This window comes from Pithys albifrons, chromosome 4, assembly GCF_047495875.1.
Source record: "Pithys albifrons albifrons isolate INPA30051 chromosome 4, PitAlb_v1, whole genome shotgun sequence".
NCBI classification, from domain to species: Eukaryota; Metazoa; Chordata; class Aves; order Passeriformes; family Thamnophilidae; genus Pithys; species Pithys albifrons.
Genome location: NC_092461.1, coordinates 88,210,054 through 88,354,232, shown reverse-complemented (window position 1 = coordinate 88,354,232; position 144,179 = coordinate 88,210,054). Strand labels below are relative to the sequence as shown.

Sequence of the window (144,179 nt, the reverse complement as noted above, 5' to 3'; positions counted from 1 at the left end):
TATGGCTGAGTTACTCCTGAGCAATCTTCTGATATAAATGGGTACAGCTCCAATTAATTCATGCAGAAGCCACATTCTTATTGCTTTTATTTTACAACATTGTAACTCACTAACTTGATTGGAGTTATGGTGATTTATATCAATGCTAAGAGTTGATTGTTGTTTTGCTAGTTATTTAAAATAGCCTGTTCTGATTATTAAGAGGTGTTTAGAGCAATGGAAATGTTTAAACAAACCTCCAAGTTTGAATGTAGTTTGTCCTATTAGTCTGGGATACCTGTTTAACTCATTAAACACTTTGTATTTTTTATTGTTCTTTAGTTAGGACTTGAACTATCATCAGAATTCAGAGCTGTGCATTCATGTTTTCTTGTTAAATGTTTGACTGGGTTCCAAAATTGATTAACTTGTACAGTTTTGGATGGATTTTTCTCCTTTGACTTTGTTAGAAAAAGTCTACTTCTAGGTCAGAAAGTCCATCTAATATCCAGGGACTGGGAAAATACAATTATATGTTTGACTTGTTTATATTATTTTCCTAGTTATTGTTTTTATATTCCTTTGATATCTTCTGCCTGAGAAATGAGAAGTCCAGACATGCTCAAGGTGGTGGTTGGATGGGGTGTGTGTATGTATGCATCTAATATGTTGATGACAGTGAAGAAAACAGAGGAAAAGTTTGTTGTGTTTGGTTTGGTTTTGTTTTGTTTTTTTAAGAAGAATATCTGTTGGCTATGACCTTTACATAAAAAATACAAAATCATACCTTGTAAATATCAGGCAAAGAAAGAAAGCAGAACCTCTCCCCATAGAATATTTTCTCAGTGTTTTGAAATTCAAGGTTGTAGAAGTTTTATGGAGTCAAATTCTCTGACTTTTTCAGTGCTAGATAAATTAATGAACTGCAGTGAAACTTGCATTTATACCAACTTAGGTAAAAATGACATAGTTGAAACTGGGAGAGGAAGGCCTGCTGTGCATGGAAAAGATATTCTACCTCAAATAGTGTGGTCCTGTTTCTATGCTGTTGTCTGACTGAACATTGAGGGGACAGTAGATGTGAGATAGGTTCATAATTATTGATTTCTTACAGAGGGAGATCTCTCTTAAGGCCTGACATGCTGTTGGAAATGCTGAGTAGCACCAAGAAGAACAGGAAACATAATCCTGGATAGAGTGACTGGTACAGAAAATATTTCATTGTGGGAAGTTTTACCAAAGTTTTTCTTACTGGAAAAGTTACTGGAAAAGGTTTTCTTACTGGAAAAGTTACTGGAAAAATTATAGTTTCTGACTGTAATTTTAATCACATCATAGTGACTATAAAAATATGTTTAACAGCTACAAGGCCTGGGACTATGGTTTATGTGTGAAATGGACCACAGAAAGGCACAACTGCTAAGGAATCATATGCAGTTGTTGCCAAATATGTAACTTCCAAGGCGAGTGGCCATTAATTACTGTCATGTTCTTGGTATGAAGAACAAGTTGAAGCTAGCCATACATGATATGCTTTCTCAAGGACAGTTCCTGGATGTAGGATGGGACGTGAACTGCAACTCCCAGTGAAGGCTGCAAAGAGATATGTGCATTTTACTTTGGGAAACCCCACACACCACGTGTAGGAAGAGATGAAACTGAATTTTTGTCTTTTTGACAACATATCTTGAGAGACTATGCCTTCATGAAAGCCACAGAAATGTGTGCAATATAGATGTGTGGTCGTAATATAATTCATGTTTTCTTTTTCATATTATCTTCTGAAAACCTTTACGTTTTGGAGACTAATTAGTTCTCAAACTGCTATAGTTAGTACTGTAACTAAAATCAAAACATATTTATTTAAGGGATAAAATAAGTGGAGCCAACCTTAAATTTTAGGCTGTTCAAGGTCTCATCTCCCCGCTGCATTTCGCAGTGCAACTAGAAGGTAACAGGTAAAGTGTGTCTCTCTTCAGACGTTTCTATAGTCTGTCTGATGTTCTGTTTCACTGAAAAAATCCACATCTGTCTGGTTGTTCCTTTGGGTTTAAAAGTTGTTAATCATACCTTTCCATCTTTCTTCGGCATGTGGAAACTCCTGATAATTAATTTAATAGATCAAGGCTCATCTTCATATGATGCAGAAGTTTAATAGGCCCTCAAATTGTTTTCTGTAAGCAAAACTCATTAACCCTCCAAACCCTAGAATGTTTTCAATTCTCAGCTTCAGAATTGCCCATAGAGAGAGTCTACATTTTAATTTGAACGTTGAATATTTAACCACTTCTGACTATTTGTTACTGAACCCATCCAGCACTGGTGCCTTTGTATTAGGATGAGGAGAGAAACTCAGTGAGACTTTTTTTGAGTCATGGAACAAGACTACTGTAGAAAAGAAAGAGAAAGTCATAATTGTTGCAGGCAAATACAATTCCATTAAATCTGATGAGTCTAAGGCTAATAAAACAATGTAGGCTATTTATGCTATTTATGGCTGTTATTGTGGTTGCTTTGGTGGATATTAAAAATAGCGTGAAGAGCAGCTCGTGCCTTGGTAAACGGCCCTTGTTAGCATTGGGGATGTTGAGGTCAACAGCCACCTACCAAAACTGAGAGCTGAGCATGGTCTGTGACAGGCAAGAGTAATTTGATCCCTCCGATTTACTCTGGATATCCTGAAAATATATCTGGCTCCTGTTCTTTTTAAAACAGATTAGCTGTACAGAACATCAGTGGAAATGGAAACCAGCATGAGACAGGCTTGGATTAAATAGCTTTATAGGAGGCAGACATATTAAATAGCTTTATAGAGGAATGCACTACATGCTACTGAAAACAGCTAATGCTGTCTTTTTTTACATCTGCTTCAAAACGATCAGTATCAGGGTGATTATTTTTTCCCAGATTGTAAAGAATGAAGATGTACCGTTTCTTTTATAGCTCAAGGATACATATTTTTAGGTATAAGAATTAATGTTTCACATAAAATATTACTTAAAACTGTGCTTCAAAATAAGACAGGGTTATAATAAAACTCTGCAATTGACACTGAATTATTATTGTATTTTAGCTAGCATTGTACATGTTGCCACTTTCTGTAGAATGAATACTAAATCCATAGAATGCTTAGTTTACTGATTACTTGCTTTCTACTTTGCACTGAAAAATATTTTAAGTATTGATAGTAGATTAGAAAACCATAAGAGCAATCTTCTACTACTTCCAAATTCAACTTTTCAAGTGTTATTTGTCTTGAGGGATTCAGTTTCAAACATCATTTCATTTTCAATGTAATTTAATTGCTAGGTACTAGACACTGAATCTGTCCAACTGTGTGTCAGCAGCAGCAAATTAGGCACTTGGACACCTAAGTACGAATATTTTCCCCTGCAGTTCATTGCATGCATTAGGATCACAATTTCTTTTGTCAGAAAAGGATTAATTCTAGAGGCCTGACTGATACACTGCTAAAAGTTTTTCTTTCAAGTGTTAGCTCTTAAAGACAGCAGTAGGCAATTTCACTAACCTCCACAGGAAAAAAAAAAGAATTACGAAAAATGGGACATGGAAACTGAAGAAAATCAAGCTGTATTTATTTTCTGTGTTACCTAGAAGTTAACATAGAATTGTATTTTTAATAATAATTTCCCAGATAACTTTGGAGATGAAACATTTTTCACTGGCACTGTTCCACTGATAGATCTGGGTACAGGGCTCAGCTCCAGAAATCTGTCCACTTGTCCAGAGGAACTTGGTGACATTTATGATGTTGTGGTTCCAGGCCCTGGGCAAAACAATCATGGATTCAGTGACCCCAGAACTCCCTTGCCCTTTGGCTTCTGTGTGTCTCCTCACAGGATGTCTTCACAGGCATAGTGCAACATCTTGACCCTCAACATTAACATACCTCTACTACTGATTCCTATGATGCTGGGAATGACCCTTCCCCCCAAAAACAGGACTTTGAGCCACATTAGTGTAGGGTAAGATAAAAAGTAAAGGTCCTTTAATAACACAGGGCCTACAGCCCACAGGAATACAGGATGACATGCATGTGTCTCAGTTCTTGTTTCCATGGCTTTTATAAGATCCCTCCAATCATTGCTTTACACATTTCTCAGTCCAGCCCCAGTCCCACCCCTGGTCCAACCCCCAGAATTGGGTCTGGGGTTGTCAAGACCCTCTGTCTTCATCAACTCTTCTTCCTCAGGCACACAAAGGTCTCTTGGAGTTCATTCAGTCCTGGCTTTTGGGTCACTCTGACCTGTGTTTATGTTTCATTCTGTAGGCCTTCTGATATCCTTCAGCTCTTTACCTTGGAAAGGAGTCTAAACAAGATTAATTAACTAAAGGAACTTGAGCTCCCTGTTCTGGGACAGGGGTAGTGATAGAAAGGCATTAAACTTAAACTGTTAGAAATATTAACCCTCTAAAAATCTACAACTACTGTGTTCCTAAAATCTACAAAATGTGAAAATCAGAACAAAAACCCCTTTGACATCACCTACATAAGGCTGTCAGGCAGATGGATGTCTATGATTTCACCACGGTGCAGCAAGGTATAACTTGGGTGTCGCTTTTTCTCTGTATGTGAAGATTTTCACTACTCTTTTTTTTTAGGAAGTACTACTTGCAGGAGAACACATGTAGCACATACAGCTGACAAAACTTTTGCTTTCCCTGCAGGAAAAAAAAAAGGGATTCTGAAGATGTTACGTGCTGTTCGAGCAGAATGTGCTGGTCCAAACTTCCCTAAAAGACCTCTCTTGTTAAGTGTATCAGCCACAGTGTGATATACTAATTTAACAAGCCCGAGAGAGCAAGAAGAATGAGTTTGAAAAAAATACAGAGCAGAGATTACCACACGCAAATCATTGCTGGCTTCTCTAAAAGGTCAGTCTGTCCTCACTTCACATCCCATTTGCCACACCTATCACTGCCCTGTCAGTTGTTTTTTGTAAAGAAAACTCCAAAATGCACACAGTTTCAAATAAATAACTCTTGTTAATTATATATATATTTATATATTATGTTTTATATATTTATTAACCTAAAGCTTTTTTGCACACATACACATGCACGTGTGCATGCATGCATATATAAAAGTAGATATATGTATATATATATGTGCATATATTAAAACCTTCTATAAAGGGAAATTAACTACATACAGAAATAGCTTATATAAAAGTGAATATATAGATTTGTATGTACATATAGAGCTATTAGCATGTTAAATATTTATATAATTATTACTATTATTAAACATGTAATTCTCAAAATGCCTCCTTGAGTTTCACACTGTTTTCATCTCATTATCTGGTGAGCTACTGCTTTTGATGTTGACACATTTCATATTTTTCAATTTGGTGTTTGGATTTTAAAGGTAATGTTGCTGTAATATTGAAACCATTTGTATTGCCCTTTTAAAACAATAATATTTTTTTCTAAAATCTTTATTCACGAACATATTTCTGCCAGGAGAGGCAGATCTTTGCTGACCCTACGCTGAGCATGGCCAGGGTTATCTCTTGTTAAGCCATGAACTCCTAAATTGAATATGTAATGTTTTATGCAAAGACACTTTAAAAGAGAAATGATCTTTTCCTGCATGCTGTACAGTAACTCTAATGAAGTGAAATTGCACAGGGAAACATATTGGGCTGTAGGAAATAAGCAATTATATTGGGGTTTGCAAAACCAAAGCAGAACAAACCCCTGGAGAGGTGTAAGCTGTATTGGCAGCATGCTAAACACAGTGCAATGATGGATGATGGATGATGGATGATTGCCCATGGGAGAAAGCAGAGAATGAAAGACGTGTAGGTACACCAGAAAAAACCTGCACCATATGGCAGCACCTGGGAAGGGAGAGTGGAGAATATGTCTTGTCCTCTTCCTTCCTCCTCTCACTCCCACTTCAAAATAACTGTCTAGTGTGAAAAACCGATGAAGCAGTGGCATGAAATGCACTCTGTAGGTTCTGGCTGTCTTTGGGAAAAGAGGCCAAAGCTTAGATGGATTTGTTTTCATTTCTTAGAACTTGCAAGTTGATTTAGACAATTAAATTTTGGGTTAGGTTCTGGATGGAAGCTCAAAGCCTAAATTTTTGGAGATGAAATAAGTGCATGATGGGGGAAAAAAAAAAGGAAGGCATATCTGTGTGTTTGCATGTGGAATGAAACCCTGGATGATGGATTTTATTTTTTTTTAAGTTCACTCTTTCTATATTTCTCATGAGATTAATACTGGGAACCATGAGAAGAAAGGGGAAAAATCCAATAAGTTGGTTCTGTAAGTGTGATTATATTCTCTGGTTATTTTGACTTAATGAGGCTGACTAGATAGATTAGGATTTTCTGTAACTTTAGTGGAAAATCTTTCAGTATATTGAAAAATGGATAAATTCTTCCACAGAGCAGATATGAGAACTGAAAAGTAAATATTTTCATTCTTTCCATTATTCATCTCAGGTTCTCAAAAAATCCACTTTAGAAGCGTCAGCCTAATTACTTTTGTACATTCTAAAATTGAAGGCAGAGATCCCCTTTTGTAGATTTATGATGGTTAAATATCTCAATAAGGTATCTTTTATTAAAAAAGCTGAATAAGGACTTTTTATTTTGAATAATGTTATTGCATTGGATGAGGCAGAATAAAATGTCACCATTTATTTTAAATGACTGCCAAATATTGTTTGTTAGATAGTTTTATTCCACTCCATTAAAAGAAATTTTTAGAGTACAGTGAAGGTCTGTGATTGATCAAGTACTAATCCACCAATTCATTATGTACGTGAGGGCTATGTAAAACTGCAGTCCTGGCAACTGGAAAAGCTTCCTTAATTTTCTTGGAGTGGGCTAAGCTGAAGATTTGCACCTCAAATGATGATGCAGCATCACATCACAGGGCTCAATGTGCTGGTCTGCTGAGCTGTCTAGGTGAACCCAGAAAGAAGCATAATGATTTGTACATTCCCTTATCCACAAGTCAGCACTGAAAGAAACAATTCTTACCCATTTGAATCATTCCTAACTGTGTAAGGCACAATGTATGTCTATTAATATATGCAAAATTCATTACTCTTTAAAAAATCTGCCTCCCTGGGAAAAGACTGAAAATTCACCTCACAGCCAGCCAAGCTGACACTGACACTGACCATAAATATAACTGCACCAGGAGGAACTTACAGGTTTTTGGGGCGGGTTTTTTGGTTGGGTTTGTTCTTTTTTTTTTTTTTTTTTGTGCTGGAGTAGTAGTTTGCTCAGGTCTGTTTATAGTTATATCTATATAAATATATATATATATATATAGTAGTTAAGAACTGTTATGTTTCTTATATCCATTTTCTAATTAAAGTTCCTTTTTTCTTAAAATTTAGTAAGGAGTGATGTGGTTATTGAGGAAAAATCCTCTCCTCTGGTTTTGGTAAACATTTTGGTTTCCCTCAAACTAAGACAAATGCACATTTCTATAAACAGAAATATGTTCTTTTGTTTCTGAAAGCATGTTTGCATAAGAAAATCATAGCATCATCAATGTTGAAGAGACCTTCAAGACCATCTAGTCCAACCATCAACCCAGCACTACCACTGTAATCCCTAAATAACTAAACCATAACCTAGCACCAGATCCAGGCACATTTGAACACCTCCAGGGACAGTGACTCCACTACCTTCCTGGGCAACCCATTCTGATTCCCAACCAGTCTAATAGTGTTTCTTTTTTTGTTTCTAACATCTAAAAAAGAGTCTTCCCAGTCTCAGTTTAAGGCCTTTTCCTTTAGACCCCTCACTACAGGCATAGTAGAAGAGACTGTCCCCCACCTTACTGCAACTTCCTTTCAGGTGGTTGTAGAGAGCAATGAGGTCCCCCCCACCCTGCTTTGTAGAGACTAAACAAACCCAGATCCTGCAGCTGTTCCTCATAAGACATATTTTCTATACCCTTCATGAGCTTTCTGCCCTTCGCTGGACACACTCCAGCACCTCAGTGTCCTGTTTAAAGGGAGAGACCCAAAACTGAACACAGTACTTGAGGTGTGACCTCACTAATGCTGAGTACAGGGTGACAATCACTTCCCTCATCCTGCTGGCCACACTGTTCTTAACACAGACACTATTCTTGATACAGACATTATCCTTTGATTCCAAAATATGGAGGAGTTATTTGAAAGAAATCCATAGTGGTTTTTTTCTCCCATTGTAGATGAATAATGTACACTTTCATGAGTCTGTAGAATTTCTAATTAGATGAAATCTTTCTGAGCTTTTTGAAGGATAAGACATAAACTAGTGATCCTTGTAGTGTCTCTGCCTCCTCTTTAGCTTATCAGAAGAAAAATATAGTTTTAGGTTGTTGCCCTTACCCTTTCCACTTAGTTCATGCTTCTGTGTGAGAGAAGAATGCTACAAATTCTTTTCCATCAAACTCTACCTCTTATCACTGAAGTTTTGATAACATCTGGCTTGCCTGCTTTTTCCTAAAGCAATGCAGAGAAATTAGAATGGTGCAGTAGCGGACATCCTGCAGACTAATGCTGTGTCATTCTTCAAGAACTTCTGTCTTTTGCTTTTGGGACTCCAGGGAAAATGAATCCTGAATGATAAACTAATCTCACTAAGTGTATATGCAGATATTCACTGGACACTTGCATCTTGGCAATACAAAAATATGTGTATCCGGGTAGACAGGAAAAAATGTTGCACGGTACTGAGAACTGACTGCAGCTTTGTGGCATGTCTCCATGTAATCACATTAGATGTGTTTCCAAGTGTTACTGTTGTCTGAATTTCAAGTATATATAAAAACAAAGACTCAGTTGCCACCATACACAGATACAGCTGTCCTTTTAAAGACAGCTCCAACAATGAAAATTATAGCTCAGCTGCTCAATCAACACAGTAGCAGGCAAATGCTGATATGAAATATACTCAAAGTAATTTAAATCAACAATAATTAAATTGTACTTTGTTTTAAAATAGAAAGCCAGATGTCAATAAAGAGGAGAAGTAAGATGCACAACAGCTCTACAGGTGATAAATACAGATCTGGCCTGTGGCTTACCTGAGTTTTTCAGATTTCTGATAGGCAATGATAATATCAGTGGAAACATAGAAATGAGCAGAACAGCAGTTAGTGGGAGGATATAATGTGAAGAGGGAAGGAAGAAGTAAAATGTTCAACCTGATGGAAACACAATGAACCCAACCTTTTCTCAGCATCTCTTTTCCTCATGGGCTGGGAGGAGGAGAAGTGAAGAGAAACAATTGTCAGCCAGGATGAAGATACCACACAAGGGAACAGCACGACTACTGCTATTCTCAATTTATGGCAGAAAGTGTATTCATCAGCATAGAGATATCAGAGCTTCAAACACAATTCAGACAGCTGAATGCTACTCAAATGCATAGCTTGGCAGAAGCCTTGTAACTTGATGTTTTCTTCAGCAAGATGTTTGTGCTTATCCTGAAAAATTAGTTGAGCAAATAATTCAGTACAGAAGCACCTAATTTTCAGAGATATTCTCAGTAGCAACTATCTGTATGCTTTCAGGCCAAGAGTCCTGACAGATAGCTAGGCAATTTATGTCCTTATCAAAACTAAAAATACAAAACAAACACCACACTTTACTTTCAATAGAGTTTCTCAAATGCATAGAAGAGTGGGAGGATTCCTTAAAAAAATAAAAGAGAAGTAATATTAATAAAAGTACAATGTACATGCCTAATAATGCCAGATATTTCTTACTGTTAAATTATATTAATATTACATAGCATGATCAACATACTGTTAAGATTCCTATTTTATCTTCATAGTTTTATTTCAAAATTGTTATTTTACTTAGCTGCTACATTATAAGGTACAGTCAAACTTGTTTAGCACTTTGAAGTATTATTCTCAACCTGGTTTTTTTCTCAATCTGATTTGTTTTCAACTTGTTCTCAACCTGATTTCTGCCAAGTAGGGATGTATGACAAGAAAAAGCTTTACTTATTAGCAGAACATCCACTCATTTCCTATACTGCTGACTATCTCATTACCATTAAATCACATAGACTCAATTTAACCAGATGAGTCAGGGGAAAGGGAGCCAATAGGAACTGTGATGAGCTTATCTGATTGCATGTTCTTTGCTCATTGACAGCTGCAGAGAATGGCATTTTGTAGGGAATATGATCTGTTCCTAAGTTTAAAACAATGTGCATAGAAATTAAAAATACAGATAGTACGGAATTATGATATTGCTGATAGTTGATAGTGAACTGTAAAACATGCTGCATTTCTGCTATGAATGCATGCATTTAGGCTGCTTATTTCCTGTGATAGTTTTGTTCCTCCAAAAGTTGTGGCAAATGTCAAACCTAAACCCAATCTTAAAATGTTTTTGTATGAGAAAAGGAAATTGTGAAGTTATAAATATTTTTATATTTCATGTTTGAATGATATTTTTATATAAGATTAAATATGAGATTAACAAACTTGCTCCTGAAATATCTGAGATAGCAGTAATATGTGGCATAAACCATGGTGGAAGAAACAGTATGATTTTTCAAGACTACTGTTAATCAGCTTTTTCAGTAACTCAGAAAATGAATAGGTTTAAAATTATGTGTTGTGTATTTTCCATAAATAAGCTTGGCATTTTATAGAAAGATTCCTTTCTTTTTTGTTATTTGGGACAGCTTGCTCAAGTCATATAACAGTGTTTTAATCTTCATTTTAGACATACCCACAAAATAACTTTCAAGGATTTTTGCAGTTGACCACTGTGAACAAAAAGCTTATGAACAAACTTCATAGTTAGAGCATAAAGCCAATTTTTGGAGGGGCCTGTCAGTATGCATTGGTGACACTGATTTGCAGATAGGGAATGATGAACTATTCTGAAAATCTGGCCACCGTATCAGTCTGGAACTAGTGAATCTGCACCAAGGAAATTTAACCCTTCCTTATTATTCAATATTTCAACTCTTTATTTTTCAAATAAAATTATGACAAATCTCATCATCCTCTCACTTTTCTCTGGAGCAGTATTTCCTTGTTGATCCTCAAGAAAACATTTTTTTTCCTATAGAATACATAGATCAAGCTGAATGTTAGATAGATAAATAATAAATCAAGTTACTTGGGGTTATATGTGTTGTTTACCCAGTTGACCAAATTGTTCCTGCTGCACTGTCCTTCCCCAATTCAATTGCTATTAATACCCTCAGCATGACTTCAGAATTAATTGCTCATTTAGTGCTGTTGTTCTGAGGTACAGTTGAAAACTTTTGCTAATAAATTACTTGATTAGTGTCATTTGACACAATGTGAATAATTTGTCAGTGGCAAGTGTTGTTCCTCTTGGGAGAGTGAAGGTTAAGCAGAGACAAAATAAAAAAGCAAATATGTGAACATCAGCATCATTATTCCTGGAAGAGAACAAGAATATCTTTCTTTCTTATGTCATAGAGGTTCTTTTTTTACTTTTTGATAACATTTTCTGATGACCAAACATTTGTCATTGTCTTGCATGCTAAAGGACTAAAAAAGCCACTAAGTGTCTGAGGAAGTAAATGTTAGAGTATTTCTGTACCTTGGGTTATAGTAACTGTTGTCCTTAAAATATATATGCATTATAGTAAAAATATATAGAATGAAAGGGTGGATTGTTTAAAAAAGAAAGTTTCAAAGTAAAATCCCTTTTAAAAAAGTTTTTTATTTTTTCTTACCTTTTTTTCTTTTTTATCCCCCCCCCTTCATTCTATACGTAAATTTGCAGCATCCAGTAGTTGGCCTGGTATATAATCAATAGGATAAGAATTATTCCATCCTAATAGAATCCATTGAAAGGGGAGATTTTACAGACTATCTGTTCTTTTGAAGTCATGGGAGGTAGAAGAGTGTGCTCTGAAGGGATATGACAAAGCCCTTAGGGAAGAATGTATCTTATTTTTCTACACCAACACATTTTATCTAGTTAACTTCAATATGTGAATTTAAACTTTCCTATACAGTAAATGGAGCCTTCTGAAGGTGATTTAGTTGTTCACAAGGAATAAAATTAGATATTATGTTTTCATTTGTGAGTTCATTTTAAACAAATACTTTTCATTTGCCTTTTACTATGCAGTGGATGTAGTTTCATGATTTAAGGCTGAATATGTAACACAGTAGTGTTTGCATTCTGTAACTCTTCCAGAGAATAATAACAGTTCTGTTTTAATTTGTTCCAACAAGACTCTTTTCTGTTAATACACAATATGCAAACCAAGCTGAAATATTTCCTTTCAAAATAACTGGAGTCTCAATTAACTATTGTTCATCTTTCTGTAATATTTAAGTATGTTAATCTTGGATGATGGTCCCACTCTTTTAGCTACTATACAAATGAAGGACAAAAACGTGCCTAGTAATCTTTGCTTGAAGTTTATTGCATAAGATAGACATGGAAGGGATGATTTGTGATCATAAAGAAAAAGTAAAGCAAATTACAGAGTAGTGGATATGACAGGCAGTCATTGCTGCACATTTTCAGCTTTATTACTGTTCCTTAAGAGGGTTTTGTGGACCAGGAGGTTTGCAGAAAGATGTTGTGGTGCTGATTTTTCAAATGTTGAGTGTCAGCATAAGGGAGAGAAGAGTGACCAAAACTAAACACACACAAAAAAGGGCAATGACAGCTGTCACAATGAAGCAGTTAGAATTGAAACTGGCATTTCTTATATACTGTAGGAAATGTTTAGAAAGGAAGTGTAATTGAAGACCAGTTGTAGAACCTTAATATTACAGTAAAAGGAAAAAAGTGATAAAAGCATTCAGATATATAAATCAAATGGTCAAAGAGACAAATGAGGGATCGTATGTATCAGACAAAAATCAGAATGGTTAGCAGGAGAACCCCAGTCTTGTTCAGAGAAAAGTTTTTCTGCAAATGCAACATAAAATGGCAGCCAAGTGAGAAATTCAGTTGTATGAATGGAAAGGAATTATGTCTCAGACATCTTTTGCTGACTAATTCTAAAAATATGATAACTTTGTGTTGCTAAATTTCTTGACTTTTTTTACAGGTGTTTTAGATGATTTTACTAATAGTCACATTCAAGAATAGGCAATTGTCATAAATCACTGCAAAGCATTCTCAGATCTCTGTAACACAGAAAGCAGGATATGACTAAACACAAGCTTCAACTGGGTTTCAGGATTACAGAAGCCAAATGTTGCTTTATTAGCCTAAGTTTATTTTACAAAATAAATTGCATTATTCACCAACAGACTGAGCAGCAATTAGGAGTGATCTTGTATGACACTGTCTTTGGAATAAAAAGAAACTCTTGGATTCTATCATATTGATGGTTTTTTATGTGTTATAGACTTCCATATGCCTTAGAGAAACAATGAAAAGAAAAATTAATACATCTTATTACAAAGTTCGGGAGAAGACCTGTCATCAGTCTTTACACCAACAGTTTGGAAATTAGGGAAGAAAATTACCTGAGAGATCATCAGTCTAGGACTTGATGGAGCAGTAAACAAGGGAATTGCTGAACTTGGAGCAGCAAACAAGCAGGGCTGTGGGCCATGTGAGAATGGAATTTAGTGAAGATCCAATGAGTAGAGACATGCAGTGCAAACAGAAATTGTAAAATGATTTCTTAGCCTGACAAGAAAACTCCAGTCATCCTGAAGCTGAAAGTCTACATATTTTTTACTCTGTATTCCAGTTCAGAGATACAAAATAAGGACTCAAGATGTACATACTACAGAGAAGATCAGAGAGATAAAGTCTACATTTTCTTTCATTTAGACTTTATTGTTCCAGGCAGGTGTATTCTTGACATGCTTGGTGGACCAAAACAGCCAGCAACCCAAACACTAAGAAACCTGGAGGTGTCCAGATGGAACAATAAATTCTGCACACATTCACTGAAAACATGTTTGTATCACAAAGACTAGAAGAGTTTAAACAATTGATTGCTTAAGGAAAAAGAATGACTAAGATGGTGAGATCTGCCTCCAATAGAAAGGTATTTTCTTTGCAAATGTCCTTAGAGATTAAGAGCATTGGCAAGAACTATAAAAGAATAAGACATTTAGAAAATGATGAAGAGAAGTTACACTTAAAATTTAATTCCAAAAATCAGATAAATCTGGACACAGAATTTTTTTCCCCAGACTTATCCTTGCTAGTCATTCACTGTTGTCAGCTGGTGAAACATCAAGCAGTAAGCAGTACCATTTCACACTATTCCAACATTAGTGTTGTGGTCATTTGCACCATCTGTCACACAAATGTTATTGAACAGAGAAAGCACTTTCTGAGAGCAATATTGAAATGGCACTGAAGATCCATGAACAGTTCCCTTGCCAAAAATCAAAGAACTCAAAGATACTGCTACAGACAAAACAGGAAGAAAACAGGAGAACAAAATACTTCTGTTCTTACACTTCTGGAATCTTTAGCTCATAACTTCTTAGCTTTGAAATAATCTTGAAGACTCAAAGAGTCTCTCCTTCAGCCCTGTATCTGCCATTCCTACTAAGTTAAAAAGATGAAATCTAGACTAAGGCTACAAAAGACTAATGTATTTTTAAGACAGGAATAATGCAGAACACATGCATTTTTACATGCTATCACGATGCAGAGGAACAGTATGGATTGCATGTTTTTACATCACCTCCCTAGTGATGGATGACCCGTAACTGCTAGTAAACATGCCTCCCAGTGAGACCATTCACCATATTCACAGCTTTCAAGCTTCAATGATTTCTTTTACACTGTATTTCCCTGCACTGTGAAGTTACTCATCCTAACTGGGAAAAAGCAGGCAGGCTAACCATGCAGATGCAGAGCTCAGCTGGAGGGAATTATCAAGCCTTCTCTGCAAGGTAATTTAATACACCTTCGTGCAGCTGCAAGAGCCCTGTGCAGCTGCTGTTAGGCTGCTTCTGGTACCTGAACTAGATCATATAAACTGTCTAAGATACCAGTATGCTGCAGTGCCATCTGAAGTATGGATATAGCCTACCTCTGTGGCAATAAAGATATCTTTAATTCACTGCAATAACCATGAAACCTCTGAAGCTCTCTGACTGGAATAATTGTTCTCCCTTAGAAATTTCTTCTTCAATTTCAAACCTATAGCAAGGTAGTAGTCACTAAATTCAACATTAGTGGATAGTTTCCCAAAGTCACTGCTTTATTTAAAAGGCAGAATATATCAGTTGCTGTGATATCACCACATATAAAGCATTTGTGTCAAGTTTGTTCTAAGTGTCAACCAACATAAAGGAAAATGTTTCTAGAGATTTTTTCCCCAGCTGCTCTAATCTGTTCTAATTAAGCATGTTTGATTTTTAGATTTGGGATATTATCTCTCTTATTAGGACCCTACTTACAAGGATTGGCAAATGAAGAAACTAAGGAGCTCTTTTTCCTTTTCCTTTTTCTTTTCCTTTTCTTTTTCCTTTTCCTTTTCCTTCTTTTCTTTCTCTCATTTTTCAGTATATACAGTGCTACTCAAATCCCATAAAAGCCTCTACTGAACCCAAGTAATTTCCATGAGGCCTAAAAGGCTTTCTTTTTAGGCAACATGAACGTAGATGGAGTTAGAGTAACATATTTTGTGCAGGTTAGACTGTTCTTGCAATACAAAGAAACTCCAAAGAAATAAACATTGCTAAATGTCATCACATGTAACTGTCACATGGAATTCAATTTGAGAAGACTGCTTATTTGCCAGTGTAATTAGATTGCATTTCCTGCAGTAGAAAGATGCTTAGCCTTAAGGAGAGAGGGATGCAATTTCTCTGAATGACTGCCTTATGGTTAGAAATTGCCTCAGGAGAAAAAGAAACTACTGTGTTTTTGTGCTCAGTGGAGCATCCCATGCTTATTTAACATATTTTTGGAGGAAAGCTTGTACTTGAAAAATTTTCTATAATCATTATAAGTATTTGGCAATGTGGAAGTTGGCAGATAAACATGGATTATATTATCAATGTTAGTGAGGATAATGTTTATCAATAATTTCCAGTTAACATAACTCTATGTGAGTTTATAACCACTTCATTTTGTGTGCAATTAGTAAGTTAGTACATGCCTGTATGTGTGAAAATGTGCTTTTATGCGTTACTTAAATTCTCCCAAAGTTTATTATATTGATGTATTCTGCAAAGAATACACAATGAGCAAACCATCCTGGCTAGCTAGTCTGACTGGTTAAATGATGTATAACAGAAGGGACCCTGAATTTTTCAGCAAAGAAAGGGTCTCAATTTTGACAGTGTAATTTCTAGTAGCACAAAGTATTTTAGGGCATCTTGGAATACTTCAATAGTCAAATAAATTGAATACTCAACATTTAAAACTATTTGGATCGGTTAGTATAAAAGGATTCACTACTAAATTTAGCGTAGCCTAATTTCTGTCAAAAAGAAAGTGAGTGAAAACACCTTTGCTGAGAGGACAATGATTTTGCTGGTGGAGTGCCTTGAGGGTTAGGCTTAGGGGTATTCTCTTTCTACTAATGACACTGGTGCAAACAGCAGGATCACATTAATGAGACTTGCAGATGACGTAAAGTTGAAAAGTAAAATCAACACAGAAGAGGATTGGAATATTTTACAAGATGGGAGCAGAGAGCTGCAAGCAGAAGGCAGATGGTAGAGATAGAGGTCCACTAGGACAGCCCTTATGAATATGAAAAGTGTCTAAGCCCTGTGAAGTAGAGAGATAGATATCCTTGTAAAGGGGGAACAGCATCAAAATCCATACAAAAACCTCCTACCATTCATCAGCATTTTAGTGGAGCTTGCTCCCTTTATGAAAAACACTGTATAATATTGATACTTATGGTGGCAGGACACCATTCCTATGTTCCTTTGTTTAGTAAGTATTGCTTTCAATAACAAAGCTAGAAGGTGCACACAGAAAAGAACAAATAGAAAACTTATAGTATTAAAACTCCTAATAACTGAACTCAGATAAGGTAATGATATAACAGTAAGTCAAAAATCTGGTCATATTTTTGTCTGTGAAGGTATTTTTAATTTCTAATTAAATATCACTGTTAATTTCTAGTTCAAAATGCCAATATTTGGATCCAAAATACAAATGCTTGTTACACTGTGAAATAGATTTGAATGGGGGAAATGACTTATTTTTCAACTCATCACAGTACTTCTTGAACATGAACTAAATTTCTCCAAGAGATCAGTAAAACCCCAAATACTTCTGATTCTGAGGCTTATAGTACAGCAGGAAATGCTTTTCCTTAGACAGAGATCATGATTCAAAGCTATGTTAGAGACATCTCTTTTGGGGTGGGGAGAGAGGAGAGATATATGGATTTAGGCTAAAAGTAAAAACAAAAAGGTAAAAAAATAAAGCTAAGAAAATATTGTCTTTTAGATGAAATGGTAAATTAAATGATAAATTGAATCACTGCCATAAAGAAAATATTCACACACACACAAGCCCTAATTAATCTGAGTTCTATGGATAGCTATTTGTGTCTTATTCAAGACAAAAGGTGTGAATGCTGCTTCTTGAAATACCTGCTTTATTTCTCTACTATGGTTTGCGTCACTTGGTGTGAGTAGATGAATATTTCTCATGATGTCTGCATTTTTAATCAATGGGCAGTGACAGGAAAAAGAATAAAAGGGTCAGCAAATGACAGAGGATCTTACCAGTAACAGTTTGAGAAACTCAAGGAAATTCCAGTGATTGCACTAACTTTGGGGATTATGAAGTACTTTCTTGCACATCCTTTGCTGTATTCATTTCTTCAGTTACACCACTGATGAAATATTTAAAGCATAACATTAAAGTACAGATAAATATCTCCAAGATTATTTCAAAACTAACAAGTTATGAGCTAAAGATTCCAGAAGTGTAAGAACTTCTTGAATATTAATTTGAAAATTGAAAACAAAGTGAGAACAACAGCTCTCTCAACATGAAAGTTGCTGTACAGTATTATTTCAATGTGATAATGAATAAACAATTTATAATAAACACTAGACAAAACTGTGATAAAAGTGACTATTACTCTAATTTGAATTTTTGCTGATTTTTTTTGTTCTTAAATATTTACACTATTTTGTGTGACTGGATAAAATAGATTGTTTCAAGTTTTAGTTTATTGAAGGTCAAAATGTTCCTTATTGGTAGCTGAAACCTAAAATTTTAAGCTTACAGGAAACCCTGAAACCACCATTACTTTACCTGCAGGTAATCTGAGCATTTTGCAACTTTGTAGGTTTTTTTTTCAAATATTACAAAAACATATTTAGTTGAACTGATAGTTCAGATCTCAACATAACATGCTTCTACAACTAATTCTAAACAAACCCCAAATATTCTGTTTCAGGATAGCGTGCAAAACTTTATTTTTGAACAATATTTTAATGTAGCTTAGTTACAGGAACCATATTTATCACTTGCACAGATACCTCCAGTACATATGTGCATAAATACTCAAAATTGCTGGCCTCACTTTTTAAAAGGTTTTTCTCCTTGCTATTGTATTTTACATTGCTAACCAGTGCTTCTTTGGTGTTTAAAAAAATAAAATCCAAACCTTTATAAATTTTCACTACATTGTTTTCTAAAGTCTGAATTGCCAATTGTAAAGTGAATGTATTAACTATGCAATATACATATTTCTCTGCTTAATCACATACATTTGCTTAACATACTAACACTAACAATAGTGAAAGAATCTTCAATAAAAAAATTGTCTGAGCAGATTGAAAGACCCTGCTCACTTATGTAGATATCTTCAAAATTATACATGCACTCAGTGGAGAGAGATTAAGATAATTGCTTTAAACAATGTCAGCTTCTATAAAAGGCTTTTCTTCCCCCTGCAACGTGAAGCTTTGAAGAGTGTTTCCACAGAGATATGAAGCTTTTTCTTACGAAAGGAGTTGCTCAGACTTCAAACATTTTTCACTTTAAGGGAATGGAAAATAATTGCAGAAATGATAATGTTGCTCCAAAGGCAAAATTCAAGACTGGAATATGTGCATCAGACAAAAATCAGGAGAAACAAAATGTTCATATCATCAGACTACATAAATGTATCTATTATGAGTCCATCTTCAGTAGAAATACAACATTTGTTGGCAGAGCTTTCTGCAGACTTTACAGTATCACAGATTTTCCTGCAGGTAACATGTAATTCCCAAGCTCTCTGGGGAAATCTGAAATGTTATTTGAGTCGTGAGTAGGGTAGGTTCTGCCTGTTGAAGCTTGGCTTTACTTGGCAACTAAACTAAGCTCCTCTGCTTGTGGGAAATCTTACACAATTTTCCAGACAAAGCTAAGCTGATGAATGTAAACTGTCTTCAGCCTATTAGAAGCAAGAGGTAGAAGGGACAAAGGCCAAAGCTCCCCTTGAGTTCCGTCTCAGGTGCTTCACTGCTTGAAGCATAAGAAGTAATTTCTGCCACAGGTCTTCTCCTGACCTGTTGCCCCTTGCATGCAGTAAAGGCCTGTGCTGAAGAACTGGGAACCATAACTGCTGAAGGTCAACTAAGAAAAGTACTTGCTAACATTCAAAAAACCCTATTAATTATTGAAGTATCTTACTTTTTTTTTTCCCCCTCCATTTCTATGAGGCACCAGTGAGGGCCAGCTGCTCCCTGAAAGAATGGGAAGCCAAGACCTGATAGTGAACCAGGACAGCCTGTACCTTCAATCAATCTTTGGGCAAACTTCCTGCAGAAACCTGTTCAAGCACACAACTGTGTATCCCTGGAGAGAAACAAATGAAGTGATGGTAAAATTACATAAAACACAGCATTTGTCCAAAAAGGAATTTTTCTTTAATCTGGAAATTCCAATATTTCAAAATCTTTGTTCCAAATGTTCCCAAAATTGTTAATAGATTTATGGTGAATTATTTTGGTTTTTTGCATTTTAACTATGCATTATGTCAAAAAAACCCAAAAAAACGAGTAAAAACCCACAAGCAAACATAAAGCTGAAAATGTTGATACCATTTTTAATTATTAAAGTAAAAAAATGCTTGAAGAAGTAGGAAGAGATACATTTTCTTTTTTCCTGTTGATCATTTTTTACTTTTTCTAACAGCCTGTTTCTTTTAGCATGTTTCAGTTTTGACAAACCTGCTTTTATGATTGACAACTGCTTTGCCGAAAAAAATTCAGTCTGCCTGACTGAAGGATTTTGAGTTTGTAAGGAAGAGTATTATAGAATGTAAGCAATAGGAAAAAAGGAAGCAAAGGGAAAAGACTGAACATGATGCAGGATGAGATGTGAGAAAGAAAATATTATCTGAGAACAAGATTTATTGGTATAGAAAGGAAGGGCTTGTTCAGTTTGAAACTCAAGGGACTGACAGATTCAGCTAGATATTTAGTTGCTGAAAACTGAAATAGTATAGCTCAAATACTCCTTTCAGATAAAAATGCAATAACTGTGAAATATGTATTTCTATCCTTATTTATGTATATAAATATAGATTCATGTGTGGCTTTCTCTCATATACACGTTAAACATAATTCAATCACTATAAGAGCTGTGAAGAGTGCTTGCGATGGATAAAGCTGACGACTTAGACAACTCACAGAACTGTGTCTACTTTGACTATATTTTCAAAAAATATCTGTGGTAGAATAGTGGACTCAGAAAAGCCAAAGTCATTGTTTTGTTCTGGAGAAAGAAAATGTAGATTCACATGCTGCAGTTTACTAATTGTCGAAATAGTTATATTCATAGTACAGTATAATGCAATTGTTTTACCTTTCTTTACATAATGTAACAACTTCTATATCTTGTTGCCCTGCCACTTATCCCTCTTTCCTTCTGTAACCTTACTGAAAGACTATCAGTTTGTTTGCCAAAGAAGACAAGCACAAGAGGTCTAAGAAGAAAACAGGTCTGAAATGACCAAACCCCTGTTTCTAGTAGCTTCAGACAGAAGACCAAAGTTATGGGAAGCTGGCTGAAAAATTGAGGGATGAAAAGACTGCAACTGCAGACATGGGCTGTGTTTCAAGGCATCAGCTGTTGAGTAATTTCTTCTCAAAAGAAGCTCTTTTATGTTAGGAAATTTTTTAAAAAATAATTATTTTAATATGTATTGTTCAATCATAATGAAAGACACCACTATTGCTCTAAGCAGTGGAGGTAGAGTATAGGTCTGGAGATCAATGAGTAGAGGAGCCAGGCTGGAGAGGGAATTGATATCATCAAAAAGTCAAACTATTCCACATGTTATGGTTGTGTTCATGAACTTTGTTATTAGAAAAAAAAATCACCAAACTATCTAAGTAAGATCTGCACTACAGGTTCATAATGGACAAAAATGATAAATGGGATCTTATTGACTTGTTCCTATGATATGTCAGTAATTCGACTTCTTCCATGTACAGCAAAAGGAAATTCATAGGAAGAGCAGCATGGCTGATCCTTTAAAGACAAAGAGTAGTATTAAAGTTTCCAGAACAATATATGACAGTGTCTTCATGTGATTCAATTAACTTGTGGTCTAGTTTTGATTAGATTATTTACTCCACCTGCATTTCAGCATCAAAAAAAAGTTTAGCTATTGATTTTGTTTATTCTTTCACCCTTTGCAGTAAGTTGTCTTATGTACAGTGAAAAGTACTGACAGTTCCAACAGAAAATCACCAATTGGCAGACATACAGGATTTCACAGATAGCTGGTTAGGTTGTTTCTATAATGGAATATTCACAAAGTTATGCCAGTAAATTAATGACAAATGCAGCTCAAGGCCCCTCCAGGATACACTTCCTTGCTTCACTGTAGCTCTTAGACTGTTTTATTAGTATTTTACCATTTCAATGCACTGACTTATTTGTCAGTACATTGTAGTAAAATTGTTTTGTTTATATCCAAAGCCTTTAAAAACACAAATTGAAGCACTAAACAAAAATGTCAGATTCTGTTTTTTATAGCAGTATCTCTGCATTCTCATTCCATGAAAAAATAATTTGGGGGACAAGAGTGTTCTTTAGATTAAAGACTCATAGAATACCAGCATTTACTGCTTTTGAACAACTTTGCAGCTAGTTCTAGACATTGACACAGGAACTCTCAGTATGTCCATTCTGTAGATAAATATTTCTGCTACACCAAACCAGAAGCAGTCTGATATTTAGTCCTGAGACAAAGAGAATTTTTCATGAATCAGAAAGAAAAAAATGTTTCTGAATGCCAAGATTTTAAAAATTACAATTAACAGTAATATGCATATTCCTTAACTTAAAAGATATAATATTAAAGTACATACATTGAGAAATTAACCTTTATATCTACCAAAAAGCAAATTAATGAAATTAACAAAAAAAGCCTAAACTGTGATCACACAGGTGAATTACTGGAAAACTGTGATACTTGATCTTGACCTTTGTGTGTCAGAACACTTCAATTAGCAACAAAATTTCATATATGTTAAACTAGCAGAACTGACAATATCTGTCTTTCCTTCTCATATAATAAAGACAATTACACCTTTTGCAGACTTATTGCCTATAATTACTGCTTAATCCCAAACAAGTACTTAATATGATTGCTTATAGAAGGAGTTGATGAAATATTTAAATTTTCAGGAAAGTTCTTGAATATACGTGGAGGGATACACTGGTTATCCCTTTTCTCTATGTATTCATTATAGTAGCACAGACAGCTACTTTAAACTTTGGCCATAAGGAAAGCCCAGGATAGGAGCCAACACAGCTTTCAGAAGAGCTTTGATAGCATTCAGGGGCAATTGTCTTCAGGGAATATGTTAAGACATTAAGTACGTTCCTTGGTGACTATATATGAAAAATCCCACCGAGAAGTATTGATACAGGTGTATTGAGAGCTGGCCATTATCCTTTATCTCCAAATGACACCCCCCCCCCCCCCCAAAAATTATAATCTTTACTACAGGCTATTTGGCAAGCTACAACTTCATCCAAAATTTCCTGCAATAAAGCAGATCTTATTTGGCTGTCTATAGCATACCTTCCCTACTAATTGATCTCCTTGCAGATCCATGGAAGACTTCAAGTAACTGAACACTATTTGCAGCTGCATTGACTGGCATGTGAATAATTCTCTGCCCTGGCATTTAGTTAACAGCAGCTCATAGAGATTGGCTGGCACAGAAGTCCACAGGGCTCACTCTTGTAATATCTCAGGGGGTGGTCACCCTTTGAAGAAGTAATAAAAACTGTATTATAGAGTTATGACCTCCAGTTGTAACCCTGGTTTCAAAGAATAAGATGTAGCCCACAGAAAGGAGAGGAGATGCACCTAGCTCTGAAACTGTGATCCAAAACCACCCACTTGCTGATTGCTGGAAGAAGTTTCCAAGTTCCCCATCTTCTCTCTGCTAATCTGAGCCAGAGGCACCCTGGAGTGATTTGTAGGGCCTCTCAAAATGGTCAGGTCCCCTCACCTGGGCATTTGCACATGTTTCAAGGGATGAGATGTCAATTTTTTTTTAATTAAAATTAGGGATAGATAGGAATTCAGTCTCCAGTCTACCATCATGCAGACCAGCGCTCGTATCATTTTTTTCGGCTTATTCTTCTGAAGCCCCTACTCAATGAACCATTTTAAAATTTGTATTCCAGTCCAAAGATCTGGCAAGCAAACTGCTGGCAGAGCAGCATTAACTTATGGGCCCCCATGTCTTTTATTGCAAATTGTCTCCACTCTGCTGGAATCTTTTAGAAGGAACCGTTAATTATAATGTATTAATATCAGACCTTCCTGGTCAGACTTTTATGTGTTTATTCACAGTAAGGTTATGGTGTATTGGTTTTATAATTTTAAAGACAGATTAAATTCTTTGCCCTTAGTTAATTACCTTGGATTCCCCAAATGATTGACAACTTGCTTTTAATGCAGGTATTTTCTTGAAAAGAAAAAATGTTTTTGTGTCGTTAGGGTTGTGTAACTGAACAAGAACAACAACTTCTAGCTATAGGTGACTCAAGTGCATGTTAAATGCCCATTTCTAATTCTTTAATTTTATAGTTTAGATATTAATAGAGGTAATTATCCTCATGTCTCTCTTAGCATCCTCTGCCCCCTAAAAAAGTTAGTCCTTCAAAAAAGGTTTTAGTAGTAAAATTGTTATTCAGTTTCTCTCCCTTCACCACCACTCTGTGGTGTAAAGGGAAGGCAGTTGTGATTGTCCTTCTGGGAAGAGAAGCTCTTTCAAATAGGAAGTCTTGCACATGATTGAACATTCACAAATACAACTGTTTCTTGAAACAGTATGCAGTCAAAGTACAGTTTAAAAAATAAAAAGGAGATATTTTCAAGGGAATTCCTTACTCCTAATATGTTATATACCTTAGCTATATTGTGCAACAACTCTCTGAAAACATTCCTCTTTTGTTACCCATATAGAACATAAGTAACTGCAGGATTAAGCATTTCTTACTGATAAAGTACAAGTTTTACACAAAAAAACCCACTCTTCTGCTCTGAAGTTCACAGAGAAAAGGCCAGAATGGAGATCTGAAATATGGGTTATTCTTCAGGATTTCAGCTGATACTTTATATTAAGCCAGTTGAAGAATAAAAACAAGAATCCTTAATAAAGAATATTATACAATTTCATGTCAGCACCCTTATTTGGGACCATTGACTTAGATGCATCTAATAAAAAATAAGGCATTTTCTTAAATAGGATGACCAAATTGTAAAGTGTTTTTTGACCTAACTGGGACTATTTGCTGGGTGAGTGGAGCATGAGGACAAGAAACAAGAAGCCCCCAACGCAACAAAAACAAAGCAACGGTGAGACAAACAGCTCTCAGACACCATGACCAGAGAACAAAGAGCAGGAGGATGTGCTCCAGACTCCAGAGCAGAGATTCTCATGCAGTCCCTGCAGAGGACCGTTGTGAAGCAGATTGTCCTGAAGCCCATGTCTGAGTAAATGTGTATTTCCTGAAAGAAATTGCAGACCATGGAGAAGCCACCCTGGAGCTGGTTCATCCTAAAGGACAGCAGACCATTGAAAAGACCCAGTACGGAGGAGGAAGAAGCGTCAGATGGACTGACCACAACTCTTACTCCCCATTCCCCTCTGCCACTCAGAAGGAGGAGGTAGAGGAGTTAGAAATGAAGGGGAGAAGCTGAGCCTGGGCTGGAGAGAGACATGAAGGTGCTTTAGTTTTTGTTTTGTTTTTCTTTTTTTTTTTAATTTTTACCTCTGATATTCTTTAAGCACATAACTACGTGCAAAGGTAACTTTCAAATATATTTGATGCCCCTCATCACTATAGGAAGCAGAGCAGCAGCAAAAGTGTTTTGCTGTCCTTCATTAGAAAATGCAATGTGCCGGCACCATTCTATTGTCATGCAGGAGGCTAAAGTGTTTTTCATTCTGCATTCACAAGATCAATGATCAGATTAGAAAGAGTGGGTTGCCGTGGCTCTGCACATCTTGCGAAGTTTGTCCAATAGACCAATCCTTATTCAGTTTGTTTCTTGTGCTAAGATCACAAAGTGGAGGATATAGTGTTGATTGGCATGTGGTAGACACAGCTCACTGAAAATCATGCTCAGCATCAGCAGTAACAGGTCAAACTTTTGCTAGAACCTTACATTAAATAATATTTTCTGTGTAGGCAGGTCCTTGTCAGCCCCTTCTGACTGTTGTACATTTATATGCATACGTCTCAAACACATCAACAGGACCAATTTTCAAAGGCATAAGTAAATTCTTTGGTAAGCGCACACATCACCTGCTTCCCTAACCTCAAGCTATGAAACCAAGCTCTAGGAAACAAAACCCAATGCAGCATTATAACTGGGAGATGAAGGATAACAGTCCAAATATGGGGGAATGGACTTTTCACTGAAAATTGTGTTTTCTGACTTCAGGAACTTCAGGAACTTCAAGAACTTCAGGAACTATGTGAGGCTGATGCAACTTCAGAACTTGCTCCATTTCTACTGCTTTTGTGTTTTCCCATGATATTGAGTAACGCTCTTCATCTTTTCAACCTGTCTTGCTTTTAAATAGTCAGGAAACTTAAAATTTCCTTGGCTTACAGGTTGTCATTCTGAGATCATGTGTGTAGTCTGTTAAACTCTTGGAAGGGATTTCCCTCTTGAATCATTTTATAAAAAAGCTTCTTTTAAAGGCATTTGGAACACTGTAGTTGATTTTAATGTATGTATTAGCAGGCCCCATTTGGCTCATGGTCAAGGTTATGTTTTATTGCAGCTTTTTTCTTGTACTGTCCTTTTTAAGGGCAGGGAACAGACAGTTGACTTGATTCCAGAGTAAATATACCCTTTTGATGATAGCTGTGTGTTCTTACTCAGCCCCCACATAATTATAACATTTTGAAAATGCTCGAAGTACAATTTATTGCCCCTCACCCCTTTTTTTGTTTTTGTCATTAAGCTTAGAATCACTCATTTTTCATCTTCTCTATAACTGAGAAACAGGCATTTTAAGGAATTTGTTTGACACTTCTCTCAGAGTTCTGTGATAATATGTGTCAGTTTCTGTAGTTTTCCTGCTTTGATTACACTCAGAAAACAATGAGATTAGTTGTCCTGAAGACCTACTGCAAATGATAGATAATATTTAAAACTGCTAAATGCTCTTGAAATAACAAAAGTTGGAGAAAATAAATACATCAGATATGCTTAATAACTTATTTCTTCGAGTTAGTCCTTTTAAGTTTTTTGCTGTTTGTTTGTTTTAAAGAAGATTTAAACTTTTAAATATTTGTGAATCTCCAGACAACATTTTAAGTGTTTTCTGAATGTTCACAAAATATATTCTGATGTTTTATCACCTATATTTTACTTTCAAAGACTATTTTAAATTGCTTATGTCTATGTTAAGCATAAACTCATTTTCCATTTTATATTCCAAATATAAACCAGTACATCAGCGCTTCTGGTCAAGTCTTATGCATTTGCTATATAAGTTTTTGTCTCCTTCAGCCTCTTTAAAACAAACAAACAAACAAACAAAAATAAGCAAACAAACCAAACTCAACACCCCCCCTCCCCCAAAACTGGTGTAGTAATATTTTGAACAAAATTCAATTACTTAATAATCATACAGATGCTGGGAAGATTAATTGACCCACTGCAGATTTATCTCAGTTATTATTTGTTTTCTTGTGGGTTTCTTGCTTAAATTATGGTTATAAAGACTGAGACTCATCTAAAGATAGAAAGCCATTCTTCTAACTCACCCTTATATTAAGACAGACAGTTTTGTCTTCGAATATGTTTATCTTTTATGACTGATTAATCAGGAATATAGGTACCTTTACATGCAGGATATTAGGAGGGACATTGCACCCACGGATTCTTTTGGTGTGTGTTTCCCTGTTACATCCTACATCATTCCTAAACTCTGTTTCTTCCAGCAGCTGAAGAACAAGTTCATTTTTGGAAAGCAATGTGGTCAGAGACCGCCTTATTGCACACAGCTGCAGAAACAGTAAACTTCTCCTCAAAAAGGCACAGTGCAACTCAAAAAAAAATGTATTAAGTGCATTTAAAGAGACTAAAGCAAATAATGGAAATAAAACAAAATCTGAAAAAATACGCTCATACTGAATTTTGCACTGTTAAACTCCAACATGTGCACTCAGATGACATAAGTGACAGCAGTTGAACAGTAATATGGAAAGTATTAGAAAGATGGGATTGATTTTTATAGGACATACTAAAATCCAAATTAAATAAGGGCAATCTGACATTTTAAATATCCCATCCAATGCTTTTCCTTTAGCTTCAATTTGCTTTTACAGAATATCTCAACCCTCCTCCCTAAACCTAAATAAACCTAAAGGGTAATTTTTCATTTGCTGTTGTTACGCTGTGAATTGTATGAGTTGCTCATTCAATATTGATGTTTAAGGAAGTCTCATGAAAGAGATTTATGTGTTTTGAATTTTGAAAATAAACTCCTGCTGCTTTTGTTAGGACACAATCTGCAACTCAGAAAATGTGAGGTGAAGTCTATAGAGCACACACACACAAATGCTTTTCTTTTGTCAGAAATGGGGAAGAAAATTTTTGTTTGCTTTTGTATTCAACCGCTGCAACTGATTTCAGCCATCAGTCTATTTGCTGTCTTAGAATTTGTGATCACTTAAAGTCAACATAATTATCATCTCCTAAAATCGGACATTTTGTCAAGATACTGTAGCTGTATTATAAATTTTTTTAATCTTTTAATTTAAAGAAAGACTTAGCATTCCTGGTCACAAATTATCCATCTAAAGTTCTGGCTATTCTCAATATTTCACAAAAACATAGCATAAAAGTATTAAAAATATAAACTTAATATGTTGAAAGATAATTAAATGAACAGATTTATGACTAGGAAAGCCTCCTTAGCTATTAATTCTTTCAAAGTCAATAAGATACATTAGAGAACACATATAAAGGAATCTTAAGGTACAACTACATTGAATAAGTCACAATTTATTACAGATACTACCATGTTTAAGTTTTAAAATACTTTTTATTATTTTAAAGTGTCATTCTTCAAGGAAGGTAGATGGGAAGGGACATAAGTCAAAGATGACAGAAGAGGCTTTATTTGCAGGATGAATTAAGATGTTTTAATTTTAATTTCACTGCTTATTTAAATATAATTTTTGTCAACAAAGACTTAATGAGATTTCATCCCAAGTACACATAAGATATGCTACTAGGCAGGATAGAGGACTCTTCCCTTTCCACCTGGATGTGCTCAGAAGAACCTAGCTTCTAATTTGGGTGTTTGTTTCCTAAATATAAGTGCTAAACTTCACTATTCCTTCATCCAGAGAAATCTTTTGTTCCTGAGGAGGTAAAAACAAAGTGAACAATTTAAAGGAGATTCAGCTAGGCAAAGAATATAGAAACTCTCTGTTGTGTTTGTAAAATGAGTGAGTGCTCATTCAAGTTGTTCATTAAAACAGAAAAAATGAGTGGGGGAAGTAGATCTTATTTTCATTCAGCTATTAAGCAGACATCTCTAGCAAACAATGAATATTGTATGGTCAAGCTTGACAAGCTTCCTTTCCACACTTCCACTGCAAAGGTAGCTAAATTTACCCTTCTATGTCTTACATTCAAGTTTTTTTCCAAGCAATTGTCAGTCAATGTCAGTGAATTAAAACTTTCAGCAGTGTTCTGAGATATTGAAAGTTTTTTATCTCTATTTTATGACTTAAGAGATAAAAGTTTAAAGCCTTAATCCATAAAAGACTTTCTGTGTTTGGTATAACGGTTACTTGGACTTTGGGAGCACAAATCCAAAATGTAGGTGCTCAACTCTTCCTTCAGCAACAGTCTAACCCTGGTATGCCAATACTGTGTGGACATAAAATGAATTTCTCAGGGAGTGTCTCGGTTTGAGGGGGAAAAAACCAAAATGTTTTACCCACAAGCAGGGGAGGGGCCTCCTCCACAATAATCACACCACTCTTTATCAAATTTAAGAAAAGGAATTTTAATACAAGAAGGATAACTGCTATATATATATATATATATGTAAACAGACTAGTACAACCCACTTCCCCAACACCACAAGAGAGGGAAAAAAAAACAAACCAAAAGAAACAAAACAACAACAACAAAACCCAGCAGGTTTTTTCTCCGGGAGAAAAGGTTATACTTAAGAGTCCTTGTCACAGCCCGGCTGGCTGCAGAGTGAGTTTCAGTCCCTCTCCAGTGAGACAGACGAGCAGTGGGCTTTCAGATGGACTCAGTCTCTTCCCCCTGTGTTCCCCGTCCAAGAAGCAGAAAGGTACGAGCAACCAGCGGCAAATCCAAGGCAGGCAGCAGCAGCAGCACGGCACGAAAAGTAGTCCGAGGTGGGCAGCAGCAAGACAGCCAGGAAAACCCCAGCAGTAACCAGCAGGGCAGCCTGCCTCCTTCGAGCCCCCACTCCCCCGTTCCGCCAAGCCAAGACTCCGGAGAATATCCAAAAAAAAAAACCCCAAAAGAGACAAACCTGCCCCCACCCCAGCGATCAACAGTTAACTACTTCTTTTGTTAACCGCTGGCCTGGGCAGTTAAGTGGCAGGGGAGAGAATTTACATAATAATCCCAAACTACAACAGGGAGAAAGAAAATATTAAAACTAAATTAATGAGTGCTAAGTTGGCTTAATATGTAACTGGAATAAAAATACTAAGGTATTGGAGGAACCATTAGAAATTAAATTTCCTTCTCAGATGAGTAGATAGTGAAGTATACATTGAGAAAAAGCTTTCTCTTTTTCTCAAATTTTTTGATCCAATGAACTTGTAGTTCTCTTTTGCAGAGTAAACATCTTCAAAAATAGAAATAAGAGATTCCATACTGCCATTGATCAAATAATTCTCCAGGAAAATAGGACAGAAAAGAACCAGATTCCAACACCCTGAGTGGATTATTCTGTTATGGACTCACCTCTCTTTTCAAAACAACATTTAAAGATGGAATATGAAGACAGAGGACACTAAAAATAAAAAGTGAAATAAGTAAGAAAAAAGAAATATCAGATGGTAAAGGGATTGGGCAGGGGAAGGAAAGACTGAGCAGAACAGTCCATGTACCACATGCTAATAAAGTAACAACTTTATTGTGTTTAAATGGGTATATTGCTCCCTATTTTTAAAATGGATTGGTTATATATGAAGTATGGCTTTGGTCTATACTGCGAAATGCACCACATTACCTGTGAAAATATTATTAAAAAGAAGAAAACATCAATTGTGTCCAGACCAATTTTTGATGCATTTTTTTGTATTTCCATAATAGTACTAAATAGAGGTACTCAAATACAAATGAAACATATCAGAACATTCTCCATGAGATGAAAGTAAAAACAAATTAAGAAATGTTTTCTGAAAAGGTTTGACATGAAATCAACATTGTACTGCATCTATGGCATAGCTTCTCTTCTTAATAGCGTGAATAAGTAAAAACGGCCATTATTTCTTCAACAAAACTCTGGAAAGGAAATTCCTTATTTCATAAATGAAAATTCTAGTTTTGTATTGGCTGTTATCTGGTCATCTTCCAATCATTTACACTTTCCCCCATAAAACTACTGACTCAGTCTGGCTTCAGTACTTCTGATTCTGTTAATAACATCCAGGTTGGAATTTACAAAGAAATCACAAGTCATGAATTAAGAATAATGATGTGCAACTTAGCTCCTTCTGCTTCCTTTGTACAAATGAACACAATAAGAACATCTTTGAAAGAATGAAATGTTTGTGTGTTTTAACAGAAGAAATAAAACATGAACTACAATTCCTTTAATATATAGTTAAACATATTTAATCTAACTTTTTCATTTGCTTTTGCAAAGTCAGCATCTCTTTTAAAGTTAATAAGAAATTGAATACATTTTCTGTGGTATTTGCATATTTTCTTTCCTTATTCTGTTCCAGACTCTATTAATTTTAACAATTTGGCTTCTGATTTTCCATTATAGTGTAAAGTTATTTTTAAGTTTGATTTTATTTTGTCCAGTGAAAGTAAGGTTCCTACACTGTACTTGTAGGGAGTTATTTGCACTCTAAAGAAATTATTCCCATAGTAGTTCATAGCTCTTGAATCAAAAACATCTTGTGCTCTTTGCTTTGCATGTACCATCTTGCACATCAGGTTTCTAAGAAGAGGAGATAATGTTACTTTTGAGAACATGAGATTTAAACTTGTTGTTATTGGAATAGATAGCATACTTCAAATACTATTAATTGTGGAAATAATAAAACAAATCCATCACTGACATGTTCAAATCAAGATGTCAGTCTGCAATTATTTATGTGCTCTGAGATGATCTTCCCTCAGCAAAGACTTGGATATGGGAAGGAACTTCCGTTCTCCACAGTATGATCCTGGGCTTCTACTTTAGAAGCAAGTACTGATAATAAATAATTTTGGGGTTGTGTTTTCTCAGTGGTTAAGCAAACATGTCTAATTAACATTACAACCACCAGTGCCATAAATATTAGGTCCCTGGAAAGGGGGAACATAGGGACTCCAAATAACTTGTTTGTTATCTCTTAGCAATTTTTCAAATAACCATGCTAAGAGTAGAACTGGTATTTTGGCTTACAGGTATCTGGCACTATTGCATCTCAGCCTAGAGGAGAAATTCTGTTACCTATACTCCATGTCATCAAGTCAAGTCTGAAAACAAATTCTGAGTGTTGCAGTGGGCAGTCAGGTTAGCAATGCAGTTAATTTGAGTTAGATGGCAATATGTATAATTACGGCAACACCAAAATTCATGATTGATAATTGCAGCAATAAAAAAAGCTGTACAATAGACAACCAGAATCCAGTATGAACATCTTCCAAACCCACCAGTTTATGGTAGACCACTCAAAGGCACATTTTGGTGAAGATTAATCCCATTCTGAAATTTAACCCTTATTCCCTGGCCATGTAACCAAGATGTGCTTCAGGAAACTGTACCTTTTCATGATAAATACAAAATACTTCCTAAAACTCTTGATGACTTTTAACCAGCCATTGCAGGAATGCCTTCTCTAAGTAATTAAATTGTTAGCAGATGAGATTGCAATCTAATTGGCTAGGTGATAAGTTCAAAACCCTGACTCTAGCTATTTGCAAGTTTAGATCAGGGCTTTGCCCTTCAATGAAGAAATAATTCTTTTATCTGTTATTTGCAAAAACACTGGAATATATTTTCTAGAAATGTAAGACATGCACTGCAGACACCAACGCCCCCATATAAGCACCCCTTCTACCAATGGCCCAAGAAAAAATACAAATTTGTGCAAGGATGTAGAAATACTCTCTTGATAAATTCCCAGTACCTACTGAGATGAATCCCAGGGCCTTCTTTGTGAGCGAAGCAGGATATTCCATGGTGTACATAAAGGGCCATGTATCCTCTTCTGTGAAACCCTTCAACTCCTTGAGCACTGCAAAGTTTTGTGGCAAGGAGTTCTACAAGACCTCTATGTGTGATGTATGGACACATTTTCTTTACTTTCTTTTTTACCTGCTAGTTTACTTGATGCATTTTTGCTCTAGGACTAGAAAAAGTGGTAGAAAATATTTTCTTTCCCATTCTCTGCATGTCTTTTTTTTTTTTCTTTTTTTTTCTTTTTTTTTTTTTTAATATGGGAAGCAGCCAGATAGAACATGAAAATCCTTCAAACTTCAGTAATACTTTTAGTTTCTTGCAGTTAATATCAGATTTGGACAATTTTGTTCTGAATTACATAATTTGTTTTCAGTCTCATGTAATGTAAGACTTTAATATTTAGGTAAATTTTCAGGGCCAAATTGAGAACTGAAATTATTGTTTTAAATGGAAGTTTTAAAATGGGCTGCAATATTTCTAGCACACAGCAAAAAACATCGAGAAGGCAATTTACTTTTACTTTATACTTGACAAGTTTTCTAATACTGCACTAGAAGTTTGACATTTGAGTCAAACACACACCTAGAAAACATTTAGACATACAAGCGAATATAATAAAAGATGGACATGAGTTGATTTGAATGAAGACAGTTTAAGGCACCTTTAACCACCTAACCTTTTAACCAGTGGTTTTCTGATGATGATTTGGGAAAAATATTCTCAGGCAGATGGTGCCATTAACTGAAGATGTAAATCTTCATAAAACTACTAATGAAGCCAGACATTTTCCTACAAGGTTAAAACAATGTTATATTGCTGTTTATCCACTTCTGTGAAACAAAATACATTTAAGAAGAATTTGCTGAACACTAGAAACCACTTAATTGAGGTTACCGGGAGAATGACTCATCACTTTGATTATCTGTCTCTTCTGGTCTCCAATCGTAGCAGCAACAGCAACATTTTGTCTAGACTAGTGGCCCTTTAAAAAATCTGTAGCTATAATTTGTTTGCTTTTTTCTCTCTTTCAGTTCTTGAAGTAATTTGCAGTTTTGCAAGAATTTACTCAGACCACTTGTGAGCATCATGTTTTGGAAGTATTTAGGAAATAGCAGAGTGAGAGACTTATTTTGCAGGAACTCTAGGTAATAAGAAAGCTTGTCTCGTGTCCTGTAGGAAAGAGAACATTTTGACCAGTGTGTAAGGGGCATTTGCCGCACAAGATTGCTCTTAAATCTTGAATTTCACTGGCAATTAAGCTAATTTTGTAGTAAAAGTCTCATCTAAGGTCATTATTATGTTTTTAGGTAATAATAGGTGACAGTATGTAAGGTGAGGGGACAAGATCTCTTTCCCTTATTGCAACATCCCATGCCTTGTTTAGATTTCAGTTGGAAAGTACAGAGTACACCTGACCATGACTGCAGATACTCTCCTTTTGTTTTATCTTTACTGGTGAACTATACTGCAGAGGTTAACTGTAGTTTATCTTTTATTTTACTGTATTTTCTGCATAATTTTCTGGACTTTTACTGTAATTTTTATTGAGCCAATATATTCCAAAGGTACCACTCTCTGTAACTTTCTGTACCCTTTCTTTTTCTTGTGGTCACATTTCTTTATATTAGCCAGTAAAATGGGATATTTTGATATTTCAACATTGACTGTGGATTTTTTTTCTTCTGCATCATTTAAACAGTGTAATGAAAGGTAAGTATGGTGTCCCTATGCTTGAGGTTTGAGAGTATTTCTCTAACATTTTTGTGGCACTGCAACAGTGTTGTGGTTTTTTCAGCAGAGGGAATAAGAGGGGGAAAGTAAGTGGGGTTTTGTTTATTTTGTTGTTGAAAAATACCTTTATAACACTTGGGTGATTTGACTTGTATGCTGCAGAGTTTCATAGGAAATTTTGTTATATTCAAGACATATGTTCCATACCTTTATTGATACCACAATTTTGAGTAATTTCAATTTCTATTATTCTGATTCCCAGACTCACACTGGCAAAAACTAAGCTTTTTAGCTTAAGTATAAAACTACCTTTCCATACCTTTTCTTATATGTACAATCCTCTTCCTGTACTGGTACTGTATACTACGAAATGTGTGCATGATGAGTTACGTTTTTTGATATGGGCGTGGTTTATGTCTCTGTTGTATCCTTTTCCACGTGTAAGTGATAATGACGGATAATGATAGTTTGGTGTGTTTTCATTACTTTCTCCTCTCAGAAAGTCAATGTGTTCCATTTTCAGGATAGGCTGCTGTCCTAGTTCAGCAGGAGGGACCAGCTAACCCTGTGTGGGGGTGATCAAAGCTGTGTATTCTACCCCCTCTAGTCATTCCCCAAGGACAATGGGCCATTAGCAGCAGCTGCCCAGGGAGCCATTATCATGTTCACACCCAGCCTGAGGGGGGCGGAGCTGCTAATGGGCCATCAACAGCTCAACACCCCCTGGCTCCCAGAGTTAATCACCCATTGTGTGAGTCCCCGCCCAGGGGGAGGGACTGAGTGCTCCCTGAGGGTACATAAGTGGTGGGTAAGAAGACCTCGGGTACTTCTCGTCGGATCCAGAGCAGCAGCAGGACCTCGACAGGAGGAGATCACTGCTCTCGCCCAGACCACAGCCCTTGCCTGCACCAACAGGTTTTTTCTTTTCCTTTTGCTCTGGACTTGGGGGAACCACAGGGGTCTCAGCACAAGGGCAAACAAACCCCCTTGGGTTTGTGCCCCAGGACACTGGGTTATACTGCTGGTGTTTTGTGAGTTGAAAGCAATTTGCCTTGTGTGTCAGTGTTGTTATTGTAATATTATTATTAAATTTTAGGTCTGACTTATAATCTCCCTTGTGGTGAGCTCATTTCCCCTGCTGGTTCACCTTTAAACCAGCACAGTTGCAGACACTCACTTAGGCATGTAATATAACAAAGCATAAAAACAAGGTTTTACCTCAAATGATCTTTATTTTTCACTATTAATTTTTGTAATAGAAGTTTTTTAAATTTTTCTAAATTTTAGTACTAAATAATGGATGATGTAATTACATAGAAATTTGCACAATATGACCTATTAGCTACAGTTATTGAGACTCATTAGACTGCAATAGACAATAGCACTCACAGTGTGTCTTGGCCATGCGAGAAACCTTTGGTAGCATTCTGTACTGTTTGAGTTTGCTTTATTATGTTTAAGTGACTGCAATGAAATATGAACTCTATTGTAGTTAAAATTAAAAATTAAAAACTAATTAATATTTGAAATAAATCTTTCACAATCCTAGCATTATTCCTGAATGACAGCACACTATGCTTTTTCATTGTAACTTTCTAATGTATTGAACTACAAGGAATAATTATTTATTAATGGAAAAGCATACAGAATGTTAAACACATTTAACTAATTCTCTGCATAAGCCATAAACTACCCTTTGCCACAAATTATCACATCCTTGAAAAATGTATAGGATTACAAAGAGTTAAAGAAACCTGAAAATATGAATATGTAAATGAAATATTGTTCATTCAGAGTAACAGGTAGCAAATTTGGAAAATATAAAGAATTTTTTTGTAGAGGGAACAACTCTGCAGATGAGGAATTGGTTGGGTGGTGATCAGTCTCAATGTCCAGATGAAGATCAGTCATAAGGGGTGTCCCTCATGAGTTTGTACTGGGACAGGTACTGTTTAATATCTTCATCTATGTCATAGGCAGTGGGGTGGAATATACCCTCAGCAAGCTTGCAGATGATACCAAGCCAAGTGATGTGGTTGACATGCCTGAGAGATGAGACATCACCTTGAGGACAAGTTCAAGAAGTGGTCCCATGTGAACATCATGGGGCTTCAAAAACCAAAATTGTATTAGATTATATATAAAAAGGAAGTTTCTTACAATGAAGCACTGGAACATGTTTCTCAGAGAGGTGGTAGATGTCCCGTCCCTGGAATTATTCAAGACCAGGCTGGATCTTGCCCTGAGACAATCTGATCTAGTTGATGATGCTGCTGGTCATGATAGGGAAAACTGGACTAGCTGACCTTGAAAGTTCCCTTCCAACCCAAGCTATTCTAAGATTCTGTTTCTAAACTATGAAGTAAAAGAATGAGTAGAGATCCTTCATGTGTCGATAATTAAGAATTAATTCACTCGTATCAATGAAAGCGCTGAAGGACTGATTAAAAAAAAAACCAAACACCAAAAACCTTTCAGTGAGCTGAGGACCCAAAATATCATAAGTGGGAAATCTTTAGAAAGTCAATGTTAATAAAATGCCATGAGTAATACCCTTCGCTGTCTGCCTGAGAGAATCTGATTTGATTTCTGTATTTGTTATTTTTCCTTATCAGGCCACCAGGATTCCAGCCAGCATCCCCTTTCTCTAAAAGGAGCCTGTGTCTTTGGATGTTGTCCAGCACTTGCTGAAAGCACAGTGACTGCTTTATTTTTCCGTATGGTTGTTTCCCTTTCAGTATTTAACCCATCCCTGGTAAAATACATCTGAGTACCATGAGTGTGAGAAGAGCTACTTAGGAATAAAACTATTCCCTTTCAGTTACAAGTGAGAAAGGATGCTGGAAAAAGAGGTATAATTCCAAGGTATGAATATTCAATCAAAATCACTCAGTGAAGTCACAACCTGACCTTAATGAGGGGAGGAAAAGTGAAATGTAGCCTCCTTAGTCAACCTTAACATACAAAGTTGTGAGGTTTCTGTCAGAAAACTGTGTAACCTACAGCTGAGTTAGTTTGCCAGACTTTATTGTGAGTACAAATTAACTAATACACAGCTACAATATAAGTAAGATTATACTTGCTCTAGCACCTCAACTCACTGTACTTTGAGAGCCTGATGATGTAATCCTAGCCCAGACAAACATCCTTTGTACTTGTAGTTAGCTCCATCCTGTGCAGTGGGTGTCAGATGAGGAACAATTATATCTGAGTGCATAAAGGTTTAAATAGCTCTTTTGAGAAGCAGTTGCTTGAACTGAGCTGAAAAAACATAGAGATATTTAAATGTGACCATTTAAATATGTAAAACACACACAGATAGATGAGTCAGTTTGGAGAAAATCTTTCCAAGGTCTTGGAGCCTCACTGAGTAGCTTAACCTCCTTAAGGATGAGCCATTTCCTTGAAGAGAAATAAACCAATGATTACACATATGCAGGGGACTGAAGTATTCCAGCTATACTATCATAGTCTTCATGTACATGTACCAGACTTTCAGTATGGTGCAATAAACAAGAATTACCAAACTGAACTCTAATTTGATTAGACTATCTGTCAAGTTTTAATCTAATTTCTATTTGAAATGTGTAATTATCTTGGAATCTAATCTTCAGATTAGATAATGGCAGATTGAAGTCTTTAATTTGCCACTTGAATTTTTGTCAGTACATACCACAGTAGTGCTGGGAGTAAAACAGACTGTTTAGTAGGAAACGCCACTTATGCTGATACAAAGCAGTAGTTTAGACTTTTTCTCCCTAGTAGTGAATGTAAATGTCTGCAAAACGACTTTCTCCATTGTAGTGAGGAGGATATGAAGGTTGCACAAGGGTGAGAATTGCCTCCATTTCCAAAAATCTACAGGTATCAGCATTAATTTTTTTTATGACTTCAATATATTCTTCTTGAGAAATAATGGATTAAATTAGTACGATAATTGTACTTGCTAGGGGGTGGGGATGGAGGAGGTTGGGGAACCCAAACAACTTTAAAAAACCTAGGAGAATCTCTCATCTGATTATATTTTCATTTGAAGAGCAACAAACCAAAGTCACTTGCACAAATATTTGGCAGTGATATCAGCTAAGATCATTAGGAGCTTTAAAATCCCAATGAATTCTTGAGGATTGGCAAGCTGCCAATGTGACTTTCTGAACTCACAAGCCTAATGCAGGTTATATAAGACAAGATACAGACTGAAGACTAGATAATTGCAACTGTTTGACACAATTTAGTCATACAGTATTCTACTATACTGTATAAGAGACAGTTACTATTTGGGATGAGTTTAGTGTGCTGGAGGTGCTTCAGTGCTAAACCATATGATGCAATCTAGGGTGCAGCAGCTGCTTATGAGTGTTAATACCACAGAGGAAAAGCAATTGTTTTTCTGGGCCTCTCAGGCTACCTTTGATTAGAGAAACACAGCAGAAATACTCAATTAAACAGTTGTTTCAGAAAAATGGCCTGTGCACATTATTCTTAGAGTATTTTCAGTGTGGAATTGGGCCTGTATAATTTTCTGTCAGACTTCCCAACGCCTATTGAGCTTTAGCTTTTGTCTTGCTTTCTTTAAATATTTTTCATTTGCAGTCAGTTTAACAAGTTCAATTAATGTATCATCACAGTCTGCTGAGTGAATAACACAGCCACTCCACCAGGACTACACATGAAGGTAAGGAGACTGCACTAGTACCTGTTGCAGGGATCTACACTGTTTTAGTCAAATTAGACATGGCTATATGGTGTGTAGGTGCCTTTCAATTCTGTGTATTTTTATAAGCAGTGGATGAAATGTCTTGTTTCATTTAAGATGTAGCAATGATAATATATGTCACCTCTCATGAAACTTTAACTATGTGACTGGATTGCATTGCCTATAGAATGGGAGGCTCTTCTCCAAGGTTCTGAGACATGACTGACCTTAGGAGCCCAGACTCTTAGTACAGATACAGCAGATGCCCTCGGGCACATTAAACAGTCCTTTGCCAGCCTCTGCTTGCCAGCTCACTTGGGGAAATATTTGAAAGCACAAGCCCAGAGCAACCATACCTCAGAAATTTCAGTTATTTAGGGCTTGTGAGACTATGCAAAACCTGCCAACTTCTCACATCTGGGCTGTGTGATGCCTCACTGTAGTTTGTCCCTCCTTTGAAAATGTCCTTTTTAGGGGAAATACAGCAAGGGGGCAAAGAGCATGGATATTCCATGTTCATGTTGGGGTGAAGCACCTTCAGGCTAGAACTCAATTCACTGTCAGACTGGCACTGAACTCACCTGCTTAAACATACAAGTTTGTAGGAGTCCATGCTTTAAACGAGTTGTGCAAACAACTGACCGATTTCCTTCCCACTTGACATCACTGGCATCAGTAACTTCTGGAGTTAGAGGAATGAGAAGTGTGAGAGTAAATCACTGTGTATTTGCAGTGGGTAGCAACTGTATTTATTGAATTCCTGGTTTCTTTTGTCAGTATCTGACTTTTTTTTTTCCTTAGTATTTGCCTTACCAGATCTGCCCTCATAACTGTGATAATATTGCAATAATCTCTATGGAAAAGTATGATTTTTACACGATAATATGCATCAGCTGCCAAAATTGAAATAGCTCCTATTTGTGGCATTAAAAAAAAAATCCTCTGCCGGTTAGAATGGCTACTCCTTTCTGAGTCTGAATTTTCTATAATTTGTGTATATAGCTTGTTAATTTCCCAAATAATATCTTTATCAAAATCACATGAATTTTGGAAACATTTAGATAATTTTTTTCGGCTTTGTTTGTTTTGCTGAGCATGACAGGGCGGAGGATGTTAATTTTAGCAGAGATCAGCTGATGTATATTGTTATTCCTAGACAAATTTGGTTGTGTGCCCAAGCCCTTTCAAAGTACAAAGCATGAAAAATGATGGTAAAAAAAAATCATTCCTTGTGATTTTGTGGCAGGAGATCTACTCTTTTGCTTCACAATAGCTGAGTCTTCCTAATATTTTTCTGATTCCTTTCCTTTCCAGTCTTCTCAGTCAGAAAAAGAAAATTAAAGAAATGAACAAAGTATTCATGTGTAGTCTGTAAGTCCCTCCCATACTGAACTCGGATCACAATCTTTTTCAAAGCACTGCTAAATATATACACAACACTGTGCATATGGGATAGGCAGAACTAACTGAAGTTTCTCACTTTTGCTTTCTTTGGCAAAAATACCATGTAAAACTCAGATTTTTCGATACCAATTGCTCATACCCTTTCCAAGCCATTGTGGTACAAAATTTAATAACATTCCTTTTCTTTTATCAGTTACCAAAAGGGTAGTAGGGCAAAGTAGTAACTTAGAGTGAATCCTTTCCAGGGAAGTGTATCTCAAAGGGATGTCAAAATTGCAGTCATGATGTCTTTCTGTGAAAATGTGACAAGTCTTTTTTTCTGAAAACTTTGTTTAGTACAAATTCTTCTACTTAAAATAAAGCGAACAAACAAACAAAAAAACGCCAAAACCCAAATCCCCCAAAAAATAAAGAAAAGAAAAAGACAAAGAAAGCTGTCCATCCTTAAAACTTTTTTACACAGCTATCTGTCATGAGATTCGTTTGCAGCTAAAATTGGATTCACTTGGTGTCTGAACAGATGCCTAGGATGCTCTTTCTCTCAAATGGTCTTTGTAGAGTCCTTAACTGCAGATCGATGTTTCTGAATTTTTATACAGGCTTTAAAGGGAGTATTGAAAGGATTTGCTCTGTTCCTAGATCTAGTAATGGGCTGTTATATTTAGATAGATTTTATAAAGCAGTTTCTATACTGGTTTGCCACTTACTACCTGAAGGACCTGTCAGGCTTCAGTTGATATACCTCATTTTTTCTTACCTAACCACACCATTAGAAACAGGTAATATTCCCAAATTCTTTGTAAATATGAAAAGAACTTCCACTTATAACAAGACTGCTGGAGAGAGCAAGCAGAGCAGATAAAGTTCACAAAAAAATGAAAGGATTCCTAATAGTAAATGAGGAGTGTTGCGAAATAGAAGGGAGGGATCCTCTTATTTTAGACCATATATGAAGTGCTTTCTTGAATCAAGGTCAAGCCTCATCAGATGCAGGATTTTAATTTAAAGTGTTATCTCAATTTTTCTTCAGGCCTGATAATATTAAGCAAACAACCTGAACAAAGAGAATTGGACAAAACCCTTATTTTAGATTTTTCAAGAATTCCAAAACTCTTTCTGCTCCTAATTCCTGGTTAATTCTTTGTCTTATCAAAGTGGTTGCCAACAGATTTATTTGCTCTTCCAGTCTCCAGGAATAGACCCTCATTCTTGTAATTTCCCTGGATATTCTTCAAATGCAAGCATTCCAAAACATTAATCTAGTAGCATCTTGCATCTTTTGTTATTATTTCATACAATTTATTTTTCAAAATATTTTTATAGAAAATTCATAGGGTATATACAGCTGACTGTTGAAACCACACATCTGCCTTCAAGTTTCAGTTGTACAAAACAGAATATGAAAATCTATGTTAATGTAAATTTTAAATAAGATTCTGGTTCTTGAATACATAAAAATAATTAAAAGATTCATGCTCACTGACAGCACTGTGTAAACTTTGCCTGTCTACTCCCTGATTATTAGCATTAAACCTTAAAAATTAAGTGTGTGAAATCATTGCTACAACATCATGCCTATAATTTACAGTAATTGGGATGGGAAGTTGGTTTTGTTTTTTTGGTGAGAGTTTTGTTTTGGGATTGGATTAGTTTTAAGGGCTTGGGGTGGGGGGTTGTTTTATTTTGGCTTGGGTTTTGTTTTGTATGTTGGAATTTTTTTGATTTTTTTTTTATTTTTAGTGTTTTTTCTGGGGTTGGTTGGTTGGTTGGTTTGTGGGGGGTTTTTTGTTTGTGTGGTTTTTCCAATGGTGTAAAATCTCAGAGCACATGTAGAGACAACTTTATATTTACAGTGTGCTGAACTAAAAGTCTCTACCCAGGTCTTTATGAATTTCAATCTTTTGCAATCTTACAGGTCTGGGTGTGTATGTAAATGCTTGGGCTGATTTCTATGGTATTGGATTTTTTGAACTGATAGAAAAATTTAACTTGTTTTTCACCTTTTTTTTATTTTTTTCACTGCCTCTGTTTTCCCTCTACCTCTCTCAAGGGGGAAATAAAAGAAGAAAATGTAGAATACTAATACTCTTGCACTTATTTTTATGAAGTTTTGCACAGTTTAAACTCTTAGATTAGGAATGATCAGGATCCAGACCAGAAATCCATATTACATGGGAACAGCAGTGAAATATTACATTCCAAATTGAAGAAATATGGTAAAATTATTTAAAATTTTATAATCATGTGGTCTGCTTTGTGATGTGATACTCACTATAAATTTCCAGTGAGTTCTTTAGGGAAAAAAAAGGTTTTATTTCCTCACAAGATTCATTATTAACAGAGCAATACCCTGAAAAAGGAACAATATTCTGTGCTTGTTGTTAAAGGAGCAAGGGAAAAGCTAATGTGTCCTGATGTATTGTCACAGCTGAAATCTTCATACAGAATTGCATTTGATCATTATGAGAAATTATCTTTGAGTTAAGATCACAGAATTACAAAGTATTTAATTTGTGCTTTGAATGTGAGCAGAAATTAGTCAGTTGGTGTCTGTTCACACAGGAAGCTCAGTGACAGTTTTGTTCTATACGACAAATGCAGCTGCAGATATACGACCTTGATTTCCATAGTTCAACTGAAGAGCTTTTCAGCTAATTAAATTGCATTTAAAGATGACAGAACAAAGAAGTGTGGATTACTGTTCTCTGTCAAGTTATAGTGATTGATCTGGGTAAGCACCACCACTGTTTCATTTTCACTGATTCAGTAGGCTATCTGGAAGTGCAATGCACAGGTATGTACACACACAAGAAGGTGGCTTAGCTACCAATCATATTGTTTAAGTCAGTGGTTATATGGGACTTGATCAAATACAATAAGAAATAAATGTCATTAGTTGCAACAAACAAACAGATGCACACACAGGTATGAGTAAGAAAGAAATTGTTTTGTCAGAAGTTTTAGGATGGAAAAAACCAAACCACAGTTTGTTTATTATTTTAAAGTTGCTATCGAAATCATGATGGTTATGTCCAATACAATAACAGGCTCCTAAATTTCTTGTTTGGTTAAACTCAGACAATAAACTCATCAAGATTTGTCCCATAAAAGACTTTTAGAGAGCCAAAAGTTGTACAAAATAAATAACAGATTTCCAGTTATTATTCTTCACCCGTGTATGCCTGAGGCTCTTCTGCTTCTGACGTCGACCAGCTTAATAACCTGCTGACCATTTTATTATAGCCTTCATCCAGAAAACTTTCCAGGCTGCTAGCATGCTAGCTTGCTCCCAAAGGGACTCAGAAACATCTCAGAAAAAAATAAGAAAGGTCTCGCCATGTTTGAGATATTTGCTTGCAAAAGTCTTACCTGCTGAAAAAACCCTAATCTGTTAAGGGTGAGATATTAATCAATTTTGATACAGAAATCAAGTTGATTTCCAGCCAAGCCAATTTGCAAGGAAATCAATTTTTTTTTCAGTTTTGAGTTTTGCTTATATCTTGGCAGCCCCTCCCTAAACCAACTTTCACCATGAGTTGATAGTTAACTGGTGAACTAAATCAAGACGAGAAATTAAAAAAAAAAAAACAGATCAGTTCCGACATCCAGTTCAGTGTAACAAAAAGTTAGAAATTAGTTGCTAGCCTGAAGAAAAGACAACTCTTCTTAGACAGACAGTAATATCTCATGCTGTCTAATGTTTTAATGAAGTTTTTTGCTAATTCTGTTTGTTTCTCTCTTGCAAATTTTCCTCTTTTGTTACACTCCCAACAATCACTTCAAACAGCAAGGGCCTTCAAAGCCATCCACTTATTACAGCAGGGCTCTATTTACCTCAACATTTTCAGTGATAAAGCTATGCCTGCTCTGTCTACTCATCACCAAACACCAGAGTATTTTCTTGTGGGTTAAAAAGTTGAAAACAATGGCACTGCTAACAAAATTTGGTCATGAAACAAGTGAAAGTTGTAGTTAAAGTGAGAAGAGAGAAAAGACACACTGGGAAAATGAAACTCAGAGGTTTTTAGAATAATTCAAAGCTCAGAAGTAGAAATCAGATCCAGAATTAGCTTTTGAACCTCACCCTTAATTTAGATGACCTAAAGTTGGCATTTTCTTATTAAAAGTTGTAGGGTTATTAAAACCAAATTGTGAAATTTTGGGAGAAATTAAATTTTGGCCCACTGCTCACAGAGTATCTGAGTGAAGTGCCAGGGCAACATGCATCAATTCTTGAATGTCACTATTGGAAAAATGTAAAATATCACATGTCAGTAATCTACTGTGCATATTTGTTGATAAAAAAACATTCTGAACATCTTACATCCCTATCTTTATCCAGTGAAACAAATACAGGATCTCCAAATATCCTTTCTACACTTAAACAGCCAATATATAAACACCTTATTGATGTTTTCTTTGATAGTTCATGTAGATGTGCAATCATGAATATTTTATTTCAAATTATGGAACATATACCCTTAATTTAAGCTAGTTTTTTACTTCACTGAATGCAGATGTATGCAATATAATAAAAGCTGTATGCAACATAATAAAACTAGACAAACTGTACTGTGTATTCAGATTTTTCACAGCTTTTAAAGAATTTTTCAAAACCACTTTTAAAATGTTGCTTTTCTCAGTGAGTGACTCTACTACTTTTAACATGTGAAGGAAACTTTAAGTACTGTTATGCAGATCATTATTTAAGAGCCTCTTATACCTGAAAGGATGGTGAAATCAGTTCAAAAGGATATGCTAAAATATTATCAAAAATCACAGCATACTAAAGAAGAGTCCTAGAATTTATTTATTTTGAGCAGTTTTTGATGTCTTAAATAAGACAGAGACAAGATTACTGAGACAAAGACTTTTCACTGATAATTGCCATTTTACATTTCAAAATCAAAAGTTTTAATCTTTAAAATCTCTTCATAGCTGCAGAGGTTTCAGAATATCCAAAACACCAAATTTTAATGCCAATCTGACAAAATCTGGTCACTGTTTGATTCTGCATCTTCACTAAGAGTCCTGTGACATTCACAGCTTGGCACTGGACAGCCAATCTGGAACACATGAGGCCCAAGACTTCTCTTGTCCTCTCTGACACTTCCCTTCTTTCTCCCACCTTTCCTCCCGATCACCACTTTCTATGTTCTTCTGTTTTCTGAATTCTGATTTTATAATTAATTTTGGGTCATTTATGGTTGACTGAGATCATAAAACTGCATTTCCCTTATGATGATAGTCTTTAAATGTTGCACCCATCGTTTAGAAGCCAAGCAAGATTTTGGTCCAGTTAAGAATGTATACAGTAGTTGTATGCAACTACCATAGATAGGGATAGGATACTAAAAAATCATATTAGTCTTTGCCCAGTACAGTCAGTCTGACATTTGATTTAAGGCAGTGGGTAGTTCCTTTAAACTTTGAATTATGTCTTTGTGCAATGTTCACAGATGACACAAACCTAAGTCCTGTTTCAGTCTTACACTTATCCCAATTCAATACTATAAAATTGCATCTTGTACCTCATTAAGGGCTTTGCAGGTTCAAACATGATCACAGAGAGAGCTGAAAACCTTATAGCTTTGATGAAATTTGCTATACATATAATAAGAAGTTGCATTTAGGATATTAAATTATACAGAATGAATCACAAACCTTCTTCCTATTTTCCTTGAGTTTGAATGGCCATTAACTATTTTAAGAACTTGGATTGTTGCTTATATTTAACTAACTCTTTATATAATGAAAAAATGTGAATCTTTTTATTTTCACTGAGATCTCATATTATTCTTGAATAGTAAAGCAAGGACATTTCTTGCAGAGAGCTATCTTGCTATTTTCTCTTGTTGTACTATAATTATATATATAATTAATTAGTATACCAGGATGTTTGAATCAGAAGTTATGCCATTTATGGTGTGAATGCTAGTTCTTACATAATTTAAAGCCTCAATGTCACTACAGATTTTGTCTAAGAAATAAGGAGTCCACTTTCCTTCCCTCTCTTCACTGACTAATAGCCAGGTCCTACCAGACTGCCTCTCAGAAGTAAACAAGGACCAGCTTTTATATGTACTTTGCAAAAAGCATTTTGAATTATCTACAATCCTTATGTGTGACACTAACACTTCGAACAGACAATTTAACCATCATGAAAATCTTTTGAAGTGTAAATGACTAACATCTCTTTTCATCTTTGTAATTTGTCTCATCTGAAACACATGTAGCTAACAGGAGCAAAGAGTACCCTTAAACCCACCTTGTCATATTCTTTTCAACTCTCACAGAACCAAGAGTTCCCATGTCAATTCAGAACATCTTTTTATTTTAGGTGGGTTTTTTTTTTACAGTTGCAAGTACAGCAATTTAGAAGTTGGCCTAGAGTTTCCATATGGAGAGACAATGTTAGACAAAGAAAATAATTTGCAGTTAAGTAATTTTTTCCTCTTGGCAGAGGTCTATGTCTACCTGTGTCTAAAAGAAGTTTCCCTGTGCAAAAGGAAACCAGACTTTCTAATGTCAATGACCAACTCTGTGTTTATGAACACACACACACTTATATAAATGGCACACACACACTTATATAAATGGATAGTAAACTAGATTGAAGGAATAATTACAAATTTATCATCAATTAGAAAAGAATATTTTTTTTGTATGGCAAGTTAAATAATTTACCTTTAAAACATATTGTTCAATCCTTGATTGTAAAAAAGGGTAAATAGCAAAATATGTTTTTCTACTATTCCAGAATAATCCATATTTTAATTAAGCTATGCACTTTTGTCATTTCATTTGTCATAGTGTATGTCTACTGCAGTCCTAGAGGAGTTACCAGGGATCTACTGTGTAACACAACAGTAATTGTTTGAGGTTAAGAAATATCTTGATCAAATTATCAAAATAACTGGAAGGATTGCAAAGGCTGAATAATGTTAATATTCTAGAAAAGTAGAAAGATCAACTGAGGGAAATCAAGAACCTACTTATTTTTAATATCTTAGCAATCTTAAAAAAGATAATGGCTATATTTTAAAGCATATTTTTTCTACTCACTTTTTCTATTTATTTTTTCCTTTTTCTAAAGCATCCAGATTTCTTGTGAATCTGACTGAAAAAAAGGCAAATCTCTCATATTCCATATATGTGCCACAGCTGTAGAAGAGTGCTATTGCAGCTCATCTAAGAACAGAAAAAATATGAAAGAGGAAATAGCATGTATTAACAAAAAGAGCATTTTTATGTCTTATATTGTGGAGAGCTTATACCATGTATGATGGATTATGATACCAAAAAATCTTTCTGTGTGACAATTTTAAAAGATAATTATCAAAGTATTATTGGGTAAAAATAAATATCAACAAACATTGGTTTTGCAAATACAAACAAGAGTTATTTAAATTTTATTTTGATTTGCCTCTAATAATCAAGGCAGAGAAAAGCCACTGTAAGTTTACACTCATTGCCAAAGGGCTGAAGAGAAATAAGATCAACAACAGCTGAAACACTGTCTGCCAGTATGTCTCTTTGTTAGATTTATATTTGCTGGTTTAATAAATCACTTTCTGAAATCAGGTTATGACAAGATATGGTGAGATCTTTGCAGCCAAAGGCTAGCACTTCACACTGAAATGTGCCTAATAATCTAAAGCAAAGATGTAGAATCCTTGAGACAGAGCCCTCGCTGTCAGTAACAAGTGAACCACTACGTTAGTCATGGAAAGAGGAGGACTAAAATCGTAAAACTATTCAATAGTGGTTCATGAACAGCAGAAGTTAAAGGACTTCTGGTGTATTTCACCTCATCTGTACAATAGAAGGAAATGATTTTTGCAATTAGTGCAAAGCAGCTGGAAATAGGATACTAAATTTTTACTAACTGAAAATCTGTTGCAATGAAATCTATTGAAAATACAGTGGAACTAAGCAATAAATCCAATGTATATTTGGTTAATTGAACTTTGAATGTTCATGGCAGATGATTTTTCTGGATATTAGAAACCTATGTCACATAGCACTGAGACAATTTTTCTCATTCCTCTGTCAAATCAAGAAACTTCTTTCTGCCAGCAATTCAAGGAATTAACTTGTTTGATTTGTCTATTTAAGCATGCTCTTGGAAAACCTCAATGTATGGTTTATTTCTTCTATCATGTTTCATGGTTTATGACTCATTTTGAAGAGGTTTATCTACATGGATTTGATAATGGGAAGATAGTAGTTTGCTTTTCTAAAACCATAGAGGGTTGTATTGGACATTCCTAACTGGGAGACAGTAAGTTCACAAAAGTATCTGTAACTTTGAAGAAAAAGTTGCTATGTTTAAAATATACAAGTTGTAAAAATTAAAATGAGGTGAAGAAATGACTTTTTTGTTAGTGCATTTTGTATATTTTTTGTTCAGGTAAGCACTTCATTCATTCTCGTCTCTTTACTTGTGATATCAAGACCATTTTTTAAGTTCAGAAATCTGCTTTGTCACTAAAAAATTACTGGACATTGTCTTGGATATAATCCCCATTCATTCTTCCAGATTGTCATTGGAAAGAGGAAGTAAAATGGCTCAAAAATCTATATTAGTGCCTTAACACAAATACTTGCACATACTTTTACCTTTCTAAAGCCAGAAAAACTGCCACAAAAGTTTAAATTATTTCTGTGGGTGTATTTTTAATAGGATAAGGATCTCTGTCTGCCTTGAATGAATGCTGATTTTCCCTTAGGACTGCAGTTATCCAGCTGGTGAACACAGAATGGTCTCCTTAGTTACTCCTAAACTTAAATGTACAGAGATCCCAAGTGGGTCTAGCAAGAGAAATATGAAGTTGGTTTGGAATATCAGGGAGAAGATGATTCCTAATACTTCCACCTGTCATTTCTCAGTGTGTTTCAAGATAGAACCACATTCATGAGTAATAATTCATATATGAATGAAATGCAAGTTATGGTGCACAGCGTAATGTAAGCAGGCGGTGTTGATACTGCCTGGTGGTTTGAGCTCCTGCAGGGAATTTTTGAGTTCAAATTTGCTGTGTTATCCTCTGCACATGTAGGACACTTTCCTAGTCAAAAGCACACAAAATCACAAATCTTTCAGAAAGTATTTTGAGAATATTAATAGAATCAGATTATGTAGCTGTTTCTTGGTTCCTAACAAATCTCATCTATGTACTTTTACAGTTCAGTGTACTGATTATCAAAAATGAAAATGAATGGAAATATAACACTTTGTGGACAATAACTATGATTAGACTTTTTTTTCTCTATGAACTATTAAAGGATATAAGAGAGAACTCTTGCTTTAAGCATTTGAAATTAAAAAAAAATCTTGCCAGGAAAAATATACTGGCTGTAACTTTTAGAGGTCTTCTGAAAGTGTTTTGATAAAAATAGATCAGAGTGGAGACTGAGACAAAAATGTGCTCAGAAAGAATAACTGTGACCTCATCTTATGTCAGAACATTTTTGTTGTATTGCATTGTTTTCCTGTGTTAGTTAAAATGTTATCACAGGCTGATTGCTCAAGGTCATGACCTGCAGATATAAGATATTCTGAGCAACATTTTTTCAGTGGAGAGGAAAAACTAGTTTGAATCTTATCATCCAAATGAATGCCCTAACTTTACACTTAAAAGCACACATGTAAAGTGATCAAAGGTTTCTGTTTCATTTTGAATCAGAAAATGAAGATAAATCTTAATAAGAACCCAATTATTATCTTCTACTGTTCTATTTACAAATCTTGTAGCTTAAGGCAATGATCTATATCAGCTTTACTGAGGATTACAGCAGTTACTTGGTACTTCATAAGACACCAGAAACTCAAATGGTTGCTTATTTTCAACTTGTAAAAGAAAAGGGCCAAGGACTTTCTATTATATCGCTTTATCATTAATATCTTTATCATTCATGTCACCGTTACTAGACTGCCTTTAGCAACATTCTAAGTAGCATCTACCCATGAACTGGTACTTAAACAACTTGTATAGTGAATCCCTTATAAATAAATCACTATCAAAGATTTCATATCCCCAGACATATGATTGTACTATTACCAAGGTCTGGTTTTCGGCATGACCTTTTGCAGTATTTTTCAGAACTGTCTTACTATTCTTGACACAACCAACATTTGACATCATGTGAAAAATTACAAAATGTGTGTATGCAGGTGTAATTGCTAAATGAAATCTTGTCTGACTCCTGAAATAGCTATATTGGTTTGTTTGGTATGACTACTCTGTAGAAATGGTGGAATATCTGCTCAAGGGTATTTTACAGTCAGAAAGGCATTTTCTTCACATAGTATTTACATTATGGAATACCCTGATGATTTCAAAACACTAACATTATGTTAATATATCTGACAATGTGATACACTCTTGTGACCACATGAAAACTAGTCAAAACCCTAGATATATCTCACAATCTCAGTTTTCAATCTATTAAAGATTGCAGAGATAAATTGCCACATATTGCTTGCCCCAAGGACATTCAGCTGTAGGTGTCAAAGCAGAGAAGACTAATTAGTCACCTTTCACTACAAGGTCAGAGGAACAGGTTTTTGTAGCTTGCATAAAATGATCATTACACTTTCTCATGGTCAGACTGTCCCTCTCCATTTTCTCCACCCTGTACCATTAGTATGGACAGCCATGAGGAAGACTGTGATGCGTAAGTTGTATTTTTGCAAAGTGCTTTGGCTATCATCAAGTCTTTATGTAATAAATTATTTTCTTCACAGAGTCAATTGATTACAAAGTCATCTTGGCTGTATTTTGGTAAGTGGATAGCCTGCAATTTAAATGTGTAATTTAAGTCTGTTTATCTTCACATGCATCATGTGTTTTGCATCTTTTTGATGCTTGTCAAGATTCTGCAACTTCAAAGGTTTAAAGCCACCCTGTACTTCTATATGTTTAATGGGCATCTGTGGCAAATGATTGTCCATCCCCTTCAAAGTTTCCTCTTATGATGTCTTTGAAATAGCTTAAGGCTACATTGATGCTGAAGGTAAGTTCTTCACAATTTCTAATGCAGTGAAATGGTCTTTCATTAATATGTGTTTAGAATTTCACCCAGTGTAATCAGGTTAAAATTATTTTCTCTAAAGTATACTGTAGCACTCACATTTTGCACTATTCATTCTTTATCTAGCCACAACTATTTCTCAATTTAATAAATTTAAAAAATCTCACTGTACTCCTGTAGTTAATGAGACACAACTACAATGCAGATGCATATATTCTTTTTTAAAATGTGCTTATTTTATCCATCAAGATCACATTCTTAAAGAAAATAAAGAAATAGAAGACTTTAACTCCAGGTCTCCCAATTCACCCACTTCATGTCACTAATAATTCTGTGGGCCCTCCATCTTATCTTCTGTTAGTGCTCTCTCCAAATCTATGGAAGCTACTCCATTTCTCTCAACACACTTCCTATATTTTAATTCTTTTTTTTTTAATGTAGGTTTTTTGGAGATGGTATGAATAGGACTGCAGTCAGCACGTAAGAATGTGCATTGTAACCAAGTTCCTATTTGTTCTTTTTCCTATTCCTGATGATGGCTAACATTAATTTTGCCTTTTTGACTGCTGAAAATTCTATCTGATAGTTTCAAGAGCTCTTTCATTTCTCATAATACATCAGTCTTTTATTATGAGCATGTCACTGGGTCATTTTTTAAAAATTAATTACCTTGTATTATTTTATTTGAGTTAATCTGCCACTTTATCTTCTAGTTTCTTGAGGTTTCATTCAGATATTATAAGGTCCTTTTCTAATACTTCACATTCAGCTTTGACCCTTTTGCATGATTTTGTATTCTTAAAGAGCTATATTGCATCATTGCTAATATAATTTTCAGATTTATTTGTGAATATATTTAACAATAGAAACCCAAAACAACAGTCCCTCTGAGAAGTCCCTATAATTGTGAAAACTGATGATTAATTCCCATGTTTTGTTTCTTACCATAGGTAAATCTTGCCTGGTATTTCTGACAACTTAGTTTATCTAAGAAATTTTGTGTAGACTATACTGAAGAGGCAAGAATACTTTTCTAACCAAATTGCCTTTTAATTTCTCACAAGTTTCTTGCTGTCTTGGAGGCCTCCAGCGGATGTGTCAGATATGACTTTTCTCTGCAAAAGGTGTTTTGATTCTTTTTATCACGCTGTACATTTCCTCAATTCACCTCTTGTTTCTACCATTTTGCCCACTGTGGATCTCAGGCTCATCTATAGTTATCCAGATCATTATCCAGTTTTCTCTAAAAAGCAGTCATTGCTATGGTCACCACTTATTCTACTAACATCAGCTCCAGTTTAATTAGTGCTTTGAGTTCAACCACAAAGAATAGTTCCAGAAAGGGAAAATTTTCACCTCCCTTATACAGAAAACCAATAAATAGAATTTATCTTCTTTTTCTTATAAAACTCTAGTTTTCTCACATATTCTATATATTGTCTGTATCTGCCTTATATATGTGACTTATCAGGTTTCCATTAAACTATAAAGCAATTGAAACTAAATGAACACACCCTTTTTCCACTACATCATGTATTTCTGGTTTTGAAAGTAGTATGAAATCCAATACCAATCCTATTAAAATTTTCATCTTGTAACTCAGAATGTGAATGTGGCTTGTGGTGGATTATTCTGGCAAATGCAGAATTTCATTAAATGAAATTAGTGATATGTTGATTTGGTTCAGACCTACTGTGGAAATTCAAGTTATTCAATAGGATTTCTAAAATTCCGATAATTTATTTTGCAAGGGTAAAAACAATTTAGTGATGAATTTACGTCCATTTTTAAAGTGCAGTTCAAAAGGCAGTTAAAAGCAGTATACATTTTGTAACAGAAATAATACAAAAAAGATCAACACACTATAACTCTTGGAGAATTATTGAATTAACTTTTGAAAGATCTCAGAAATGTTATCACCAATAACTTCTTTTCTGTATGGCAGATGAGTTTCTGAACCTTTTGAAAGTGAATTGGTGTGATTTCTGATGATTACTCCTTTACTATTTTCGCAAATGCCATCGTCTGGTTGTTCCTGAAATTTATTGGAAAAGTTATTAGAAAACTTAGGGATTATTGGGGAATTATTTAGATTCTAACAAGCATGTTCTGATCATAGGCCCTTGTGCTAGACTGCACCTTAATATTATATGCTGTGCTTGAAGCATAAAGACCTTTGTGCTTAGTTTGTATTTTTCTTTATTTATTAAAGCTTTATGCAGAAGTGGGTAATGAGAACCAAATTCTTCCAAGAAGCAGGAACCAAATTGAGCAAGGTGAGCAATAGTGAGGAGCACTGTCTCATGTTCTGCATTAGGCAGCCAAGAGGGAAATTAGGAAGGAGTACTTGGCACCCCAAATGTCTCAGGTCTGTGCTGACATATTATATCTTATAGCACAAACCACATAAGCGGTGTAACTTAAGTAAAATGTTTTCCATCAACCACTGAGAAATCACCTAAGTATCCCACACAGAAGCTTGCAGAGACAGTAGTTTGGCAAACTGTTCCTCTGCAACAACAGGGAGGAACTCTGAATGTTAAACACGCAGTCTGTATTTTGGGATATCACTCTTTTTGCATTATTCTTTTCTGATCTCTGAGCCAAGTAATAAACTGATCATAATGTTAAAGTGCAAAATCTAGATCCCTTAATGCAGGAGTAAGCTTCAACTGAGCAGTATCACTGCACCCAGAGCAGTGGCAGCCCAGACTTGTGATGCTTAAACATGCTCAGCTGGCCTATGTCATATTGTCAGTATATGGTGGATTTGCACCCAGAAAGATTCAGGTTGAATACTAGCAATAATATGGTTACTGAAGCATGAAAACAAATTGCCCATTGAGACTTGGTTGTCTCCTTCAGTAGAGAATTTGAGGACTGGCTACACAAACATGTATCAGGAATGATAAAAATTAGTTCACCTTGCCTTGTGCCAGACAGCTGAGACCTCTTAAAGCCCCTCTCAGCTTTATTTCCTATAATATTGTGAAGATTTGAAAATAAATACAATAATAGCTTTGAGATGCTCACAGACTGCAGTAAAGGAGCCATATAATGTTTTGAATAGATTACACCAATGCTGTCTTCCTGGGATTTTTGCCAGGTAAGTGATTTTGAACTACAGCTTTTCTGAACACTAATGCTACTGAATTCGTCAATTTATTTCCATTGAAACCTTTATTCTTAAATCCATATAAAGAAATTAGGCATCTGAACAGAAGGGAACACATTCTGATTGTTAGGGCAGTATGCTATAAATGCTAATAAATGTAAATACCCCTATAAAAATATTTCTCCAATATATACAATTTCCTATTTGATCTTTGGAGACCTCTTTCAATTCTGATTGCTGTGGAGATCATCTGATTAGTAAAATCCAGGTGGGTTGTAGGAGTATTTTCTGTCTTTCAAGCCTTTTAATACTGCCAATGAAAAAACGAAAGTTTTCTGTGGTTAAAGCCACATTTTGGTATAAATTTTGAATATGAAATCAAATGATAGTATTAAATGCTGTGATGTAATTTAGTTATGAAAATATGTATGAAATTGAAAACTACTGTAAAAAGTACCCCAAAACATAAACATAATATACATTTAAAAGTTAGGTATGTTATGTGTGCAATTATTTTGCATCCTAATAATATGTCTCATATGAATTACAATAATATAAACCTTGATTAATTTATCACAATCAATTTTTTCTAAAAATATTTTTTTCCCACAAGAGCAAAGCAATAGCACCATCTAGAAGAAGCATACTTTCAGTTATGTATTAGTCTTTTCAGGTCTATATTTTCTCCGTCCTTTCTACTGGCTGGAAGACAGTCTTAATGTGCTTCTGTCTCTTATTTGGTCAAATTTGCATAGATATTTAATACTATAATAATAATACTTTTTAACATTAATATTTTTATAGCATGAAGTATCAAAAATTTTAAATTACATTAATATTTGTTCATTTAAAGTAAGGTCTCTATAAAATTTTTCAGTGAAAAAAATTCACAAAGGATTAATTAGCAAAATTTTATTTCTTTGCATCAGACTGAGAAGCAGCTCAACCGTTCTTGTGTATTTTACAAAGTGTGAAGATAGAATCAGATTCTTGGCAGAAAAAAGCCTACACAAGTGGATAAAGCTTAGAAAAGTATAAGAGACTAAAAATGGACCCTAAAATCAAAAATGCTGGAAAATTTCAGATAAGTCTTGATACTTCATATGCCTTCCAGGATTTGTGCTCATTTTGGTAATACTGGGCCAACATTGACATAGCATGTGACAATAATGTAGCTTGCAAAAAATTTTTTTTCATATAATACCATGATAATACTGATAGAATTTTCTCCCATGAAAAGATGCTGACATAAAATTTTATTTGTAGGCAAAGAACAGTTACTCAAGTGTGCAATACATCAAATGCAAGTTTCACTGATCCATGATCAGTGAATGGACAAATCACTGGATGGTTAAACTCACCGAGAAGAGAATAAATGATTGAACATCCCTTTCTAAGTATCTCTGCTGGTAATGGAAATTTAGAAGCCAAATTCAATAATACTCCTACAATGAATATTTATGCTTTACATTTGAAGTTTCAGTCTCTAATTCTGCAGTTGGTCCTTCCTGACACCTGAGATGAAGAAGCCTCACAGACGGTCCAACACAGCTTTTGTTTTGCACCACTTAGTGTGACTTATATAACTTGAGTATTTGACTAACCCTGAGTACCTGATACCTTGTTGTCTTGAGTATGCAGTGGAATGCTTTCTGTATTTTTCTAGCTTGCAAACATAATATCTTATATTTTGTAAGGGCTAGGATTTTATCAGTGCAGCAGTTTGACGACAGAGCGTTGGTTTGTTGATTAGTTGGTTTAGTTTGGGGGAGTTATTTTGGTTATTACATAATGACTTGTTGAAGTGAAATTTACTTCAATGACAATGAGCTAGTTTCATGAAAACACGTTTTGGAAAAAGTTTCTTATGTCCAGCACGAGATTTTTCAGGAAAATTGAACACATTAAAAAAAGGTCTATGGTCAACCTCTTGATAGTTACTTAGGAAGCAACACTTCTAGTTTAAGTCTGCAATCTAAATCAGGATTTCTCAGATTTCAGATGCAGGTTTTCTGTCCAACTCTTTAAAAGTGTATTAGAAAAGGCAAGGTCAAAGTACTGAACCTTGTAGCTGGGAAGAAAGGGGTGTATTGTTCTGTCCTTTGCTTCACAGTGATAATAAAAGCTTGTGTCAGTTTCTTAAATTTTATCTGCCACTCTTGCAGGCTAGATATATAATCTGCAACAAAATTTGGGGAGGGGAGGTTTGTGGTTTTTTTTCTTTTTGTTTGTTTGGGGGGGAGGGGTTGTGGGTTTTTTTTCTTGTTTGGTTGTTTTTTGTTTGTTTTTGCTGGAAGATTATGTCAATTATCTATTTGCCTCCACAGAATTTGAATTGATTAGTTTTCCTGGGTCCTGGTCAAAAAGTGGCAACTGAATTAGAAAATAAAGGGAAAATAAGTATCACTGAAAGGGAAGGACTAGCCTTGTCTGTGTTTTTGTCAAAAATATGTTCTTTTTAATTCCTCTTGCCCAAGTTGGAATTGTGTCCACAAGGGAAATTTCGTAGTGACACTTACTGTATTACTGCAGTTCAACTATGGGGTGAGATAAACATCACAGGCATAAGTGATAAGGCAGATCTGTTTCATGCAAAGGAGCTCTGGACTTCAGTACTCAATCTAGCCCCAAGCAGCACTAATACAATCATGTAGCAAAAAGAGCTTCCTGTTCTAGAGAATAAACTCTGTTTCTCATGGGTGCCTTGTAGCTCAAGCTTCCTCAGGCCTTGGTGATCATGCTGTGGGAGATTTCTGTTTGGCAGTGAGGGGATCAGTGCACGTTTAAGACCCATCATGCTATGCTCTGTGGGACAGTGCAGACATTCCTGCTGAGACTTTTAACTGCTTCATGAGGAGACTGAATCACCAAAGGTGAAATAGTACAAGTTTTGTAGAAACCAAACTCTCTAAAATTCTTATTTCATGGCATCATGGAATCACAGAATCACATAATGGCTAGTGTTGGAAGGGACCTCTGAAGATCATCTAGTTCAAGCCCACTGTCAAAGCAGGTTCACCTAAAGCAGACTGCACAGGATCAGGATCACATCCAGGTGGGATTTGACTATTTTCAGAGAAGGAGACTTCACAACCTTTCTGGGCAGTCTGTTCCAGTGCTCTGAACAGTGTTTCTTCACATTTAAAGTGCCTTTCCTGTGCATAATTTAAAGTTTGGACAAGCTGGAAGATGTAAATACAAAGCATAGAAAGCACTTCACAGCTTCAAATGAGAAGTGTTTTGGACCTTAAACATCATGTGGACTCATAGGTGGCAATTTTCATAACTGCACAGCTGAGGTCTGGCATCTTATGCAGTGTAATTATGGTGAAAAGACCTATTGTGTACCAGCTGATACTGCTACTCAGCATGGAAGAGAATACATATAAAAAATGGTGCAATATAGCCAATGATTATGGCACATGGTCTAAGTTTTTTTCTTTTGACTCAATTTGTAACTAGCAGGAACAGGACATATGCCCTTAATATATTTCAACTTGCATTTAAAATGTATTGAATGTAATTGATTTAGACTTTATTTCATGTTCTAAGTACAAAGAATCGGGACATTGTATTTAGTGTTCTTTTAATTAAAATAGCAGTTTACTCTAAGCCCTGGAATTAATTACTTTTTGAACTGCTTGTCTGCTTTGCTAATAATGTTTGAAGGTTTTGAGACAGAATAGCTAAACTTGAGTCTCATCAGTTTAGTAGGCTGAAAAACTGAAATGCAACTAAAAAATTGTCCTGTGCAAGAGCATACTATTCATTTAATGATGAAGACCTATGTCAAAAATTGCATATGCACCATGAATAAAAGCCCTTTTAAAAGATGGAAATTGAAAATAATTTTAACATTATTGACTTAATGATACTAAATTTTGTCCTAGCTCTGACCTTAAAGAGAGCTGATTATTTTTCTATGAGCTCAGACTTTGGAAAGAAATAGTTTACTTTTCACAGGAAATGTGTACTAAAAATGGTGAGGTTTAAAATATTTTTCTTAACTATGAAGAATTGTTATAGGACTTAAATGGCAGGACATGAATTTTAAGCTAGTAACTGAAGAAGTTTTTACCTGGTAACAACTTACTTATGTCAATAATAGTCAAGGACTCTTTATATTTGTAGTTATCCTCTTAGAGAAATTGTGCCTTAATGCATACCAACATATTGTCTTGAAGCATAATGTGAGCACTTTGCCTCATTCAGAATATTTTGACAACAGTTTCCTAAAAGTAAACCCCCATATATACAGAACAAGAAAAACACTCCAGATAGCTTCAGGTATCAGTGCAGTAGGGTCTCACATGAGGCAACTACATTCTGGAAGCAGTAAAAACTACCCAAGTATGTCCAGCCATGGGATCAGTGTGTCCTGTGCCGTAATAGACAGTGTCTGGCTGAGTGAACCACATGCAATACTGTGGTGATTTGACCCCAGCTGACAGGTCAGCTCACACAGCCGGTCACTCACTGACCCATGGTAGGATGGGGGAGAGAATCAGAAAGGTAACAGTGAGAAAACCTCTGGGTTGAGATAAAGACAGTGCAACAGGTAAAGCAAAAGCTGCTCATGCAAACAAAGCAAAACAAGGAATTAATTCACCAATTCCCTTTGTCAGGCAAGTGTTCAGACATCCCCAGGAGAGCATGTCTCCATTGCATGTAACAGTGCCTTGGGAAGACAAATGGCATCGCTCTGAGCATCCCTTTGTTCATCTTTCTTCTTCCCAAAGTTTTTATTGTTGAGCATGACACCATATTCTGTGGGAGATTCTGTGGTCAGTAGGGATTGGCTGTCCCAGCTGTGTCTGCTCTTAATTCCTTGTATACCCCCAGACCCCTCTCCTGTGGGGTAGTGTGAGAAACAGAAAAGCCCTTGACTCTGTGCAAGTGCTGATCAACAATAACAAAAACATTATAGCCCTGCATAAGCTACCGTAAAGAACATTAACTCTAACCCAGCCAAAGTCAGTGATAATGCTACATGAATCCTGCCTTGGTTGACGATGTCTCTGAGTACTTTTGCCATGTGACTTTAAGTCCTCAGAAATTATTTAGATTTCTACTGTCAGATGTTGACCTGATATTTAGTAGTGGAGCTTTCTAGACCTGTATTTGTAATGAATCAGTTGTCTGTAATGAAGAATTGCCTGCAATGTTATCCATTAATATCCAAGTATTTCCATTAGGAATATGTCATACTTTCCTTTATATGTACTCTTTCCATCTCCTGTCAACCTTCCCCTTTCTCCCCACCTCAAGATTAAAATCAGAACAATACAATGAATGTCTAAACTGTATGTTAATCTAGAAAGTAGTAATTAAAAGAAGATTTCATTTGGACTGATAAATGTGTATCCAACATTTTCAGTGAAATTTTGTTGATTTACACCTGCTGATCGAGCCAGGCTTCTGCTTCTTATTCAGTCTCCCCCTTTAACTCTCATCTCAATCTAGTTTTCAGTCTATCATTTATTTACCTGTAGCTTTGCTATGTGTGTTACATATATAACTTCTGTGCCAGATAGTGAAGATGTTGACTTGGAAGTTAGCAATTTCATGCAGTTTTCAAACTCATTTTCTATAACAGATTATAAATAAATGTCCTTTTTGAACCAGGTCTACAGTAATTAATACTTTCATGGTATCTAACCATAACTAATTTAACTCCAAAATGTGTGACCTGCTGCTGTCTCTCTTCCTTTTCTCACAAGGATGAAAAGTTTTATAAGACAGTACGATTCATATACTTCTTTCCATGGCATGATATTACAAACATTCCGCTTAAAAAATAAATATGACTCACCCTGCCTCCCTAGTGTAAAAAAGAGTATTGGTCTTAAATTGTAAATTAAGCCCTACTAACAATTCTCTGGTAAAATGCATTTAATTAAAGTGTTCACTGGAACACTAATGAAATAAGAATTAGTAAAACTTTCCAATTAATCCTTTTCTGATTTCATATAATTATGTAGGAAAAGCAGTGGAGTTTTGTCTTAATAAGCAGGTAATTTCTTTTGTCAATTACAAAGAGAATATTTAATGAGCCTCAGGAAAACATGCAAGTATCTATATAACTAAATCATACTTTCTCTTGAGGTACAATGAAGAACAAGTTCATAAGGTCCCTACATATTTCACATTATTTTTAAATACAGTTTTCAGGTGGGATACCCGTTGGGTATTTGCATATATTTACCCTAAATACAGTTAGAGAAAAAAGTGAAAGCTGCAGTGGGATGTCTCAAAGGTAAGTGCCAGAGGTAAGAGACGAGTCAACTAATAGTTAATGTCACTAGAACACAGCTGTACAGTCTGCTGATTATGCATATTGTGCTGAGGTCTCAATGGTACCAGTCTTTGGGCTACTATTTATTAATACAATAGTTATCTACCTTATTTTGAGACATTTTGTGTTTCCACAGGGCAGACCAATAGGCAAACAAATGTTTTGATTATCATAGCTGTATTTAAATAGCTTAAGATGATAGAAAAGGAATTTGTCATTATGCCTATGATTCAAAAAGGAGAGTTCTCTTTCAGAAGAGCAACAGGAACAAGGACCAGAACTGTCATACCTGGATGTTCTTCTGCAGTCCTGCATCAGCTTCTGTTGGCTATCTACAGTCACCAGAATGGGCAGTTGATTTTATCAAAAGTCCACGCTACAATTTATGTTTCACTCTTTTACTTTGGAGCTTTGCAGTTTTATCAGGTGCTTTAATTTTGGATTAACCTTTTCTTCAGTTGGCATCCTATAGGGAGGTCCCTCTTTTTCCACCTGCCTATTTTTTTTTCCCACTAGTATAAAGTCCCTGCAAGAGCTCCTTTTAAACTCAATAAATAAAGAGATGAATGTTCTGGCTTGTATGAGTATTCATACTTGAATGGGCACAGTTCAAAAAAAGATGAAGTTAGAAACCTCAAAGTTGGCTTGTTTGTAGCCTTTATTACATAAGATAAAGCAGTGTTATTATGAATATCTGATTCCAAAATTCTGCATATGCAAGTTTATGCATAAATGCAGTATTTGATTTTAGACAAATTTTAAAAATGTGAGATATAGTTTAGGACATAAAAGGGAAAGTCCAAATATTTTAGACATATGAAAAAATTCACAATATTTTGTTTGTGTAACTATGGATAACAGAGGAGCATATTATTCCATTCAAGGGATTACCTCCAGATTTTAAAAAAATGTTCTTATATCTATTAAGTAGCAGGTTTAATAATAAGGACATTACAGAAGGACTTGTAAAATATTTTATTTTAATATACATTATTTTGTAATGACACATTTGTAATTACTTCATAATACATGAGTTAGTTTTGATTCTTCAATGCATTTGTCCAACACAACATTCTGCTGAAAGCAGTGTTGAAGTTACATCAAATGAAAATATTTGATTCCAAGAGATCCTAATCTATTATAATAACTATTGGTTATATTGTGGTTATTGGATTTAAAGGGTCATCCTTAAATGTGGTATAAAAAACTTAGTCTTCTATCTCAAATGTGGGCGAGGTACCAAAATTTAGGTTGGATTAGACTGATCTGTGCAAAAGAGGTTTTTGCTTTCACACAATATTTCCATTGTGTGGAAACTAGCTGGAAGCTATTTTTCAGAAAAATTGCAACTCACAATTTCAAATAAGTTTTTATTGTGTACTAAAGGTTTTTGAAGGACTAAATTATCTATTTTGAAGCTAATTTTAGCTTCTGCCATTTCAGTTTATAGTTTTAAATTGTGCATTTTCCTATGGTTTATCTTCCACTGTTATCAATGATTCATCATATGATCTTCAGGAAAGGGTTACTTTCATGTACTCTTATATTTGTTTCTTTGAAAACTGATAATTTATAATTTCTTTATTCTTTTTGGTTTCGTTTTTTTTTTTTTATTGTTTTATTTTGTTTGTTTAACATTAGTCATTTTAGCCAGAGAGCAGAAATTACTGAATTACTACTAGGTGACTTTGAAAAGATAATTTTTTTTCAAATATTCCTGTTCAATAGCTTTCTTCCAATTCACCAACATGTAAATGACAAAAAAACCCAAACAAAAGAAAACAAAAGAAAACAATTTCCCCAAAATCTAAACCAAATGAAACCAAACCAATAAACCAAACCATATTCTTTACTAAGAAATTCACTTAAGAATTGCTCTTATTCTTGAAATGGTAGAATCATAGGTTCTTGAAACCCTTAAATTGTCAGATATACCTTTGCCTAAAAGTTGGAATCCTGGCAAGTACTTTTGTAAGTGTCATTTGCTCCAGAGAGGATAGCTGGCAGTAGTTCAGTGTTCTCCAAACTTTTTTTGATAGCAAATCCCTATAGGTAAAAGATTCTTAAGAATGCACCCTCATGTGTTTATTCATTTATTTATAAAATATATACATAGACTAATGCATTTTGTACATTACAAAATACATACAAAAATAGAAATTAAAAAGGATAAAGATTAAAAAATATTTTTTATTTTTTTGTTTATTAATGGTGTAAAAATATTTTCTTCCTGCACCCCAGTGGGTTGTTTTGTATACCCCATGAGTGTACAGTCTGCCCCCATTTCAGAGACAAACATTAAATAAAGAAAAGAGTACAGTAGACAACCTTGCCAGTTCTTGTATCACACAAAAAATACTTCTTTAATTCATTCTATTTCAGAGTTGGACTAATCAAACAGGAAGAAAGAAAAGAAAAAAGATAAAAAAAGTCAATTTCTTGTAGAAGAGAAGTCTGTTATCTCACTGAAATTTTGTGGTATCGTGTAAATCCAAGTTGCACTTAGTAAATGTGACACTAATTAAGAGAATCTGCAGATTAAAGTTATTAGATTTTTCTTTGTGTTATAGTTTCAAAATCTTTCATGGAGTTTTTTCTCTCCCTTACCAACACAGAGATTTGGGAGCTGATGCCCAAGCCCCCACTACCTGCTCCTAGAACCAGCTAACAAAAGGATGGCTGATAGCTTTGCATTCCAACTTAATGGCTGGGGAGGACTGGGGGTAGTGGAGTAGGGGGAGAAAGGTTTTTTTTCCAGGTTTCTTGCCACACTTCTCTCTTCTGGCTGCTGCGTGGGTGCCAGCCACCGTTTGCTGGGCTGGTGAAAGAGTTTGGAGGGAGCTCGCCTTGTTTGGTCCCCCAACTCTGGTCACCCTGAGCTGTTCTTTGGAGAGACAGAGAGCAGTCAGCACTACCTGGATTTGTCACAGACTCCTTGAGAGCTGACGCCACTTGCAGAGGAGTTGCTACCCCCCCCCCCCCCCCATGCCCCCTGTGCTTTCCAACAAAGGATGAGGGGAGGGTCTTTACACAGCCCATGGGAAAGGTTCCATCACGTCTTGTTGCTGCCATTTGCACGGGAGTTTATCAGAACCAGCATCTCTATCTCTCCCTGCCCCTTCCTTTGCCTCACCGGAGCCTGTGAGTGACTTTCGTGGCTGCTGCCTCCAGAGGTGCAGCATCACCTCCTGCTGTCTGTAAATGCAACGGCACCAAGGGGGCAGAGAGAGGACTTGATCTGTTTGAAAGTTTTTGGTTACAATGTTGCTGTTTGTTCTGTCCTGGTTTTGTTTTTTGTTTTTTTTTTTTGATTATATACATATATATATTTATAGTAAAGAACTGTTATCCTTTTCTATACATTTTCTGACTAAAGTCTCTTAAATTCAAAAGTTGAAGTGGTTTTTGGGAAGAGGCCCCCTCCTAGTCCAGGTAGGCATCTTAGTTTTCCTATAAACTGAGACATTGCTCTTCATTTAAACTACTTTGATCTTATATTTAAATATTATCTCCCATACTGGCTTGCAGAAGGGAAACAGACTTCAATTTTCAGAATTTTTGAGAGGAGATGTTCTAACTCTGTGGTGTTAAGAAAAGCCTTTGTTGTAAGAGTACAGGCCCAGAGTCCTTCTGCACTTACGGGAGACAGGTCTGTGAATGATCAGAAATGGATAATGAAAGAATAGATGGTACTTTAAGGGACCAAAATGTTCCATTATCTGTGATATCACACAGGGAGTTATATATTATACCTCTTGGTAGGTGTTTCATCACAAAAGAAAGGAGTATATTTCAGGATTTCTTGTTTCAGTTTCTGGCACTGTTGGAAGAAATATAGAATAATCCACACTAATAAGCAACTCAGGGCAAAAGAAGCCTAACTGAAAAGTGAATTACTATTTAGCACTACTTTTACTCTGTTCCTGTGGATTGCATGCCCTTTAGAAGTTGGAAAACAGACTCCGCTTCTCAAACATCTCTCTTAGCTTAGTTTCATCTATAAGTAAAACAGCTCACACACTCAAAGGCTGGCCCAATTTGCAATCCAAAATGCGGTAAGTGGTGGCAATTGGGAGATTCATTTTAGAAACACAGTTCTAATCTGAACTAAAACACGAATGTGCTGATTGGCTTGGTGATTCATTTTGGTGTTTCCAAATGTCACACTGTGTATAACTGTGTTATTCCAAGCCTGTAGTTTGGAGTTGTTACATTCTAGCAACAAAAATCATTCACAAAGAGATTGTGACAAAAAATGCATCTATGATTATATGTGACAGCCCGGAATCCAAACTGATTTTAAAGAAAGCATAGAGAAGTCAAATATCACCCTCATACTCCATCTTTCCCTCCCTCAAAAGGATAGACTGTTTTCCATAAATCAGGAATCCAGTGCCCCCTCCATTTTATAACTATGCTGCTTTTGCAAGTCATGAAGTTTTTTGTTATGGATGTGGGAGCAACTCATGGCTATGTTGAATCCTTTCAGCCTTTTATCTACAAAAAGAGGGATTAATTCACTTAGTTATTATGGTGTGTAGTTAAAACAGTTGTCAGTGGCAGAGCTGGGATAAGACAAGACTATCCAAAGTGGCCAAGAAAGTGTTTGAATGCTGGACAAGTTTTGTTTTCACAGGAAATAATTCCATTGAGAAAGTGTTATGGGTTTAGCCATATGGGGAGTGGGAAGTTATTTCTTGCTATACAAGTATAACTTGTGTAAGTGTGTTATATTGTAGTTTTCTCTTAATTTTCTCTTTTCTGTATAAATACATGTAGGTAGTTTCAGCATAAACCTAGTTTGAAGGGTTTTTTTCTCTCTCCCTCTTCTTTTTCTCTTGGCTGGTTGGGAGGAGGAGGAACCCTTTCTCTCTGTCTTGGACAAGCTGGCGTTTTGCCAGCTCAACCCAAGACAGATAAATGGTGCGTTGGCCGGGAAACGAAGGACACTGACAAGTGTCCCAGAAGGTTGGCAGGGTTCCCGGGAGCATTGTTATGGAAACATTCCTTGATATCTGCATTGCTTTGGTACATCTAGAACAAATAAGATTAAAAAATGTTTTCTTGCTCTGTATGCTGGTTTTATTCCTTGTACTGACTGTTTCTGTGAGTTCAGACAGCTCACCTCGTACTTGCTGTGAATGTAGCCACTGCAAGGAGAAGCCTTACAGCCAAAGCAAGCTGTCTTTCTCTCCTGCCTCACCTCAGCAGATAGCAAACCCCACGCATGAGTCACATGGCAAACTGTCGTCCTTCCTGTGTGACCAGGGGAAAGACATGAGGAGGTGGGACAGTGCATCTACTTCTGTGCTTGAAGTCCAGGTATGGAAATCAAAACGTAAGAAAGCTGATAAAAAAGCTGTCCACATGTTGAAGCAGAGATCCCAGAACAGAGCCAAGAACTGCAATTAAGCCGCCCTGCCTCCAGCCGAGAAGAGGAGGAGAATGACCAAGTCTACTGGACATTGCTGAACCAGAAAACTAGCCAAGACTGTACCTCTACACTGACTTGTAGATGACAGCCAGTGGCCCTCTGAGGGTAGCTGGACCAATAAAAGAAGATTAATTGAAACATAGAGAGGCCCATGTGGGCTGTTGGTGTGTGGCAGAACACTGCTGCTTGAGTAGAATCTGTGGAGATTCATCATGTGGAGGTTCATGTGCCCAAAAGCTGAGCTAATGAAGGAACATCACACCTGGACTAGCATAAGGGAGAGTTGTTCCTGGCTCGATGGGCCCATGATGCCTCAGGCCACCTGCAGGTGGACGAGGCCGAGGGGTGGATTTAACCATGGACATTATTTCCCAGGTTGTCCGCTATTGTGAAACCCCTGAGAAGGGGATAGTGACCCCAGTGTGGGGATGGTGACCCTAATGAGGTTATAGTGACCCCTGAGGAGGGGATGGGATAATCCCAATGTGTGCCTCAAGGACCTTTAACCTCGAGGAAAAAAGGTAACTTGCATTTTGAGTTCTGTGTTGTAGGACATGAACCACCAGATGAAGAAGACCTGAGCTGAACTGGTGTTAGTGTCCAATGATGAACTGTTTTTCCTGCCTGAAGTACCTACCCCATCCTAATGGACTATTGCCCACAATATGGAGGGGTGGAAGACAGCTCGGAAAGAACAAGGACGGTTTAAATGCAGGAATAGATAGATTGAAGATATGAGTGATATAATATGATATGGAAAAAGGCGTGGAATGTTATAGGTTTAGCCAGGTGGGCCAAAATTTAGGTTTTAAAGTTCAGACTAAGCCTGAAATTGTCAGCTGACTTGAGCTGGACTGGGCTAGCTAACAGCTGACTTCTTCTAGCCAATAATATTGTATTCTATACCATACTACATCATCTCAAAGGGTGTAAAATCCAGTGTGTGGGAGTGGCTTGGTTAGTTCCACCATGGCTGGAGTGCAGAGAAGACCAGCTGCAGTTGTTCTCTTCTGTTAGGCCCTGCCCCTGCTGCCGCTACATCATATTTTGTTTGAGTTCAGGGAAGTAGAAATATTTTGTTGTTATACTGTCTCTTTCTTGCAGGGTGTCTTTTAGAGTGCTTATGAATCTAGAGTAATGGGCTGTGTATTAACTGGGGAGTGGGAAGTTATTTCTTGTTATACATAACTTGTGTAAGTGTGTTATATTGTAGTTTTCTCTTAATTTTCTCTTTTCTGTATAAATACATGTAGTTAGTTTCAGCATAAACCTAGTTTGAAGGGGCTTTTTCCCTCTCTTCCTCTTCTTTTTCCCTTGGCTGGTTGTGGGGGCAGGAACACCTTTTCTCTGTCTTGGACAGCTGGCTTTTTGCCAGCTCAACCCAAGACAGAGAGATACAGGGGCAATTCACCTAAGGTGCCTCCATGTTGGGAAGTTTTTCACTGAGACAATAATTTACCATTTTAACTGAGCCTGAATAATCTTTTCTCAGTCAATGAGAAAATAATCCAGATATATTGTCTCATTTTCTTACATGCTATAGCTGAAAGCAAGCCAAGTCAGTCCTGAATATTAAGTATTTTCTTTTTCTCACTAAAACTGTTCCCCTGCTTTATGCTCCATTGTTCTGCACTGCTTACAGAACCACAGCATCATGGAACAGTTGAGGTGAAAAGGGACCTCTGGGAGGTTGCCTTGTCCAACCCTCTGTTCAAGCAGGTCCAGTTGCCCTGGACTTACTTCTGCTATTTGACATATAAACATGTAGACTAAGCACAGAAGGGGTGGAAGCAAGGTAGAATTCTTATTTTCTTTTCTTGTGATTGAAACACCAGCATAACACAATTCAGGGACAAAAGCTTTTCTTCTGTCGAAGAAAAGTGTCCAATGCTTCACATAGATCTCAATAGGAGATTGTACACAACTATTTCTGACAAAACTATTAGAAATACTTTCATGAATATTTTCCTTTTTTCACTTTATAATCTCAATTTGAATATGTTTCATAGTGCTCAAATTGGTCTACAAACAGGTGATCTTCTTTCTGCCATACCAATCATCCTCAGGCTGATCAGTGTCTTAGGTTAGTCTAAAGATGACAGAACACAGAAAGGAAGTACTTCATATCTTCCTGAAAAAAAATATTCTATGTTCAAACAAGTTTTCTAAAAATCAATAAAAACTCAGCTGTGAACATGACAGAATGTGTTATATGAAGAGATTGCCATGTAATGGATGGTTTAAAACTACAAAAAATAGCATTGTATGTACTGAATCTAGGAACATAATTATGTTTGGTTATCTTGCTTATTTTTAAAAACAAGATTTCAATTGAAAACTAACACGAAACCAATAAAAGTACATTTCTAATCTAAAAGTGTAGCTGTCATTCCATGTAATAAAATATGACAATGTTCTAAGGAAAATGAAAAACCTAAAAAACCCCCTTCAACTCATTTAAAAATCAATAGGACTCTTCCCAAGTAAAATCCAAAGGCTTCCAAACATTACTAAGATACCACTTGAGAGAATTATTTATGGTCATTATGCTTTTCCTTTTTTTTTAACATTTCATGTTTGATTAAATGTGAATCCCTTTCTCCCTTTTAGTTTACTGCCTAACAGAAGTGTAAGGCTCTGGCAACTGGCTAATTAAGGATGCAAAAAATACACACTATAAAATTTACCTATACAATGCCAGCGTAATGAAAGATGCACCCACCACAGTTGAGCATTTGCCAAACCAGACAACAGATTTTGTAATAAAATGAGACACAAATCCAAGAAAGATGGTGGTGTAGACTTCAGTAGTAGTAGTAGCAGTAGAAGTAGTAGCTCAAAATTTCTAACTCTCTCCAGAAATTCTATCTATTGAAGTAGAAAGCAATTTTGACAAGTCTCCAATTTGTATAATGTACGTTCTTGCTTATAAATGCATTTGAACATGCTTTTAACATTCAACTATGTAGATCCTGAGATATCATCTTAAGGTCTCATTGCTAATGAGAACATGCAATGCCCACTGTGGCAATCCTTCAGCTATATTGTGGATGCCTACCTACACAATGATGGTGACTGATTACATTTTGGTCTATGCAAACTTGGTATGTACCACTTGCTGTTTTTCGATACGATTGCAATGGTGTCCTTAAAATTAAGAGTGACAATCAAAGGAAGTCTAAGAACATTAAAGAGAAAACCACACTAGTATAGAAAAGGAAAAATGTTGAAGCTCACTGTTATATGATGTGACACAGCACATTTCCCAGAACAGCAAAATCAGCTGTTCTGTGCCTACTTGTTCTATATCTTTTTTTTTTAAAGTAACTATAACTTGAAACTTAGCCATATGGATGTCTGCATCATCCTGTAGGAGAAACATCTGACTATCTATAAACATTCTTATGACTGTTTTCAACACTATTCTTTTTCAGTTACTCTACTGTTGCTTGATTAAGGCAGACTGCACATCTGTATTAGAGAAGTTTATCCCATGGATAAATCAGGTGACTTTCAATTACTGAACAAATAAAGTTCTATAACTTGTGGTGGATGAGAATAAGGAAGGTCAGAGAAAGTGCTGAGAGAGTTAGAAAGTGAAGGAGGACAGTTTATTAAGATTAACAGCTGCAGACTTGATGTTGCTAATGGCAAGACAGATTACACAAAACACAGGTGAATCCTTTCATGAAGTCTTATATCTTCTATATTCCTTATCACAAGGAGCTTAGTGCAGAGTGCTGTAGCAAAATCTTGTGCCCTTCTCACCCAGGAGGATTTTTAAGTGCTCAGTCAGCCTGGCTGGGCTGCTGGCTGGCTGGCTGGTTGAAAGCATGAATTCTACTGGCCAAGATCGCCTCAGTTACCCTAACGTGCATGCCGCTATTGCTGACTGCCTGCATTCGTAAGCATCGATGGCAGGGATAGTCTTGATTTCAGAGTACGGGGCAGACAACCCACAGGCTGAAAAAAAACCCCGGAGGTTCTTTATTAAAACACGGCAAAAAACTGGGAAAACAACTGCATAAACAAACAAACAAATTATATATCGAGGCTTTTTCATCATTCACCTTCGGGAATAGCCGCTGTGCTGCTCAGTGCTGTTCCAAAGTCAGTAAGGGTACCGTTTCATTAAAAGGTGTCTTAGAGATTACAGGCCTCCTGTCTACGTTATCACTGTTCCCCAGCCCGCCGGCAGACCCCAGACCGGGGGACAAGAGCCAACCTGGCCCCAGTGGACAGCCCGGCTCCGCGGGTGCGCATCGCCGCTCCGCGCCCGGCCACGGAGCTGCCGGCACAAGGCCATCGGCTTTGTGCCACTGCACTCATCTCCCCTGTGCCTTTCTGGACCCTTGGAAAGGAAGATCCCGGACTGTATTTAATTTTTAACTGATTTACAGCCTCCTCCACAACATCCCTACACCATCTCCTTCTCTCCCCTCCCCGCCCCGGCTGCCCTTCCACACACGCTTTTCTTATTGCAAAGGACATGAGCATCAGGTGCGGGCAAGGAAGAGCGGGGCCAGCCACCTCCTCCAGAGATACTGCTGTGGCGTGGGGAGCCCGGGGCAGGGGCTGAAGGTACCTCGGGTTCCCTGGTTCTGCCCCTATACCCGCGGGGGTCGGCGGCTTTCCCGCGCCGGCTATTTGGCAGTCTGGCTACAGCAACAGCGGTGCAAAGGGGCTGGGAGATCCTATCCTGGTCCCCTCGCACTTCTGTAGCACAAATCTTCCCTGCTCTTCGGCCCTCCCCGCCGTCCCAGTGGTGCGTTTCGCTCCCTGACCATTCTTCCCGCACTCTCCTCTGGCCGAGAGTGCCAGGGCTGCGGTGGTGCGGGAGTCAGATACCGCTGCCACGGCTCTGCAGGGCCGGCTCTCGGGGCCAAGGCGGGACAGAGCCCTTTCTGTTCATCCACTCCTCCTTCCCTCTTCTTTTCCGTTGAGACCATTTCAGCTTCTCTCAGAACTCTTAGTGTGTTTTCCCTACTCTATTCCCTTCTCCTCCCTTCCCGCCCCGACCACTGCCTTCCGCAGTCTCGTCAAAGGGATGGGTATTTGGGGTGGGATGTATCCGGGGAAGAGGCTAAGTCCTAGGCGCGAGAGGAGGGCGGGAGAGAAAGGGAGAGATTTTACAGTCGTCTCTGGGCTGATTGGAAGAGGCAATCATTGTATCTGCGGCCGGAGGATTAGCAGATAAACTTTTATTGCTCCCTTTTATGTGTGTGTGTGCGTGTCTGTATGCGTGCGTGGGTGTGGGTGTGTAGATGAAGAAGTCGCCTCTCAAGGGGGAAAAGCTTTTCAATTTCCCTTTGGTAGGTGCAGATCAGGGAGGAACTCATGGGTATTTTGTCTGATCCATAAACTGATTAGGGGAGAGGAAACGATCCCACTCCTCTTACTCTTCCTTTCCCAGTTTTGAATTCATTCCTTCCCCACCATCGCCGCCCTCCCACCCTTCCCCTCCCCTTCCCCTGCACTGAAAGAACGGCAGAATCTCCAGGGCTTTCTTTTGCTTATCGCCCTGGACTGGAGAAGTGAGGGGGCATCTATCTGTCCTCATCCATCTCTTTCTCGCTCCATCCATTCCCGAGGGGATTTCAGACCACGCAATGTGTTTTCAGCCTCTTGCCGCTGCTACCACTTGATACTATGCGACGAGCAGGGAGAAGGTTTTGCAAAAATGGATTTATTCGATTTTAATGGATTTCTTCTCTAATAAGGATCTCATTGCACACAAATATGACTAAATCCCCTATTTGGTAAATCTTTCTCTACCCCACCCCTCCTCTTTGGGTTCCCTCCCGCCCGCGCCCCCACCCCTTCAGAGGAGCAAGCACAGGGAGCTGATGACGGACCCATTAATCCCTCTTCAATGCATCAAAAGAAGCCGAAGGGCTGGAAGTCGCTGGGCTCGGAGTCCTGCAGGAAATGCTTCGATCTGCTTTTGGTTCTGTATGAAACTGGTGACTAGGGGCTCGGCTCGCTCCGCCGCCGCCGCCCGCCGGCACCTGGATGCGCGGGCCGCCGCCGCCGCCGCCTTGTCCGCCGCCGCGATGCAACGCTCCTGGCGGTGCTGGTGATCGCTCGGGTGTGATGGGATTGAGCCAGCCGTGATCATTTGAAGGCGGTGAGGGAGAGCGAGGGAGAGGAAGGGCTGCTCTGCTGTGCTCTGTGTGTGTGGGCTTCGAGATTTTTTTCTTTTTCTTCTTCTTTTCTTACTTCCATCCTCTCCCCGCCACTGGAAGTCCTCCCGTATCTAAATGGAATTAGTGGAGACCGAAGCCCCTTGTGTAAGGAACAGACATGACCCATGGGCGCAGCTTCTTTCACAGTGAGTATCTATATCCCCCTTCCCTTCCCACCCCACCACCCCCGGCCGGGCTCCCCGTCGCGTTCGGGCTCCCGCCCTCCGCTGCCTCCACAACGGGCGTAACGGGACGCCCAGACTTCCGCGGCGTGGGGACGAACTCCCCCCACGCACTTACAGCACCCTCTTCCCCACCTCTCTGCGGTGCACCGAGGGGAGCCCGTGTCTGCCGGCGCCGTGAGCCGGCGGGACACGCTCCTGAAGGCTGGAGGCTTTCACCTGTGCGCGACGCTTCTGGTGGCTTTTGGCTTGACGGGGGAGAGAGAGGTACAGCCCCCGCCGTTGGCGGTGGTGCGGCCCCAACCGTAGCTCGAACCGGCGCCAGGAGAGGGGGCGCAGGGCAGCGCCGAGAGCCGCGCTAGGGACGTCCACACAGGGCACGGATCCCACCGGGCTCCGGGGCGGGGGCGGCCTCATCGGCCGAAATCCTCCAGGAGCAGTAAGGAGGCACCTACTCGTCGAAGAATCCCAGAGGCCTCAGGCTGCGTGGGTGGGACCCCATCTCCCGCCTATGTTTTGCAGAGGATCCGCTGTACTGAAGGGGCTTGATTGACCACAGTTCCTTCCAGCACTTCCCTCTGCGCCCACACCTGTACAATAGCGCTGTGGCCAGGTACTGCTCGTCCAGCAACTCTTCGCTAGGCTAAGCCACGTCTGTGCCAAATCACAGCCTCCTAAAAGCCTAGCCAAGAGACAAATCTCGTAATATACTGCTTGTAATGAAAAAATACGCAGATCCAAAAAGATGGGAAGATGCGTAGTCAGAATGGCACTAGCATGATTATAATTACACCCCTGATCAGGAGTGAAAGGAAGAGGAGGAAGACAGTGAGAATGAAACAACAAATTAGGTGGAAACTTCTTTAAAATAATTCCCAGACCAAGATAATCAGAATATTGTTGCCATGCTCTCAATGCTTCCAAGTGACAGTTTTCAATGAATGAAAATTGCATTGTTGTTCTCTTTGGGGTCTTTTTTTCCTGCCCCTCTGTGAAAAGCACTGTTCTTTTTCTGTGGCTTGAGCAATGGATCCTAGAGTAAAATGGTCTGTCTTGACTGCTTAATTAAAATATATTGTGCTGTCTTTTCCCATGAAGCCCATAATTTTAATTACTTTCTGGCAATATGTGTATTTTTGTGCTGTTGGTGTTAATAACACTAAATCAAGAGTTGTTTGGGGTTGTTTTGTTTGTTTGGGGCTTTTGGTTTCTTTTTTTTTTTTTTGTTTTAATATAGGAGGAGTATTTCACTTAAGCTACCCAAATGTTAGATATGGTAAGTAGAGAAAAAACCTCAACAAACTTAATCTCATAATCTCTTCTTGTCTATTATATTTTATTATCAAGCCTGACTGCCTACTAATAATCAATACTGACAAAATGACATTCAGGTATAGATCTGTGCTTCGGAAAAACATAGCTCTGTGATTTGGAAACATCCTTTCTAGTGGTTAGAGCTGGAACTGAAATGACCTGTATTTTTTCTTTCATCTGGGTAATATATCTGTGGCTTGGACCAACTCTTCACTTCTTGGAACTCCATTTTTCTCTGTATAGTAAAGGAGGAGAGAACTTGAAATGAACCTGTAAGAATCAGATACAAATTGTTATTAATTGCCAAAACCCCCCATTTCTTACACAGAATTTATTTGGCTGTTGTATGTCCTATTCTAACTTCCATACATTTGTGGGCAAAAGAAACACCGGCAGCTGGTTCCATATTCTAACACCAAGCCACCTTACGCTATTGTGAAACTGGGTTTTGGCTGGTGAATATTGCAGGTACAGATGCAGTATGTTCACTGCGTGAAACACAGCTAAAGTGAATGAGCAACTTAATAAATGGGTGATTCCTGCATTGCCTTCAGATTCTGACACAGACAGCAGGCAGAGTCCCAGTTAGTTTGTATTTCCAGAATTTGTCCCTGAGGAGAGTAAGGGTATGAATGGCTGGGTAGCATTCAGATCCAAGCAGAAGATGTAGTGTTCTCACTGAATGCCCATTACACAGAAGAGTTTTTAACTACCAGTGCTGCCAACATCCGTCTCTAGGGGCTGTTAGCCTGACCAAGAAATAGTGAACATGCTGCCAAGCCTTCATCTTCCCAGAATTTCAGCCTTCCTCTGCTTAATAAGGCACCCATCATCTGTGTCTCTAACCCTCTGTCACATGGGAAAGGTCAAAAGCATAGAAATAGATATCTCAATGCCATCAGAATACTGCAATTGTGGAGACAGCCTTCCTTTGGGGTCAAAATCACACACAATTGGCAGTATAGAAGCTGAAAATGATAAAAGCACCATCTTTGAAAGGATCATAGTTACTAATCCATGGCAGCTTTTGGTATCTCTTGGGGATGATAAGAAGTATGCCATTGAATTATATTTATCAAAGACTACAGGTCCACCAGTTCCTAATCATAGTCAACAACCCAAATGGAAGCAGATTGACCCAAAATGCTCAGAATAAACATGCAGCTTAATCATCACTTCAGTGCAGCCTGGAGACTATGTTTGGGCTTATTCCCAAACTAGCTGGGGTAAAGCACCAAGCACTCCAAGAACTCATGGATCTGCTCTCTTCTGCTCTTGCTATACCATATTTTCAAATACCCAAAGGAGATACAAGTGATGACGAGAAAATCATTGTATTATTTTTTATCAGGTTAGCTAGTCACTTAGATCTTCAAAATCAGTCTTGTTATGACTGGCCTAAGTTTTTGCCTCGTAGCCTTTTCCAGTTAAAATGCTGTATTTGGAAATTCCAAGAAACCCAGTAATTATCTCCAAGTTGAAGTCCATCTCAGAAAGGTCACATTTATTCACAAGAGGAGTAGTTGTATTGTCATGGTTGGAGATAGGAGACTTGTACTTATAAAATGGTCTGCAGATTAACTGCAGCACAAAGCAACACCCTCTTGACAAGTCAAACAAACTAGATTAATGAGACTGTTAAGCATACACAATAATTTACTTCACTAGGGATTTGCAAATGCTTTGATGGATATGAAGAATCCAACCCCTCACTTCTTTAATATTCCCAATATTCATTTTCAAATTTTTTATGCCATAGTGAGAGACATTAGTGAGTGCAATGTCACTGAAACTTAGCAGGCCTTTGTCTCCTTCTGTCAAAAGCAGACACTTTTCTATTGCTGACACAAACTATGATTATATATAAATAAGTATTTATAAAAAATGTTTTTCTTTAATATTAAAGAAAAACAAAAAAATAGAAGGAAAACATCAGTGCCTATGGATTTTGTTTTAAACCCAAAAGATCTTCTCTTCATTTGGATGCATTTGCAAAGAGAAATATTTTCAAGAACAGACTACAAAGAAACTTGTTTATATAAAATATGCAGTTTAAAGATGCAAGTACACGTGACTTTTTTACAGTAATTCTACTTAATTTGTATTCTTGTAAAATAGATGAGTATAATTTGATTGCAGGAATTATCACACTGTGATATTTGAATCATATTTCTCTTTCAGTTGTTGCAAGTCTAATCATCCTACATTTGTCTGGGGCAACCAAAAAAGGAACAGGTATGTAAACTTCAGACCTTTTTTCTGGCAATATATTAGAGACCAAAGTATGGATTTGAGGTTCTAGTTTAGTTTTTGAAATTTTTAGTGGCTCATTTACTTCCGGTGTCTGCACTTTGTCTATTTGTTTGGAGTATTTACATGTCTGTACATGAAACAAAATAAAAAAAAAAATTAAAAAGTAATCCTGTGGTACTGGTCAGACTCAACCTGACTCTAAAGACTGTAAAGTGCTCCCACTTTCAAACTGTGAAGTCTAGTTTGGGCACTGATCTACCTACATTTTAAATATTTTTGCTTGTTGAAGTATAACTGAAAATCTGAATTGGGTATCATGGGTCCATTTGTACAGGGTCAGTAGAGAAAGAGTTTCTTATAAAGCTTTGTGTGCTTAGTATGATGACAGCCAAGCTGTGAATGCTGCTAAGCACAATGTGTGTGTCTGAACCTGTGTCTGAATGCACAGTCCCTGCAGGTCTGAATTCATTTCAGGAAATTAGGCTCTGTGTTGCACTCTGCCTGGATACAGACCAGGAAGAAAAGGAAATGCTGGCACACTATAAGTCAGAACTCAGGTGGTTAAAATCATCCTTGGAAGGTGCCTGTTTGTCTCCATTGGTTGTAAGAGGGAGCCTCAAACATCTGACTCTACACATCAGGGGCATAAGTTAGATGGCACATTTGTTTGATATTAGATACCTTATTTAGAGCAAAACTAGTTCAGAACCTACTATCCTTCCTTTAAACAGCAGACGAGTTACATTTCCCACTGAAGAATCTCTCATTTTAGCCTACTTCTTAACACATGATGCCCAGAAAGGGTTCCTTCATCTTCTTCAGCTTGAACAGACCCAAACCTTTATCTCCAGTCTCTCTGCCAGTGTGCAGAAAGAAGTGCAACAGGTTCAGGCCTAGGAAGAAAGCAAACGAGAAGGTCTGATTCTGCTCTCTGATGATTCACCTAGAAGGAGGGAAGTTTTTGGGTGTGATTCCTGGCCTCAGAGCTGTATATTAATTTTGCAGTAAACAGCAAAAATAATCTACAAACCAGATTCCAGGAATTCCCCTCTCTACCTCTGTCAAGTGAATATAGAATAAAGATGCTGCAGATTGAAAACAGCCTGTATATATATCTTAATTCTCTGAGGTTTTTCTTGATTTCGTGACACTTGCATTCCTTTATTATGGCACGAAGCTTGCTGATGAAGAACACACTTGAGCCTTTCGAGATGTATGAGTGGGAAACTCATGCCTTCCATTTCTCCAGCATGTGCTTTTCCTACAGATTATTATTTCGAAAACACTACAAATCTCTTTCCCCCTAGCCATCTAAGCCCCTTCTCTGCTTTGGAAAAAAAAGTGTTTTGAGTAAGAATTATAGGTTTTTACCCTAAGGAACAGCCTTGTTTTCCCCCAGGTCAGTGATCATACTCAGTTTCAACAGAAAAAATCTTCAGGCCACTGACAGAAAGGATTGTTTTATTTATCCTGTAAGAAAGTTCTAAGTGTCACATAGACATAATAATTTGTGACCCAATTATGTAATGCTTATTGTGATCATTTCACAGAAAAGCAAACTGCTTCCGAAGGACAGAAACCAGTGCAGTGTGGAACTTGGACCAAATATGCAGAAGGAGGCATTTTCACTTCTCCAAATTACCCCAACAAGTATCCTCCGGACAGAGAATGTGTCTACATTATAGAAGGTAACCAAATCAGGAATCTTTTTATTTTATCAATTGCATTAAAAAAAAAATCTTGAGAAGAGTAGGTAAAGTCATGGTACGTAAAGTTAATTATGAAGCTTTTTAAGGCACAAGATTTAGAGAAGCTCTTGATTTATATATTGACATCACTCATAAATTAGTTCAGGTGTTAAGTATGCATGACTCAGTAATAAACACAGTACAATTTTTTTCAGAATATTCAGAGAATGAATAGAGCCTAAAATGTTGTAACATGACAGAAGAAAGAATATTTTAGAACAAATAGTAAAAGTAAGCATGGGAATAAAAAATGCTTTAGACTTTCATACAGGTTTTTAATATTACCATAATGGAATCAGGGATGACAAGCATAGCTAGACAAAGTACAGTAAAAGAAGTAGAGAATATATCCATATAAAGTGAGCATAAAGATTATTTTCCATCTAAATTTTATAGAAATGAAAATAATTACCCCCCACCCCACCTCCCCAACTCACAAAATCAGCAAAGAATAAACATTTACACCAAACAGCTATAAGACACAGTTTTTAAAAAGTAATTTTTAATTGCAGGCATGGAGGCAATGTAAGAAAGGTTAAAAATGTATTACAAATCAATTATGTGATTTCTTTTTATCAGTCTTAGCACAGTGGATGTTAAGAAGATTGTTGTAAAAATAAATCTGTGGAAAGTAACAGAGATTAGGTAGTCAGAGAGCTTAGTACTAGAAAAGATGAATCAGGTACAGTATAGTAAGTTGTCAGAACCAAGATGATTCTTTCATGAGTTGTGAATACATGTAGAATACAAGAGTGATGCTGTTCTATCCATGCTTGGTTTACAGAATTGAATTATTAATTAACTAATGATGGAGCCAGGAATTACTGACATAGTAATTGTACTAAAGATGTAGGCAGTACCAAGACAGATTTCCAAAGGTATATAGCTGATTTAAAATGAATTAGCTGGTTTAGACCCACCTCCTCTATGCCTTTTTAGAAAGGGAAAAATCACAGCAAAATGACTGAAATCTACTTTAATGCTAGGTAACTTGACTAGAGTCAGAAACGAACAGGTGATTATAAATACTAGAGCCAAACAAGGTCTTTAAAGAATATTTATGTTTGTCAGTCTTCCCGTATAACTCTGAAACTTAGGCAGATGTTTGGAAAACATATAAATTCTTTCATAATTTAGTAGTTAATTCAAAATAAAGCTATTTCTTAAAAGAAGTAAATGTATAGGTTGAATATATGCATACCATTATTTTTTTATTATTTGTTGCACTTTTACTAGATCCAAGGCTTTTTGCATATATTGATCAAATTATCTAACACTTCTGGGGACTGGGAAGAAGTAAGCCAGTTTTATCTTCAAAGATCTAAAACACAGGATGTTTTATCATTAAAGAGAAAGGGTGTAGAAAAAAAAGACAATTTTGTAAACTTTACTCTCATATTTCAGGCCATAAGATGTTTCTTCTCGTAGTAAAAAGGTGCCTGAAAGCTGGTTATTGTAAAGGTTTTTGTCTTTATCATAGTAATTAAGTATTTATAAAAATATAGTTAATAAGCTTAAAGAGTGCAAAATACACTGTTGAAATAACCCGATTTAGAATAGCTCAAAATGGAGATGCCTAATAAGAATTAATGAAGGAAAGATTTATTCAACCAACTTCTATACGAAGATGAAATTCCACATTGATAAGTTTGGAGCAATGGAGAGGAAAAAGAGTAATTCAAACTGAACAGACATCTTGGTATATTTCATGGGAAAAAATCAATCCGGTAAAAAACAGTTGCACAGCGTTTTTTGTGGCACTGATATTTTCTTCTTCCCATCCAGCCTAATCAACAGTTTGGATTGAAACTGGATATTTCAAAACCCACAATGAAAGCAGTTCTATCAGTACATAATTTGATGAGAACCATGGATATTGCAAATTTTCTGCTCTCATCTTCCCATGCCTATTTCTGTCTTCTAAAAAGATCGGGAATAGTCATCTCTTGAAAATGTCACAAGAATACATGTAGATTTAGTAAGATGTCTGAGAAATAATATTTTACATTGTGACATATTTAAAAAAAAAAAAGGCAAAAGAAGCACTGAAATTCAACAAAAAATATTTTGTAATTATAATTAAATTACAGAAATCATTATTTGTCCATATTTATTCTTCTTACAACATTTAAAAATGGCAGAAAATGTTAAGAAGACTAGCAAATATATTTTTTCCCAATATTTGTTTTATTCCATGGAACTTGTCAGCATAAGATATTAAAGGATTTTAAAAAAAAGTTTTTACTGATAGGAATACCTTTGAGATCAGATAACAATCTATGGAAATTGTGGATAGTACAGGATGCAAGTATTTTAGAATAAGAAACATCTCCATATGCATTTATTTCTATATTCATTATTGAAATTCCAATATGCTGCAAATAACTTCTTGGTGCTCTTGAATACCAAGACTCAAACTGGAGGGATTCTCAGTGTGATCTGTAATAGTATTGCCTCATTACTATTTCCCCTTCACATGTCTTAGAAAGTTCAGCACACCAGGACTGCATATACTATACTGAAAATTGTATGATGTGAATATAAATACATATGTGAATCAATAGGTTCTTTCCTGACTGCTTGCTTTCATTGCTTCATTTTTTTTGCTATCAAACACAATCTAGGGCAAGTTCTGATGGCTTTCTTCAAATGCAACTCCTACTGACTTTAGTGGTCTTGAGTGAAGACTCCTGCATATGGTGTGTTACAAAAAAAAATTGGATTTCATCTCATGTTAGAATATTTTTCCTCCACATTGTATCTCATCTTAACTGTATGCAAACCTTTTATCTGGTCAAAATTACTTTGATGAAGTAAAGGAGATGGCAAAATCAGCCTTGATCATAGACTGTGAATTTCTAAAAGAGAAGAGGATTTCTGACTGCAGAGACTTCTATCCCAGCAGCCAAAGATTAAGCAAATCAAGCAGCTAGAAGTTTCTCATATCTTTTATTTTTTATATGCTTCTGTTTTAGTAGCAATGATAATTCACTATAGGAAAAAATAGGAATTTTAAAGTCCATGTTAAATACCTTTCTAAAAGAGATTCTTTAGATCATGTAAACACCACAGACTCTATAAAAAGATTGTTATGCTATAGAGGAGTGCCATGAATGAGTGTGGACTAGCCATGGCTAGTGTGGCTTGGCATGAGGCGTTGTACCACAACAAGGAGCTTCTGATGAACCCCATCTGCCTTTCAAAATGCAAAGAGAGTTTGTTCATTTTGGTTTGGTGGTTTTTGTGTTTTGTTTTTTTTTTTTTCCTTCAGTCTTATTTGACATATAGAAAACAGAGGAAATAGCTGAGTGTACACATTAAATTCCTTGTTCAGCCAAATTGCACCCTTACTTTGCATATTCATGACTCTAACCTGGCAAAATTCACAGCTGCCCAGAGCAATTGCAGCAGTGACAGCATTAGCCTTTGCCAGACTGCAGAACATTTGGTGTCTGTGCCTACAAAGGAAAATTTGCACAGGAGATTTTGTAGAAACAAAGGCTTTTGTTTGTATTAAAAATATCAGGGAAGTGGGATAGTCATATTTTTATGCACTATAACTTGAGAATTGTTTTAGAAACCCTCTAAGTGAAATACTTGTAAGATTTTATCCATCCGTCAATTTTTAATAATTAAGCATGATATGGAGTAGAATTGACTTACAGAGATATGAAATAAATCTTCCACTTTGCGTGTTTGTGGACATTCAGATTTAGTGCTTTTGAAGGTCTTCCATGGTCTCACAAAAGGCCATCAAACCTTTTAATCCTAGATATTTCACAGGTGTTAGAAAACAGTCATGTTATCACTGTATGAAAAGACTCTGCTCAAAGTCCTTCTGTATTTCACAGTGATTTTGTGTTAAAAAAGTTTTCATCAACACAAGAAAAAGGAGGATATATGTGGCTTTCTTATCAATAATAACAGGACAACAAGAAAGACCAAGGATTATTGAAAACTATTAGTAGGACAGCAGCTCAAAGACATGGGGGTAGGTGTTAAGTTAAGTTTCTCATTTTCATGCAGTGTGGCAAATTGAAACAGATTTTTCACTTAACTTCAGCTGTCAGTTACACAGACTTAGAGGCTGATAAGAATTAAAGCCTTAATTGTGTGGTTTTGCTGCAACTGTTCTACTGCAATCTGGAACCCAATGCCTTTTTTTTTTTCTCATTGGATCTAAAATCTCAAGACAGCACTTGTGTAAGATAATTAGATGAAAAATATGACAAGACATGCAAGCATTAAGTAGTCTTTCCTTGGTGTTAAATATTTTTGAAGAACTATAATATGGAAGATTCTTGAGATTTGAAATAAAATCATTTTATAAGACAATTTCAATACATTTAATTTGGAGTTGACAACAACTTTTCCTGACATCATAGCCACAGAAAAAGTTCTGAAGACGTGACTGGGCTTCACCTGTGAATAAGGTTACCAGAACTGACCACTCCATCCCTCCTTTTCTGATTAAACATCCATTCTGGAGGATTTGCATATTCCAGATTTTTTTGTTTGTTGTGTTTTTCACTAGGTACATGCACATTATTATTGATCGTTATTCTGGACATGTTCTCACTTTATTTCTGTAGCTTTTACTGTCACTGCATTTGCACAACTTCGTTGCAAAAGCTGTGGCACAAGATGTGTATTTATACAATAGCTGCTTGTTTTAGCTTGTGTTTGGCAAAGAAACTCTCTGTTTAAGCCAGAGTATACGTTTGAAATTATACCTTTTTTGCTAAAAGGAAGCTAAAGTTGGAAGTTTGAATTATGTGCTTTCATCCCTAATGGTCATTTCTAGGAAGATTTGATTAATTTTTTTATCTTATGTAGGTTATTGCAAAAAAAAAGCATTTAACCATTAACTAAATACCATACAAGATGAAGTGCAGAAGTGCATTTAAAAGCATGTGATGAAAAGGTGCCTGGGTGTGTGTACTGTACACAATTATAGACACATGAAGTGTTGCATTCCTAAGAAGAGTTAGGAGAAGGGAGCTCATCCTGCTTGAACCAGCTTGCAGAGCAGGCTGTGACACGGGCAGTTACCTACACTAATACTGAAAATGGGTTTGGATATGTTCACTGACCTTAAGATTCGTAGAAACAGTTGCAGGTGTACAGTTTAACTCTTTTTACCTTCCAAGAGTACAGACACAAACCAGCAGTGAATGGTCCTTATGTGAGCCACCACATCACACCTACCAATGGGGTTTGACAGTTCCTACTGTCATGGCCAAAATGAGGCCACAATGTAACTTTAACTTGTAAGGAGTGTGAGCAGTCAGTGGTCCAGCCCCCCAAATCAATTCCCAGTCTTGTTTTATTTAGGAGTGGAGTAGTGGTGCTAATGAATATTCAATGCTCCATTCTTAGAGTGAAGTAGCCTCTATTCATGGGAGTTTTGGGGAAAAGTGAAAACTTGAGCCCTCCTGGAGCTATGATTATCTCTGATCCTCTAGCAAGATCTGAGCTTCCTTAGGAAAATTGTCATCTTGAGTTTGGTTAAAAATAAATAAAGGCAGAGAAGTTTAAACCATGACAATACTCTGATTGTAAAACTAGTCTGCAATGTGAGATTCAGAGCAGTACATGCAGGCTGTTTTTCTCACATTGTGCGTTCACCCAATCAATAGATCTCATGTGTAACTGTAGGCCTGATTCTTATTTACCCACAGTGACTCCTTTTGTATTATATTGAGTCTATGACTAGCACTAGGGCTCCTTTTCAACACGAAAAATCATATTAAATGACTGAGCTACAGCTCAGAGGGGGCCTCAAGCCCATTTTTAACATATGCTACATGAGTCTTAGATTCAGAGAAGACCTATTCTGGGTTTAATTATGGGCCAGCACTTGTAACGCTCCTTTTGGTATGAAATAAGGCAGTTAAAAAGAGAAAGTTTATAAAGGACAAGGGTGTTATAATAATGGCATAAGCCATTTTTGAAACTTTGTGGCTGTGGAAAGAAGAGCAGCCATGCACAGTGCTCTTATGCTGTGTGACACACAGCAGTGGCTAAGTTAATCTTCATATCTGGTTATATTAAAAAATTACAATAAAGCTTTAGGTAGGTTAATAGCATAACATTGAAATGGTGTGTGTATATAAGATTTTCTAGCCATAGTAAACATTGCTAAGATTACCTAAAGCATTGTCAGTATGCAGTTTCTGATACCTGACTCTGCAGTCCTTCTCTGAATGATGAACAGTTCTCAACAAATCTTAAATGGAATAAGAGCATGTAAAATATGATGCCAGATTGAAAGGTGCTGAATGTTCTTTTCTGCCCTAGTATTGCTTAGTTAAGTTTAAATCAATATTTGTAATAAAAGTGTGAAATCAAGGATAGAAACATCTGAATAAAATTAATTGACAATGTCTTCCAGGTATTCAATTTTTATAATAATCTAAAAAAATTTACTTTGGTCTAAGACCTCACCAAGGCTAACATTAGTTAGGCTAAAATTAGTCTAACATATGACCTTCTTTGAAAGCTTTAATATCTGATCTTGGTTTTGTAATTTTTTTCATATTTTCAAAGTGGTTTCTTTTACAAGGATCATGATTTTTGCTATTCAATTTGTGTGGGCTCAAAGATCACAAATATCCTGTAAATTAGTATAAATAACAAGTCAATAGTAAGTACTTCCTTAAATGTGAATTTCTGCAAATTGAGAACAGTAGAAAAGAGTTTTTTCTTATGCTAAATTAAATATTTCAATAAATATCAATCACCTAATTATATTAACATTGTAATCAAAGCTGTTAAAATAATGTTTCTTTTCAAATAACATGTTTTATTAACTTAAATGCTTCTTATCAAATGAGGCTGTATTTATTTACTCGAAATAGTTGTAAAAGAGTTCTGGCTATGTGCTCTTTTGTAAAGATTTTAGGATTTACCTAATGCCTTCTTATTAAGTTAATTTTCAGTAGTCTTATGTGAATAATGAGTTCATACCAAAACCTTCAATTTAAAACATTTCAAAATCCAAGCAAGATCTAGATTCAGGTCCCACTAACAGTGTTCTTATTAATCTTAAAGAAAGAAATGGAGAGATACTGACTGCTGGAGTGGTCACAGTTTCCAAGTTAACCCTATGTACTTGGTTTGGAGTTTGACCTTGCATGTTTGCATGTAAAAAGAATGGTAACTTAGGTAAAGCTTGTATCATTTCCAGCCTCTTGTGATAGGTGTAAAGTGTAGGACATGATCCCATGAGAGGCATAATGAGCAATGACACAACAAATCCTTATCTTAGCAGAAGGCTTTGTCAGCAAAAGGCTCTAACACACCATGATCTAGACACTGAAGGCATACAGATTTTGATATGGCCAGGGTTAAGCATAGGAAATAATGCACCTAGGGAGGTAGCACTGTTAAAATTTGTAGACCAAAGCATCATTCTTTGTCTTCTTTTAAGAAAATACTATAGTTCTACCAAAACCCTTTTTTTACTTTATGTAGGAGATGCCAGGGAATATTTGTTTAATACATCATTCCAACTGTCACTAGACTTACTACCTCTGATTAAAGATGGAACTTTTTTTATGTCTAATTAAGTGACACTAAGAAGTTCCTCCAAGGTTTTCAATATATCATTTGCTCTTTAATTATTATCCTTATCTAGTTCTTTCTTAAGTGAGAATTCACTTCATTTCTCCTAATGTTTCAAATGAGATGATAAATAATTCTGAGTATAAGCAATTACACTCCAGTTTCTCATTGATTGCAATACATTTAGGAACATAATCTGTCCTTCTGTAGCACAATTATGATCAACTTCTTCTTCGTTATCTTTGTTAGCAACAGGTATAAAAATGTATTCTGATTAACACTGCTCCGCCAAATATATGAAAAAAAATGTTTTTCCAAATGTGCAAGTTGCTAAAAAGATTTTGTGCTGGAACCAATTGTTCCTAACTATATTTTGCTTTATATCATTGATATCTCATCTTTGCTAAGTGCTGTTGTCGAAAGCACTGTTTTCTAGGGAAAACAATAGATAAGTAATTTCCTGGTGTGAAATCTATAAAAAATGTAGATGTACTAATTTTCAAACAAGTTTTTAAGCAAAATGTTAAGATGCATACAAATTGATATGTTTGGTTTTCTTTAGTTTGCTTTAGTTTTGAAGGATCTTAGGTTAGAAAATAATAAGATAATTTTCTTTTCATTTCTAGCTGCTCCCAGACAATGCATTGAACTACACTTTGATGAAAAATATTCCATAGAGCCTTCTTGGGAGTGTAAATTTGACCATATTGAAGTACGAGATGGACCTTTTGGCTTTTCCCCTATCATTGGACGTTTCTGTGGACAGCAAAATCCACCTATGATAAAATCCAGTGGCAGATTCCTGTGGATTAAATTTTTCGCTGATGGTGAACTGGAATCTATTGGGTTTTCTGCTCGGTATAACTTTACACCTGGTAAGTACACACCATCACAATTTTTTAATAGAAAAAACTAACATAGCAACTATTTTACTGATATATAATTATACTGTTGGACAAGGGCTTTAACTGAGACTAGGTTTATTATCAAGAAAAATATTAATGGAATAGGACACTGGTACAAGACATATGTATCTTTATCATAACAAGTAAGGCTTGGTCAAGGGAAGTAATTTTCAGACTCTGCAGTTTTAAAAGTACTGTTCTCAATTGAATTATATTACAGAATAACATTCAAAATGTTCCAGGGGAAGTTATGTGTTTTATACTTGATTGTTGCACTGTACAGCTTTTCTTTCGATAAGATCATTGATAAAATATTCTAATAAAAAAATGCAATTATCTCAGAAAATTCCATCATTGCTTTTCCACTTCACCAATCATTTCCCCAGCTGAAAAGTGGAATAGTTCTCCCTTTCTCAATAAAGAAAACTATTATAAGTATTGCCAGAGAAATTGTGAGCTTCAAATAGAAATATATCTTAAATATTTTTCTAAAAAGGCTGTAAATATTAACTGTAAATACACACGTATTCCTGCTCACTTTTAAAATTTAATTCATTAAAATAAAACAAAATTCATGGCAATATTTTCTATTAATACCACTCCTATCCCACTTACTAACAAAAGATTCGTGATTTAATTTTCTTTTTTGGCTGCACCTACACTGTACTGCACTGCACTGCACTGCTGGATTTGACGTAGTTCTGTATATTCTTATGTATTGAGTGATGAGTCATTCTGTAATGTAGCTCAGTCTATAGCACTGTAATTATTATATAATTTTGTCAATTATCTCATAATTGTTTCAGCTAAGTGGTTGTATTAAATTGAACAATATTCTTTAGAATATCTTCTAAAATTAGCAGACCTGAAATTCTTCATCCTTAGTGATTCCAGCAGAATCCTAGAACATGGCAGGACTGCTTGCTCTATGCTGTTTCTCCACATGGTTTTCTTTCACTAATGCAAGGAAAATAGTTATAGAATTAACCGACATAGTTCAGTTTTCTTTGAAGTCAAGGATAGTGTCTTGTAGAGGGTAAATGTATTTAGAAGGTTCAAACAACAACTGAACACAGAATTTCTGTAGCAAACAACCTGGGGGCCAGATTTATGTATCTACTGCAAATTTAAAGACAATGGACAAAGTTTTGCATAACCACTCTTAAAAGTGAGTTAAATTCTTTTCTCTCATTTACCATGACTCTGTCGGCTTTTGCCATTTACCCACCCTGTGCCGAAAGTTCTTTGCTTTACATTTCTTGTCCTTCGTGTTTAAAGGATTATGCATTATTGTTAAAAAGATGTTTAGCACTACCTGCAGCTTCTGTCAAAAAATCTCTCAGGTAAAAGAAAATTTCATAGATCATGTTTTTCCTTGTTCTTTTTATACTGATGTAAGGAGAATTTCTACACAGAGATCAATGCTGTTAAATTGCTACAGCAGCATAAATTATTCTAGACATCAAATGGAATAGCTACATCTCCTTTTCTTTCTTTATTTCTTTTTTTTCTCTCTCCATATATTTGAATAGAAAACTGTGCAAATAATAGAGGGTTTCTAGGAATACTGGCCAAAATGAGAATATGATTAATCTGACAAGTGCAAAACAGCACTGCTGCCTCCTTGATCACTGGTAACAAGAAGCAGTTCATATTCCTCACGATAACTTGAAGAGGCTTTTGTTATGTAGGCATGGATAAGGTATGACCCCTTGAGATCTATTGTTGAAATGTGTGCCGGAGAAGGGGTCACTGTCAACTTATAAAAATGAATGATGACTTTCAAGAGTGTATAAGAGAGCAGCATAGAGAGGACTCCACAATAGAAATTATCACCTGAATCACCTAGATCCATCTTGGGTAGTGATACTTTATGAAATTAAATCACAAACAAAGGAGAGATCACAAAAAAATTTCCAGCTAACCTCTCTTTAAAGAACATGAAAATGATCCAAAATGAAGACTCATTTGGAAACTATTGCTGTCTAGAGCAGCTGAACTCAGGGGACGTGCACTTTTTGTTGTCCCCCCATCTCACTTGTTGAAAGTAGGACAGTCTGCCTAACTTCAGAGGCTTTCTTCATCCCAGTGACAAGTGCAACAAACCTATTTCTCTAGTACCAGCAAACTTTGAAAGTCCCCACCTACTTGTGATGTGTTTCTCATCAGCCACTTTTGCATTTGGTGTCTTGATTGAAGCTTTGGTTTGATGATAAAGAGATGTGATGTTAAATATGTGGGTGTGTGGCAAGACTAAAAACAACAACAACAAAAAACCTAAGTAAATTTGACTAAATTGAAGCTGTAACCATTTATTGTTATTTGAATAGTACTTTGAGAAACAGGGAAAGAAATTATTTGCTATATCTCCAGGGTATATAAAAGCAGCTAACTGAATGAAGCTGAAGAAAAGATCAATTAGGGTATCATGAAAAATGTTGCAATGAAAATCTATTAGTCTGTGCAAATGGAAAGAGCCCTGCACCTGATGCATTTTAAAACTAGCTTGGACTAAGTCTTATAAAAATAAATTATATAGAAAAATCCTAAGGGATAGACTAATATTTTTCAGTTACTAGAATTTTTCTGTTCAATAATTTCTTTGACTACTTGGTATTGAAATGGTTGGAAATCCTTCCACTGATGCAAAAGTCCAGTATGGACTGGACTTTCAGGCATTTTGACACAAATGTAACTCTTTTGCCATGAATTCTGTTCCATTTAAAGAGATTTTTTTCCCAGAACTCTTTTCAGCAATCTAAAAGGGGAGAAACAGCAGAAGAAGCAACTTTAATGACAAAATGAGAGCATCACACAAAGCCAATACAAACAAACTCAGTAAATGGTAAAACTACTGCAAATTTTTCAGAGAAAAGGTCCTTACAAAGACGATAATTTAGGATTTAATTTTTGTGATTTTATCTGTTACTAGGTTAAGCAAGATACAGATGAATGAAGCTGTACATAATGTTTAAGGATAGACTATTTTCAATGTCAAAACTCTGAGTTAAGGGAAGTAGTCATCTTCTTTTACATTATTACAGCAGAATACCAGTATAAACAAGATGCAATATGGATGTAAAGTATGTTTTCAACCATATGTGTATATGTGAGAGTTTATAAGCAAATCAAAACTTACTTTTTATATACTATTTCAGTTTTAATTTTTATTTTTAAATTCTGGTTAACTGTGATAATTTCAAAATGTAATGATCTGAACATATGAAACCTTCATAACTGTATAACAAACTTTTTTGTTGATTTTCTTTTTTTTTTCTTTTCAAATCTGATATATAAAAAGATACATATCAGACCACAGTATTTTCAGTTTGCTCTAGTTCATTTTGAATAAAAATGTGATTGGCTAAAGAAGGACCCATGAGACAAATCAAATGATAATTCATTGTTGCTCTTGGTTTGCCATTTTTTGGGCCATTTAAAGGCCTACACCTGAAATTTTGTTTCACACCTCTGGATCCTTTGACTCAATCTGTTGCATTCATTTTTCGTAAAAAGTTACGTCTCAGGACTATTTCTCCAAATGGTGCTGAATCTAGGAAAATTCAAGTGCTAATTCAAAGAGACTTATAATGACAACCATTCTAAAAAATGAGTCAGTTTTTTAGTGGAGACGGGGATTCAGACACAGAGAGGCTATGTCTGTTTGAGCTTTCTTACTCAGCTAGAATAATCAGATTTCTGTTTATCCTGGTCCTTGATTTTGCAGGACAGTGGCTTAAGATAGCATATCATTACTTTCAGTTCCTTCACTTAGTAGAAGCCATCTGTGTTTTTATTTAGCCTCATTGATATAAACGTCAGTCAGTCATGTTTTCTGTTCAACTGCCTGATAATGGAAAAAGAAAAAAAAAAGATTTATGCTCTTATGTCCCAAAAAGTGGAGTATAAACCACTGTTTAATTAGAATAACAGTACATTTAGATCCCCATCACAGTGAATGTCAGAGTAAGAAAATAATTACATCCTCTGTCTTGAGGGGAAAAAAAATAAAAAAAAAATCCCAAACTCTTTCTGGTTGGGGAATTTGCATATTTTAGAATTCATGAAAAATTAAATTTATTAAATTCAATCACAGTTCTAAAGAACTTAGAAAAGAGCTTGTCATATCATTTTGCTGTCTAAAATCCATGTCCTGCCTAAAGTTTTTTTAAGGAGGGGATATTTCCCAGGCATCTGGAACAGCTGAATTCTTGGGTGATCTGGCTCACTTGCTTGTATTTATTTGTTTATTTTCCTGTTCTCTTGCAAACTTGGTCTGATTGCTTCTAAGGTAGTATCATCAATGGCAATTACTTTTAACCAAGTTGCAATAGTCAAGTATTTTGAGAACCAGCAAATAATGTCAGAGCCTCGTGGCTTTTAAATAGACAATCTTTTTCCTTTGGGATCAGCGTTATGTTGAAAGTATGAGAAATTACTCATTATAACTCTTTATTTAAACTTTGGAATCAGAACCTCCTAATGTTAAAAACCCCAAAAAGTGTGAGTCTCATTTCTTGAGCTATCTAGCCCTCAGCACTTCAAATTGTTATAAGCATCTTCCTTATGAACTTTTAGTGTGTTCATACATGTGCGCCTCTCAAAAGTCAGGCACTTCATTGCTGTTTACAAGGCAGTAGGGTATCTGGTCTTGGGAGTGAGAAGGAATTTCTCACATGTAGGATCATGCATTACATTGACAATCATGATCAATTACATAAATACTGTCCTTTCAAGGAAATTTGTTTTGTGTTGTGCTGTTCTAAAGATTTCATTATTTTACAGGAACTGCAGGCCTAGGCCCAGAGTATTTTAGTATCATAAATATAAGGATGTAATGTGATAATATGTTTATTTTAAATTTCAAGTGAAAAATAAATCCTTAAGTGAAACAAATGAGTACCTGAAAGGTTTCATGGGATTCTCAGGTCCCATATTGCCTCTTGTTATCACATACTTATATTTTTTTTGACAATATCCAAAAGGCAACTACAGATCTTCCTGGTTTAGAAATCCCTGCATGATGGGAGTATTAGACTACCAACAGAAAGAAGTTGAACACTTAATTCCCTCTCTTTTGAGCTTTGATATAAAAGCGAGATCAGTAGAAATATATATAAGGTTTAATTTTAAGTAGTCTAACATTGGTGTAAGGAAAAATAACAAGAGCTGCATTAATGAGGGATATTAAACTCTCATTTTTATTGACTGTGAATATTGGATTGGAGCAGTTTTCCAAGAAGTCTGATGTTGTCTTTCACACTGGGACTGCAAGCAGTAAGTTTTCATTTCATGTCATCACTGTTTAAATTCATATGCCTCTATTAATAGATCATAAAATATTTTTCTAAATTAATTTTATTTAGATATTTTCTGCTTCAGCCATTCTTGTGGGAAACCTGTTCTGGAATCTGAATTATTAGGAATGTTCTTCTGATTTCTTACCTAAAATACACCCAGCTTATACCTTTCCCATCTTACATTAACATTACTTGTTAGCTGTGAGACTTCTTTTCTCTCCTGGACTGTATGCCCCTGCATCATAAGCTTAGAGATGGTAGTAATCTCTTTTTTGAGTTGTCAGTTCCCTTGTCTAAACAAGTCAGATCCTTGTATTGTCTTTTTATGCCATAGGCTCTTTGTTCCCCCTGTCATCAGTGCTACCCTCCTTCTCTACAAAAATTTCTTCTCTGTATTTGTTCCATAACAAGTTGAACACAGACTTCTAGAGAAGGTTTACTAGGAAATTACACAGAAGTACAGGTACAAATAATTCAATTCTATATCCACAGGAAATACTTTTTTTATATGTAGATGATCTCACCAATAACAGTGATTATGGTGTTGCAATGTTAAGTATTTTTTACAGAGGAATCACATTTCTCTGACAAATAATCTGTTCTTTTGGAAGCATATGGGAGGAATCTTTAGCAAGCTTAGATGCACATTCAAAATTAATACTAGAAAACCAACTTTTTTAGATTAAGCTGCATTTGCCGTCATTGTCGTTCTATAAATAGTTTATATTATTACTTATTATAGAACAATTAAAATTAAGTCTTAGAAACAGGAGAAGATTTTCTGTGAATATGGTCCTTTCTTATGCTCTTTTCCCTAAGGATGAAATTTTGGCTTTATGTAAATACTTTGCTAATTTAGTTTAACCTTAGTTCTGATATAAAGTTTGTTTTAAACCCTTTTAAAATGTGGACCAGTGGGCCCTGGACATTTGTTTCCCCTATTTATTCTTCATTTCTCTGTGATGTTTGTGGAGTACTTGGAAATGGCCGAGCAAGGGAGATAAAATGGAATCTGTAGCAAGTAGAAAGCCTGGATAGTCGTCTTCCGCAAGTGTTTGTAAGCAACATTTTTATGGTGAGAAATTTCACTACTAATGCCACATTCAGAATAGCACCTACAAAATCTGTTGCTCAGTGTTTCATGTGCTAGTTCTTATTTAAACTTTGTAACACTAATTTCTTTGGGGAAAAAATTAGAAACTTCTAGCCTCATATGTAATGAATAAGGAGTTTTTGAATACTTTTCAAAGGTTTCCCAGATCATCTGACTTCCTTACCTGGCAGATTTCCTAAAAGGTCGTATTAGGATGCACTCCGAGCTAGTTGTGTTGTGGCCTCATCTTGGCAACATTGCTGTCTCTAACAGTTTCTCTTAATGACCTCAGAAATGTGAATGTATAAAGAGATTCTGCTGACACTGAATCAGTTTTTTCTTTACTTATCCATTCCTCAAGCCACTGACTTTTCATCTTTATGCATTGAATCTACTGGTTTCTGAGGTGATACAGGTATGGCAAATAAATCTTAACATTCACCTCAGCATTTTTCTTTTTTATCTGATCAGCAGGACTGTGACCCACCTGTTAGGCAGAAAAACTATTTTTTAGTCTAGCCACAGAGTTACAACTGGTCTGATTCTTTAACTATATATTAGGTGCAAACCCATGTTTATATCCCTTGTTTTCAGTTACCTGTTCGCATAGGTTCAAGTAATTGTTGCTGATTATTTTTGTTATCTTCTACCTCATCTAATGAATCATTTCTCAATCCTATCATCACTAAATAAAGATCGTTATTGTGATATTTAGCTTTTCTTCAAAGGTATTTTTTTGCTCTTTGAATAGTGCTTCTAGTTAATTCTCCTTAAAGAAATATACACAAGCCCTTATTAGAAATCTCCCAACTCCATGTAACTAATAAAAAAGAGTTCTTGTCCAACAGTTAGTGGCTTTGCACACTTAAGTCTTTGAAAACTAAGTCATGATTTTTTTTCTAGAACTGAATTTTTTTGCAGTATGCAATGTTTAGTAAATTATGAAATGTGTCAGATAAGAAGTATATCCTCTCTCAACCTTGGTTTGGTATACTCATCAGCTGTCTAGCAGTGGTTCATTTTCTGAGGATAGTATTTGTACTTTTTGTGAAGAGGTTAATCCAGAAAGTCTCTTTTGCTTACAAGTACTGAAATGAATGTTGCTGAAAATTATATCTAAATTTGTAGTTCTAGGAGGTGTACATTGTCATCTTGATGTATCTTTTGCAATATTGATGGCTGTGACCAACCTTGATTTGTTTACTATCTGTTGAGAAATGCAGACTATGTAATTCATCCAATTCAGATTTCACACTTGAGTTTCTTTAAAGCTCAGGTCTAAAAATAAGATCATGCTTCATTCAACTTTGATAGAAATTTTGTTATAAATATTTTGTAAATAAACTTAGGTGGTCCATTAGAATATCTATGCCTTTGATCCATCCTCTCTTTTCCTCCTGTTATGTGCTAAGATATCAAAGAGCCTGCAATCTTCAATATCATACTGCTGTCATGAGGTAGAGAAATACTATCACATGCAGTTCTTTCCATGTAAGGAAATTAATTCAACTATTTCTGTGAGTAGGTGTCATCTGTATAGTTAAATGTGGCCAATGTATGTATTGCTAGACACAAAACTTGTGGGAAAACAAGAGCGTGAATCAAGCCCCTGAACACCCAAACTTAGTCCTATTTATTTTTTCCCTTTTTTCTCTTTCACTCTCCCTCTGCACAATTATAACCTACCTCAAGCTACTGATAAGTTCTTTTTACCATATATAGTTTTATCTTCTACATACACTGAGGAGTTACTAACAAACCTCCTCTTAGTAACGTTGACTGATGTCATGTATACACTAAAAGCAGGTGTGTTGTCCTAAAAATGACCATTAAAATTGAGGAAGTGAAAAGTTGAAGTTTTTACATCCAATGTGAACAGAATTCAAATTTTAAAATATTAAAATCTATACAGAGTTATACAGTGTCAATAATGAGTTCATGCAAGAGTCACTTGATTAATGTGGGTGTTGTTTAAGGTTTATGAATTCTGAGTAGATTAAATGTGGGACTTTTTTTAATTCACACGATGTAGAGATATAGAGATATTCCTAGTCTCTTGTTTAGGAAAACCAACAAGTCATTTTTATTTAAATCTGTGTTTGATTTATACATATTTCCAATTTTCACATATTTTTTTATTGTGGCAAATCCAAATGCTAAGTATCCTTATTTTTTTTCTTTGTAAAAACTGTTCATTTCATAAAGGCTCTTAGGCCAAATAAGAGTAACAGCTACTATAATTTAACACTGTAATCCATCAAAAATCTCTCAAATTACTTTCTGATATGCCCAAGGATAATTCCCAAGAACAGTTGCTTAAGCTTTCTATACTCAAATGCTGCACTGACAAGCCACTAAATCTAGTCCCAATTTAGCAAAGAACTTCAGGAAGCCTACATCTAAGCATGTGCTTAAATCTGGACAATCTCCAGGCTTGGGTACTTATTTAAAAGTAAATATGTTAAAATCCTGTGCTCTACCTTTCCATCTATTGCACTAAGTCAAAATGAAATATTTGTTACTTTTGGAAAACAAAACGACGTCAACTCTTTTAGTGAATTTAAAGCTAGTTTTCTACCTTCCCAACAGTGACGTGGTAGTTCTGCATCAATTCAGTGTTTGTCTGTTTAATCAGTATCACACTAATATAGCCTTAAATAGGTTCAACTTACTCACTAACTTCCAGTTTTTCTTTTTCCTTTTTTTATTTTAATATATATTCTGTTATAGTAAGGTGAGATTTTGTTGGAGTTAAAACATCATGATTAATGATTTGTCTTTCTTTCTTTGTTATTCTTCCTCTAGATATCCTTGCCATTAAAAAAATCCACCTTGGAATTGTCTTAAATGAAATAGTGTACTTCAACCATCTTCTGCTTAGAACATAATTAGTTCAGAGAAGCATTTTTGATCCAGTTCAGTCAGTCAGATTTACAAGCTGCAAAGTGAAGTGATACAAGTTCTGCAACAATTTGCAATGAATACTAGTTCCACTCCTTGGACTTAAAATTCGAAACAGATAAAAGTTTCCCACTACTTGAACTTTTGGTAGTGCATCCATTGTCATAAGGGCTTTTTAAAATAAAAATGAAGCATTACTTATAGGTAATTTTTTGAAAGGGGCAATTTTATTATTATATAGTAATCATATTATTCTTGCTTTGAAGGTGTTTCTTGATTATTTCAAATGCACATTGTTTACATGATCCCAGCATAGTCTCCAATTCACTAGGGAAATTAATGCCTGACATTAGGATTTCCTCAAATAGATTGTAGAGGAGATTATAACTTCAGAGAGAGAAAATGTTTGGGTCTGGATCATACAGTATAAAATGGAATTTCAGGTTTAGTTTTTATTTTTTAATGTATACCGTGATAAGATTTACCAAAAAATTGGGAGTGTAATTGAATGGAATAAATTAATTGCAAAATTTTGAAAATAAGTAAACAAATGCTTTTGATCAATATTTGAAAAATAGTGCTTTAAATGTCATTATACATTAAAGCTTAAAAAGTTTTTTGAACATTTTGATGCCAAAAGACTCTCTAAAATCCAGCAATTTGGATTAAGAAAGGTTGCTTGAGTCATAAGTAAGATGATAAAAAGAGAATTGTCAATTTTTTTTTTTTGAGAATTCAGATGTAAATAAACTTTTGTCTGTGGCAAATCCGTTATTAAAAATTTGTACTAGCGTGGCAGAAGCCTGAAATGTTTTATTCTAGTCATATATCAGTTCCCTAAATGACAGTGAGAAGCCAGAAGATGTTGTGTAACAGGACTTACATACATCATTTGCCAGATGTTATCTGATAGTTGAAGCTCAAGAGACAATGTTATCAAATCTGCTGGTTGCAGTATGTGGGTTAACAAAAGATTGTATTATGCCATCTCTTGTTTTCTCTGGATTTTTTTTCCCTTTCTTTTCTTTCCCACAGCTCATTTCTCAAGTCTAAGTGAAAATTAATATTACAAAAGAATGCAGAAAATACTTACTAAAAATATTTTATTCATAAAATTGATTTCATTATGGGAATTAGACATTTGGTTATTAACTGCTACCATAAATATAGATCAATGATTTATCAAGTACTTTTAAATTAAAGGTTTAACTTATATTTAACTTTTATTTCTTTTATCTCTAGAACTTTAAATGACTCTTAAATCAAGCTAGGAAAAATCCTGCTTTTTGGCAGTCAAAAACTTGATCTGGTCAAATGAAATTTAATTATTGTCTGCTTGTTGGATAAGCTGCTGACCCTTACTTAACAATCCTGGGAGCTGTGACTGGCCATCCAGTTTTGACCTCCTGCTGCTGCAAGTCAAACTTCTCCTGTTACCTCATTTCTTCTAAATATTACCACATTAACGGTAGAACTGGACAATCTCTAATCAGTACCCACTTTGCTGCTCTTTTCCCAGTCTCTTCAGCCAGTTACTGGCTGTATTGCATATTGTATAAAACAGACATAAGGACTTGAACACTGCCATTCCAAAGTGGGATTCAATGAATCACAACAGCCTTTTTATGATGAACGTGATGCTAAAGATCAGTATTATTTTCTGCATCAGGCTGAGCCAGTCAGCGTAGCACTGAATAAATCAGTTGATAAATTCAGCTCAGATGGTGGGCCAAACCATGCTTCTTTTAGAATCAATATTAAAATTGTGAGTAAATTTAGTGAAAATCAGATTCCTTCTTCAGACTGCTAGATTTTGAATAGAGGATTAAAAAAAACGCAAATCTGTTAAATTCCGTGGAAAAAATAGGTTTTTTTAAATGTAAATTCTCAAGTTATGATAATAGAATTAAAAAATTTACTGATCCATACTAAATATAATCACTGTTTAGGGATAGCTGAAACTAGAGTTTCTGGGGTAGGAAAGGTCAGCAGTAACAGAGTTTTCATAGACTTGAATCTTACACTATTCTATATTCTAGATTCCAAATCTCCGCTTGCCCACAGACTCTTGTTTGCTGATGTTCGTGACAAACCAGTTTGAGAATCAGTTTGTGAACACAGAGCATGTGGCATAAATGATACTAAGACAGGACTGAGGTTCCATCAGAATAATCCTGTTTAAAGAAAAAATTAAAAAGATTGAAGACAATATCCTCTGGTTTAGAATTTATTATCATGTTGATTTTTTCATGTGGGCATGTAGCAGAGCATATCTTACTGTTACTCATGAGGAGCAATCTTTATTCATTAATTTAAGTGGAAACATTTGAGGCTGGAGTTGGTATGAATTATGCTTGGTTTAGTCCAACACGTAGTAAAGCATACAGTAGGACTCTTCCCATCAAAATAATAAAAGTCCCAGCTGGCCTCATGTCTTATTTCTAACAGTTGATGTCTGATCTAGGTCAGTATTATGAATTAAATGTGGTTTGGACTGTTCTCTGGCACATTTAATTGCATGAAATCAGAGAAAAATTGTCAGTTTGAACAAAAGGCTATGTCACTCTCATGAAATATATAAACAGTAAGGCCAAAAATCTGGCTGTAAAACATCATTTAACCAAAAGTTTATCAAAATATTTTCCTTTCATAATCTCAGGAGAACTTGAATTTTGTAATAGTGGAACAAATGGAAAGAGTATTCCTCACTTCCCATATATTATTTATATCCTTTAAATATCTAAATGTTAGCTTGTGTAATTAAATGTAAAATTCATAGGTTTTGGAGTATTTTAAATAGGGAATTTACAGTTTAACACATGGTTATCTTCTTTCTGAAGCATTTCTTCAGAGAAAGCTGCTTCCGTAAGCGGTTAAAATCATGAAGAAACAAAAGAAAGTGCAAGAATATCTCCAAAGAATCTCCACAGTATACTCTGTAGCTAAAGGTCTTGAAAACCTGTCTTCCCATTCTATATGGAGGACTTTGCACATCTAAGGAAACTGGTGTGCTCAACAGCTTAATGAACTCAGAAAGGAGAGCTTCTAGGCAGAAAACCTCCTAAAAGTAGCAGAATGAAATTTCTGGTGTCACCAAAATCTGTACTGTGTAGAATTCTAAAAAGACAGGACAAAAGACTTACTTTTCCCACCGTTGTTTCTGGGATTGATATCTTTCTTGGTGTTGATATGCCTTCCTCTGCAATTCACTGAGCTATGTGGCTTTTAGATTTCTTCTTATTGCTCACTGGAATGTCTGAGATGGACACATACTACAATTGGAGTTGATAATTTGGTTTAATAAATGAATTTCACTCTTCCTTTGATACATTCTATGGAGGTTATTTTTAATAATTCCTTTAGAAATAGAACATTCAGGCTCCAGGGTCAATGAAATCCTAGATTTCTTTCTTTGATCCTAAACACTAACAGATTTCTACTCTGTATATAGAATACACTGAAAAAACATCCTGTGACATAAACTTTTTGAATCATACAAAGATTTTATTATTGAAGAGTACTACAACATAATTCATCCAGTAACTTTCAAAAATCTAGCGGCTGCACAGCACGTTAATGCATGGCTTTTTGTCTACAGTTATTTCACTCTTTTGTAAGATACGGTTTTTATTTTCTGGAGCACTTTTTCTGTTTCATCTCCTTCTGATATACAACCAGATGATAAAGCAGGGAATTGTTTCTATAGACACAACTCTCCCCTTCTGGTGCTCCCTGGCACAATTCTTCACTTTAGCAAAAGACCACCTAGCACTTTGTTAGTCTGTAAGAGAAAAATAATTGAAGACAGTGCAAGAATTCTTTTGTTAAAATGGAGTGAACTATTTACATGTGAAAACTAGAAAAGATATTTGAGATTCTCATGTCAGAAGCAGTTATATTCAAAAAGATGCCATCACTGGAGTGGCCAGCTACTATACAGGGGAGTATATAGTAGGTATACACAGCATGTCGATGTTTCTTTTTTATTGGAAATGTGTCATAATGTGCCATCAACTGCAGGTTATACAGTACTATTTGAAGTAGCACTACATATTCTGTTGAATATGTTAGCTCAAAAAGCTGTAACTATTCAAAAGAACACTTCAGTGAATGTGTTAATTTTGTTTAATGGTCTGAGGTAAATCTAGGAAAAAGCATTTCTCCTATGATAAAACAACAAAGGCTATTTTATATAACCAAGTTATTCCCATAAGATCTTTCAGTTCTGAGAAATCCACTCTATGGACTGATATAGCAAGAATATCCTGAAAAGGATATGCAGATTCAACTCTCCATGGTAGCAACAAATAAACATATATAAATAGGTTCCATCTCCAGAAGTAATGACTGGCAATCAGTTGCAGCTAAATCCTCTGTATGACTTTTTTCCCCCTACTCCTCTGCCATGAACCTAAATTGCTGTTTCCTTGGACTGGGCTAGGAGTCATCCATAAAAAACAATGAGACAAATCCCAAGTCTTAGTAGTTTTGCACTGAAATTGCGTGATTAAGAATTCTTAGAATTCAATCTTATTCAGGAAAAGCACTAGAGCATTGCACATCTTTCTTCCTAGTCAAGTTCACAGACCACCAGTCAATGAAAGGAAGCCTCTGGGATATTATCTTGGGGAGACACATACAAGATGCTACCCTTGACTGATGGTCAGTCCCAGTGGTGAAGTCAGCTTCATTGTCACAACAAGGTTGCATTGCTCAGGTAAAGTGGACTCCTGAGCTCATTCAGTCTTGTTTCACACATTTTCAGGAAACCAGCACATGAAGGTACATGCAGCCCTTGAAGTATTCATCATAACATCATTTTTACACACAGTGTGCTGCATAAAGGGAATATGATGACTAATTAGATTACTCAGCTGCTAGTGTAAATATTTAACACAATAAAAATAATCTACCAAATAATCCTATTTGTATCAAGGCTCCCAGACTTTCTCTTTCCACTCATCAGCCCGAGTATGACCTTGTTACCTGTTCTTGCTCTCCTTTGTCACTAGGTCAGTTACAAGAAGCATTTCTCACTTCTGGGATTTAGGAGCACATATCACAGTCCAAACATCATTCAAGGATGAGACCCAGGCTTACATGAGACCTTTTACTTTCTAACATTGTTCCCATCCACACAAAATTCACAGTGGAGAAAGTCCCTACTCTAAGTGGTTTACAGAGTAGACAACGGAGGCAAGCAGGCTAAAATCAAAAAGCCTGCCATTGTGTGCATGAAAAGAGAAAGTGTGACTGCTGTAATCATGCCTTCTGTTCAAGCTGAATTCATAGAATCATAGAACCAATTGGGTGGGAAAAGACCTCTGAGATCATCAAGTCCAACTCTTGGTCCAACTCCAGTCCCTTTACTAGATCATGGCACTCAGTGCCACGTCCAATCTCAGTTTAAAACTCCAGGGATGGTGAATCCACCATCTCCCTGGGCAGGCCATTCCAATGCCTGACCACTCTCTCTGTAAATAATTCCTTTCTGATATCCAACCTAAATTTCCCCTGGCAGAGCTTAAGCCCATGCCCCCTTGTCCTGTTGCCGGCAGGTACTTCTTGTCTTCTCAGTTTGACCAGTCTTAGCAAGAAATTATACAAAGACTTGGATAAGACATGGATTTTGTTTTTTCCTTTTCTTTTTTTTCCTCCTTCCCAATAATACTGGCTTTTTATTTCCAAATAGAAGTCAAAAAAAAACCACCCAAAAAAACAAAACAAAAAAAAAACAAAACCAAAGACACAAACAAATGCCCAACTATTGCTAACATTTCCAGTATATCTCATTTTAATGAGGTCACCGTAACAGTAGAGTTTGTAAATCCTCTAAATATATTAATTACACTATAAAGATACTTTGATTGTTGAGTATGAGCTGACTTTAATAAAGTAAGAAAAGAAAAAAAAACAACAAAAAACCCCAAACTAAAAATAGAAGATAGTTTAGAAATCAAACTTCTGGGTGATAGTTTGTGTTATTTCAACAATATTAATCTCCATGTAGGCAGTTAAATGCCTCCCTGACATCCGATCCTGTCAGATCTCAGAAGCTAAGCAGGGTCAGCCCCGGATTAGTACTTGGATGGGAGACCTCCTGGGAAATGCCGGGTGCTGTAGGTTCTAGTCCTGAGGACTTCACTGGCACTGTCCAAGCTCGCTCGGCCGTGGCAGATGAACCTCAGGACTTAAACGGTGGGGCCAGTTCTGCGCACGCTGAGCCTCACCTAAAATCCCCTGCGCAGGCTGGAAGGGCACACCCACGTGGGGACAGCCCTTCCCAAATCTTTGTTCGCAAAGCCGAGCCACACACACACACAACCTCCACGTGACTTTTTACTCATCTAACCGCTGATAGGCCTTCAAGGTGAAATAGCAGGGGTCATATTCACTGCCAAATTTGCACTTACCAACTTTGAGTTCTTTTCATGATTGTGCTAAGAAGTGAAAACTTTGAGAAGCAATGATTTAGATTATAAATATGTAGCCTCCAAAAGTGCTGCCCTTGATCACAAAATTGTCCTTGAAACAAAAACATAGAAAACAGAGTGAACACAGCACATGCTACTGTCAAGTATGAGTATTACAGAACCATTCTAGGGTGTCTAGCAAGCTATAGGCTTTCTTAGAAGATATAGACATACACATGGAAATTTCAAGAAGATTACAAATATGAGAATATTCACCAGAACAAATTTCATTTTAGGCTAATAAGACAATAATTGTAGACTTTTTTACTGCTATTTAATGTATTTTTTTTTTCACTTAGTACTTTTTCATTGCTCTCCCCAGCACTTTTCTATAGCACTTACATGAAAAATCTTGTCTCTGATAAGTTTTCTGACAGAGGAGCATGTATGTGTGTTAAAATTCCTTAAATATAGGTGGGTAGATGTTGAATGCCTGTTTCTAGTCAATCAAAGACAGGGAAATGAAAAGACATATCTACACCTTTCTGTTCAGTGAGCAAAAGTGAACCGCTTCCCTACTTATTAGGAAATACAGTTTCTATGTATTGTAACTACTTTCTGTATGGATCCATTAAAAATAAGGATTTTGTATACATAAATAGCAAAAACTCCTTTACATTTCAAACATCAACCCTTTGTAGTATACAGTTTTTTTTTCAAATAATTCCTTTATTTCTCATTTATAGAAGAAAAGAAAGCAAAATACCTAAAAAATTAATCAACCCCAGGATGTTGTAGTACACATTTCCTTCACTTTTAACCATGCAGTAATTGCTCATGTTCTTCACTGTATATACTGTACTTCAGATTATAAAAAATAAAAGTGTAATTAAGTATATTGTAGTCCAGATATGCTCAGGAACACACTGACCCAATCTTCCATTTTTTAAAAGAGGTATTAAAACATTGACTTAAACCTTTTATTAAAACATTGACTTCCACAAGTGAGATATCTATTATTTTTTAACAGTGAAAACACCGGGTTTGATGTTGACAGGGTAAGAGAGTGCCCAAAGGAACTTTTTATGAAAAACTAAAGAAAGAGATGAATAAAATGTGAGAGGTATACTTTCAAATTTGTGCATTTATAAGAAAGAAAATACTCCAATTTTTCTGTATTACAACATTACTTTTATAAGCCCTGTGTAATCGGTCTTTGAAGAGAAGTTGAACAGTTTTTATGTGTAGATTTTTTATTCAAAATGTGATCTTTTAAAATTGATTTGTAACAGTACTTACAAGGTGCACATCTTGTTGCTAGTAATTAGTTTGAACTTTATACATTTTCCTTGCCTCTTACAGAAATTATTCAAGTAATAGAATTTTAAACAATTTCGCTTCCTGTGCAAGTGACATAGAGTGAGGGATTTTATGCATACATGCATGTATAGGTGCATAAACATATTTCTATGTGGATATATTACAGCTGAGCAATAACATAAGATGATGCGGTGTAGTTGTAACAATAGCATTTGCATACTTTTTGAAGACTTAATCCAGTTAAGGTACAATCCCTTTTTACTTCACAATTTTATTTCATAAGATTTTTGAACAATCAGGTTCCCTGACTCCTTAAAATTGCCTTCCTGGTTTTGCATTTAAATTCCACGTTTGCCAGCTGCTTGGAAAAGCCAGACTTGTTGCATAGTAACAGTGAAATTAAAAATAAAGAAATATAATATGGTTTCCATGGGACAGGTATGGAACAGATTCAGAAGCCAGCATCCAAAATCTTTAGAGTAATGCCTGGAGTAATGCCTAGAGTCTCCCATGACACCAGTCCTAAAAATGTCATTGTTCTCTAGGTTGGATATATATGCACCCATGGTTCAAACAAAATTCCATAAAACCAAGTCTGCATTGGGATAAAGATTTGTCTAACCTCTGCTTAACCCCTGTTTATACCTTAGATAGCAAGTCTAGTCTTTTGACTGCTTATTTCACTACTGTTCAGTTCTGGTGCTTACTAATTGTCAAAATCATAGGATCACAAAATGGCTTTTATCAGAAGGCATCTCTGTAGGTCATCTTGCCCAACCTCCTTTTCAAGCAGAGTCACCTAGAGCCACTTGCCTAAGACTGTGTCAAGGCAGCTATTGAATATCTCCAAGGATATAGACTCCACAACCTCTCTTGGCCACCTGTGCTAGTGCTCAGTCACCCACAGAGTGAAAAAGTGTTTCCTGATGTTCAGATGGAACCTCCTGTGATTCTGTGTGTGTTCACTGCATCTTGTTCTGGCCCTGGATACTACTGAAAAGAGCTTGACTCCATTCTCTTTGCATCCTCTCTTCAGGTTTTTGTACACATCTGTAGGAGCACCTCTGACCCTATTCTTCTTCAGGCTGACAGGTCCCTCCAGATGGCAGCACAATCCTCTGGTGTATCAGCCATTCCTCCCAGTTTTGTCATCAGCAAATTTGCTGAGGGTGCATTCTACCCCATCATCAGGGTTGTTAATGATTATATTAATCAGGATTTACCCCAGTACCCCTTTAATGCACCACTGGCCTAGAACTTGACTTTGTGCTAAGCTGATCATTACTGTCACAGGCCTGGTCCATCTCACTGTCTGCTCATTCACCACGTTTTTTACTAGTTAAGGAAATTACAGATTACTGCCATTTTCACCTTAGGCCACTCCAAAGTTTCACATTCTGTTTGTTTGCCAACAACTCTAAATAACCTAGCATGGTTTTTTACATCTCATAAGTTTCAAATATTTTACAGTAAAGCTTATAATAACTAAACATTGCAGTAATTTGTGATTGTGGAGTGGGCTGTAATATATCTGTGGAGGAAATGACCTTTATTTTGTTGGGTTTACTTTATTTTAAAAGAGAATTTTAAAACTTCAGGAAAGAGCCACAGTACTTCTATTGCATGTGAAGTCTTCCATTTACATAACCTTCATAACTTCACATTTCTTATGAAAATTCCTGGTTTTTTAATTTCTATACATCATTTCACAATTAAGGAGATCCTCATTTAAATATTTGCATGTATTTCATTGCCCTTAAAGACTATTGCATCCTACTTTTCTCTCTCCTTAAGGGTGATCCATCTTTTTCACAACAGAGTTTTCCTGTCTTAGGAGGTTTTTCACTATGGGAACATGATTTTTGTCTGTCAATTGGAAGATGTAGCCAGTCAGTGTTTAGATATCATTAAAAGTGTTCTGACTCAGCTAGACTGAGAATAACAATTTGATTGAATTACATACAGAAGAGCTGCTAAAGCCTAATCTATTTAATGGTAGACTATTTAAAAAGCAAATATTTACTAGGTAAACATGCTTAAACATGGTTGAATTTTAAGCATTCCTGATAATACCTTATTAACAGATTTTGTTTTTATTACAGTTGTACTGGTGTGCTAGAAATGTTTAATGAAGTTTATCACCTCAGGTGTCATCACAGATTTTATTCCACTATCACTTCTGAAATGTTGAAAATTTGCAAGAAGATTATTTTTCAAAACTGAGAAATATTTGTAGAATGTTAATGGATTGTGCACTTTTATGTGCACTGTTACCAGTGCTACTGTATTGTTAAATGAGAACATACTTTCAGAGCTGTTTTGTGCAGCAAATTTCATGGTCTAGATAACACTTCAGCCTGGATTCTTGCTACTACTGGAAGTGTTTTATATGAAAGCTCCTTCATATGACGAAAATCCTGGCAGGACTTTTTTTGCCTTCTTTCCACCTCTGTACTTTGCTAATGTGGTTGAGTGCAAATCAGAGTGATCCTTGCAAAATCAGTAGACAAAGAAATGCAATGGTTACATGGGGTACCGTTGGGATGTTAATTTGAACCAGAAGTCACAGTAAGTTTCCTTTAAGTACTTTCTTTCAGCACTAGATATCAATATACATTAGCTGAAATATTTGATTACATTTAGTGTTGTTGATTATCATATCTATATTCCGATCTATAAAACTTCTTAACAATTAATAATAATTGCCTACTCAGTCATATTTGCAGTTTTGGAAGATCATGAGTATTTACTCAAGATTTATATTGTGCAACTCTAAAAGATAAATGGGAAGAACAACAGCAGACTGGTTATAGAAGAATAATTTAAAAAGTGATTTTACAGCTCCAGTTTTCAAAGTCAACATGTTTTGACCATCCAAGTTAAAATGGCTGATCTTGCTTATAAAGCAAGATCATTATCTTCTTCTTCACTATCATATTTTTCATTATCTTCTTTGGGTATAATTCTCACTATCCTGAATAGATTAAGGCTAGAGGGAAACAGCGGTTTTGGCAGTTGGTTGGTTGTGGGTTTGTTTTCTTTTTATTTGATGCATCTCCTACTTCCAAACTTTCAATTCATTCTTTTGTTTATAGTTGTTTCTACACTGACCCAATTCTGAAGCAAAAAGATCAGTTTTATGAGTAAATGAGTACATAATACCTGTATTAGGTAGAAGAGCAGTTGAAGTGATGAAAATTTGCCAGACAAGACCAGTCTATTCTAAGAAATGATGTCTTGAAATGCTCTAGTCTCTCATATGTCTGGTTTTGGACAGTATCTTCAAACTGAGCCAATTTTGTGAAATTATGATCTGCCTATGGATAGTTGTCTATTAAAAGTGTAGGTCTAAGGCCAATAATTTCTTCTATTTATTACACTTGGCTATAAAAGCACAATTTAAACTCTCTCAGACAGTAAATATAATAACATTTATCTGATGGAAAATTCACATATATTAGGCTTATTACTGTTAGCACAATGAATTCCTCTGTAAATCCTTATGATATTTTTTTCCCAGTAAGACCAAATGAGTATTTGGGACAAAGAATGTCTCCTCTTGGTCAGTGGGGATGACAGAGTATTCATAAACACAGAATGAAGTTTAGATTACTCTAGTTAAGTTGAGTGTTATACTGTAAAATGCAAAAGAGGCAAAAAGATTCTGAATGATCTGTAAATATATCCTTTTTCATTAGGCTGATGTATTAAAATATCATGTGGTTAGCTGTGTGATGTTCTCCCTTACTAACATATGCAGAAATATTTTTGAACTCTTCTGAAAGAGAGAGACAGAGAAAAACAGGATTTCATAACAGAAAAAAATTACTTGGTATGATACTATCCACAATTTTTGCATTAATAGTTAGCATGTTGCCATAGTTTTCAAACATTTCTCATTTCCAAGAAATATATGTATAATTATATCAGTTAAGTACCTTATCAAATTTTTGCACAATGACATTACAATCTAGATATTGGGCAACACTAATTTTATCTTTCTCTATTTTTAAGATCCAGATTTTAAAGACCTTGGTGTTTTGAAACCTTTGCCAGGTTGGTATGTTGGTTTTGGTTTTGTTTTTTTTTTTTTTCTAATTTGGAGGCCTTTATACTCTGCTGTAGAAAATATTTTTGTTTGCTGTTCAGGTTTCAATTTCTGGTGTTTTGTTATTCAGTTTGTGACTTTGAGATGGGAGGACCTGAAGGAATTGTGGAATCTGTACAAATTGTGAAAGAAGGAAAAGCTTCTGAAACTGAAGCAGTAGACTGTAAATGGTACATCCGAGCACCACCCCGATCCAAGGTTAGTCCTACATCCACTTGCTGGTTTGCCATTTAATTTAAGAAATTGACTTCTCTAATATATTTTGCATTTATTAGTACAGTCAAATCTTGTTTAATAACTTTACAGCTTGAACTGTAAACTATTTTTTTCCTTCTGCTGTGGAAGGGTAATTCATCATCTCAGCCAGAATAACTACCTTTCTTTATAAGTGATGCTGTTGGCAGTGCTATTGTGCTTTTTGTGCTATAAGTTATTTCCTTAAATTCATCTTTAATTTTGCTCATATTTTTAAAGAATCAACATGTTTTCTTAAGTTGTAAGGAATATCATCATTTTAATTTTCAATATATTTCAAATACTTAACATAGAGACTTCCAAGGGAATGCTGCTGGTTACCTAAGGTAATCATTGTTTCTCATCTGTGAACTGTGAAAGTGGACTCAAGGTAAATTCTCGTTCCACTGTAGGAAACCTTTAGTTCCTTTGGTTTAGAGCCACAAACACAAAGAGTGTTCTCATTTCCTTCCCATCAAAGTTGGCAAGCCATGCCTTTGTAAGAAACATGAGAGGGCTGCAATAAATTTAACAATACTTCTCTTGGATTCTGCTTGATTTTCTCTCTTATCCATAGCTTATCAGATTTTATATGCATTAATTGTTGCTGATTACACTACTGCTTCTCTCCTCTTTGCAGTAGGAACAGCTTTATGTCTCCCACTTACTCTCATTCACTGTGTTAAATAGACTCTACAGTATCCTTCTTCTAGATGTCTTTTATTGGATAGGAAAAGTTTTACAAGGTAGAATTTATATATGCACTACTCTCTGCCATCTTGAAACAGATTAGGTGTTTTGTGTATAATCTCAGAGAGGCAACTGAATTACTGAATATGTAACTGTTTCATCATCAGTGTAACACGTAGATGAATATTGAAGAATTCTCTTCAGGAAGGGTTTCCAAAAGAGAAAAAGCCATTAGTATCAGCATTTTTCTGTTGGGAAAGTTTTACCAGAAGAATTGGCTCATAAAAACCACAGATAAATTATTTCCAGAATATACTTTAATCTCATATCATTTTTTTTACTTTAATAAATTTAATATTATTAGAGGTTTTCAATTAAGTAGATGAGCTTCTCACTTTGCTACACTAAGTAGTGATATGAGATGACTGGACTGATGAATGATTATTACATACATTATATGCAGAGTTTATATTCATTCAGGGTGACTCCCAATATCGATACAAGCTTGAGATGAACAGATTGAGAGCAGCCTTGCCAAGAAGGTCTTGGAGGTAAATGAGAGGCTGGACATGACCTGGTAATATGTGCTTGCAGCCCAGAAAACCAATTAAAAGCATTAAAAGCAGCATGGCCAGCACGGCAAGGGAGGTGAATCTACCCATCTACTTTACTCTTGTGAGACCCCACCTGAGTGCTGTGTCCAGCTCTGGGCTCCCAGCACAGGACAGACATGGGCCTGTTGGATCAGGTCAAGAGGAGAGCATTAAATAATGAGAGGGATGGAGCAGCTCTCCAGTGAGGAAAGGCTGAGACAATTGGGGTTTTTTAGTCTAGATAAGAGAAGGCTCCAAGGAGTCCTTATAGCAGCCTTCCAGTACTTAATGGGGGCCTATATTAAAAGTGGGGACAAATGTTTTAACAGGGCCTGTAGCAAGAAGGCAAGGGTTTAAAGCTAAAAGAGGGTAGATTTAGACTAGATAAGAGGAAGAAAGTTTTTACAATGAGGGTCTTGAAACACTGGAACATGTTACCCAGAGAGGTGGTTGATGACCCATACCTAGAAGCATTCAAGGTCAGGTCAGATGGGGCTCTGAGCAAATGGATTTAGCTGAAGACATGCATACTCATGGCAGGCAAGTTGGACTAGTTCACCTTCATAGGACCCTTCAAACACAAATTGTTCTGTGACATGTTAGATAGTAACAGAATGAAAACAGGTAAACACAAAATTAGAATTGCACACAATTAAATAAGCCAACAAAATGGCCCTATACTAATAATTCGAGTTTATAATTTGTTGATCAGATAATGTCATTGTCATGTTCTTACTGGATCTAATTCGAAAGTTCTATATGATTCAAACCCCTGCTAAAATTCCTGTATTTACTTAAATGTAGTATTTATCCAAATTTCAGTCCTAATGTAAAATTATCAGTTGAGTAGCTACATAACCATAAACACAGTAGATAACAGAAGAATGCCAAACCACCTCTGTTAACAGAGGATTAAAGATTAAAGTTCATTAATTCTTCATAAACTTCCATACATGCATTTAGTTGTGTTTCATTTCTGGAAGCATATCCTAGCTGAAGGGCATCTGCAAGAGAGAGCAATAAGACAGTTTCACAAAAAAATTGAAGTAATACTAAAAGTTATTTAATGTCATCTGCATGATTTTGTGAAGGAGCATGAAATAATAAAAGGCTCTTACAACAAGGAAGGAATGCTTAGAAGTCTATGTCTGGAGGATAAAAAGTAACTCATGGTCCCACACTGAGAGTTTCAAGTTAGATAATAAGGAAGAAAACCTCAAGCATCATGGAGGGTACTATGATTGGTTGGGATTATGAGTGATTGTTGAGGAAGCTTGTTCAGCTAGCATTGCTAGTGGTCTTAAACTGTAGATAACAATATTTGGAAAATGGGATAAACATTATTAACCTTACCTTTAGGCAGAGGGCTAGGCTGTGTCATCTCTTGATGGATCTTGCCATTCCCATTTTACAGAGTTGTCTGGGTAGAGACGGAGTAATACACAAGCATATAAATCAGTGTTTCCTAACATGTGGAGTTGAAAGCTTTCACAGCAAGCTAGGAAAAAAGTTTTCAAGCCTAGCTCCATCTTTGATACTTGCATCCATTTGAACTTTCTTAGTGAAGTTTTCAAACAGATATATATGCACAGCAGTATATACATATATAAATGCACACACACATATGGTTATGGTTTCACCATACTGGGACGAGTTGAAAAATTTTCAGCTATTAAGGAAGGAATAAGTGGATAATTATTAAAAAAATGTGGTACACAGTAAGATTTTTGGTAACATTATTTATGAGTCTGATTCAATTGAACTGGATTCCATTGTCCATGTTTTACCACCCTTTGTGCTTATCTAACCTTGAGCTAATATCATATTCAGTACAATTATTTAGTGACATCATTTTAATTTATGTTAGCTTGCACCTGTGAAAACAGGCTCTCCTGCTAAGAACAGTGAGAACTCAGTAGATATCTTTAAATCTACTCTAGGCTGCACAGTTTGTTACTGGGAATTATGCCTAAAAGGCCAGAGTTTCCCAGACAGAGCTTGTGCTGGATCTTTGCATCTTTAGTTTCTTAATTAAACTGTGCCAGAATGTGGGTTGCCTGCAATTTCATTTGGCTTTAGCTCATCCAGTCTAAACTGTCTGCAGTAGCAAGATGCAAATCCTTTCCTTGCTTTCCAAGTCCAGATTCAAGCCAAGTTCTGATCTCAGTGTACGAGCAGTGAGATCAGCCAGGGCGTATGAAGTTTTTGAGCCTGAGCTTCAAACTGACTGTTAGGGTCTAGTGCTGCTATCCTCAGTGAGCTGCAATGAGACAGAGAGCAGCAAATTTCTTGCACACACTTAAAATAGGGTGATCACTGATTACCTTATAACACACCCCTGAAGAAAAGAAAAAACTGAAAATGCATGCAGAACTGAAACTTCTAAGTGCAGAAGACACCAGAGGGCAGTTTAAACACATCTTCAATATGTAAACAGAGCTGGAGTCTTATACTTGAATGTGACTGGTTGAAAAGTGTGTGATTCTTGTAATCATTCAAAGTCAGTTCCTGCTGAGTAAGATAGCTGTGAGTTTGGAGTTCAGCAGTATTGAGGGTTCTGCACTACATGTAGAAGGTGACTTCAGTCAGTAATCAGAAAAAGTACAGAAAATAAAGAAACGAGCTGCTGACAGAACGTGCTGGCCCACTCAGAACAGTAAAGTTCTGGAGTAACATCCCCATGTGAAAATTCTTTGCTGGAGAACAAAACTCAAAGGAGGAAGTGTATAAGCTTGCTGCATAAAGAATTGAAAAACTTCAGAGCTAAGATTTGCTATAAAAGTGGATAAGCAAAGATTCTGTATTTAGGAATAGAAAATAAGACAATGGAAAGAATTGTAGTATTTTCTTACTTTCTGTTGGAGGCTAATATCAACAATGGGCATTTTTTTATATTGGATGTGTCAGCAGAGTTTGACAAGGTCCCCTAGGAAAACAGAACGGACGTTTGTGCTCAGACAGTGCTCCCTTTGGAGGATAACTTTCCCAGCAAGGTACCATCGTGTCATGCTTGCTCTCTCAGAGGTTCTTCAAGAAAAAAAGGCAACAGAATCTGACAGAAAGAGTAATAAAAGTTTGACAAATATGATATTCTCATGCTAGGAAAAAAAGCCAGGAAGCATGCTGCCATAAGTGCTATTATCAGAAGCTCTAGGCATCTCAGGAAACAGCATCAAAACTACAGATAGACAAGAATTAATTTGAATGAAGTCCTCTGGAGGAATGAGAAAGAAGTACATTTAGACCAAGAAAGTAGCAAGAGTACCCTCTCTATTTATACTATGAGAAATAAAATGAAGTTTTAAGCTAGTTAGGCAAAACTGTGCCTAATTTTCTTGCCCCACCTGAGCATGCTATTGGGCAAAGAAGGTATCTTTACAAGTTTTAGGATGCAAGACTTAAGACAAAAGATTGAGAAACTGAGCATGTCAGTTAATGAGTATCTAGTTTTGACATATTATTGCAGTAGCCTTAACCTTAGCTGACTGTGAGTGGTGATGTTTGTGTGAAGCAGAGCCATGGAGGAGCGGTGGGAGAGGCTGCAAAGCACATGGAAGGAGGCCAGGGTGATGGATGATGACTGATGAGGAGAGTTGGGCAGGCCAAGACACGGTGGTTGGGGTGTACGAGTGGCTGGGATTGCTGGGGGCAATGGGGCCAGCCCAAGTGCATGCTGGACAGCAGCTTGGGAAGGGCCAGGTTTGGGATGCTGACGGATGAGGCATGGGCCAAGAGCCCCAGTGTGACCAAGACACTTGAATATTTACAAATAATAGGTATTTCTACCTGGTAGAGGCTCTAAATCACTTTTCACTATTGTCATGGTGTACCTTGTATCCAGACACCTGACCAAATAAAGAGATTACACTTTTGGTTCCAGGTGCCTGACTTCATATGGAATGTAGTCCAGAGAGAGACTGGGCTGTTGTGTATCCATTTCCAGTTAGGAGGAAACGTGGTGAAACAATCTGGAGCTAAGAGTCAGTTTAAACTGATCTGACTGAAGCAAAATATCTTCTGTTCTCCCTTATGAGTGCTCTTAGATGAGGCCTGTAAAAAAAGCAGTTTGAGCTGTCAGCACTGGCAGACTACTATATCCCTAACTTTTGGGGTCTTCTTAATCTGGATGTAGAAGAGAAGCTTTAAGTACTGCACTGAAATTTAATAGGAGCCATTGGAGTTATGATTCTTGAAATGCTACAGAAAATGAAATTTAAAGACTGAATAACATAAAAGCCACAGACACTTTTGCAACCCTCAGAGGAGCTCTGTCTCTGCAGAAGCCCTGAAGTTTGCTAACATGCAATAAATGCAAAGAGTATTATGAATTGAAAAAAACCCCAACATATGTATATGGCATGCCTCGAACAAGGTGAACAAATTATGAACAAGTAGAAAATATTTTTTACTTATGGTAAAATATTAAAATCACTTATTTGAAACAGTTTTCTTAGATGACAGTGCACGGCAATTACATGTTAAGAATCATGAATGTAGAATCTCTGCTAGCAGGCATGTTAATGCACATGTCAGAGCAACACTGACAAAACCCCCACTTTGAAGTTACCATGAATATATTCCATTCAGGTGTAGAAATATAATCAACCTCAGCATCCTCAAGCCAAATATTTAGTAGGAAATGTGATTTAAAAAACCCAACAAAACAACAAACCACTGATAAGAGTAATAAAGCATCTGCCATCTAGTTTTCAGTGTTAAAAAGGAGAACAACACCAAGGAGCTATAAAGGTTGTCACTTGTAAGCATTTTGGCACTGTGCTAGAGAAAAATGAGGATGACTTGAGAGTTAGAAAAAATGTCAGCAGTTGGATAATCACAGAAGTTTGAAGAAACAAATAGGACAAAGCAAAGAAATCCAAAGTGCTTCAGTTGTCCAGAAAAATGGTATTTGGATGTCCAGTCCTTGTCTGTGAATCATAGGGTCTTAGTAATATCATATAAGGTTGTCACCTTAGACACACAATATTCTTCAAGCCCTGTCAGGAAAATATTAGGTATGGAGTTCTCTGCACAATACGGTCCTAGACTGGTAACAGAAGGTCCAAAAATCTAGCAAACAAAAATCCAAAAAGAACATGTACTGTTAACACCTTTGTGTTGAAGTAAGGTTGACTGAAAAAAAGTTTAGGATCCAAGAAAGAGGACAGGCCACTTCAGAAGACAAATTCAAGCATCATTAATAATATGCTTTTTAGGCTGGTACATTTGGCACCTTGTTGCCTTGAAGGAGGTGAATTAGTGTTGCACAATCTGCTTTAAAAAAACCCAGAGCTTCTAAAGCCTAAATACCATAAAAGATGCAGAATAAATCAGGTCCTGTAACTGATCACTGAGCAGTGGGTAAGGACATAGAATGATTTAACCCAGTCTTGTGGATACAAGCAAATTGACTGAATAAAGAGGCTGAATACGCGAAATCTGGACATTGTGCTTGGATGGAGCTGAGGTTTTTCTCTTATGTCAAAATTACTTTTGGCAGTTGAATGATGGCTTTTTGTTTGTTTGGTTTGGTTTGGTTTAAGGGACTGAGTGTCTGTGCACATATATTAATTCTGATAGGCTGGGATATGGTTTGAAGCTTTTCCTGACTGGCAGATCAATCATGTTGTCAGCTCTAACATTCAGTGATTGATTAAAAAGCTGAACTCATCAGAAGTGATTCACTATGAAGAGATTATGACTTGGCCATTTTACTGAGGTGATATATTATTCGTAGTTTACAATAGTTTTTGATTTTTTTCCTTAATATATGCAGTTTGAGATTTCTGTTGTTTTCAAATTTAAATTAACAAAACAGTAAATCTTATCCAGCATTTCCCATTTTGATTATTGTTCATGATTACAATGCAAATCTTAAAGGTGACAATACAATTATTTAAAATATAACATGACTGAGGAAAATTCTATATGCCACAGCTGCAGTGAGACTTAATGAGTTTTGTTGCTAATAGCATTGGTATTTGCAGTGACATCTCAAAACTCAGTAGATCAAATACCTGAGCAGCCTGCTCTTCTAGGTAATGTGAAAATGATGATTTGAGGAAAGTGTCTTATTAAAACTTTGCAGCAAAAATATTAAAGCAGATGTGGCAGTTATGCTCCTTTCTAACAAGATATTATCTCCAACAAGAATGCCCTGATTATAGTAACATAACGTGTCAGTATCTATGGAAATGTTAATTCCAAAAGTTTCTATTGGCATCAATGAAAAATATCTCAATAAAGACAGATGGTGGTTGAGTTTGTGAGCTCTTCTTTAGTTCACTCGTTTTCTTTCAGGGGAACAGTTTCTTATCCACTACTGGTAGAAGTAATGGCTGAGGTCTCCGTAAATGAAATAAACAGAAACACTGATAATTTTTCTTTCACTTTCTGGTTAATTTCTTTTAGTTAGATACACATACCAGTGACAGTAATGTAATACTACTACTAATTTCAAAAAGCTATGTACAGGGAGCATTTTGCATTCGGTAAGAGTTTGTCATCAGTTTTATTCTTTCCTTGGGGAACTCAATTTATTAGTCATTTTCTTCTGCCAGTGTGGGTCTTACAGCCAGTGACAGGAACAATGGCAAATATATAGTAATAAAACCATAAAAGTTGGCAGAGGCGTGCAAATGCAATTAAATTATTGCAGCTCTTTAAAATAAAATCTGATCCAATATCAGATTGTCAGTGTGTGTAATCAGTTTCCAGTTCTTAAAAATTCACTGAAGTCTTAATCCAAAGCTCTGATCCAAATAAGTAAATGGAAAAATACCCACTGATTTCAGTAAGAGTTGTATCAAGTCTTCATTATTTTATTTAAAGTTCGAGAGTAGTTGTCTCCAAATGAGATTATGAGAATGAAACTTCAATTCACCCTAGAATAACAGGAATTTATTTTTTCTAATTTATGAAACTTCATGCCATTGGAGAAGGTTTTATCTTTCTTCTGAAGGATAAACATAGATTTTGAATCAAATATTATTTTCCAGTGGTTCCAGTACGTATGAAGTCCATATATGTTAAAATGTTAGCTGAATTTCTCACATAGAGGAATGAACTGGTATGACTGACAGCAGAATTCAGGCTTGGGAAGAACTGAAGGTGTTGACTTCTTCACAGAACAACTCAAAGCAAAATGCTAAGTTATTATTCTCTTGATTCATTTTAAGCATTTATAACTGATACTCTGATAAATATTTTACTATTTTATAAGGTCAGTGTGATGTCAGAAACTAGAGAGTGTCAAACGCTAAGCCTATAGTAATAAGATTTTGGCTGTACTGTTGTATGAATAGGACGTTTGAACAGATCAGGAATAATTGATGAATGCTGGAAATTGCTGTGAGCTGTATTTTTTAACCACAGTGAGGATTAGCACACATTTCTTGTAAGAATGAAAACTCATAAACATTACATCTCAGTACTGAAATGAGATACCCTTTGCAAGATGCACATGTGCTTATATATATGTATATGTGTATACACATGTACATAAAAATGCATATATATGACAGCAGGATAAAAATAGCAAATGTGAACAAGCCTGAGAGACCTTTCACACCCAGTAGGTATAATTCTACTGGTATTCTGCAGTCAGGCTAAGATAATTCTTTTCTGGAGTAAATAAGTACTTTCCTGAAGAGTGGAATAGATAAAAATGTGATAAAAATGTGATAAAAATGTGCTGTGATGCATTGCATTATATATGTTTGGTCTATCATATATATGGTATATTATAACCATATAAGTGGTATAGATATGATAGGCATGTATTATAGCATAAAAGTAATGATTCATGATGATAATATGTTGGAAGCCACCTGTTCTTCTCTGTGCAACAGTGGTTTGACATGCCTTACTTCCTGGAAAAACAGGCAGGAGTATACAATATTGCATGTAACGAGGTGCAGGAGGGTTTTTTTTGCATTTCCTGTGGCAAAGTTGGGAAGTACTGAAGTGCCTGTCTGAAGCAAACTGGTTCTGTTAGAGGACAAAAGAAAAGCAAGATGTGTGTTTAACTCCCTGTTCTAAGTTCTGCAGAGGTTGACTATCCCATCAGCTTCACAGGAGAGGCTGGTGCCAGGGCTACACTCTGGTTTGAAAGAAGCAACTGCTCTTTAGGACAAGGAAGCATCTCTGTGATGTGTCCCAGCTATGGGCCAGTTGCCAGGTGTGGGTATCATGACTCTGCCTCTTCCCTCCCTTGTTCATCTTTAATGCTTATCAGGACAATAGTATGCATCATTGCACTGTTTTACTGGAGCAACCAATGTGAAGTGAAAAATGCTTTGATATATTTCCATCTGAATATTTCTTTGTATATTGCTGTTAACTGTTCCATTTCACTCAGATCACTAACAACAGCTTCCTTAATTTCTGGTACGCAAAACCTAAGATATATGGTGAAAGTAAAATTCACTTAACTGGAATTTAATTGAAATATATTCACCAGAATTCTTCTGAGTGATGGGAAGGTGGAACATAAGTAAGGGTTCCTGAAGAAACAACATACTAGAAAAAAGGTGTGACAAGCAAAATGAAGCTTAGTATACCAAATTTCATTTGCTGGTAAAACGTTTTTCTACAAATACGCTTTTGAGAGAAACCCTTATGCAAAGTCTAACAAGGAATGGAAATGTACCATAATATCTAGCTGAAAAGGCCCATAAAAATATCTAAGCTATTATTAAATAGTAGCAGACAGCTTAATAGCTCAAACCATAAGAGCTTTAATGTATTAATGAAGTGAAATGGTGAGTCCTGTTACTACTAGGATATGCCGTGTTTGTGTACTTTGTGCAAATTCAGAGAGGCTTATTAAGAAATCATTCTGTTCACGCAAAAAAATGCTTCAAGTTAATAAATTTGTTTGAAAATAAGGATATTTTCTGTTTAATACAATTGGGTTTCTTTTTTGGTTATTTTGTTTCAAATGAAGACATATACAACTGTATTCTGGATATGTTTACTGTCTCTTTATACTATTTTTGCTGTAAGACTCTGAAGTCTTCTGGCTACCCTTGACAGTTTTTTTATGTATCATGTATCTATTGTAAATATTACTTGCCTTGTTTATTAATGGAATATTTGATGTTGCTTGTATAATCAGTTGCTTTTAAAATTAGTGGGTTTTGCTGCTAAAGTCCATATACACTTGAATATCAAATAATAGTCTTTTATCATCACTCCTGCTTCTTTTTAGGTAGATTTAGAGTTCTTTGCAAAGGAAATATATCCATTACTTTGTGAGACAACTTAGCTTGTATTCAAGAGACACTTCCTAAAAGGCTCTCTGGGTTTCTAGACCTTTCCACAAAGTACACTTGATTTCAAACCTATTAAATTATGAAGATATATACCATAACACTTTGTTTAGAAGAGCCGAGACTGGGTGAAAATTGCTTAAGGAAATGTAAAAAGAGTAATGATTGAGTCTGCCTGGCTCTCAGATTCTCACTTCCTGAACCAGTGTAGCACAGACATATAAAGATGACACATACTGACTCTGGGAAAGAACAGCAATGATTTGACTTATTATTTTCCATGCCAGGCGTGTAATAGAGCAATATTGTGCCAAGCAGTGAAAGAAGAAACTTCTAGCTTATCTATCCTTCAGCTTGAAGAACTGTTGCTCATACTTCGGAAAGGGATATATTTTGAAATTAGGATCTTATTGCAAATAAGAACAAAAAGGTATCTTGATCTTCTGATAGATTCTAGTATGAAGCGAGAAAAAATATCTGGAAGTACAAATAGTTTTCAGTTTATATATTAACGTCCTTCCAAGGAAGTGTCCAACGGATCACCAGCTCCAGAAAAATTTATTCTCATGGTGATGTTGTATACTCTTTCTTCTACAAGGTAGAGCAAAGTTGCTTAATGTTTTTCTTGGTCATTCTCAAATTTCTGTACATGTTCCCTTTGTTGTTTGATTGATTCATAGATCTATTTGCGATTCTTGGACTACGAGATGCAGAATTCCAATGAATGTAAAAGGAATTTTGTAGCTGTCTATGATGGAAGCAGCTCCGTGGAGGATTTGAAAGCGAAGTTTTGCAGCACTGTTGCTAATGATGTAATGCTGCGGACAGGTCTTGGTGTAATCCGCATGTGGGCAGATGAAGGCAGTCGAAACAGCCGATTCCAGATGCTCTTCACATCTTTCCAAGAACGTAAGACTAATCAATGCATCTGCCTTTCATTTTGTGAAATGATACAAGTCCTAAAATCTGTTAATATTTTCTTCATGAAGAGTAGTCACTGAAGAATTTTGCCAAACAAGTTATGTAAATATTCAGAACAGTTTTTATTCCAAGCATTTGTAGTGAGTAATAATGTATAATGCAGTAGATAGGCTACAATCTTGTCTGATCCCCAAGTTATCAAGGTGCTGTGCCTTAATTTTTTCTTACACAACATGAAAAATAAGACAGCTCTGAAAGTTATTATCAAGTCTGATTCTTTTCTATTAATTTGATTTTTTAGATCTCATTATGTTATATATTTGAAAAACACCTTATGGTTATTTTATCCCAGTTCCTGGGTGTCTGCACATATATCAGTAAACATATATGTCAGATATTGTTAAACTAAGAATTTATAGGTTTTTTTTATAAACAAAAGCTTTCTATAAGCCTGACATGTTTTAGTTAATATTCTCTTTATGTGCCTTACCTGCATTTATTTATATGTTTATATGTTCATATCTGGACTCAGATAATAAATAGAACAGCCTTTGAAATACACAAGTAGTTCTAGCCAGTTAAGAAAACAAACAAACAAACAATCAAATCAACCACCAGGAAAACCTCAACAAAACCCAATAATTCCATTCACTGAAAATGATTGACCCAGGTAATTCTGTGAAAGACCAATGAAAGATATTAGTTTCTTTTCTTTGATGGAAATAATACATATTTTGTCTCTTGACAAAGGTGTATATGCACGTATGTTCACATTCATAATAATTTGTAATAGGTTTTTTTAATTTTTGCATCACACATCTGAATATCTCTGTGCAGCTGTCAGTGGTTAGAATGAAGGCTCAATCCTACCGAACATATTCTTCATCTGTATTCTGTGTGTGTGTACCCTTCGATGAGGCAATGAGACTCTGTTGAGAGCAGCCTCCGTAATTCCTTAATTATGGCTCTGATTAAAAATTTCTGGCAGTTTACATGCCTGAAATGGCATGCGGCACTGTACTCTTGCACTTGCAGCCTTAGGGTGGATTATATATTTCTTGCCTGTAAATCAGGCCAGGGTCTAAAGGATATTGAGATCCCTCAGATGAGATGATACTGCCTTTTTCTCATTTCTGCAACTGGAGATGTCTTGCATATTCAAGATCTGATTCATTTTTTTTGCAAGGCATCTTGATCTGTTACCTTAGAAACAACTGCATAGACACTGGAGGTTCACAGCATATAAAGAACTGGAGAATGAAGCACTATGATGACTAACTTGAAATGAAGATTTGAATGTGTGTGTTTGTAAAGCTCTCATATTTTAAAGGAAAATAGGGAAAAATGTTGGGATTTTTTTCCCTTGCAGTATTCCTAATATATTTACTTGACATGCTACATTTTATGAGCTACTCCATTCTTGCAAGCAGGTGTTGATTTTTGCTGCATAGTATTCTGATTGGGAAATTTGAACTACTTACATGATGTGTTTTCTCTGAATTTACTCTGAGGAGTCATTGGTCACTAAAAGTCAAAAACTTATTAAAGGCTAAATTGTTCTTTGAAATATGTCTATACAGCCTGCTCATAAATAATAGAAGAAACTACATCTGTGATTTTCATGCTGGAAATTGACTTTATGGGTGAACGCAGATGGTACTTTCTGTGTCATGTCAGTGATCTGTAAGTCCTGCCCTATGCTGCATACTGGTGCTGGCTATCAGGAGTCAGCTAGAACAGATGTCAGTGAGACAAACTGTGAGACGTAACTCACAGCATGTAATCTGCAACACCTTTCAGCAGCATGTGGGAATAATTAGATCATCTGCATGGAAGAGAAGGAATGTCAGACCTCATTCATGTATATTAGGGAACAGACACCTGTGTTGCTATTCAGGGACAAAGAAAGAGGAAAAAAGCTATTTTGTTCATCTAGAAGTGAGAAAGGAACAAAATAGATTGCCTTTATGTTGAGGTTACGTGCAGTGGAAAGAGTGACAAAGTAGAATTCCTGTATTTACTGTTTCTGTCAGAATGGCCAGGAGGTGTCATGATTTGTTGCTCCCCATGTTCCTCTCCTTAGTGTGGAGTTAAGTTGTTGAGATTGTGAGTCTTCCCTTGCACAAGGCTCTGTGAATTGGAAGTGATATTTTTTGGAAACAGGCTATGAGCCTGAGCAACATTTTCTTTCACTGTAAGTCTGTTCGGTGTTAATTCTTGTTTTAGAGCCATTTCCTGGGGATGTGACATTTGTGTGGAACAAAGAAATCTTTATGAGATTTCTTATATGATTATTTTCATACAGTTTCATCACGTGCTCCAAATACATTTGAAATATGTATGTATTTTTTGTTGTCATCTAAAAAGTGATGTTACAAGTTTCCAGACCTCTAGCAGTGATGTTTTCAGAGCACCAATGCTATAAATATGTCTGAAGGAAAGGCATACAATGCATGAGGTTGTTAAATTTGCCAGACCAGAAAATCAGGAATGATTCTCATATCATCAAAATAGTATTAGAGTTTTAAGTAGAAATAACCAATTAAGTCTTAGTAGGTGATAATTTATAGAGATGTTCTGATATTCCATTATCGGCATTATTAGGTATTCCAGCTGTCATTATGGAATTTGTCTACTTATGTCCTTACATTTTTAATATTTAAGATATCTTCTAGGCATAATCATATTTTTGTGTATGGTAGTCACTGTTTACATTAGATTTTAAATATCCAATAAATTAATATAAGAATCAGACAAAAGGAAAACAAGAAAGCTGGTATCATCAAAAGGTGCCTGTTCATCTGGTAAGAAGACTTGAAAAATGAGTCTCTGTTTTTTCACCTACTGCATAACTGTTCATTTCATTTTCTATGATCTCCAGCCTGATTATTGACAGACAAGCTACACCTACAGCTTCTTCAAAGAGCTGCTCCTCAGCAGACACACCTACACTTTAGCCTAAAAGATTTGTAGAACCATGGCACATAAGATAAGAGAAAAACGTTCTGTATGCACAGCAGGCGAGATGTTTGCTCTTTCAATTCTGATTGCTCTTTGGTGGCATTGCTTCCTGCTTTGCCCATAAGCTTGCACCAGAAATCCCAGACCAGAAAAATATCATTCTTGTTTTATTGTCCCTTTGAGCTCTAAGCCTGTTTTTAAAGCCCTGTCACACATGGCTTTCCTAATGGGGCACAAGTTCTATCATTCTTATTTTATTTTTATTGGCAAGAAACTTATTTGGATAGCAACCTAAGGTCATGATCAGAAGAGCAGTGTGCAGCTTTATCAAATAACAGCACTCAAGTCCTTGTCTAGAAACTTGAAGGTAATTACCCAGCCTAGGCAGTTCAATAATGGAGAAAAGTGACTTCAAGAATGAAATGTTAAGATTGTGTTTATTGCGGTAAAGCTAAGGGAGCTACAGAAAAAGGAAAAGTAAGGTGACAAGTGCAACACACACAAAGAGGCAATTTCCCTTTGCAAGGACTGAGGAATGTAAACAGATTGCAGCTTTGCTGGTTTTGGTCTCTGTCTCCACACTGATACATTCAAAAGAAACCATTGGGATTGCCACCTTACTGGAGTGCACTCATCTGTGATTTTGTTCCCCTCTGTGCTATTTGCAGCTATCTGTAGTGAAAAACCCTCACTGGTTAAGTATCCCAGCGACCCTCTGGCCCTGAACGTAATAATGGTTTGTGGTGCCTAGGCTGGTGCTCTGAGCACATGCTCCTGAGCTGCCATTCTCTGCTGAGTTTGTATATAAAAAAACCAAAACCCAATGAAAAACTTACCAACCAAACCCCCCCTCTCCTCAAAAAAACACAACAAAAAAGCCAAACCAATACCACCACCACCAAAAACCAAACACCCCTCCTCCCCCCCCCCCATAACTATATATAGATGTCTTTTAAAGACTAGATTATTGATATGTATCTGGCATTAACTACACATAAGAGTTACATTTATCTTGAACAGAGCTGTCTAAAGGTGACTAAGAAAGAACATTCAGTATTAAACACATTTCATTTTCAAGTTTCTAATAGCTGTATTTTAATAAGTTTTTTTTTTATTTGTGGCAAATGAAAAAAACAATAATTTTACTTTAAGTAATATACTTGTAGAGTACAGTACTAAAAGCATGTTAATAATTTTATAATTTTAATAAAACAACTGAAAATCTCTATGACTGATGAATTTTTCCTTGAAAAGACTGATAGAAAAATTCCTCTGATCCAAGGAACACCTGAAGAATTTAATTTTTCTTTCTCTTGTGGTGAAAAGAAAGATCTATTTTACAAGAATGAACAATAGGAAAATCCAAATGATCTGTACTTTAAGAATTCTTGTGCAAATCATGATACCATGAGCTGTCTCGAGTAGATGAGGAGTAGGTGTGAAATGTCTGATGACTTCAGAGTAAAATGTTCTCACATCTAAGAATTGTAAAACAGTCAGAATTTTCCCATTCAGCCTTAGAAGTTAGTAAGACCAAAAAGGGCAGGGGGGAAAGCGGAGAAGAGAGGTAAGACTGAAAATAACAACTGGTGTAGGGCATTTTCTAAGATTATCAGGTCCTGGCCTGAAATCCCTGCCTCAAAACAGGCTGAAAGGGTAAACCCACACGGTTCAATGAAGTGTGACATAGACACCCAAGCTAGGTTGCTGAGTTAGTTCACACCCTGGAAGCAAAGGAGTTGCACTAACTCTGCACAGTGCTGAGAAATAGTGTAAAAACACTGGGGAAAGCTCTGCACTGAAATGGAACAATAAGGCGAGTTCCATAACAAGTCTGCTTTTAACACCATCTTGTAAAAATGTTTTGACTTGGACATGTTTGCATTTTATATCCAAGGTATTCTGCAATGCCAAGCAAAATTATACTCAACGCACAGAGATAATGTATTTCATTATTAATATAATAGTATCACAATAATATAATAATCATTAATAATGGAATATTTAATTTCTATACTGCTTTCTAAATATTTTCATTTTATGGTATAGATTGGAATGCATCAGTTGTGATTATTTATTTTACTTTCTGAGTGAACACACTCCAGTTATTTTTTAAAATATAAATTATGACTGCTTTTTTTCATGTTGCTTTGTAAAGATTCCACATGGAAGAACCATTAATACACTTTATGTTTCTCCACCTCAGGGCTATTCAGGATTAAAATATTCATTTTACATGAATAAATGAAAAAGTATGTATTATGGGCACACATGCATTTTTAAAACCTTCCTATAGTAAGAAAATACAGACAACTACATTGGTTCAATTGTTATGAATTTAGAAAACAGTACCAAACAGAATACTGTGACAGTAATCTTCTGGAAAGATCAATAATATAAAAATCTCCTAACTTTTACTAGGAAAAAAATATATTTACATGCCAAATAACAGAAATAGGGTATTATAGTTGGGTTTTTTTAAGTATAGGTTTCCTAAACCTGAAAAAGACTGGAATACCAGGTCTCTTCCTGTTAACTTGTTTGCTTATATATCATCTAGGATAAGGGCACCATCTTGTGTTCGATATAAATACTTGTTGCAAAGAAGATGTTACATTACAATGAATTAAATAACTATAGAATTTGTTTGTATATTAAGATATGAGATATTCTTCCACATAGGACACACATTCATAAAAAATATCATTGGGATATTAAAAATATTATGGAATGAGAAAGTTTTTAATTAGGTACAAATTATTTTAGGTAAACTATAATTTTATACAAAAGAAATATCAATTCAAATCCAAACTTGACAAAGAATCTTTAATAATATTTTTCCTTAATTAGAGGTTTAATTTAGATAGTAGTATTTTCATGCTGTAAAAATATAAGAATTTATCAGAGACTTAAATTTATTAAAATACATCAAGTTGATTTATATGTGTAGTTCTAATTTGCTCGCTTGTGTTATAAACACTATGAATTGTTCATTGTGCTGAATATGCTGTCTCACTTATTTCTGGGCCAGGACCTTGGCAGAACTTGACTCAAGGCTACTTTGAGACACAGGAAAAATAACATAATTGTGTGTTCCCACTTGTTGCATTTAATCTAATTATGAAGTCTTTTTTTCAGAGATGTTGGAAGGGATTCTGGGATACGGTCTAGTCCAATCCTTCTGCTCAAAGCAGGATCAGTTACAGCAGGTTACTCAGAGTTGTGTCGAGTTGCGTTATTAAAATCTTTGGTGATGGAGACCCTACAACCTCTCTGGTAAACAAGCTCCTGCACAGTGTTTGACCAGCCTCAAAGTAAAAGTTTGTTCTTACAATTAAAGGGATTTCTTATATTTCATTTAGTGCTCCTGGCTCCTTGTCTTGTCACTGGTCATCACTAAAAGGAGCCTGGCTTCTTTACTCCCTCCCATTGGGAATGTGTATTCATTGAAAAAGTGTACATGAGCCTTCTCCTCATGAGGCTGAACAGTCTCAGGTCTCTCAGCCTCTCCTCATATGTCTGATGTCTCAAGCCTTTAAAGGTCTTCATAGCCTTTTGCTAGACTCACTGCAGAACACTTGTGTCTCTCTTGTGCCGAGGAACCCAGAACTAGGCACAACATTGCAGATGTGGTCTCACCAGTACTGAATAGAGGGGATCATGTCTCTCAACCTGCTGACAATTCTGTTTCTAACGTATGCCAGCACAGTGGTGGTCTTCTTTGCCACAAGGGCACACTACTGGCTCAAGATCACCCTATTTCATAAAAGAACCTTTTCTGCAAACTCTCTTTCCAGACAGTCAGTTCCCAGCATGTACTAGTTCATGAAGTTATTCTTTCCCAGGCATGGGACTTTGCTTTTGTTGATCTGCTTGATGTTCCTGTTTGTGTAGCCTGTTGAGGATCAAATCAGTACAACTTTTCAGAGATAATCAAGAGTGTCTTCACACTGACATTAGCCAACTTATTTCTTCTTTGCAGCATCCTGAACTTAACCATGTCATGCTCACTGTAGCCAGGACTGCCCCTGAGATTCACATCTTTCTTGGTTCTTGTTTCTAAAAGTGTAGAGGCAAAGCAGAACTGCCATCATCATCTCCTTGATTACTTGTGTCAGGAAGTTATCAGTGCACTCTGGAAACTTCCTGGATTGCTTGTGCCCTGCTGTGATGCTGGCCACAGACATCAGGTGGTTAAAATTCCCCAAAGAACCAGGCCCTATGAATGTGAGGCTGCTTCCAGCTATTTAAAGATTTCATTGACTTCTTGTCCATGATCAATCCAGATGCAAAATACAATGTTGGTAGCTGGAGCCTGACACTGAGTTTTCCCCTAATCATGACCACAAAACTCTCTTTTGGCCTCTCACTGACCTCTCTGTATTCCTGCTGCTCTCTCATATGAAGGGCATTTATATAGTATGAAAAAAACCACAGTGATAGAGTACAGCATCTTCAGTGTGGAGATATTTCTACTGCTTTATCTAGTTGAAGTTAATGATAGCAGTAGTTTCCTTTTGTTAAAAAATTCCACAAGTTTGCTGTCACATACCTTCATTGATTCCACTCCAATCCTGTGTTCTGTAACAGCTTCAGGAAGGCATCAGAATCAAATGCATATTGCTGTAAAAGAATACTATTTACTACCAGTTCATATATCTTTTTGCTATTACCAGAACGTCTTTGATGCAACATCCCAAGATCCCTTTGCTGTACCTTTACAAGGGAAAGAAAACTAATTCCTCCAATGTACAATGGCAGTGACAAATTTTCAGTTTGCCTTGATGCTTTTATTCATTTGAGCAAAACCCTTAATTAGAGTGGGGGAAATATATTGACTTCTTGTCCAACTTAATCACTCCAGCTTCATGGGACCACAGAGTGGACATGACCGTAATAATTTTATAAATATGAGCAAGAGGAGCCTGTTTGTCATTAGTTTTGTGAGTCTTATATTTGGGTTTTTCTCATGTTAAATTTGCTGGACCTGTCTGAAATTGCTTTGCCTCACTATTTATCTTGTTTTGACATTTATTCACATACAATTTTTTCCTCCATAGTTCAACAGCACAATTTAGGAAAACTGAAATTTTCATTCATATTTCTTCATTTCTCTTGACTTTCCACATCTCCCTGCAGTCTCTTTACATAATTATTTCTTCTTCTTAAATCTGAAAAAGGTCCTTTTTATTGCTCTTAATTTTTCTGTAATTTCTGAAATATTTCCTAATATTTTTTCATTTGATCTTGCTATTCCTTTCAGTGCCAGTGCAGAATGCCTTAATTGACATCTGCTTTTCCTATACAGTTCTTTCTTCCTCATCCTTTCACTTTCTACCTACCTCCTATAGTTCTCCTTTTCTACTTACCACCACTACACCTCTGAATTCCTTTATTTCTGCCTTGCACAACTACACTTTCCTTACCTTAAATTGCTGTCTTTTGTTTTGAGATTTGTTTTTCCACTATTAATCCTTTCTTTACAGTTGCATTTAGGATTAAATCAGACTGATTTTAAAGTGACGAAAGCAAGTCATAGATACGGCACTCTGTCTTCCCCAGTTGACTTCTTAGGGCCTTCATGCCACTGTGAATGTATTTTTGGGTGTTTTGGTCTTACTTTTTTTCTTGTTTGTGGATTTATTAGCATAAATTATCCTAATTCTGCAATGGTTTTTTTTTGTTTGTTTCTTTGTTTTTTACTTTCTCCATTTGTTATTTGTGTCTTATTTTCTTGTACACATCCTATGTATTGCCATATATTTTGAATAGGTGGCTCTTTCTATGTTGCCCTTTTCCATAATTCTCTTCCTCTGTTTCAACCTTTTTTTTTGCTTAGAGTAGGCAGTGAGAGCGTTTGTGCATGTTGGAAAGAACCAGTCCCATAAGATCCTCATCTTGCCTGAAAACAGCTAGAGTCTGAAAGGATGATTATGCCTCTGATATATTACCAATATGAGGTGTCACATCATGATGTAACACAATATCCTCCAGGCTAAGCCCTCACTGTCCTCAAATGACAGCAACAGATAGATAGGGACTGTCTCAGAGTATCCTCTCTTTCTAATATGCATGTGTTGTTATTTTCTTTCTGTTCAAAGTAGAGCCCTTTCTGTAAAACATGCAAAACCTCATTAGGCTCACTGCAGCTTAGGAGGTGGTATACCAGATTTTTAAAAAAATCAAACTGTAAACAGAAACAGGCTGGTTGATGCCTTCTGTATTGGCTAAGAGATACAGTCTATATACACTGTTATATCTAGTGAGTGGTTGCATATTTGAGGGTTCACACTTTGATTTTGATGGCATTTAGTATTTGTTTAACCGACCATAACTGCTCCGAATAAGACATTATATTCAGTTATGAATATCTGAACTTAAACATGCATTGAGAAGTGGATTTCTTGACATGATATATGGAGTCATTACATTTTATAACACAAATCCTTTATACAGTTCTTAGTTTTCAAACCACTAAAGCAGTCATCTGCTATGAGCCAGTCTCTGTGATATGCATTTATGTTTGCTTTTAAAGTTGCAGAGAGAAATAATTGCTGTGAAGAATCAAATTTGAAGTATCAATAGTATGAGTATCATAACTCCTTTCTGATTAGTTAAGGATCTTATTTTATTTTTTAACTTTCCCTTAAAAATAATTATAATAATGCTTTTGGCTTGTTTGAACTAAAAGAATATGTAAAGAGTTCATTTTTACTGATTTAGCACTGACAAAGTTTGCACTTCTAAATGAAGGAAAGTCATCTGGTTTGGTTTTAATAAAAGAAATATGAGGAGTATTTTATCTGTACTGTGTCATACACTTTTGGAGTAGTAGCTTTACAACCCCAACACCTAATGATCTCCCAATACTTCTTTGAGCAGCTGTTTAGCAGCATGTATTGTTCCTTCTGAAGGCTTCCAAGCAGCTTCTTCACAGTATTAATATATGGGCATCAGTAAAGCCTTTTTCCCACAGCTTTAATCTGCATGATTCTTCAAGACCATGGGTTTCAGGGGCACTGAAAACTGTTGCTTATTTTAATATTCATCCTTGTGATCAAAGGGGTGCTTCTTAACTATAGCCTTCCTCATGACTAAAGGGTTTTTAAAATAATTTTACTTTCTCAGTTTATAAGTGTTTGGGCACCATTGATAGGGGGCCTAAAGTAGATATCTTCTTTGAGTTATACAAGTTTTCATACAAGTTTCATTATAAAACTAGAGTTTCAGTAATAAACTTTAAAAGAAATTATTTCCTCCCCATTTGATCTGTCTAGGATGCAGTTAATTCCTTTTACAGCAGTCCATAGGGTGATGATTTTTGAATCGGTGACTAGAATTGTTGATAATGCATCAATGACTTACTATCAGGGTATGGGAGGCCAACCCACTACAACCATGACAGTCAGGCTTAGGGAAAGTCCAGTCATTCAGACAAAACTGAAAATCTCTTACCACTCACTAATAAAATCTGTGACTTGATTCAATGCTGCATGTTAAATATTTAATATGCTCAAGGAACCTGTGTTGTAAAGCTTTTTTCCTGTTATGGATTACATGACCCCTCGTAGATATGTTTATTGCAGAGAAGTGAATAATTTGCTGTTTAATATCAGCTTTTTCTCTTTTGTTTTTAGCCCCTTGTGAAGCCAACACATTCTTTTGCCACAGTAATATGTGTATAAATAATACATTGGTCTGCAATGGACTCCAGAACTGTGTGTATCCCTGGGATGAAAACCACTGCAAAGGTAATGTGTAGAATTGAAAAAGTCATTTACACTGCATGAGATACAGTAAATGATTCTCAGTTTCTTGTTAAGTATGTGCCAGATGCATGAAAGCTCTGGAAGAGTAATTCAGGAAGAGCATACATTAACCAATAGAGAAAATGAAAGGGAGGTAAAAAATGCTTATGGATCTTACTTTCATGGTTTGCATTCATTTTGTGTGTTGTTTCATTGTTTGCATCCTTCTGGTTGGTTATGTGTTTCTGGGAGGCTTTCTGATCTCTTGGTTACTGTTTACCATTAAAAGTAATGTTTTGGTTCCTTTTGTAGTGGAGTAACATATGGGTAGCAGGTGTCTTCTAGCTGCATGCTATGTCCATAATAGCCCAGGTGGTCTTAAAAGCTAAGGTGAAGTGGAATTAAAGCTGCAAGAAAGCAATCTACCTATAATCGAGTGAAATTGATGATCAAGGAACAAGCACAGGAAATCAGGTGTAATGTCTGTTTCCTAGGAAAGGAGAGATGTTCCTAACCATGTGTTGACAATAGTTCCTAAATGTCACTGTGTTTCTGGAAGAAAAAAAAATCAGCATCTGTGCTATCTTCAGGGAAAAGAGCTTAACTAACTTACATTGCAGGCTTGGGAGACAGTTCTCTTCCCTCCTGCCCACCCCCATTTCGCCTCACTGCCCTCCCCCCCTCCCCCGCCTCTGCTGCAGATTTGATCCTGGAAACACGGGATATGCCAAATTTAGGAACCAATCAAGAAAAAATTCAGAATGAGGTGGATTAGCAGTCAGCCCATAAGTCTGCTGAAGCCTGCAAAATCCTGACAAACAGTGCAACAGGGTAAAACACAAATGAAAATATACTTCAGAAGAACACAGCTAAACTGTGACATAGTATAATAGTCTTCAAAGAAATTATTCAATCTCTAGTTCTTCAGAACTGAAGAAAACAGAAAGCTTCCACCACTCTAATTTCCAGAATTATTTTCGTCTTGGCCAAGTATCTTTTTATTACTTCTTGTGCATTTATCGTCTCTTTTTTTTTCTGACTATAGAAAGAAGGTTTGCTGATTCCATCAAAAACATTGTTTGCTGCAGTGCTGCTTTTTCTAAGTTGGCTTTTTATCCAGAGTCTGTGTCAGTCAGTTAGCAGAATACCGGATAAGCGTAGGCAATGGGGAGCACTGAAAAGTTAATTTTTGGTATCTAGGAGATTTTGAAGAAATGGATGTTACTGTCTTGGGACCAGTAACTCATTTCAAAGCTTTTTGTTAAGTTCTTTGATATGTTTTAGGTTGCTAGGAAAAATTACACTAAACTGAATGTTGAAACTTAATCAGAGTTGTCGAGTCTTGCAATGCCTGAGAGAGAAAGATGAGAATGCTTTCGGCTTGAATTTCTACAAGGCTCAGTCACCATCTGACGTGTCTGCAGCCATTTGAGAGCAAATCACAGAGAAAGATACACAACAGTAGAGTGAAACCGGTTTTATTTTAATTTTTTTTCCTGTGTATTTCTGTTTATATTCATTCACAATGCAGAATTTGCTGGCTAACCTATTAACAGCCTCTGAGTAAAGGGTAGTGGATACTATCAGCTTTTGTCTTTTTATGGGTGTTTAGAAAAGTTTCGGTAATTAATAAAGAAATAAATTGCATCTCTTTCCCCCCCCCCCCTTTCTGAATAACTCAGTTTGAATAACTTCTCTCTTTTCTCCTGATTTAGCATTTTCACTGAGTGCTATCAAAAATCTAGTCAGCTCACAAATATTAGGACTTCACTGCAGTCTGCAATGCAAAGAAGAATTTCTTTTTAAATCCTGTAAATTCTTACTCCTTCATTGGTCCTAGTGTCCTAGTTGCATATATTTACTGGAAGAGACAGAAAATAATGATGAGAACATCTGTAACAGTCTTGGGGGCTTTAGCAGGCAAATGGAGTTCAGAGGTGACACTGAAGCCATCTGCTTGTTACGGTGGTTGCTTTTTATAAAAAACTTATTTTTTTCCCATTTAATTAAGCTTGAAATATACTATGAATAAATAACTTTTCAAATGAATAGACACAGAGAGGGCTTGTGTGTTGTTTATTTGGCTTTCACAAATACTTGATTTCTTCCTCTTTTTTCTTTTGTTGATGAGATTGATTAAGTGAACTCAGACATATACTAGGCTCATGTTTGCAGTAATCTGTGAACTCATCATCATTGATTTTATTCCTGAACTGCAATTAATGCTGTGGTTTTTTATGTTTTTTTTGGGTTTTTTCCTCCTTCTTCTGTCACACAGAAAAAAGAAAAGCTAACCTATTGGACCAACTTACCAATACCAGTGGGACTATAATTGGAGTGACTTCTTGCATTGTGATCATCCTCATTGTTATCTCTATTATAGTACAGATCAAGCAGCCTCGTAAAAAATTTGTCCAACGGCAAACAGACTTTGATCAAACAGTGTTCCAGGAGGTGTTTGAGCCTCCCCATTATGAGTTATGCACCCTCAGAGGGACAGGGACTACAGCTGACCTTGCTGATGTTGCAGATGACTTTGAAAATTATCATAAACTGCGGAGATCCTCTTCAAAATGCATTCATGACCATCACTGTGGTTCACAAGTGTCTAGCATTAAGGGCAGCCGTAGTAACCTCAGCACAAGAGATGCTTCTGTCTTGACAGACATACAACCCCAGCCTGTAAAACCACTTGTTCAGCCCATGAACAGGAGAAATATCCTTGTCATGAAGCATAGCTACTCACAAGATGCTGCAGATGCGTGTGAGATAGATGAAATCGAAGAGGTACCAACCACAAGCCACAGGCTGTCCAGACATGATAAAGCTGTTCAGCGGTCAGTATCAATAGATTTTTGATGAAGACTATTGTGTAAGGACTTGATTGCCCAGACATATTCACTCTTCATTCAGTAAAGACATATTTTTTTCTTCTTTACTTATTATTTGTATTTGTTTCCTGATAGTAAATACCATTACATTTTCTCTCTTCCTGTCTCTCATCTCTGCTCTTGTTTCTTGATGGATCCTGTATCTCAGCTTTATGTTTCTACTTTCTTTCTTTCTTTTACTTTTACGATTTTACCCATACCCACATGCACACACACACAGGTCAACAGAGAACAGGTACAATTTTTAAAAACCAAAGAAGATTATGTGAATTTAGTTTTTGGAAAAACCACATATATGTGGTATTCCTTGTAACTCAGGTGGCCTTGAGTATCATCCACTGTTGGTCTAACTATCTCTAATTCAATACATCAAAAAATAAAAAATACATGTATCCACTTTGATGCATGACACAAGAATGACGAACACAAACCTGGGGTAAGGAAACCTCTTTTGTCATGAAACACTAACTTTTATATAATGAATTACAATCTTTTCAAAGATTAACATATCTGTTCCATTATTAATCACAGTATTTTTGCCATATTAGATAGATAGACTGATTAGAACATGAGACACCATAGTGAAGTCATATATTCATATATAAAGTTAAATCTTTCTAAACAATACAAAGACAAAATCAAGCATCATATTTTTAATAAAAGAGCTATTTTTCTGTATATTGCACTTTGAATGACTGTAAATATGAATGATTAAAAATCGACAAGTAAAAGAAAAAACCCAGAAATATTTAAAACAATTTTAAAAAAACTCCACTTAATAATTTTTTATATATTTGTGTTTTCTCTTGCATGCATTATTTATGCAATTTTTGTGACTGTTTACATGCCCTGCATATTTTCTTTGCACATTAAGGCATTTCTGTCTCTTAAAAAAAAAAGTTATTTGACTACTTTAATCTAATTGCATGCCTATGTAAATTACTTCATGAATATTGGTCAAATTATCAAAGTGTACTGTTTATTAAGTATGTATATGCATATGTTTCTTCTTTTCTATGCAAACACTATTATTTTGAATGAAATAGCCATAACATTCCAGGTTCTGCCTCATTGGGTCTCTAAGCAAACATGAGTCTGAGTACAACACAACTAGGGTCTAGGAGACACACCTGAGGTAAGTAAACATATCTATACAGCAATTGAACCATCTGTTGCTTTCCATATTATTTGTTATACTGCTAAAATGCATATTAGGTCTCAAATTGTATGTCACCTTGTATGGACAGAGCCAGATTTAAATTCAGTTGGATAAAACTTGGTTTTAATAATGCCAAGGTCATGGGTTCAATCCTCTATATGGGCCATTGACTTAAGAGTTGGACTCGATGATCGTTATGGGTCCCTTCCAACTCAGAATAGTCTGTAATTCTGTGAAATACTAAGAAAACTGAAAGGCAATTGACCACTTTAGCATTGCCAACTGAGAAAAATCTCTTAATTCCTTATTCTTAACAGTAATAATCAACTGCAGCTAAATGCAATCTTCATTCCAAGCACATTATAAAGTCAGGTTCTTTGTGTGGCTCTTGTGTTTCATTTATGGATTTTTTAATTATTATTTATAAAAATAAAATTTAGAGTTCAAGGATGTGAAATAGTACATAAAACCTGGCAATCTAACTCAGATTAGTAAAATGTGGAACTACCTGGTTTTGGTTCATTTTATTCATTCATCCTCATGAAATATTGGGGGAATATGTGAAGTGTTGGGGGAAGAGTACGCAATAGTATTGACAAATTTAGCGGTTCTGTAGCACTAATGTTAATGCTTTCAAATTAAACTTACTTTTTGGAGTATTTTACTAGACTTCTTATGTAATTTTTATCAGCACTTGATCTCAAGAAACATTATCTCAGATGTTTATAAGGGAGTTACAGGTAACTGCTAGTCTGTCAACTTACATAAGTGTATATATAAACACATGTATACACAGTTTTATGTGTATATATATATATATATAAAGCAACTTTACAGGGAAAGAATACGTTAATGGTTTTATTGGTTGTAGATAGATTAAGTAAATTTTTCTTTTTTTTCTTCAGAAAGAGCATACTTTAACTTTGTTTTGCTTTCAGACAACTATTCTTGCAGTCATGACAACTCTGGAAAAATCTATAATGAATTCTTAGCTGTCTGAAAGAGAGAATGGAAAATTTTTGAATTTAATTCTTTGCCTTTATGCAAATCTAAGAAGTATAGACATACCTTACTTTCTTCACAAGATACTCCCATTGCACAATAATATACTTCTTTTGCAATTTTGTTCCTGGCCACCAAGTGCTTATTAGTTATTAAATATATTTGAAGGTTTACTGCAAACTTGATGAAACAATTAGCTCCTGAGACTGTTCCTTCACTTTTTTTTTTTAAATAATAGTTTTGTTTAAGTTTATATGTTTATGTCTGCTTTTTACTTGTATGTTTTGTGATATGTGGAAGAAGACTTACATTGAACTTTTGTTATATGTACATTGTTTTCATTATATAGACTGCTTGAGAATAGTGCGCTCCTGGGTGATTTTGAACATACTACAGTGAAATGTGAAACTATCGTCCTTGGAAACACCAGCTAGAGGTTTTATGGACTCTCTGACCAGCTATTCTCATGTCATGACAAAATTCAGCAATCAGTGTTGAGCAAAATTACTAGAAGGCAATAAGACTTTGGTTATTATGCTTATCAGTCATTTCTCTTTTTCTTTTTCTCTCTTTGTTACAAATTAAATTCCCAATTTCAGGAACAATTTATTGAAATCAGGTATTTAGCCATTCATAATCACCTCAATAGAAATGTTTGTTGGATAAGCATTTAGCAATATGACTGAATTTGACATTGATAAATTAATCTGCATGTTTGTTACTGAATATTTGAGTTGGCAAAATCCCTTTATTAGATACATTGTAAAAAGCATGCATTCACTATTATTGCTGTTACTGTTCCATCTGTGTCATATGCTTGCTACTTGTAACTTTTTATATAAAAAATACATAAAACAATGTATAATAATTTCGTACCTTGAGTTTAATGGCAATGTTTTCTTTTACCTAATTTACCAATTCTACGTAATTCAGGAGACCGAGCTCAAAAAGTATCTTCTAGGAATCTGAAACCCAGAGACAGCAGAGAATCATCTGTCTCTCATCCCTCATTTACTGAGAAGCAGAATACGCTACTTTTAAATATTTAAATGAACTCATAATACATAAAGCTCATCACTTAATTTTAGTTCAAAGGTTTATGATGACCTATGTGTTCAGTTCTTTTCTCTTAACTAATTTATTTTCATGGTAATTATTAGGAAGTTTGCAGACTTTTGTCAGTTACATAAATGTAATGGCTGTGTTCCAATTGTAGAAATACAGATATAAACCACTTCCTTAAGCAAGATAAATTTATATTCATAATTCAATCTATAAATATTAGTCACTGGCACCAAAATCACCTCTGAGAAGTTACGTTATTATAGGCTGAAAAGCCACAATTATGTAAAGATGAAAGTCCTCTCATTTAAGAACTCAGTAACCATGCACAAAATCATAGTTTCATTATCTATTTAAAGTGGTGTCTTCCCAAATCTGTTTTTAAACAAATCCCGGTTCCTACTTAAATATGTGTTATTCCTTGTTGTTAGGATCTTCTTCATAAAAATTTTGCTAGATTTATTGAAAAAAGTGTAAAGAATTCAACGTATCTTCCCAAAGTATAAATAGAAGGGAAAAGAGAAAGCCTAAAAGACTGACATAAAAAAATTAGGTGATCTACATGAGCTATTTAAATCTGTAGACATAATTTACATAATTAAAAATACAGAAAATTTGATTTCTACAAGGGTGATTTAGGAATGATATAAGAAGGGTTTTAGGTATTTGACTACTTTTTTGTACACTGTATTTACAATGTGTTTTACAACACTTGTTTTTACCTTGATTAATATGTTTGCTATCACACATTAGCTGCAAAAACACTCCTCTGTCCTCTGCAGTCATTGAGAGTCCTTGACTCATCCCTCAGTTCCATGGGTTTGTAGGATGCTCTAACAGTACATTTTTAGATCAGTGTCTCTTTACAAGTTCATATTAATTATCACTGGGTTTTTTCCTCAATCTTTTGAAGGCCCAGCTCATCACCCTTTCTTAAGTATATTATGTTAAGATATTTACCACATCTGTGCTTAAATGGATGCATCTATGTATCCATTAGAAAATAAAGAATGAAAAACTTGTTAAAAGAAACACATCCATACACACACATTTATGTATACTTATATTTATATTAGCAAATATAAAATATAAATATTTGCTAATGGAGGTAGTGTATAACTAAATATATAAGGAGAAATCTAAATAATAATTTAGCTTCAGATGAATTGTATTGGTCTCACAGAAAAATGCTTAACTTTTGGTTTTTAAAATTGTTTATATATATATATATATATATATGTAAAAGTGCCTAAGCCCCACTGAAACACAGAGTTGGTCTAGTCCTTTGTAGACAAGTACAAAATAAAATTAACTTTAAGATTTTTCCAATGAAGTTTAGACTGAAAGAACTTAACTGGAGAAGACATGGATTTTAATAATTACATTGGATACACATCCTTGTTTTCTTTTAAAAATACCTAATTGTGCTACAGAAAAAGAAGAGAGAATCATAAGCCCCTATGTAAATAGAGCAAGTCAAGCAAAATGAGAATGGTAAGGCTTACTTGATCTTGGAAACTCCTATGTTGTCTAATAGCTAGGTATACCCTGAAACAAAACCAGCATTGTAATTTACAAAATAGCTGTATGTTGTGGAAACAGGGTCAAATTATACCTATTAAAATATAAATGAAATTAAATTCAACCTGAGTTAAAATATTACAATTGAAATATTTAATTTCAAGTAATTAAATGCTTTATATGTCAGCGAATAATAGTCTAGTCCACTACACTACAAACAGTAAAGAAAAATTTTGTTTCGTATCACACAACAGTAGGATATCTTAATGTGATCTGTGAAACTCAAAATATTGAAATAAAAGGGCTTGTTATTGGAAGTAAACAGCTTTCTTTTCCTAGGAATAATTTTTTATTATTATGGAGCCTCTTTTTTAAAAAACAGAAGGCACTTCAAAGAAGCTTTCCATTTTATGGAAAGAAATCTTGGCTTGTTAAATTAACATAGCTTTATGTGGTGATACTGTATAACAATATAGTGGTTTATAGTGAATTTACTGAACTGGTAGTCTTAGCTTAATGCATTTTACCTCATGTTTTGCTTAAGCTGAAACTATGAATGGCATTTACTCGATCATTCTGTTTTGACTGGTGCAATATGTTTGATCTACAGCCATGTTGACAGTATGCTTATTTCTTATATACTTTTTAAAAATTAGGGGGGTTCTATCATAGTGCACTGTAATATTGCCCGTAGTTTGTGGAGATTTTTTCCCCTCATGAGTGTAGTGTTATGTGTATACTTTTTTTTTTCTTTTTTTTTGCATGATAGTTGTTGAGCAACCAGTACCAAACATTTTTGTCTGCTCCAGGAATTATGGCCTTTTCAATTTGTGAAGCCTTTTTTGAAGCACCTTTTAAAAATCTCAGGAAATCCATTTTGAAAACCATCCTTATTTAAAGCTTTTCTCTCTTCATGATTCTAAAAAAAGCTTGAAGGAAAAGAAAAAGACTCTGAAAAATGTTAGTAACTTATCCTTCTATTTTCCTCAATTTTTATGCTGGAGATATTCTCTTGAATCTAGCAACAATGTAACCTATGAGAGGGAATAAGAGAAAATAGAAAGGTTTCCTGATAAAAAGAAAGTGCTAGAACAAAACAAAACAAATGAACAAAAACCTAAAAAAATAGACAAAGAAAACAAACACAGAAAGGTATGATAATTAGAGAAAGAGTATGAAGGATTGTTGCTCATACCCATTTCCAAATTTGCGGACAGATTTAGGACAGATAATTCTTCAGTCACCAATTAAAAATGTACTGTCCAAGGCCAGCTCAAAGAGATAGAATACCCGTGCTTTATAGAACACCCTACTGCAAAAAAAGAAGTTGGCCATTTGTGTTTTTGTGTTCTACTTGATGTATAAATCTTCCTTCTGCCACAAAGATATTGCAGCTGAGGGAGCAGAGCTGAAGTCCTAAAGAATACACAGGACAAAAACTGCAAAGCTGCTTTGAACACAGAAGTCTGTATCTGATCTGAAATATTTTCTCTCCTCACTGCTGACTCACCATTTGATGCGAAGTCTTGGACTCATGACTCTGCTGCTCTTCTTCATCATTACCTTAAGTTCATCTCTCTTTACTCTTTGATGATCACTTTACATCTTTATCACTGCTGCCTTTCATTTCTGTCCACAGTGAATTTAGTTCTGTTCCCATCTCTCCTCAAAATTCCCTGAAAATGTTGAAATCCTACCAGCTCACTGACCTCGTGTTACCATTTCATCCACTGAGCTTTTCCCATCTATCACTTTAGAGCAATCTTAATTGTACCTTACCTATGAACAGCAAAATGAAAGCATGAGATCTCAGCATACCCTACTCACCCTTAATTCACATAGCACAACAAAAGCAATAAAGGTACCTTGGAATTTACTGGAGGATGGCTCATTAGGAATACTGGATTTGTATTTTAATGACTGTGCATCAGTGTTGTCTGGGCTGTCTACCTCTGGGTTGACATGTCTGCTCCTGTGATAACCATACCTCAGAGTGCATCCACCCTTTTTCTTCTCCCACTTTACACCATTGTCAAATAATTTCCAGTGCTTCTGTTTCCTTGTATGCTTTATTTGTATTAGTATGTACCTCCACACAACATAAAACCTTGTCCTAGCCTTCTTCACATACCTATTGAAAAAGTGTACAGCCTGGAAAACACCTGCCAGTGGTGTGGTGTAGAGCTATCATCAGCAAGGTAGGTAAGAGTAGCACCTACCAGAAGAAGCAGGAGTTGCTGCTTCCATCCATTTTCTTTCTCAGGAAAAGGAGTTTTGCTAATCCATGATCTCCCAACAAGATCAGTATGGGAAGAAAGGGAAGCTTCTCTCTCCAAGCAATGAATTGTAAGTAGGAATAGAGAGACAATTTAAGAAGCTCATGATGAAAAAATGGAAAGAACAAGACTGCTCAGATTTCTTTACCAAAGTAACAAGGCTGACCAACACTGAGCAGCAGCATTTCATCCCTTCATTCTCAGATAAAGGAAGCCTTTTTTTTCCGGGAGAAGGATGCCACAAGTGTGAGTAGTGGAAGGGTTTAACAGCTTCTTGTAAATGTAGGCAGACAAGGACTTACCAGGCCTATGAGGGTAGTCTTGTGCTGCCATATGCACCATCTGTAACACCTAGTTATTTAGATTTTTTAAGTTTTCCATTCTTCAGTTGATCCTTCTCAGCTCCAATGAGATAAACACACTCAACTACTGAAAAAATGGTAGCTTTACTGGAAAGCAATTGCTTGGTATTTAATTTAGTTTGCATGTGAAAAGTATCCATGCCACAGGTATTGTGGGGGAAAAAAAAAGTGGGTTTTTTTGCACAGATCCTAGATAAATGTAACTGGTTAAATGAACCATTTAGTTGCACGACCTGCATCAGTAAATGAAAACATGATCCACCCCAGGTTTTGCTTATAAAACTGTTTCATGCTCTCATCACTTCCTCCCTCTAGATCCTGCTTTTTTCTCAGTTGAGTGAAAATTTTGGGTAGGAAAGATCAGTTCATTGAAAATGAATGACTTTCTCCATCTTTGGTGAAGCAAGGAATATAATTTATGTTGGGAGAGCTTCATTCTTATTTCTTAGTGCTAGAGGAGTTTTCAACATAGAGCAGTGCAAGCTGCTTTTTTTGAAAAATCTGTGATTTTAAGAAAAGTTAACGTTCCATACTTAGATGATCCATGTAAGTTTGAAAATAGAAGTAAAAGAATGAAAAAGAACACTAGAAATCTAAAGTAAGCATATCTTCCCAATGATCAATGCAGCAGTAATATTTTCAGCAGTCATAAGACTAACAGTTGAGTACTTGGTTATTCCACAAGCCCAATCCTAATCCTGATTTTTGTAATAGATTGTATATTTTGACAAGATGAAGTCCAGCTGAGGAATATGAACGATTTTGTATTTGTCTACCAATTTAAAATTATAAAATTAACATTTAAAAATCTGTATCAAGGAGCTGATCTCCTTTTTTTTTTAATTGCAACTGATTTTGCTTATCAGAAAGCATTAATCTTTTTTTTTCTCAGAGCCAAATCTCTGCATTTTGAGTTTTCCTTGCAAAATGGAAGAAATTTTTAATTCATTCTAACTTTTTCACTCCCAACTTCTACTGATTGTTTTGATGTAGAATACACCCATGGGGTGATTTGGTTTGATATTCTGAGCATATCTGGCACCTCTTTAATAGTGAAACTACATTACAGCTTTGCCTGCAGGAAGAATTATTTCAGCTGTTATCTAAGTTGCATGGCAACGATTCAGGGCCAGAGAATTATGATGTCATGGGAGAGTAACTTTAGTAACATAAAGTATCTTGTCAGCTTTCAGTGCCTTGGTAGAAAGTCTTTACTAATCTAGGAAAATATTATTTAATTAGTAACAGATAGCATTTTTTAAAACACATTATTATGACATCTCCATGTGCTAATATCACCATTTTTTGGTGATTGAAGAAGAGAGAGAAGTTATCATGGAAAACTTACATTTCGTAGCTGAAGGGAGCAAATATAATGTGACATTACTCTTATATGTCTCAGAGTTTTCAGATCTGGGATTTCTTTTAGTTGAATTCAGATAGAATTCTTAGTTTTACTCCTCTTTTTTGTAATGCAAACTTTGTATTCTATATATGTCTATCAGCTTAACATCTCTTTTGCAATTCAGTAGCTTGCGGAGACTGAAAAAAACCTCAAAATATTTGCTGTGATAGCATGCAACACACAGCATTATAAAAAAGTCTATCAAATGGCATTAGAGTTTATCTGGATCACAATGTGCTGATAGAAAATTTTTAGATTCAAGACACATAAAAATCAAAATAAGTACTCTAGAAGCTCTCCATTATTTTAGTTCTCTAAGATCTTATTATCAACCGGCTTTGATCAAAAGACAGAAATCTCAACAGACATAAACTTTTATGGAAATCTCAACAGGGAGGTTAAGTTCATATAGCGTAAAGTTTTAAACACACATCTGTTTGGAATACATGGAGAAAGGAAAGGGAACATTTACAAACTTTTTTAATGCTTTGGGAAAATGAGTGCTTCTTCTAGCTCAGAATTAATCAAAAATATTTTTCACAGGTTTCTTTCTATAGAATCTGTGCATACTGACGAAATAACCATTTAAATGGGAGGTATAAAATGCAATATTTAAGAAGTAACAGAAGTAGATTATGGTAGTGAAATTGTTTAGAAGTATGGTATTTGATTCTGGACCTAGTAAATACACCAGGAAGTACTGCAAAGTTCAACAACTCCCTTTGGTTTCCTTACTATAAGGCATATGGTTTAAAGCTGTGACATACCAAGGGGGTAATAGCCAATTAAGTAAATAGGAAATTTCTTAGAGTTCCTGAATTAGAAGCTTGTAATCCAGTCTGTAAGAGTGGGCTCTGTTGTCAATGACATTAATTGAGGTAATTATTCAAAAGTTCTTCACGACAGACCTCTTGTCATTTTTGTCACAACTGCAAAACCCACCTTCAGCTATGATGGTAATAACAGAAGTTAGTGGGTGACAGAGAACTTGGTCTAGTTAAGCTTTAGCTATATATCTATATTGTCTTTTATCACTCTCCATGTTTTAGCAATCAAAGTAGAAAAAACAGGGTAGCTAATTTAATTTAAAATACATTGTATTACTCTGTTTGGATTTTCTGTAGCGTTCTTGTGACATATTCATTGATAAACACCTGTCAAGTATTTCTTGTTTAACATCATGGCTCAAATGATATTTAGCTAGAGCATGAAGTTCTGAAGATGTAAATTTTGGTATCTCACCTTGGCTCCTGACATTAATTAACATTTGAAGCTCTCCAGCCTCTCAGGAACTGTTACCCAGTTTGGAGCTGACTATTGTCGGTGCTGAATACCATCCAGGTCACAAGAAAGAAGAAAAACTTTGCATATGAAGATTACTAATCCATTTTCTCAATGAGAAAATCAATCTGAATACTAGAATGAAATGGACACCCCTCTACTGCTAGGGAGAAACAAGCCTAAACTTCAACTAAGTTGTACTTTTGCCATGTGAAAATAGTCCTCCTCTTCAGTTTCAAAGTGCATACAGGAGAGAGTGGAAATCAGAGAAAGTGATAAGAAAAAATCATCCAAACCCCTGACAGTGGTAAGTAAAGAAATCATTGTACACTTGTGCATAGAATTAATGTACAGCATCCATGGAGTGGAGCCACTTCTGTTCCTTTTGGATAATTTGCAAATCTTCTAAATGAGTTTAAGGGGTTTGTTTTTAGACATGGATCAGGCCTTCTCTGCTAACATTTTAGTTATGTTTTCTTCATCTAGTTCTAAGAATTAGGAGATATTCCTAAATACTTTTGAAAGCTGTTAGCCAGAGAGTTGCAACAACTTCCTCTGCTCCACATATTTTATAAATAATTGAGGAAAAGGAACTACAGTATGGAACTCCTGTTGAGCCTAGCAAAACATTGCACAGCTATGACATGTCGTCAGTATGGTAATCATAGTGCATTGTTTGAAAAATGGGGAAAAATGCAATAATGTAATATAAGGCCACGTTCAAGGACACAATCCACAGAACCCTAGAAAAGGACCTTTTAGAGAAAAGGCAGAGCAGAGTCATTTCTGAGAAGCTTGACTTTGTTCTTTTTCATACATTGATTTCTAAAATAATAACAAACATTGTGAAGGAAAAAGGGAGAACAAAAGCATAAACCAGATTTTTTTTTTCATGTTAATAGTAATGCTTATCTCTACATCTACAGCTTGGGTGATGTATTGTTTGCTGACACAGGCTTTCAA

The 144,179-nt window shown here is 35.9% G+C and overlaps 1 protein-coding gene across 3 annotated transcripts; it reads left to right on the top strand.

Annotated features, from left to right (window-relative positions):
* Positions 1–71,882: 71,882 nt before the first annotated feature.
* Positions 71,883–136,171, top strand: NETO1 (neuropilin and tolloid like 1). Of its 3 annotated transcripts, none has more exons than XM_071553141.1 (12): positions 71,883–72,881; positions 74,155–74,193; positions 76,413–76,466; positions 78,035–78,172; positions 86,425–86,673; positions 107,745–107,786; positions 107,909–108,036; positions 119,308–119,536; positions 130,147–130,260; positions 132,536–133,094; positions 134,233–134,283; positions 135,659–136,171. In XM_071553141.1, exons 1-11 carry the CDS (start codon positions 72,854–72,856, stop codon positions 134,267–134,269), a joined length of 1,617 nt encoding a protein of 538 aa, XP_071409242.1. In that variant the 5' UTR covers positions 71,883–72,853; the 3' UTR covers positions 134,270–134,283; positions 135,659–136,171. The 3 variants fall into 3 exon arrangements, with proteins under 3 accessions (XP_071409242.1, XP_071409241.1, XP_071409243.1); XM_071553140.1 differs by having other exon boundaries at positions 134,209–134,283; XM_071553142.1 differs by lacking the exon at positions 74,155–74,193 and having other exon boundaries at positions 134,209–134,283.
* Positions 136,172–144,179: the final 8,008 nt, after the last annotated feature.

Excerpts from the sequence above, each read along its gene's own strand:
- NETO1 (XM_071553140.1), top strand. The coding sequence starts at position 72,854 with ATGACCCATGGGCGCAGCTTCTTTCACA. Across the intron at positions 72,882-74,154 it reads TGGGCGCAGCTTCTTTCACA|GAGGAGTATTTCACTTAAGC; the intron begins GTGAGTATCTAT and ends GTTTTAATATAG. Across the intron at positions 86,674-107,744 it reads TCGGTATAACTTTACACCTG|ATCCAGATTTTAAAGACCTT; the intron begins GTAAGTACACAC and ends TCTATTTTTAAG.